Below are 103073 nucleotides of genomic sequence, written 5' to 3' on the forward strand. Positions count from 1 at the left end.
AAAATAAAGCGCAAGGAGTGGTAACTGAAATTTCTGGATATGGAAGGAAAAAAGGGTAAAATGCAGCGAGCGCAATACCTATGTAGTTTCTTCGTCAGCGTAGCAATTACGTTTATTTAATGTATGACCCATTTTTATAGAGTGTGCCCAGAGATATTTTTCGAGACTTGATAAAAGCGGATGCATTCCGGGTAAGGAAAGAGTTAAGAATTAATTTTTTTTTGCTCAGACTAATTCTAAGATGTGATTTTTAAAAGCAACTGATCTATAAACGAAAAGAGGCTCATGCTATAAAAAATTTATTTTGATTTAATAATTTTGATGAAAATCTTCAATGGAGGTCAATCAGTTTTATTTATTGGAAAGCGGCATAAATTGATTTCTGAGCAATCCGCTTTCTTATTTATTTTGTATTTCGTAACTATTTTTGAGTATCTCATATTTTGGTATAGCAAGGCCCTGTAGTCGAATGGGTTGGTGCGTGATTACCATTCGGAATTCACAGAGAGAACGTTGGTTCGAGTCTCGGTGAACCCAAAATGAATAAAAACATTTTTCTTATAGCGGTCGCCCCTCGACAGGCAATGGCAAACCTCCGAGTGTATTTCTGCCGTGAAAAAACTCCTCATAAAAATATCTTCCGTTCGGAGTCGGCTTGAAACTGTAGGTCCCTCCATTTGTGGGACAACATCAAGGCGCATACCCCAAATAGGAGGAGGAGCTTGGCCAAACACCCAAAAGTGTGTGCGCGCCAATTATATGTACATATAAGGCCCTGTATGACGCAATAGGAATAGAGAAAATCATTATAGGCTCAGAACGTTTTATCATTTATTTCCAAATACCAGCCTTTTCTAACAACATAAAAAATTTCGCGCAGTACCTCATGAAAACCTAGTATAAGGTCTATTATGGAACATTCTCTGCCATTCGCTTTTGTGTGATGTGACATCACAGGAAGTACTAGTTGCCGTACTCAATGCGTTATTACTAGCGATCGAAATCTTTCTAAACTTTTCGAAAACTTTGAAGTAGCTCAAAAATCAATTTTTATACAAAAATGCAATGGGATATAATCATGCAGTCTAGCGTAAGTGCACTAGCCTGTCATCCCAGAGGTTGTGGGTTCAAATCCCACGTAAAGCATGGTCCTTGCACGTTTCCAAATTTACCTTTCCCTGTTTCAAAAAAAAAAAAATCTCATTCCTCAAACGCAAAAACTTATCCCTTCCAGTTTTACTCCCGCACAATAGTCAGCGCATTATTTGCATTGTAGCTGCTAAAACAATCAAAAACAAAGAAAAACACCCAGTTACACTTGACATCCGTGGCACCAGCAAGAGCGGGCAATCGCGGTAATAGCGCAGACGCACAAAAAAATTAGCGAAGTCCTCAACCATCTGTGCGATCTTTCTGGCAGAAAAATGTGAAACACAGATGGCGCTCCAAGCAGTAAGAAGGCGTTGTTCCTAAGCAACAACAGGTGGGCATTCTCACTATTTAGGACTGGAAGCGACAGGCTAATCGCCTACCCTTTCAGAAATCAAATAGATTAACGAAACCAACGCAAGGCAAAAGTCTTGTCGAGGCCCTATGCTCCCGAGTGGAGTGAACAGGGGGAAAAAATAATAATATTATAACAATCCTGCTTACTTAGAATTTTGCTAATTCTAATTGAAAATTTTGCAATTTTGTTGAACATGTTTTGGCTTTTCCTTTAATTTGCATAAGCTTCGTAACTTGGATAATTAAGACGTTTGTATACAACAAAATTAAAAAAAAAATTAAATAAGAATGAAGTAAATTAGCTTAACTTGTGAAAAAGTCTTTGTGCTATAGTTATGAGATGTTGCCCCGAAGCAGTGCAGCCTTTCTTGACCTCCAGGAACGGCTCGAGGAGCACTTTTGAGCTGCGAACTCATTTTGGGGAATAAGAAAAGTTGCATGGAGTTGCATGAAGGGCTAATTAGTGGATTCGGCAACGTTGAAATGCTTTTTTCTCTTCAATATGCCTACCCATGGAGCGAGGAATAGTGCAATATCTAGTTCCTTTAGCCGAGTTTGGATCATCCACGGAAAATGTAAATTGCATTTATGGCTGCTCCAGCACGTCTACGCACTTGTCGCACTGTTCAGTTTAGTTATGAGTTTTGTGTGGAAACCTGTATATCTCTTTCATAAGCAGTTTTGATGATTCAAGAAAAGCCTGGCTTGGTCACATACAGAAAGTGAATATTACTAAAAAACGAATATTTTGTGTAATTGAACCCTCTAGAAACCCCAGAAAAATAGACTGGCAGAAGTTTAGGGGGGCGTTGCGAGACCTTGACGTGATGGCACTAAGATTTCGGAAAGAACAGGCCAGCCTGTCCAATTCGCGCTCTCTCTGACCGTACTGCCGTTCCTTGATGAAATGGAGAGCTCCAGATGTTGAGGCGTAAGTCGGGAAAACTTCTAAGCCGGGCCCTCAAGATAACCTAGCTGAGGAATGGGAGCGATACCGTCATGTTCAGAAGAATTACAAGAGGCTTATTCGGGAATCGAAAAGAGCTTCCTATAAGGAACTCTACAGCGGTATTGAATTTCTGAGTGACACGGCGAAATTAGTTAGGATCTTGAAAAGGAACCCAACTGCAAGCTGGGGTCACTTAGGAAATCTGATGGCTCCCTCACGGAGCTGCAAGGTGAGACACTCAGCTTGCTGATGGAATCTCACTTTCCAGGTAATCAGATTAGCGTCAGCCGGTAACAACCCTTACCACTTCTATCAAGGTTGCAGAGCTCCTACATCTTCTCGGCATGACTGGTACGTTGCCACATCTGTGGTGAATGAGGCTGCCATTCGATTTGCCATCAAATCCTTTGGCGGCTATAAGTTGCCCACATCAGATGGAGAAGCTACGACCTCTGAACGGCATTGGACAACAGAGTAGGCATGGACTTCGATCCAACAATCCTTGCCATATTCCTTGACGCAATGCCATCCAGAGTCGTGCTTGACAAGAGATACAGTGTGCTGCCGCCAGAGGCTTTACTGTGGTCTAACGCAGAAAATGAGCCCGGCAAACACTGTTTTCGCATTTTCACTGATGGTTCCAGGACCAAGTGTCTGTGGGGAATCCAACGGGACAAAACTGCACTTTGCTCTTGGAATGTACGCATCTGTTTTTCAAGCGGAGGTGCATGCTGTTCAAGAAGCGATGATCGTTGTTGTGGACAACAGATGGAGAAACAGATCTATATGTGTCTGCAGCGACAGCCAAGCTGCGCTCATGGCCTTAGTCAGCCCCCCAATCACTTCAAGGGTAGTCAATTCCTGTAAAGCCGGGCTGAACTATGTCGATAGACATATTAGCCTGATGCTAACATGGGTCCCGGAACACGTGGGTATCGCGGGTTACGAGATCTCTGACTCTTTAGCCAGAATGGGCTCTGAGGCCAACTTTTTTAGCCCGGAGTTCGTTCTGCCGCTCCCTTCTGCAGCCATCAAAGTCACGGTTAGCAAACGGGTTACTGAGGTCAGAGAGGCTGCAGATGGACAAAACTGATGTTACCTGTCATGTCCGACCGACTGCCACTAAGCAGAGGGGATTGATGACGGACCACTTTCTGTGCATCTGTCCGCCTTCACTCGAATCAAGCTTGAGGTCCGAGTGCAGTACAATGAATTTAATTGCGTATGAGTGCTGTACTTGCTAGTCTGGCTCAACAAAAAAAAAAGAAAATTGAATTCTTATTTTAAGATTTACTCCACTTCAATGCTTGTCTATTTGTATACTGCACCTGTCTAGTTTACAAGTGCCAAATAGGATTGGCGCCATTTCCAAATATTATAACTCTTCCGATAGGATGATTAATTTTGCCCCACCTCGAACAAATTGATATAAATATTATATAAGTATAAGTGCACAGTTCATTTATGTAACTAATATTTTTATTATTTTACATATTTATTTTGTATTTATTTCATTTTATATTTTTTGATTGTTTTATAATATTTTTATTTTTTATTTTTTACACTATAATATCATATTTTTAATTAGCTAACAAATAAATGATGGAACAGCACAACTCAAAACAAATTTATATCTAATTTCCCATAATTAAGTTCTAATAAAGTTAATTTTCCATATCAACTCAATCTTCTGCTTTCCATCAAAATAGATTTTCACACAATGACGTCCATTGCAGATACAAATATTCTCCCGTCAGCGGTGGCAGTGCCTGTCTCGGTGCTGCTTGACCTAATTTAAGTAGCGGAGAATATCTAAAAATAGTTTAGGCGGTACAGAAATAGAAACTAGCGCGCGATAAGAACATTTTTCAGGCATTGATGTGGTGTGGCAATAGTTTTTAAAGTCAAATGAAGAATCAGAAGTAGAGGAAAAATATTTATGGTAATTACTTGTGGGAAATCTGAAGTTAAAATAAAAATACTTAGAGAACACCCACTTGAGTAAAAATGTGTTTATAAAGTGATTGACGTAGGGTTAAGGTGCCAGAAATTGATACGAGTTGATTACATATTTTAATTTTTTTATCACTCAAAATATTGGTTTTTTTATTTAGTAAGCAAAAGTGATGATTAGTTTTGAGCCACTTTGTACTTTTAAATACAGTGGCATAATAAATTGAAAAATGTAAACCATTTTCTCTCGAATTTTTCCCTTCTTAAGTTACTATGTACTTCCAACAAACGAGTAGTAGTTATAGTTGTTCGAAATAATTTAAATAATTTTTTTGTGAAAATATATTTCATTCTAAACCGAAATTAAAGTTTCTAGTTTTGTGCCAAATTTTTAAGCCTCCATCCAATTTCAATCAAAATTTCACACTTTTTAGTTAGACTTTTAGAAAATTTGTGGGTAGGCAGTTTCATTCTAGTGAAATAAAAAAAAACGTAATAGTGGTTCAAATTCTGGTTGACTTTCCATACATTTTTTCCTCGACAAGAAAAAATGGAGAAAAATGTGTAACACTTCATTGTAAGAAAAGTGTCAATACTCATCGGAATTTTAGAGCTACTTGAAACTTGCATTTTATTGTAATATACTAAAAGTGGGAGAGTAAGAAAACCGCGTACGCAGAATTTTTCAAGAAATTCTGACGAAGGCGAACCTGTTTAAGGAGGTATCGGTAAATCAGCTGATTTATTTTTTTCATTCGTCGTGGCTGTTAGCCCAGAGTGAAACAAGGAGAATTCATTCTTTGTTTTCTACTTTGCCTATACTTTTCTTTGACAATAAAACGTAAAAAATACTGTTGTTGGCCTAGTGTCACCACCTTTAATGAATGCGCCTTGATTCTGTCTAAAAGCTATGAAATTTTGAAGAAAGTTTTTCGATTTGTTATAAATTTTGCACAAAGTTCGAAATTTGGTTGAATATGGTCTAAATTATGGATATAGGTATTTATTTTTATTAAGAAAATAGAACTAAAAAAATTAGTAAATAAATATCAAAAATAGTGCAAAATTAAAATTTATTCGGTTTCTTTTTCTTCCTAATTGGCGCGATAATCGCGTAAGCGATTTTGACCGAGCTTAATAAAGTGGGCCAGTCGTTTCTTTCTCGTGCTTTTCGGCACCAGTTCCACACACCAAGTGAAGCTAAGTCCTTCCCCATATATTACTTCTAACACAAGGCCCCCCTTGTGCCTCATCACCGAAATCACGAAGTGCGCGATATGCATTTTGATTTGAACCCCCGTTTTCATAATAAGCCTGAATAACTTTAACGCATTGCTCGATTGTGCATCTTTCCATGGTTCAAATTGAATTAACCGGAAATTGGAAAATGTCAAATGAAATGCAAAAAAAGCTTGACGTTTAGGTGTGGTTCACATTCAACACCGTCCCTTAAAATTTAACCACCTTTTACTTCATGCAACGCGTAGAACCCACTATTTTCAGTGCAGCCAACTCTCTTTGAAAAGAGTTTTATGAGACCTCGTTTGTACAGAGGGACTCTTGTTTCTTCTAAATTTCGAATTCTCTTTTGGTGTTGTCTGTCGTGTTCACATTAGTTTTTAGTCTACAGTCAACAACGACATTGAACAGAACGAGAACACAAAGGGTATTGACGCGCGCGAGCCTCACCAAAAACGAGCTGAAGCAATAAAGGTTTCCCTGTATGCGATCTTACTTATGCCCATTAAGTGCTTCTAGCAAATGTAATTTTAGCAGCTCTTGTCCAGCGCTATCAACATTTGTTTATTTATACCAGCTGCTTCAGCTATTCGTTAGTTGCTAACGCTTCGCGAAACGAAAAGGACTACTGTTACTGTATAAGACTGCATAAAAGAAGATTATATCAACTCTGCAACTCTAAACAATTTTTTTTCCTGTTGTGACGTCTATGACATTTTTCAAGCCAACGCGCGATATGAGCATTTAATTTCCATCAAATAAAAAAAAAGTTATATTCTTGCGGTGAGTTTTGCAAATCTTTTTACTAAACAACATGCAGCTCCGGAATTTTAATATAGTTAATAAAATTACAATTTTTCCTCTTCTGCTTTTTTACAACTTTTACGCGCTAATTAAAAGCTGAGGGGCTATCAGAGGTCAAAAGCCACTTAGCCAAGCATTTTATAAATCACAACCATTCAAATCAAGGCTACCTAAATTTACTCTTTAATGAGACTATATTTATTTTATGTTCATTGGACAAATTGTTTAGAAACAAAAATAGTTTTGTGCATCTTTTTTTCGTATTTTAGTTTTCGTACTTTTATTTGATGAGCTTTAGGCCAGATTAACAATTACATGACGTATAAAATTATTGCTTTTGTTAATTTTTTTTTGTTTATTTGTCGATATTTTCACCTCAATTAGAACCCATTTTCAGGAACTCTTGGCTGTGCCTGGTCACCCATGTCTTTTGCTTACCTTCCCAGTGTTGTACAACACTTTGCAAGCGATGAAGCAGTTTTCGAGATATTGTGGGGCGTAAGATTTGACTTTGACCTTCGGTATCGACTCCATTTTTAATTAGCGCATGCATTTATAATCAGCATAAAAAGTTCTACCGCACCGGATTTTTGCTCTTTTTGTAGCGAGTGATTTTGGCCGATTCCAAAAAAGTCTTCCTCATGCTAAGTGAGGCTGGGAACACCAGCTGATGCCAAGTCCCTTGGTTACATATTTCCATGGTATAAAAATAATTTTTATTTCCTTTGTCATCATCAGCAGATAACACTTATCATTTTTATCGATTTTTAATACATGAGTAGCCGCGGAATTGCTGTATCTTTACTCGTGCGCAGAACAAGCGAAAACTTTTAATGGACACGACGACCTCGATGTTCTTATACGGATGCGAAATATGAACAGATTCGCTAAGGGTGCAATGCCGGCGGAAAACTCTGCAATTTGTGCAACGCACCTGCGCTCTCAGAGCGACTTCGTCATACAGAACAGTATTTGAAGCAGCGGTGTTAGTTATCAGCGGAACCATCCCTATATATATTCTAGCACAAGAGCGCAAACGGAGATGGGAGGCAAAAAAGACAGGAATCCCAGTACCACACTTCTCCGATATTAGAGTTCAAACGCTCACCCTTGGGCGGGCAAGATGGAACTCTGAACGGTACGGTAGATGGACAGCGAGACTAATACCCGATCTAAAAAAGTGGGTAGAAAGAAAGCACGATGAGGTGAACTATACCTCCCACAGTTTTTGTCCGCACATGGGTACTTTCGCAAGTATTTGTGACGAATGGGAAAAGTTAGCCTACCAAACTCCATGTATGGGGATGGTTAATGGCACCCTATGCTGTCTAGTGACTGTTAAGTATGCTTATGAATTGTACCAGCTCCTTCTGAGGGAGTGATTGGAGGTCTTCATCTGTAAGCATGAACTTGTTTAAAAACCTTTTCCTTCTATGCGCCAAAACCAGACACAAAATCAGCAGGTGCTGGTGTTAGTTATGCCTAATTTATGTAAGTGTTTGTTGCAGGTGAAGTGACCCGTGAGGGCGCCTGTGAGAGTGCGAATGCTCTTTTTGTTTAACGTGAGGGCCATGTTAGCTCTTTTAACGTTGAAACTTAGGAACTTTTTGGAGTGTCTAAGACCCTCTACGTTGTTCCAATGCTGATTTAATAGAGTTGTGACCCAGTATTTTACTTTTCGTTTAATGCTGTTTTTGTTGAATCCGAACATGGGACTAGGTCCGACGAAGTTTAAATCTGCCCCTTTTTTGGCTTGAAAGTTTACCTTTTCGTTGCCGTCATATCCCTCATGTCCTGGTACCCAAATTAATGAGAAATTGTTTTTGGTTGCCAGATTATTGAGTGCCTTGTGGCATTCTAAGAGAGTTTTTGAGTTGTAGGCTATCTAAAGCTTTTAGAACTGATTGGCTGTCCGAGAGTATTTTAATCTTTACTCTCTTGTGGTTTCTACGTTGCATGATGTTTGCTGCTTCCAATATTGCGTGTAGTTCCGCTTGGAAGATGGTGGTGTCCCTGGTGAGAGTGAATAATTTGTGGATTCTGGACCTACACCATAAGGTGTTTTTGATCCATCAGTGTACCATTTTTGTGAACCATCATTCATCCATTTTGGATTTGTTTTCCACTCGATCCTTTCTGGAAAGGTAACTCTGTATCCTTTTGTGAAACAGAGGGTTGCGTCAATGTGGTCTGAGACTTGAGCCATGCTTATGGTGTTTTTGATTTTATTTATGATACTTAGGTGACCGGTGAAGTTGCCTAATTTGAAATTTTCTTTCATGTGTAGCATGAGTGCTTGCGTAGCTGCTTCCTTTTGGCTTGCTATATGAAGTGGTGGGAGATTAAGGAGTGCTTCCATGGCAGCTGTTGGGGTAGTTCTCATAGCCCCTGTGATGCATAGGCAAGCAAGCTTTTGTACTTTTCCCAGTTTGGTTATCGCTGTTTGTTGGATAGATTTGCTCCAACATACCAGTGCCCCATACAGTATGATTGGTCTAACCATTTGGGTGTATATCCAGAGGGCCATACCAGGGCTGAGGTCCCAGGATCTCCCTAGTAATTGTTTGGTTGTCCACAAGGATTTCGTGGCTTTTTTTGTTATATTATTTATATGTGATTCACAAGTGAGTTTTTTATCTAAGGGTAAATTTAGATACTTGACCTCTTCATTTAGTTCTATCACTGTTTCATTTATTTTCAATGTAGGAAACTCCAACTTTCTTTTTCTTGTGAAGGGGATTATTGTGGTTTTGTTAGGGTTGATCGACAGCCCCTCCTTTTTACACCATTCCCATTCGGCATTTTGCATTAAGTCTGTTAGTGTCCTTTCATGGTTGCCTTTTATTATAAGAGATATGTCATCTGCAAAACCAATGGTTATAAATCCCTTATTGTTTAGGTGCTGCACCAAGTCATCAACTAGTAGGGACCATAGCAGCGGAGAAAGAACTGTTGTGACATTAAGTTCAGCTTGGCCTAACAAGGCTGTAATGATCTTCTTATTAAGCATTTGTGCTGTGTATGGAGCACACCTTCTTTAAATGCGAGAAGTGGAACGTAGAGAGAACAGCTCTGCAACGAGCTATTGGTGTATTTACACCTGAAGAAATTATCGAGAAAATGATGATAGACGAAGAAAAATGGAATGCCGTCGCAAATTTCGTGGAGGATATTATCCGAAAAAAGAAGCGTGAAATGGGAAGTTATGCTGAAGAGAATTGAGCATAGCAAAACAGGCGACCGGTAGTAGTAAGGACGCAGGGTGAGTAAGTAAGTGTCCTTCTTAGGACGCCACCTTGACCCTCTACCACGAAGCAATGCGAAAGCAGTCCCGGGGTAGAGGGAAGAATCCAAGAAAAGAGGAGGGATATTTTAAGTGGAATCACCACACATGTAGTAGCGACGGTTACTATATGTTGCGAAGGCATTTTTAACCCAACCTCACCGCCAAAAAAAAAAAAAAACAAAAAAGGCCCATAAAGGTGCCGCAGAAAAAAAAATTAATTTTTGACTACAATTTTGAATTTTGGAAAGGAAATAACTATGTTTGTAATTCATAATTGCATGAAATATGGAGGTGAATATGACATGCGAAGAGGAGTTTCAACTCAGCGCACAACTTCACACATTTTCTGCAACGCTGCCTATGACTCTGACATTGACAGTCTGAGTGATTGTATCTAAATGCACAATTTATTCACAAAACGCAAGGTATTATATGTACTCTTACAACTGCTCTCATTTACTCTTTGAACTTACGTATATTACAATAACCAAATCATTTAAATATTCATCCTATGCTCTTCAGTGCTAAGCAGTGGAGCTGCACCAAAGGTATTAATGGTGTGAATACGAAACTTATAGCAGCACAGCAAAGTCTTCAGCATCTCAAATTATGCTTTTGTCCCATCAAGAAGCCATTGTTATGTGAAAGGTGTACGAGCTTTGGTATTTTAGAACTTTGCATATAAGTGCAGGTGAAAATTAGTAATGGGTGTGTGAATACATAGTTGCCTTGCCTGCTTGAGCGTAGTACTTAAAGTGTATATCCGAGGAAAAAGGATAATAAATGTATTGGCAGATATGTAAATAATAAGCCAGTACAAACATAAGTTGAAAAAAAGTGAAACCATCAAAACTCATCACTTTCCACGTCTTTGTGCGGCTTAGTTGCTTTGCAAATTATCCTAAATTCTTGAAGGGCTAACTGAGGTTTTGTATGAGATTTTAAATTTGCAGTCAAATGATTTGCGAAGCATACTTTGCGGTTTCCATCAATACGCACGCTAATAAATCTGGGGCAGTGTACAAAATATAAATCTGTAAGAGTGATAAGTGATTCTTGTGCCGTAGTGAAATTTTCCAGCTGATGCTTAAGGCTCTCAGCTGAAAATAATTGTTGGGCTTAAATTTGTGGAAGGCATAGGAAGAGTAAAGAAAGGGCGAGAAAAGTGGCTGATGCAAATGTAGGTGTACATTAGGGAGCGTGGAGTTTTTTTTCACATTTTTGGAAGTTAGTTATGAAGCTTATGTGGAGAGTATATTGAAAAAAAAAAAATGAGTTTGTTTTGTTTTGTTGACCAGTTTTGACTATTGTATTTACTTATTTTTTTTTTTTTTTGTAATTTTTTTTATAAAAAAAAATGAAGTTGTTATATAACAAAGGCTATTAAGATAGCTTCAAAAACTGCAAGAAAATGCAGCCCTGTCACAGCGAAAAAAATTGTCGAAACTCAATGCGTATTTTGAGCTGCTTCAAACATACATTTCTCTACAAATTCTGACTAAACAGTTTGAAGCTTTGATAAAAATTTGCTGAGTTTTTATGAACTTTGCATTATAAAAAAAAAAAAAATAAAAAAAAATTCTAAATAAAGGGTTTTCCAATAACAGGTGTTACTTTGAATAGAATAGAGACGATTAACGATTTTTTATGACCGGAATTGGATGGTATTGATCTGGACAAGTTTATTTTCAACAAGACGGCGCTACGTGCCACACAAGCAACGAAAACATTGATCTTTTACGAAGAAGAGGTGATCACAAATGGCCACCGAGATCTTGTGATTTAACATCTTGTGACTTTTTTGTTTGGGGCCACGTGAAAGAGAAGGTCTACGCCAACAGCCCAAGATCGATTCAAGACTCTAAAGATGGAATTCGTGAGGGCTATCGAGGACATAGGGCAGCCACTTTGCAATTCGGTTATGGGAAATTTCATGAAAAGGATATTGTCCTGTAAGCGTGGTCGTGGTGGTAATTTGACTGATGTTATTTTCCACTATTAACGGCATACCTCCCTCTTTATACTGAAATAAAAATCCGATCATTTATATTAAAAAAGTAGCATTTTTCTTTGAATATCAATTAACGCCTCTTTTTGGAAAACCCTTTAGTAAAAATAAGTCACCAAGTAGTGTACACTTTCTTTGACGCTCACACTATCTAACGGCATTTGAGGCATTTCGTAGATCATTTTAACCCTCTTCCGAAAAAGTGAGATTTTGACACTTCCTTCAAGAAACCTCTCAGAAATCAAATTTAAAAGACCGATGATTGAAATGTTTTTGAAAAGGTATTCTTCGCAGAATATTACTAGGTGTTTTCTCAGACGAAACCTTTATGTGACCAACGTGAATAGCTCTAGGCAAGCCAAGATGATTTCATTATCATTTTCAATACCTATAAAAGGCAACCGCAGTAGCAGAATGGTTTGATGCGTAACCAGCATTCGGAAGAGCACGGGTTCGAATCACCGTGTATGAAACTCCAATTGATAGAAAACGTTTTAATTTTTTTTTAGCGGTCCCTTTCCGTCTTGTATGTCTTGCATGAAGAAGCTCCTCAAAAACAAAAAACCATTTGCCGTTCGGAGGCGACATAAAAGTGTAGCTCCCGGTATTGGGGGAAAAAATCATCGAGACGCGCACTATAAATAGGCGGAAAAGCTGGGCCAAACACCCAATAAAAGATATAGTTTCGAGAAAAGGTTTCGTTTAAACTGTGCAACTAATTTAGACAGGCTGCGACTACAAAGAAAAAAAAAAAATGTTTTTGGACATTTTTTACAACGCTAGCCAAGTGATATTATTTTTACGGTATTATACTACGTTTTAATTAAAAATAAAAAATAGATGGTTTGCATATGAATTTAATTTATATGAGGAAAGAATTTAAGACTTTGTGGACTTAAACCCGAAAAAAAAATTATATTAGGGGCCCATCTTTAGTACAAGATTTCACTGGTAAGACATGAATTCGGAGGTGAATTGCACATGAAAAAACTTAACAAGCGCCGAGCTATTTATAATTACTTATATATCATTTTACAATCGGGGCAAATGCCAAATGACACAAAACTTATGACAAAAATTCAAAAAAAAGGACAAACAAAAAATTATATTAGTTTAGTAAAAACATTAATTCTAGGTGAAGAAAACTTATGTTTTTGGCCTCGCGTTACTCTTCATATACTTCAAAATAGGGAGTAGTTTTTGAAAATAAATTTTTTCGTGGGAATCGATCCGGTCTAATGTACATACATACATATGCAGCAAATGTAGAGTGATTTGTCCGTGTGTGTGTGAATAAATATTTATTTATGTGTACTTCCCGTCACCTTTCCTGCTTCAATTTGTCATGCAAGGTACCTTCGCTTTCAGTCTTCAGTTATTAAATGACTCACACTTTCCACTGTCAGTAAAGTAGTAGCCCCCTTTCACCTTGAGCGCGCAGTCTGCTAACCGGATATGCGGCCTAAAACAGGATATTAAGTAAACTGTGTGTATAGATTTGCGCGATTAAATAATAAAACAGCTATTAAAGTGCTTCCGGCGAAGCTTTAAAAGGGGCTAGAATGTTAAGCATTTCTATGGCGCAACTATATTGATTTCGTTTATGTGTGCGTACTAGCAGACTCATACAAATATGTAAATAGGAATATGTGTGCCGGATTTTATTTATTATAGAATGAAATTTTACTTTAAATAAATTGATTTAAACTATGGCCTATTGGCCTCCAAATATTATGTTTGGTTTTCGTATTTTTATTTCATGAGCTCAAGGCCGTTGTAACAATAAAACCACAAATGGAATTATTGCTATTATTTATTTACAGATATCTCGACCCAAATTAAAAGCCATTTCGCAGAAAATTTGGTTTGAAATAAGGAGTCGGGCACTTGAAGGCTCAGTGGAGGTGCACTCTTTAAGGTGAGTAAAGCAGTATTTACTTTTAAAGGGTGGTTAAGTTTCAAAGGCCGGTATTAATTTTGAATAAAATAAAACTTTTTTGGAAATTATTGTCATTTCTCTTTATTATGATAATACTGGTATGACTCAATTACGCATGGAATAAAATATCGGCCAATGACCGCCACAGCCTCGGCGACAAACCTCCATCCGATGGTCCAAATTTTCGATGACGCTGAGGCATAATTGATGTTCTATGCCGTTAATGTGCCGAATTATCTCATCCTGTAGCTCTTGAATTGTTGCTGGCTTATCGACGTATATCTTTTCTTTCAAATAACCCCAAAGAAAGAAATCCAACTGTGTCAAATCACATGATCTTGGCGGCCAGTTGACATCGCCGCGACGTGAGATTATTCGGCCATCAAATTTTTCGCGCAAAAGAGCCATTGTTTCGTTAGCTGTGTAACAAGTGGCACCGTCCTGTTGAAACCACATACCGTCCACATCCATATCTTCCAACTCGGGTCATGAAAAGTTAGTTATCATCTCACGATACCGAACACAATTCACAGTAACTGCCTGACCGGCCTCATTTTGGAAAAAGTACGACTCAATGATGCCGCTGGCCCATAAACCGACCCAAACAGTCAATCTTTGTGGGTGCATTGATTTTTCGGCAATCACTCTTGGATTATCATTCGCCCAAATGCAGCAATTCTGCTTATTGACGAGTCCACTGTGGTGAAAATGTGCCTCATCACTGAATATGATTTTCTTCGAAAATTGTTCATTCACTGTTGCCATTTCCTGCCACCATTTTGACCATTGACGACGCTTGAAATGGTCAAGAGGCTTTAGTTCTTGAGCCAATTGCACCTTGTAAGCGTGTAAATGCAAGTCTTTATAGATAATGTTCATCAACGACTAGCGTGAGAGGTGCAATTGTTGGGCACGACGACGAGTTAAGGTGGACGGCTCTGCAACCACACTATCGCGAACAGCAGCAATATTTTCTGCAATACGGGCTGTACGAGCATGCACTGGTGTTTTCACATCTCCTGCAGACCTGGGTTGCTCAAACTTTTGCTGAATTTTTCCGGTTGTACGCACATTTGGACGATTAAATTAACCGAAAAAATCACGAAGTGCGCGATATGCATTTTGATTTGAACGCCCGTTTTCATAATAAGCCTGAATAACTTTAACGCGTTGCTCGATTGTGAATCTTTGCATGGTTCAAATTGAGTTAGTCTGAGATTGAAAAATGTCGAATAAAATGCTGAAAAATTGGAAGATTAGGTGTGGTTCACATTCAACATCGGCTCTTGAAATTTAACCACCCTTTATAATGAGCAATACTTTTATAAAAAACTATTGACTATTCAAAAAAAAAGGAACTAACTTCGACTAGTTCAAATATTCTGGCGCTATTGCAGCAACGCTATTCAAAAAAAAAAAAAAAATTCCGAATTAAAATTTGGCATTTATTTCATTTGGTACTCATATGTATTATCATTAGGAGGGAATTTAGCAAAGTGATCTGAAAGATTCATTGTGCCTTCTTCAAGTTTTCAGAGTATTTAAGCCCAACTTCCTTATCAGTATTTGTGCTATTACATTGAGTTTTATTTCGCCCTCAAAAGGTTAAAAGTATTTCATGCTCGATTCACCCACATACGAGTACACTGGGTTCCAGAAGGAAAACCTCTTAAGAGAGATTACTACTACTTTCAAGTTATTGCTGAAACCTGTGAGAGAGTAAAAAAAACGATAAGAATTGTGAAGTGTCAAGTCACGGATCATCCAATTTTCGCATTGTCTGTCAAGAGGCTTATAGTCAAGTACCACATTCCAATGCCAGACCAGCAGCCTTATTCACCTACTTCTTTTTAAAGTTTAATTTTCATTAAAGAAAAGATCCGTGAAAGGACGGATGATGCGCGTTCTAAAGAATCTCACATTAATATATAACCAGCACAGCTTTGAAGAATGGACGATTCACATGGAGCGTTTGAGGGATAGAAGAAGATACAATATATAAAAAAGTAATCATGCACCCGACTAAAAAAAAAAAACACACACGCACCCATTGGAATTATAAATTTTGACATTTAACTTTTTAAATTTAATTTGAGATAATTTTCAATATAAACATAATATAGTTTATTACTTAACAAATGCAATATCAACCAAAGTTCCAGACTTTGCAAGAAATTCAGAAAAATTCATAAAATTTCCGAAATATCCCACTTTTCAAACATAATTTTTCAGTAAAGTGAATGTTTGAAGGGCGTTGATTTTGATTAATTTTTCATGGATGGTATTGTACATTTTCTTCCATATAAAACTCTTAAAAGCAGCTTCGAACGCACTGATCCACGCTGCAACAAAGCGCCGCAATCGAGAACAGCTGAAACGTTTATTGAGCAATTAAGTCATAGATTCTTCAATTGTTCTTCTTCTTGAAAAGAAAAAACAAGAAATTGTGCTCCAGAAATGCATATAAATGTAGACCTCTTACTCCAGCACCTTTGATACTCAAAAGCACTTGCCAACTTTACTGCGCTTTGCCATTCGTTCGGCCATTAAGTCTGTTGCGGTAAAAGCACAAAAGTCGTTGAGGGCTCATGCGTATATGTGTGCATGAATGAAGGTGCATGTGTGTGTGTGTGCGCGTGTGAAAAATATGCAGCTTGCAATTAAATACAAAAATAATGATGACATTTTTTGCTCAATGGCCGTGATGGGGCCAAGGACAAGGATACATTCGAGACGCGAGCGTTTAAGTATTTGCACAAACACACACACATACGCATGTACGGAGCGGCGCATATACGTTTGCGTAAGTAATTTCATGCTTGCATGAATACATTTCTACAAACATTTGCTGGCATTTCCGTAGCAGTGGAAGGCTTTGTGGTATGCGAAGCATTTTGCCAGCAATTAAGGCAGTGCAGAAATTACTGGCATATTTGAACCGTTTTGCCAATGAAAGGAAATAATGATGGCAGCGAGAATGATGATTTAAGGAAATGAAAACATAAATATGTGCATACACGATTTAGTGCGAGAAAAAGAAAATAAAGAAAGTGGAAAAATAAAAAAATCTCATTTGGCATGGTGAGGAAGAGAAAAGCATTTCTCAGCGCTTTTAAGAACCAAAGCGTAAGGCAATGTATTTGTTTCTTATTTAGTTGAAATGTTTTTGTTTTCATTAAAATTTATTTCATTCTATAAATTTTTCTAAAAACTTCAAACTTTTTAATCTGAATTTCTAAACAAATGTCGGATATGCATTGCGAGTTTGAAGTGGCTCAAAAATCGAGTTAATTTTGTTTAGAGAGATGGCGCTCAAAGTCAGTCAGATGGCGCTACTCGCATCTATCGAGGTAACATTCAGTTAGTAGTATATCTTGGAAGGGGACACACCCAGTTTTAGCTAGATCGGGTGTACTTCTTTGTGTTTGGCATTCGTTTGGATCGAGGAAGTCGAGTGGTTTTCAAAAAGTCCCTTTCCATCACGACAACTCATCAGCTCACGCTTCAGCATTTGTGGTCGCAAAAATAATGGAAGTAGAGCTCCATTTTAAACATCTTTACGGATGCGTCGAAGCTGGACGAAAGACTTGCGAGGAATCAAGCTCAAATTTAAGCTTCCAGACCACTGTAGTGTCTTCCTAGCGGAAGTAGCCGCAATTAAGAAAGATTGGATTGGTTGCTTGCTTCTGTAATTACTGAAAAGTATGTAAATATCAACTCCGACAGTCAAGCGGCAATTAGGGGCTTAGGCTCGTTGTTTGTGAGTTTGAAATTGGTCGGGGAATGCTTGACTTCTCTCTCGATTGCATTCGAATATAACCAGGCTTATTGGAATTCCCGGTCCCAGCGGCATAGAGGGAAGATGCTGGGCTGATGAGCTGGCTAAACAGGGAACCCAGGAGACAGTTTTATCGCAAAATGAGACCAGCGGGTTTGCTTTGAGTATCCGTGGTCTGCTTCTGGAAAAATGGGCCCCGCGTTAAATCAGCGAGTGCTGGGCTAGTGCACAAATGTACAAAGTCGCAAGATTCTTCTGGCTATGGGTAGACTGGGGCCGCTCGAGGGGACTTCTAAGGCTAAATGTTGAAATATATTAAAAATAGAATAAGCAAACAAAGTAATAATTTAATAGCAACAAACATACCTGCTTTAGTAGCATCAAGCATACGTGTGTATGCAGCATTAAAAATATGAATTATGTAAATAAAGCGAAGCTTGATCATTGCCAATGTAGGCTTCAAACAAGAAAGACGTATCAATTTATTTTCACTGCGAATACTTAGCACGCAATAGCTAATAATAAAGCCGCAGCTCTCAATTTGGTAGGTATCTTTACGGACATTATCCGTTAGGTATCCATGCGGTGAGGCTTGGGATTGCTTCAAGTCTTTTTTACCGAAGCTGTCTGGAAGACGAGGTGGAATCACTTCAACATATGCTTTTCAGCTGCCCTAATCCCATCGTGGATTCTCACTTTTTCGCTACACCTGCGGATATTTCGGATTTAAATTCCACACATCTGGTGGAACTCATCAGTAGCTTGAAGCGGTTAATACGAACGTAAATCGCCACTGTTGGTCGTTAACCTCTAATCCAAAGCCTCATCTTCCTTTTCTTCCACTTGTCTGGTTCCTTCCTTTCTCCGTCTATTTTTCCCCTCCTCTCCTCCTGTATGGTATAACGGAGACATTTTGAATTCCCATCTACTCTCCGTATTTCGCTCCCTCGTACCCAATTTGAGGAAATCATGGCGGGAAAAGGATTTTATTGAAACGAGCTGGTAATTGCAGAAACGATTCGCTATTTTTGAGACTAAAACGAATTCGAAAAATAATAAAAGGTTATCCCAAGGAATTAAGTACTTTTATTATTGCACATTCTTTCGAAACGACCCTCGTATGACCACATAATTGCAATTTGCTTACGTGCGCAAATGTGAGAGAAATTATATTTCCCAAACCTTGGCATTTGCTCAGTGAAGCACTCACATTGTGGGTTGTTGTGCTGTGTTGTTAACGGTTTCTGCAATCACTTAAAAATGTTCTTTAAATTTTGTCTTGTCTAACTGCTTCCAAAGTAGCTTATTTGTTGTCGCTTGCTTAAGTTGTTTAAAAATATCACAGTTACACAAAATGCGCTCACTTACCTCCTCACAGGCGAATTGCCTCAACTAAGCATATCGGCATGATGACAGTCGCACACGCGTCACACAGGCACTGGCCGTAGTTAAAGTATACATCCGTGGAAGGGAGAACGAGAAAAAGAACTCAAAGTAGTATTTAATGTTCTAGAAATCACCGCGAACGACAACCTGGCGCGTGCTTTTCCAATTTCAGCTTTACTGCCATCAACCCGCTGCTGCTCTTTGGTCTTTCAAGTGCATGGCCGTTGGCCGGTGGTCAGTGGCAGCTTAGTGGATTCATTACGGCTGCTTGAATTACAGACATGTAAATTATTTATTTTTTCTAATTCTCTTTTGCTCTGTTTTGCTGATGCATTGCGTGGAAGTGGCTTACTTAAGAACGATTTCTTGTTCAGTGTTCTCGAATTGTCTGTTTTTTTGTAATTTTATTTTGTTTTACATTTTCAGCACTTTGCTGCTGGACTTGCTTTTTCTCCCCACTGGCAATGGTAATGGCATTAAATCGTCGTTGGAATATGACTGACTGTTACGCAGCAACAAGAATTACTTAGTCATTTTTGGAATTAGACGTATTTCCCTGGCTTTCTACAGTTCAAGGTAATTATTCAATTTACGTTCAAGTGTGGCAGACAGCCAACCTGTGAGGTCATTGGCGGTGACTAGAAGTGAGGGTGCGAGACGAAAATGTTAACGCTATGATTTGCAGCGCGAAAACCAACCCCGCCGTTTTTCAGTTAATTTACATTTCTTTCGATTTAATTTAGATTTATTTATTCCATGTAACTTCTAACTAGGCTGGCGATTTGTTAAGTGCCTGGTGTAGCACCAGTACCCATTTGCGGATTTATTTAATTGTTTTTAACTCTTGAGTTTGAGAATAGCGTTAATGTAGGGTACCCAACTCTGCGCTATGTAGTTTAGGCAACAAAGTATTTCTTGAAGATTTTAAATATGTGAGCAGATGCCTCTTGTCTTCTACAGACCGCAACAGTTGTTTTATGGAAGTGAGGAACCTTTAACTATCCCGATTAAATGACAACCATCTGAACACATTGAGATGATTGTGGGTGAAAATAGGTGGGACATCAAGAATGTTTACCGAAACTGGTAGCTAGAAGAACTAGCATGCAGGTCACAGGTGATCTTCGCTCTACTATTTATTATGATGCTACCAACATTTGTGGTTTCAAAAGAGTACTCAAACGCTTAGAGAAATCTGCAAAACTGGAGAGACTTCGAAGGCTTTAGACTTTATATTGTCTTAAAGCTTCAACAATTTCCATGTATCGATGGATGCATTTGTTTGAGTAGGCTGAGAGAACAGGAAGAAGACCCCAGCTCAGAAAAAACTATTTTTGTACTCTTTTCGGATTTTTAAAGTCAAGAAACGGTTTTTCATCTTTGAATGGCGGACTTTCGTTTTGTGAATTTTTTTGTTTCATTTTTAAAGTTCATACAATAACGAAGTTCATATTGAAAAAGAACCTTTTTCCTTTTTGTTATTTCAGACACCTGTGAGTCCCTGAATCCGTGTCGCCAACGACATACCTTTTGGTGGAAGACCATTTTTGAAGGCTGACGACTTTTTGAACAGATCTCGTATGGCCAAAAAGAATTTTTGTTTCTTAACAATAGATCAAAAAATAAAATAATAATTGAAGTAAAAATGAAAAAAAATCTTTCCTTTTCCTTTTTACACCCTTTTAAAGAGACACCCAAAAAACACCATTTCAAATGAGACGATTACCTTAAAGGGAACCTGCAATTCTGCAATTGTGGTGAGCAGAAAATTTTTATTCGATTAGTTGCACATGCAAATAGCTATACAAGTAGAAAAAAGGTTTTAGTTGATCGAATTTTACAATCTTAGCACTTTTTTTGTAACTAAAATAAAAACTTAAAGAATTTCAGAAAAATGTTTATAAAAATTTTTACAAAAAAATAACTGCAGAGGCGAAGAATATCACAACAAAAACCATATGCCTCAAATATTCTTGCTTTGCAAAATAATTAAAAAAATTCAAAAAATCTTCATGAAAATTTCAAAATTTTTGTCAAATATTTTTATATTTAATTCAAGTTATATAGTTAAAACTACAATAAAAACCATATGCCTCAATTTTGAGGCATTTTCATTATAATATCAAAATTTTTATTTAGAATTTTTATTAAACTCGGTCAACATTTTTCGTAAACTTTTTCTATTCGTGCTGCTATAAAAACATATACGCATGCCTCACAGTTTAATTTTTTTCAAAATAATTTTCAAACAAAATTTCTTCAAATTTTAAAATTTTCATCGAAATTGAAAAATTTATATCAAGTATTTTTTTAGGTTTAATTTAAGTAACATAATTCATACTAAAACGACAACCATATGCCTCAGAGTTTCATATTCCGCAAAATAACTTAAAAAAATCGAGATAATTTTCATCACAATTTCTAATTTTTTAGTTAGAATTTTTCATAAAAATCGGGCAATATTTTTCGAAAATTTTTTTTTTTCAGTTTTACAATTATATTCGTACTACTATAAAAAACGTATACCACAAATTTTAAATTTTTCCAAAATAATTTCCGAAAATTCCAAAAAAAATGTTATCGAAATTTAAAATTTTTTGCCCAAATTTCAAAATTTGTATCAAATATTTGTGTATTTAATTTAAATAATCCAATTTATATTAAAACAATAACCATAGTTTCATATTTCGGAAAATAACTTTTAAAATTCATAAATATTTATCACATTCAAAATTTTTAGTTAGAATTTTTTATAAAAAACTGTTTTCATAAATGTTTTGCAAATATAGTTCGTACTACTGTGAAAAGCATATATTTCAAATTCTTATTTTTGTCAAAACAATTTTCAAAAAAGTTTTAAAGTTTTTTCATCAAATATGTTTTCTTAACGCTTCCTTTTTGCAAGTTAACTTGAAAAGTTCAAAACAAATTTCATCGAAATTTGAAACTTTGTATGAAATATCTTTTTTTATTTAATTTAAGCTATAATTCATAACCGTTTTCCCCGGGGGGACATTTCCGCCCCCCGGGGGGATAAAAATTGCCGCACTCTTTTCGAGAGTGACGGTTCGCTAGATATAAGATATAATAAAAGATCATGCTGCTCCTTAGCTAAGGTTGCAGCGATCTTATGCGATCGCTTTGATCTTAGCCATAAGGCCGACCACAGTTTCAAAATTTCTAGTTAGAATTTTTCATAAAGATCGGTCAACATTTTTTGTAAGTTTTTTCTGTTTATTAGTTTTACAAATATAGTTTGTACTACTATTAAAAGAGGTAGGAATGCCTCAAAGTTTAATTTTGTTCAAAATAATTTTCCAAAGAAACTTCATCAAAATTTAAAAAATATCATCAAAATTTAAAAAATTTCATCAAAATTTAAAAGTTGATCGAAATTTAAAAATTTTCATCAAATATGTTTTTCAATTTAATTTAAGTATATTAACACAATTCATACTAAAACGTAAGCCATATGCCTCAAAGTTTCATATTTCGCAAAATAACTTAGAATTCAAAAATTTGTTTTATAAAAATTTCAATTTTTAGTTAGAATTTTTCATAAAAATCGCTCAATAAGTTTTGGACTTCATTATCTGAAGACTGGAAAAACGCAGTTTGGGGAAAAAGTTCGGTTTAAAATTTTCATGAGGCTATGCAACGGACTGAGAGGGGCATAGACATAGACATATTTCCCGCTTAAACCTTTTATTACGTCACTTTTAAGGTACCTGTCCAAAGTGGCACCCTATTGGTAGATTTATAATTTTTCCTCATTTTTCAAGCAAAAAATGTTTTGTTTTTGTAATTTCTACAGTGCCTTAACACTTAAATAAATATTTTTCTAAAGTCAAGCAAACGAGAATTTATGATGCATGTGAGAAGGCTTGCTTGTGGGAGTGTAGCGAATTTCTATGTTTAGTGATATCGATTATTCGGTCTTTCGACTGTTTTTCAGTTAAATTCATTTAAAGCGCGCACTATGAACTCAAAAGTGACTTCGTTGCACTGAGAATCGTCAGACTTTAATTCAGATGAGACATTCCTTTAAGTAAAGCGTGCGTTAAATTTCATAGGGCCGACTTTATTATACACTAAGTTGGCTATATTGTAGCCGAAAGTCCCTTCTATGCGTCTTTTATAAATCAAAACCATCAATTAATGTATTTAAATTCCAGAAAAAATTAATCGCATCTTAAATCGCATGAAATCTTTTAAATACAATAACGATAATTTTTTGAGTTATTCATTTAGAAATCGCGCAATTTTGCTCCTTTTAACAAGCATGAATTTAAAGCTTTAATTTATATAAACTTACACACACTCACAAGTGGGTAGAGTGCCCAAACGCCCACCTGCCCCAAAATGCCAAAATTAGAGTAAATACTATGCTGAAACTCATATATTTCGGATTAAATCTATCTGAGTAAACTTGCATTGAAAATTTAATTACACACCTTCCTCAAGCTTAATTCACATTTGTTTTATCACTCAGAAGGCTTTGTTGCCAAAATTTAATTTCCTTATTCTTACTTCATTATTTCAATCAACTTCTGTGCGTGTCTTTCGAATTTTAATGCAAATCAGTTAATGCATACAAACAAAGCGCAAATACAATTTGAAATTAATGTAAACAAACAAGCAGCCGCAAGCTTTTGTAATACTATTGGATAATCATGATTAAATTAACATTCAACCGCAGACTGGTTTGATGTACGGATTGTGATTGTTGATGAATACTAAGTGGCAGATATCGTCTGCAGGTAAGTATACGCCCAGGCAGCTCTTGTGTGCTGGCATATATACGAGTATATATGTAGTAGATAAAAAGCCTGCTAAAGGAGATGTTGAACGCATCTTAAAGGGCTAAAGGCAATTTTAGTCACAAACCTGTCAAGTAAATGCAAGCGAGGACAATCGAGTACATTCTTTAAAAAACGATAATATTAATTCTTAGCTCTAAATATTCTTATTTTTTGTCCTCCCAGAACGACCATTCATAAAATATTATACTCTCCAAGTAATTGTTTTCAGAACTTTCCTTTGAAAATTTCTTAGCGACTCATGTCAGTATACTCTCTCATAGAATTTTGTTAGGACCCGAGTTCGAAATCACCTGTGACCATGAAACAAGAAAGAAATAGGAAGATATAGAAAAAGTTTATTTTAACACCCGTCGCCTTTTGACAGACAAAAGAAAAATTTTTTGAGTGAGCTTTTGCTTCAAAAAGCTTCCCATAAGAACTCAGACGCTACTCACAGAAATATCCTTAAGAAATCTTTACAAACGATATGAATAGGAACAAAACATTGAACTCTGAGCACACTATTATCATTACTTTCCCCGTTTATCCTCGCATATCTTCTTTGAGTGTCTGGCTAGAGAAATTTCGAAGTTAATTTTTCGAGGTTAAGGTGGGAGCCTGCCTGGGTGAGCTCGTAGCAGTTTAACGGAGATGAGCTATTCCATACAAAGTATTGTAAATATTTTGTACATTGTTGCCGTTTGTGTGCTGCTAGGCTTGAGCATAATATGAAGTAAACCGAAAAGATTAAAAAGAAAATTTAAGAATTTTGAGATATGTTGAACATTTTTTTATAGACTTTCTTAAAGGGAGATATTTGTCGGTTTTTTAATTTTTTATAATTTCCTTTAATTTTTTAGGATAATAAAATAACATATACTATTAAAACAAAACTTAAAAAAAAAAATTATATTAATTTTTTTAGAAAAAAGTTAAATTTTTTATAATATAAAAAACTAAATTTTCGAAAAAAATTTACAATATATAGAAAAAAAGAATTAATAAAACCAAAAATTAATTAAAAAAAAAGGTTTAATATTTTATAAAAAAAACTAATTTTTCGAAAAAAATTTACAATTTATAGGAAAAACTTAAATTTTTAAATTTATCAAAAAACATATTTTTAGAAAAAAATGTACAATTTTTGGGAAAAATTTATAATTTTGAGGAAAAAATTAAATTTTTTAGAAAAAAGTTTAATTTTTTATAAAAAAACTAAATTTTAGAAAAAAATTTAAAATTTTTAGAAAAAACAGAATTAAAAAAAAATAGTTTTTAGGAAAAAGTTAAATTTTTTATAAAAAAATGAATTTTATTAGAAAAAAATTTACAATTTATAGGAAAACATAAAATTTCTTAAATTTATAAAAAAATAAATTTGTAGAAAAAAATTTACAAATTTCGGGAAAAACTTAAAGTTTTTAGAAAAAATTAAATTTTTTAGAAAAAAGATTAATTTTTTATAAAAAACTAAATTTTAGAAAAAAATTTCCAATTTATAGAAAAAACAAGAATTAAAAAAACAACAAAAATTAATTTTTAGAAAAAAGTTTAATTTTTTATAAAAAAACTAAATTTTAGAAAAAAATTTGCAATTTATAGAAAAAAAGGAATTAAAAAAACAACAAAAATTAATTTTTAGAAAAAAGTTTAATTTTTTATAAAAAAATAAATTATAAGAAAACATAAATTTTTTTTAATTTATAAAAAATAAATTTTTAGAAAAAATTTACAATTTTCAGGAAAAACTGGAATTTTTTAGAAAAAAAATTAATTAATTAATTAAATTATAATTAAATTAAAAATTATATCTTTTAGAAAAATTTTGTGGAACTTAATTTTTCAATTTTCTTTTTGTATTTTGGTATAAGATCCTTCTTGGTTACCTTTGCAAGTTTCAAAGCAGAATTCTCATAGCTCTATTTTTGCAATTACGAGAAAAAATTTCGTTACAAAATATTTTGAACAAAATTTTTAAACTACTTTCAACAGAGGTCAAACAATTCTGAAGAAAAAATTTAAATTTTTCTCAAAATTTTTTTTGAAAGTATGATTTTAAAACATTATACGCACAAATTTTATAATATAGAAATGATAAAAGTAAACGGAGATGTTTTATTTTTGATATTTTCATTTGTAAAAAAATTTTAAAAAAGTTATTTCTTATTGTACATACAAATTTTCATGCTTTATTTGATAAGATTTAGAGACTAGTAATAGTGACATATAGGGTTTTTCAGTAAGAGCGCTTCAACTTTTGAACTTTTTTGAATAAAACACAAACGGTTTGACTTTTTTAACTAATTTTTTTTCGAGTTTGAACATCTACATTTAAGTATGAAATTCGATTTCTTTTGCATGACCACCGCGTGCACGTTTTACGAAGTCCAATCGTTGAACCCAATTTTCGACCACTCTTTTGCATAAATCGTCCGAAATTCCAGCAATTTCGCGTTCAATATTGGCTCTGAGCTCACAAATCGTCACCGGCTTGTTACTGTAGACCAATGACTTCACATAACCCCAAAACGGGACGGCTTGTTAAATGGACCGTAAAATGGCCGTAATGCTCTTAAAGTAGCAGCAACAGAACGATTATTTTCATAAAAAATTTGCACGATTTGCAATCGTTGCTCAAGTGTGTAGCGTTCCATTATGAAATGTATACTAATGAAGTTTACAAATGACAAGCGAAAAATAAAAAATATTGCGTCGTTCGCCCTCCCTATCGGAAAAAAGTTGAAGCGCACCTATTGAATAACCCTATACTTTCAACTAAGTACTAAGAAATTTCACTACTTAATGCAACTTAATCCTGCGATAATATTACAAGGTGGCGCCAAACTAATCACCCTATTGGAAGCACATATATAATTTTTCCGAATGACGTCATACATTAAACATAAGGCGTTTTTCAATAGGTGCGCTTCAACTTTTTTCCGATAGGGAGGGTGAACGACGCAATATTTTTTATTTTTCGCTTGTCATTTGTAAACTTCATTAGTATACATTTCATAATGGAACGCTACACACTTGAGCAATGATTGCAAATCGTGCAAATTTTTATGAAAATAATCATGCAAATTTTTTATGAAAATTTATAAATTTTCCAAAAAATCATCTTCAGTGATGAAGCTCACTTTTGGCTCAATGGCTTTGTCAACAAGCAAAATATGCGTTACTGGGCAGAAAGCAATCCACACGTGATTCATGAGGCACCGTTGCATTCCGTTTGTAATCACTGTTTGGTGCGGTTTACATGCCGGCGGCGTAATTGGCCCATATTTTTTCGTTGACGAGAACGATCGCCACGTTACTGTGAATGGAAATCGATACCGCGACATGATAAACGATTATTTTTGGCCGCAATTGAATGGTATGGACTTAGACGACATGTGGTTTCAACAGGACGGGGCCACAAGCCACACAGCACACGCTACAATTGATTTGTTGAAGAGTAAGTTCGATGAGCGCATTATTTCCAGAAATGGACCGGTCGAATGGCCGCCACGCTCGTGTGATTTGACGCCTCTAGACTACTTTTTTTGGGGTTATGTGAAGTCATTGGTCTACAGCAACAAGTCGGCGACGATTTGTGAGCTCAGAGCCAATATTGAACGCGAAATTGCTGGAATTTCGGCCGATTTATGCAAAAGTGTGGTCGAAAATTGGGTTCAACGATTGGACTTCGTAAAACGTGCACGCGGTGGTCATGCAAAAGAAATCGAATTTCATACTTAAATGTATATGTTCAAACTCGATAATAAAAAAAAAATTAGTTAAAAAAGTCGAACCGTTTGTGGTTTATTCAAAAATAGTTGAAGCACTCTTACTGAAAAATGCTTTAGTTGACACTTGTGAACTGGACCGCTGCAGTATACAAATATAATCAAAAATCGCTCAAAATCATTTTTTGATTTAGTTAAAAAGTTATTCAAAAACTAAATGGGTTGATTAAGTGTGCGCCACCAAAAGTTTATTATTCAAGTACAGAAATTACCCCCAGCCCTTACCATATCTATTTTGTTTTAATTTATTTAATTTAATTTAATTTAATTTAATTTTATTTTATTTTATTTAATTTTATTTTACTTTATTTTATTTTATTTTATTTGAGCTTAATCCATCTCGGCTATTGCCGGAGATTACACATCCCGGATAAAATTTTCAAGGGATTGTGCTCTGGTGGAGCGTAGTCCAAGTTCTACGCCCATGCGATTGCTATTGCTTAAATATTTAAAAATCTACGAACTATTGCACATGTGTCCAGTATGGTCGACTTCTGCATGTCTTCTAAGAGGTGTTGGCAGTCATACTTCTTCAAGTTTTTTATTAAATGCTTAGGCACTAATCCAATGGACGATATAATTATTGGAATTATATTCACTTCCCTCGCTTTGTACATCTGTTTCAGTTCTATGGCCAAAGCTGCATACTTCGATACTTTGGTGGAGTATGTGCTTTGGATGTTGCGATTAAGGGGCACCGCTATATCGATTACTTCGATCGTTTTATTTGTCTTGTCGAACAAGATAATGTCGGGTTTGTTGGCGGCTGCTGTTTGATCTGTGGATATAAATCTGTCCCAGTACAGTTTAAAATTTGCATTTTCCAATATTGGCTTTGGTTCATATTTAAAATACAAGACTTCTGCTTGTAAGAGACCGTGTTTTATCGCAAGTTGTTGGTGGAGGATCTTTGCTATATTGTTATGTCTCATGACATATTCACGGGGGGCAAGTATGCTACATCCAGCAATTATATGGTCGATTGTTTCGCCGTAAATGCCGCACCTTCGACATCTATCTTCTATTGCCTCGCCATGTATCGACCTTCGGAAATTCCTTGTTGGAATAACTCGGTCTTGGATAGCGATTGCGAAACCTTCTGTTTCAGAAACTAGCTTTCCTTTTTTCAACCATAAATTGGATGATTGTGCGTCTATCCATTCCATTTCGAGATCGTGGGGATGGGCACCGTGTATTGTTTTTGCCTTCCATGCTGGGATTATTTCTGCTGGGGATTTAATCCCCTCAGGTACTGGGAAATCCAGCTCCATCAGACTTAGCGGGGTAAAGCCCTTATCTGCCATAGCTATAGCTTTGAATAGATGAGACTCGCTGCTTAGAAAATATGTACGTAGCTTTGCGAGAATTGTAGACGCGCTATATTAATGATTCCTCTCCCACCAACGTTTCGAGGAAGGGATATTCTTTCCACAGCGCTTTGAGGGTAATGGCTTTGGAACTTTGTAAAAGTGGTGCGTATCAGCGTTTCAATCCGAAGGATGTCTGTCTGAGACCATTTTATTACTCCAAACGAGTATGTGAAAAGGGGTATGGCCCAGGTATTGACTGCCTTGCATTTATTTCCACTGTTCAGACTGGTTTTTAATACGGCTTTCAGTCGTTCCTCAAATTTTTTGATGAGGTTTTGCTTTACTATCGTGTGGTTGATTCCTTTAAGTTGCAGAAATCCTAAATATTTATAAGATTCGCTGCTATGCAAGTTGTCTATAATAATATTTTGATCAACTGCGTAGTTTTCTTCGGTTTCATCAAGCTGACCTCTAATTAGATGTATTATTTTGCACTTATCTGTCCCAAATTCCATTCCTACGTCATCACTGAAAGCTTTAGTGACATCTATCAGCTCATGAAGCTTATGCTTTTTGTTTGCGTAAAGTTTCAAGTCATCAACAAATAGAAGATGGTTGAACGTATGCTCTCTTATTTCTGTTTTAAGTGTAAAGCCGTTTTGCTTCTGTGCAAGAAGCCTGCTAAGCGGGTTGAGGCCAATGCAGAACCATAGGGGGCTTAAGGCATCCCCTTGGAATATACCACGTTTGATTGAAATCTGTTTTGAAACAGTTCCATTTAGAACCAGTTTAGTATTCCACTTGCTCATTATGCGACTCAAGAGGGCAAGAGTGGCAGCATCGATTTTGTAAATTCTTAATATTTCTAATGCGGCATTGAATCAAAAGCTTTTTTGTAGTCAATAAAAGCAACGCTTAAGTTCCGCCTTCTTCTCAGAGCTACTCCTGTGATTACAGTGTCTATAATAAGCTGATCTTTACAGCCCATTGTGCGCTTCCTGCAACCTTTCTGTTCTTCACATAAAATGCCGTTAATTTCACAATGTTCGTATATTCGATTAGCGATAATTTTTGTCAACAGCTTGTATGTGGTACTTAAGCAAGTAATTGGGCGATATTTTGCTGGATCAGCAGATGGTGTGTCCTTTGGGAGGAGATAGGTCACTCCGGCTGTAAGGAATTCTGGGATGACAGCTGTATTTTTCAACAGCTCGTTGTAGCATCTTGCGAGTGCTTCATGCATTACTGAAAGCTTTTTAAGCCAGATGTTGTGTAGCTGATCTAGGCCAGGGGATTTCCAGTTAGCTGAAGTACATATATTATTCTTTATTTCTTCTGCTGTTATGTCGTAGACGTGCATTGGTGCTACGTTGTCCGATTTTTCTTTTTCATTGGCTAACCAATTCGCATCAGCTTTGAAGTGCTCTGCTTGTGCCCATATTTTCTCCCAAAACTGCTCTAATTCTTGTTGTTGTGGATATAATGTCTGAGATTCTGCATTGCTGTTTTGTTGCAGATTTCTATAAAAGCTTTTTTGATTTTTGTGGAAAAGCTGGTTTTCCTTCCGTCTCTGATTACTTTTGAGGTATCTTCTTAATCGTTTTGAGTAAGCGGCGAGTTGCTGCACTTTCCTATCAATTATCTCCGATAGTTGGTCAATTTCTACAGTCTGAGGTTTAAGCGGCGTGATGATTTTAGATATATGCCTACACAACCTTTTAGATCTAGCACCAATTTTAAATGAAGTAAGCCTCCCTAAAGATTCTCTTAGACCGGCAATTCGTGTTTCGAGTCTTCTTTGCCACTTGGGAACTACTAGTGTTTTTTGCGTTGTTGTATTTTTAAATGTCTGTACCTTTGGGTGCTTCCCCAGTAATCGTACAGTAGTGAGGGCAGAAACATAAATAAGAGTGTTAATATAACATATTCCAAGTTGGTGCTATTGGCGACATATGCTGGCAGAATTTTTGAGTTAAGTGTTTTTACCACTTCGTTTAACTTTTCCGATTCGCCTAATCGGGGTATCCTAGGTCTTTGTAAAGGATCCATACCTTCATAATTCGCCAGATAATTATGGAAAATGTCTTTCACCTCCTGTTCTTCATTAGTTTCTGGACTATCGCTTTCAGTACTTTTATAAATCAAATTTATTTCAGGTCGTAAGTTGGTAAATTCCGCTAAATTTTCCGGCTGTGGGTTGCGTGCCTCGGTTATATCTGGTATTATTTCTTCATCTCTTCTTTCCACTCCTCGTAGCTCGTTGCGTGTTGCACTTTTAATTTCCTCTTGCTTTTCTTTTCTTACATTTTCGTGTTGAAAGATTGCTTTTTTTCTTGTAGCAAGGCTATTTTCGGTATGCTTCCCATTCAGATGTCTGTACCTTCTTAGAAACAGGTCTAGCATTCTCTCACGATAGGTCGTCATGTGCTCCGGTTCTTCACAATTTGTGGAGATGTAGTAGCAGCGCAGGACATATTCATTCATTTCCGTTGTCCATTGAATACGCTGTCTAACACGGCCTGCTCTTGTGGTCCCAAGATTAACTTGGCAAACACTTGTCGCAGTGTTGGGGTTTTCGTGTTGTTGGGCCACTGGCGACTCCGCTATCTGATGTCGATGAGCAGACACTTCTGCCGACACTTGAGCGAATATCCTCGCTCGGCTGCAATCATTAGATTCCTCTATAATGCGGCTCTCCGTTTTTCGAAACGGGTACTTGCATTTTAAACCTTCTGCCAGGTGGTTTACAGATTTCCTTCTGGGTTAACTGTGTCCTTCAGACATGCATTCACACAGCCGGCATATTAGGCATTTTAGCGGACTGTTTTCTTCTTCGCTGAAACTTCGGAGCCGTGGAGTCGTACTTCCAGAACCCCTCGGTGAGGGATGTCCGTGCGGGGTCGTGACTATTTATTTTATTTTATTTTATTTTATTTTATCTATTAATAGAATCTAATTGGATGAAAATGTGTCTCCACTTTTGCTTATTAAGACATTTGAAATAGATAACTTTGAAGATGGGTTTCTAGAACTTTTGATTTTTAGACCTGAGATGTCTGCTAGTAAAGGAGCGATATGTAACTTAGGTTTTTCGGGACAACATTTTCTTAGTGCCACCAATTTCCAGCAAATGTGCATTGCGGAAATTAGGTGCTTTATTTTTTCAGGGTCTTCAATTTCCTGTGACCCCTCATCTAATCACAAAAGCGGCACCAGTAAGCATACATTTTTCCACGGTGCTGAAGCTTCAGTTTTAATATATTTATAATCTTGCTTCATACCTTGCTCCCTATGCACATTAGCAAGCATCTATTCCAGCTTCCTTCAACTATTTTCAAGCCATAAACATTGTTTTACTAGTCTGTGCTTAAAAATAGCTACATACATATATACATATATTTTCATAAGTAGTGCTCATATATGTGCTACTCATCTCTCTTTCTACAATATAGTATTCGTGCTAACTCTTTAGTAATCCTGCTTCCTAAGTAATAACTTCAATAAATCAGTCAACTACCCCAATTGCACATATTTCATATGAGCCACAAGTGCTCTTTAGCTCAATCTTGCATCAACCAACAATATTCTCAGCATTTCATAAATGCATGCATAGCAGATCCACTAACATCTCTATATATTTTTTATGTGGATGTGTGGCAGTATTAAACTTGCCTCTTAACCTCGTATTAGCGTTGGATTACTTTGTTATGGCTTCTTCGACTTTCGAGTTTACTTCGTTGAGCTGCTGTGAATTTCTACTAAAATTTCTAAACTGAGCTACTGAATGATGCGTCGCTCCATAGCTTTTGTTCACTTCCTTCTGGTTTTCCTTCCTCCAACTGGCTTTGCCCTTGATGCTGCAACTTTGACTGACTTTATGGCTACAAAATTTTGCTTGAAGTTTTTTGTGTTGTTTTTTTTTAGTTGCAACTGCTATTTTTTATTGTTATCGTTATGTTTATAAGTTAAAAAGATGGCAGCCAGCAGTCAACTACTGGTCTAATACTTGTATCCTTTCGTTGCTTTTCTATTTTTTGCTACTAAAGTTGCATTTGTTTTTGCTACGTTAATGTAATGGAACTACTTTAAAATAAAGGAAAGATTGTGGCAAGTTAATTCAATATGGCAAGCTTATTCGCATGTGAATATACAGATATGCGACACATACAAGCACCTACCATAGGTGGATGTAAGGGATTTTCGGGATCCCGTTATTACAATCCCATAGTGCACTCTAACGCTAGCAGTCAGTGATTTTTCTTGTTTGTTATTTTCTGTCTTCATCCAGTACTATTTGTTGCACACGCATGTTGTCACCAGCCAAATTGTACAAAAATTCACTTTAAGAGAAATATACATCAAAAATACAAAAGATTTATTAGAAAAAGAGGAAAACAAATCAAAATGCATTTTACGGGAATATGAATTTATATATGACTGCGAAGCACTTTGCATTTTCGCATGGTTACACAAAGTAGAGAAACCGCGCGGGAAAACATAATACTACGTTCACACTGCGTGCGAAATAGCGCTTAATTTCAAGAGGCAACGAGAGTATTACAAAAAAAAAAATTATTAATAAATATTTAAATTTCCTAACTAGCAAAGATTTGCTGGTTTGTAAATTTTATTAATTTGAAATCTAATTTGCAACGCCTAATTTTATGCTGTCCTTGCTGCTAAGTGTTAGCGCAGCATTATTGCGCACAAATAAAATGATATTGATGCCACAAAGTGCTCGCTATTCACTGAGCGGAAATTGTCGTAGAATTGTAAAAGAAAGAGCTTTTATGAGTAAGGCAGGAGGTAAGCAAATAATATTTGATCACAAAGGCATTGAAATCAATAGCCGAAAATAAGTGAAAAATAACTTTGATATTATTGAGTTACTATTAGAATAAGGCAAATATATTTCTAAAAACAAAAAAAACAAGATTTCTATTCTGCTATAAAAAACAATTTTTGCTTGCTTATATGCTTAGTGCAAGAGTATCAATGTGATGTATACATCGACGTATCTCTATGAGAAGAGTTATATTCAAAATATCAACATAATTTTCCCGCTGCTAGACAGCTCACAAAGTTTTAGTCAATTATCTGGAATTCCAAATCACCGGATCGATTTAAAGAACCTGTTTTCCAAGTCTGGTTGTACTCATGTTGCAGACGAAGGTTAAGTCCCTGTAGTCCAGAGTATTTGATTTCTACACTCTGAGAGATAAAAAGATATGTAAGCGCTTCCATGTCAAGTGATCCAAGTGTTTGGACATAGTTTTAAAATTTTCTGAAACTTGTTGTATTTGTAGGCTTGAGATTAATCAGAAATGTAGTAGCCGAGTAGTTATGGCTGACAAATTCGTTGTCACTGGCTGTGTAATTGACAAGCAGATGTGCTTAAATCCATACACACACACACCCATGCAAATATATATATATATATATATCGAGTAATTGCAAGCACACATAACTGCGTGAAATAACACATACACACGCAGCCACACATACTCGTATAGCAATTTGTCTTCGCCATTCTGCTTGTTGACATTTGTACGTTGCGCTATTGATATCCATCAAAGCTGCTTTTTCACAGGAAATACATAAAAATATGTGCGCACACGCATTCATATGTATGTTTCTTCTATTTTTCACCTTACCATCACATTTTACAACAAATATTTAACGTTTTAGCCTAATTAAATTAGGCCCATTCGTCTGTCAACGTTGGTGGTGGTGGTGCTATATAAACTACAGCGCCCCATGGCGAGCGCAGTCAAAACGCTACGGTATTTTCGTGTAAGTGGCAACGGTCAGCTACTGAGTGGCTGAATTAAAAGAAAAAAAAAAAAAAAGAATTTGTATAAAAAAATTACCAAAAAAAAGGAAATTTTTGTATGTTTTCAGAAAATAAATACGTAAAATAGTTTGTCGACGCCAGTGGACGTTGGGCGCGAGTCGCGCAACACTCCAAGCAAACGCAAAAACCGGATAACGAAAAACGCTTTCAAAACGGCCGCAGCTTTTCACGCGGAAGTGTCATGCTGTTGTTGGTGTTATTGAAGTGCTGTTCTTGTGGCTGCTGTGCGTGCGCGAAAGTGTTGCTGAGGTCTTTGCGTTCAACGTATTGTTTGAGTATCAGTTGATTGACGCGAGTACAGCAAATAAAAGAGAAAAAATAATATGGAAAAGGAATAAAAAAATATAAAAAAACACAAATTGTGAATTAAAATGTACTAATGAAATTTTAAGTGAGAACAAAAAGGCAGTATAAGTAAAAAAGTGAGTGAAGAAGGCCTGATCAAGACAGGTAAAGTAACGTGTAAAGAGTGAAAATAAAGTTTTGTTAAAAATATTGGAATAAATAATCGATGAAAAAGTATAAATTTGCAAGACATAAATAAATAATCAATAATATGGAATAACATATGGTCTTTTGAAGTGGAACCTAAAATCCTAATTTAATTAGTTAGCAGGTGTACGCAGCTAATGTGCTGTTACAACATACAAATTTAATAAAAAAAGGTCTTTTCTTTCTTTGTGATAAAGTAAAATTCTTGATGAAAGGTTAGAAGTATTGTAATAAAAGTGCTATGAATGGCAGATAGATGAAATCAAAAATAAAAGCCAAATTAAAAAAATATTACAAATAGAAAACAATATAAAAATTAAAAAAAGATTAAATAATGTAAATAGTAAAAAAATAAATAAATTGAAAATAGGAAAAAACTAAAAATAAAAAAAGATTAAAAATAGAAAACAAAATAATAATAATAAATATATATATAATATAAAATAGCAAAAAAAAAAAAAAAAATAAAATAAAATTTGAAATTTGAAACTTTATTGACGTAAAATGGTTACAAATTTAATATTCAAAATATTGTCCATCGCTTACTACTACTTTTTCCCATCTTTCTGGCAATTCACGGATTCCCTTTGTGAAAAATTCGGTCGGTTTTGCCGCAATCCACGAATCGATCCATTTTTTGACTTCATCGTAATTACGGAAGTGCTGGTCAGCCAGGCCATGTTGCATCGATCGGAAGAGATAGTAATCGGATGGCGCAAGGTCTGGACTATACGGCGGGTGGGGTAGGACATCCCATTTGAGCGTTTCTAAGTATGTTTTGACCACTTGTGCAACATGTGGCCGAGCATTGTCATGTTGCAAAATAACTTTGTCGTGTCTATCGGCGTATTGCGGCCGTTTTTCTCGCAGTGCTCGGCTCAAACGCATCAATTGTCGTCGGTAGACATCCCCCGTAATCGTTTCATTCGGTTTCAGTAGCTCATAATACACAACACCCAGCTGGTCCCACCAGATACACAGCATAACCTTCAGGGCATGAATATTCTGCGCCGACGTCGATGTTGAAGCATGGCCAGGGTATCCATACGTTGCCCGACGTTTTGGATTGTCGTAATGGACCCACTTTTCATCGCCAGTCACAATTCGATGCAAAAAACCCTTTCTTTTGTGCCGTTGAAGCAGTTGTTCGCATGCCATAAAACGGCGTTCAACGTCTCTTGGCTTCAATTCATACGGCACCCAATGGCCTACCTTTCGGATCATTCCCATGGCTTTTAAACGTTTGGAAATGGTTGATTGATCAACTCCCAAAGTTTTTGCAACCTCTTCTTGCGTTTGAGCCGGATCTTGATCGAGCAATTCCTCCAATTCGGTATCCATGAACTTAGGCGGCGCACCCTCGCGTTCTTCGTCTTCCAAGCCAAAATCACCACTTTTAAAGCGTGCAAACCACTTCTGGCACGTTCGCTCAGATAGAGCATGCTCACCATAAACTTCCACCAAGATACGATGACTTTCGGCTGCTTTTTTCTTCATATTAAAATAATGAAGAAGAATTCCCCGCAAAAACACATTATTTGGCACGAAATTCGACATTTTCAAGTGTGGTAAAAATATTGTTGTTTACGCTTCAAATAAAAAACTTATACTGACGCTTGTGCCTTACGACAGTAGCTCTCCAATGAATGTTTGGAAATGTGGATCGATGGAATAATAATCAAGTTACGCCATCTGTTGTAAAACCGCACGAACTTATTCATAGTCCTATTAGAAAAAAGATAAAAAATAAAAAATAAAAATAAAGTAAATAATGGGGGGAAAAATATATAAAAAATTATTCATAAAAAAAGACAAATAATTATTGCAGTATCTGTTTTACTTGTACATTAAATCAAGCTTGAACTCATTTTAAATAATTAATTAGTCAGTAATACAAATAAACGATAGAGATCTGGAACAGTGCAAGACAAAAAAAAAAATTTAAATATTACAAAGAAATATTAAAAAATTACAATTTTCAAAAATCTTTAATATAATAACAAAATAAAATAAAATGAAACAACAGTGCAAATTATTAAAAATTACAATTTAGAAAAATCAGCAAAAAAGCGGCAATAAATCAATATTCGGGAAATAAACAATAAACTAGCCGAAGCCCCAGTGCTAGTGGCAGAAATAGAATTTCAGAGCTATAACTTAATAATTTGTAATAATTTCATATAAATAATAAAAAGCAGCAAATCATAACCATAAAATCTACACCTAATTTATTTAAAAATAACAGTTTGGGAAAAAGTATTGTATTAGGTTTACTTAGGTACAATTTGTATTTAATTGTTTTGATAGAAAAGAAAAAGGTACTAAAAGCATTAAACATTTTTTAATTTAAATAAATAAATATTAAAAAAAAAAAAAATTTTGAAAATTAAAAATTAAGCCTTATAACAAACACCAGAAATCAAATAAGCTAAGGTGGGAATCAGTCAATAAATAAAAGAAAAAATCAAAAATACTTTTTTTCTTTGTTCACCCCCCAGTCGGAAGCAGAGGGCCTCGACAAGACTCTTCCAGCGTACACCGTTCTGAGCTATTGTTTTTGCATTGGCCTTCGCCAAGTGGTTTTTGGTCGGCCGCGACCTCTGTTCACTTGCGGGTTCCAGTCCAGTGCCATTCACATTATGCTATCTGGTGGTGGTTTTCTCAATTTGTACCCTATCAATCACCACTTTCTGCGTTTTCTGTGCCTAGGGATGGGTTCCTCGTTCGCTAATCTCCACAGTGCGTCGTTACTGATGGTGTTTGGCCAGAATATTCTGCAGATGATGCGGAGGCATTTGTTGACGAAAGATTGTAGCCTCTGTGTGATGGTGTTAGAGTCGTTGATGTTACGCTTCCTGTTTCTAAAATATAAAACTATAAAAAATTTAAATGTAAAGAAATCAAATCAATTAAAAAATCAATCAGCGAGAAATTCGAAATGTTTAAATGAAATGAAAAATAAATAAAACAAAATTGAAAAATGCATATGAAAAAAGTAAAAACAAGGAAAGGAAACATATTCAGAATGTGTTCTCTCCCAAGAATCCCCTGTCTTAAGCGAACAACTCCCATAAGCAGACACTTTTTTCCAGCACCATAAACATCCTTTGCGATTTTCTTTTATATTTTTCTCTCTTGGGCGAGCAACCCGTCCTTAAGAGGTTGGCTGGTTGAAGTGGTGATTCAGCCGAAATCCAACTAGCGCTTCCGCACCATTTTGTTGCCACATCCTCGCCATCAACTTATTTAACGGTTATTTACAATGTGACTATATCCAGCCTGTGCGGTTCAGGAACCTAATTAGGTTGTTGACGTCTAAGTCAGACAGTTGCTTGAGAGTCTCGAAGAGAAGTTTACCCACATCAGTCTCCTCTTTTAACCTCTTTTCAGGCATGCGCTTTAGACAATCTGGTTGCCAAAATTAAGGTGAAGGTTTCTGATAGAATATGTTTTGTTTGTCGCTTTTGAGAGTTACATTTTACACTGCATTGCTAAAAACTTCAAAAATAATAATACAAATTTGAAAATTCCAATATATAATTGCGAAAATAAATAGCTAACAAAAATAGACACCTCACTAATAAACTAACCACTACCAACACATGGATATGAGCAACGATTTTTCAAATAATTTTTTAACTTTTTTAATAAAACTTTTTCTAAAATTATTTCTCTTTTGTGTCTTGCAGTTTTTTTTGTTTTTGTTGTAACATCAGCGCATGTATAAACGAAACGAAAATGAAAATTATGCCCGAGCGTTTAGAGAAGCTGCAAGCTTTCGTTTGCGGGAAAATGCAGCAGGTGAGTGAAGCTGCTGGAGTTAAATTTTTGGTGCGTTTCCAAGGCTTTTGGTGTGTCTTCGGCTCTATTTGTAAAACTGTTATGTTTGCTTAAGTTGTGCGGTGCGCTGTTTATGCAAAGGTGTAATATATGTAATATAAAATTAATTGATGTATTCACATATACATATACACATTTCTTTAATGCCGCGTCTATGCACCGCTTAAGTTACTTAAAACGCTGCCTACGAAAATTTAACAATTGCACAAACTCTTTTGCCATTTCTTGAATCTAAATTTTGTATTTAATATTTGTTATCCTTAATTAGTGCGCGTATAAAATATTTAGTAAAGAAAAATATTGAAAAAAAACAAAAAAATTTTAATTAGTTGAAATTAAATATTTTTCTTCATTTGTTTTTGCTTGTTTTTCAATTTTATTTTGAAAAGCGCATATTTTTTAAATTTAATTTTCAACGCAAAATTTCTATTTATTGAAGAAATGTAATTAATAAAACTGTAAAAATAAAATATGAGGTTTGCTTCATTTAAGTTTCCAAATTTCGGTTATAGTTCAGAAGCTGGCAATAGTTCGGTTGTAAATACTCGTATGTGCCTGAAAGGATGAACCTGCTGTTCTAGTTGAAGCATTTAGTCTGCATTCTAAGCGAATTTTTTAGAGGAAAAGAGAATGACGAAAGAGGTTCCTTAACTTAGGTAGCAATTAGAGATGAGATCCGTAAACAAAGTTAGCTGTGATTGGAAAAGGGTGGGGAGCGGTAATGCTTGAAGATGTTTCCGTCGGACTGGACAGTTTTTTTAGGACAACTTAAGCAAAAAATACTAAATAAAGATAATTTGTTTATGAAAAATAATAAATGAAGAAAGGCAATAAATGAAAGTTGTGTTAACAAAAAAATATTATAATTTTTTTAACTCGAAACTTCTTCAGTTTTCTCTCGTTTTTTAATTTATACTTTGAAAACATTGAATAACTTTGAAAAAAAGAACAACTGATTTGTATAAGTGACGTATTTGTATTTGGTTCGGTTATTTACAATTTATTAAAACTATTTTTTTTAATACAATATCAATGAAGTGGCCCCTTTAGTAGCAATCACAAACTGCGATCTTTTTTCGGCGTTTGTCATCACCTTGTCAAGCAATTCGTGTTTTATAGCGTCGATTTCGGTACAAATGCTTGACTTAAACTGGTCAGTAGTCTACCTTTTCAGATAACCTCACAAAAAGAAGACCGGGGAGGTTAAGTCAGGCTATCTGAGGGGCCAGTCGATGTCGCCTCTTTTTGATACTAGACGCCCCGAGAATCTTCGTTGCAGAAATTCAATTGTTGCATTCGCAGTGTGGCATGGCGCACCGTCTTGTTGAAACCAGTAACCGTCTAAACCTTTCTCACGCATTTGCGGGCAGACATAGTGAACCAACATCCATCGATATCGGTTTCTATCGACCGTTTCGTTTTCTCGGTAACAATATATGGTCCAATGATGGTTTTGGCCCAAACAGTTACTTTCCGATCATTCAATGGCGTTTAATGGATCTCGTGTGGATTTTCAGTTCCCCAAATGCGGTAAGTGTTTTATTCAAGCTCCCAGAGAGGCTAAAATGTGCCTCGTCAGTCATTAAAATTTGGGTTCAGTGTCACCATTCAAGCGACTGTTTGGCCGTATTTCGAGCGACGTGAATGGTCTGTCGGCAATATTCTTTGTGTCAATTGCACTCTTTATGGAAACAAATTTAAATCATCCTTTAAAATACGCCGCCTTGTGGTTTCGCTGACGCCAAAATGCTGGGCGCGACGACGATACGACACTATTGGCTCCTGCGCAACGCTCTTCCTCACTGCTTCAACAAGTTCATTGGAACGTCTTGGTCGTCGATGAACGGCATGTTGAAGATCTCCTACTGTCCCGTGCTCAAAAAAATTCAACACCAAACGACGAATAGTATTGTGACACGGTGCCTGTTTGCCGCGATACTTTTTGCGATATACGCGTTGAGTTAGAACAATGGAACGACGATTAGTGATTTTTTATGGCCGGAGTCGGATGGTATTGACCTGGGCAACGTTTATTTTCAACAAGACGGCGCCACGTGTCACACAAGCAACGAACTCATTGATCTTTTACGGGAAAAGTTTCCGGACCGTGTTAAGAGGTGATCACAATTGGCCACCGAGATCTTGTGATTTAACACCTTCTGACTTTTTTCTTTGGGGACACGTAAAAGAGAAGGTCTACACCAACAGTCCAGGGTCGATTCAAGACCTCAAAGATGGAATTCGTGAGGCTATCGAGGACATGGGGCAGCCAATTTGCAATTCGGTTATGGAAAATTTCATGAGAAGGATATTGTCCTGTAAGCGTGGTCGTGGTGGTCATTCGCCTGGTGTTACTTTCCACTATTAACGGCATACCTTCCTCTTTATACTGATATAGACTTCCGATCATTTATATTAAAAAATAGCATTTTTCTTTGAATATCAAAATAACATCTCTTATTAAAAAACCCTTTATTAGACCACTTAATGTTATTTATAACTCATTAGATTTTTTTCATAGATTTAAAAAACAATATTTTTTCGTTGCCCTTAAATTTACAACAGCGGGGCTATTTCATAAATCCAACCAAAAATTATATCCTAACCAAGTGCGCATTATTTTAAAGTACTAAGCCTCCAAAAAGTTTCAACAATGTTTTCAAATACTTTAGTAACTTAAAAAGAAAAATAAATAAATAAAGATTTTCACACAACAAAAAGTATTAGAATCCGTATTCCTTAAAAAATAGTATTCACATGACAAGTGTTTGCATAAATCCACTTCAAAAACAAAAAACAAAACGGCAGGCTTGTGGTCATTTAAAGTCGCAATCACAAAACCCCTGCTATAAAATAAGTAACAACAAAAAGTGCGTTTGCATAGGCAAAAAGTGCCCATGCAGGCCAGACCAACCCCACTTGTGCATACCTGCGCTCATATTTTGTTTGCATATTTATTTTGTCGTGTTTTTGCTTGCTTTTACTTCATTTGCGCGCTGTATAAATAAAAATGTTTGCTTTCACCGTTATCATATACATATACAAGTATAATAGTACTAAGTCGCATAAATAAACAAAGAATTATGTTTGTAAGCGGATGAATAAACAATATGTTGGCATAAAACTAGGCGTCGAGACCGATTAACATGGCAATAGTGTTAACGGCATAATAAAAGAAATACCAAAAATATGTAATATAAAATAAAGATATTATTTGTGAAAAAAAAAATTCAAATAAAAATGAAGAGCACTAAACTACAATACTAAGCCCTGGCTTGAGAGCAACTCGTTGATATTTGCCCAAAACAAACTCAGCGGGGGCAATGAAAAGAAACAAGGAATCACAAAAGTGGCTAAACTTTCATACTCAATTTCAATTTTTTCCGCGATTAGCAAACAGAGTTTATGGGACGTATAAAAAAGTCACTGAACTAAGTGTATCGCTGACAACGGACTTTTCGTTTTAAAAGTAAAAAAAAAGCGGAAAAAAATTCTAAATAATACAAACAAAAAAACCAACAAAAATTATAGTACTACAAAAAAATAAAAAAGGCAACAAGAAATAGTGGAGTATAGGGCTGTATACAAAATTTCGCATGAATGTGTTATTGTGACGGTGGAGAATGCATTGCAGAAGAAAACCACTTCTAAGGGAAAATGGAGTCGAGGTTAAGACCGAAACGAAAATAAAAGAAATTCAAAGAAATATAATAGAAATTCAAAATTCAATAATTTTGAAATTTATTAAATATTGAAAATTTTTGATATAGAGTTCCTTAAAGGGAAATATTTGCGGTGTTTTCCTAAGCTTTTATTAATTTTTGATTTTTTTGGGATAAAATATGCCTTTTAAAAAACTTATTTGTGAACAAAATTAAATTGTTTTGTGCAAAATTTAAATAAAGGGAAATATATCTACATTTTCATAAATTTAGTTTTTCTTCCAAAAAAAAAAATATATATAATTTTTTAAACGAAATGAAGTGAAATGTTCCTCAATTATTATAAATTAGTTTTTTTAGGGTAAAATATGCATTTGTATAAAATTTGTTTGGGGAAAAAATTATATATTGGCTGTACAACTAATTAATTTCGTATTTTTTTCTTAAAAAACCATTTACTTAAGTATAAAAATGAAAAAATATTTTATTCAAAATATTGTCTATCCGAAGCGGCAATTTTTTCCATCTTTCAGGCAATCTATGGATCCCAAAAAAACTTCTCATCTTTTGCGCCGAGAAAGTCATCAATCCATTTTTTAATACCTTCAATATTGGTGAACCGTATTCCAGAAAGGTGATTCTGCATCGACCGAGACAAGTGGTAATCAGAAGGAGTTATGTCTGGCCTATAAAGCGGGTGAGGTAAAATTTTCCATCGGGCATTTTCCAAATAATTTTTGACCGGTACTGCAACATGCAGCCGAGCATTGTCATGATGGAAAATCAATTTCTCGTATCTGGTCGCCCATTCTGGCCATTTTTCGGCTATTGCTTGCTTCAAACGTATCAATTGTTGCCTGTATAGCTCTCCCGTGATCGTTTGGCCCAATTTTAACAGCTCATAGTACAGCACACCCTTCTGATCTCACCAAATACAGAGCATTACCTTCAAACCATGAATATTCGGCTTTGGTGTCGCTTTGGCTGTTTGGCCTGGCTTCACATATGATCTTTTACGCTTTGGGTTGTCGTAATGAATCCACTTTTCATCGCCAGTGACAATACGATGCAGAAGCGATTTCTTTTTGTGACGATTAAGCAGCATTTCAGACATGCAAAATCGTCTCTTAACGTCTCTCGGCTTCAATTCGTGTGGCACCCAATTTCCTTGTTTGTGAATGTACCCGGCTGCTTTTAAACGTTTAAAAATGGGTTGTTGAGAGACTTCTAATGTTTCTCCAAGTTCTTCTTGAGTTAGACATGGATCTTGATCTACTAATGCCTCCAATTCTTCGTCTTCAAAATTTTCTGATGGACCTGATCGCTCTTTGTCTTCTGTGTCAAAATCACCGCTTTTAAATCGTGCAAGCCACTGCTGACATACTCTAACCTCTGGAGCATATTCAGGATAAGCTTCTGAGAGTAAACGATGTGCTTCTGTTGCACTTTTCTTTAAATTGAAAATCAAAGGCAAACCTCCCCGCAAATGCTGTTTTGTTGGAACGTAATTTGACATTTTGACTGCAATACAAAAAATGTGTGTGTTAGGAAATTTTACTCCAGGATCTCAGGGGATAAGCAAGTGAGCCTTCCCGCACGGAGCGTCTGCCAAGCGATCAACCGAATCGACTGGTGGGGGAAAATGATCGTTGGACCTTCCCCTTCCACTAGAAACTGGTCCCAGTTCGCTGGCAACAGCGCTGCAGTCAACATCGCGCATGAAAGCTGTTTTAAAAGTGTGTTAGGATTTTGCAGTGACGAAAATGCAGCGATCGTTGGAGCAACGTTATTCGATCAAATTTTGCGTAAATCTAAACAAAACGAGTACCGAAACCATTGGGCTACTCAAGGAGGCTTATGGGGACCAATTTCTGTCCAGTGCCCAGGTAAAACGGTGGCGCAAGTCGTTCAAGGAAGGCTGGGAGGACGTCGAAGACGAACAGCGATCTGGAAGGCCTTCGGCGACGTAAACAGACGAAGATGTGAACCGGCTCCGTGAATTTTTAAACATTGACCGTGAGATCAGTGAAGAGTTAAATTTAACTTATTAGAATGTGCGAGAAATCGTGATGAGCGGCGGATGAGTTTAATAAATGTTTCCTGCAGTGGAAGGACCGCTACCAGCGGCGTATTGACGCTCAAGGGTCCTATTTTGAATAATATTAGTTGTATTCGCCAAAAGGTTTAATAAAACTGCTTAAAAAAATAAAGCTTATTATTTTTCAATCAAACCCTTTATATTGGTGACCTGAACATTTTGCCTAGGAAGACTACTAGTGAATTTTTCAAAACATGCAAAAATATATTTTTATTAAAAAGTTCAAATAATTTAATATTTGTTTAAAAAAAAAAACTGTTTTTCTAAATAAAACGAAAAAGTTAAAAAAAAAATTAAAAAAAATCAATGTTTAAAAAAAAAAATTTATTCAAACAAAAAATTTTTTTTTAACAAAAACAAGCGCTTTTTTCTGGTAATTAAGGTCTGTTAACCTTCTACTAAAAATATCCAAAAAAAATATCACAATTAAAATGTTTTTTTCCTGTTTGTGAGCGTAGTCTTTCAACAAAACTACGAAATCAACAGCTTGCTGTACCAAATATTTTTGAAAACGGTACAAAAAAAGTGATAAAGTATAGGATTCACTTTTTAAAAGTGAAAAATATGTAATAAGCATCATGAAAACCGTTGATGCAGTACTGACTCCAGCACCTCCATGAGTTTCCTGACACGATCTGCCATGGTGGTAGCAAAATTGTTCCAAATTCACAAATTTCAGACAAAGAAAGAGGGAGCTGAGAGCTCGGATGGAACTAATTACGGGGCACTATTAATGGGGACGTCACTAGAGATAATACAATATTTTCTGTGCCGATGTGTGGTTTTCGGCAGATTTAGAGGATACATTTTTGGGTCAAATGTATTAAGAATGGATAAGCGATATTCTCTCTCCCTCAACAAACTACTACGATTAATTAGCTGTGTAGTAATAATCCCCTTCCCTACCTATTTGTATCCCTTTATGGATAGTCCTTTTAAGTCCTCACTGTTGGCCATGCTTTTTGATTCAAATTTATGGTTTCAAGTATCAGGTTAGTCCATAAGTTTATGCGTATTTGACCCATAATTTAACTTTTGTACGATTTTTGCATACAAAATATTATTCGCAGAATATAACGGAACTATTTACATTTTCTTTGATATATTGTGCATTCAACAAGTGATTTTAATCGCGAATAGAAGCACGTGTTGTTAAAAAATAAAATGGAATCTTCGAACGCGTATAAGAGGCATATTTTGGAATTTTTTTAAAAAAGTGGTAAAAATGCAACAACTGCTGCTGCAGAAATTAACACTCTTCACGGAGAGGATACCGAGAGTGTAAGGACTGCGCCAAAGTGGTTTTCAAAATCCGTAATATTTTACAATAATCCTGTTCGCAAACGCCAATGATTAGATAAAGATGAAACTCCAGAACCGACCCCTAGAGATGGCCTTCACCCCAAGAAGATTCTCCTGTCTATTTGGTGGGATATGGCCGGTATTGTTTATTCCGAACTTCTGGAACCAAACCAGACGATAACTGCTGATTTTTATTCCCATCAGCTATCAAGCCTGAATGAGGCACTTAAAAAAAATCGACCGTCTTTAGTGAATAGACACAAAGTTTTGTTACACCACGACAACGCAAGACCTCATACCGAAAGGCAAGCATTAGGCGAGCTGAACGAGCTCGGATGGGAGCTAATGCCACATCCACCATACACTCCGGATATTGCACCTTGTGATTATCACCTTTTCCGTGGACTTCAATGTCATATGAGTAACAAAAACTACTCCTCAAAAGAAGCTGTAAAAAGGGATATCGAAGCGTATTTTGGCTCCAAGGATAAACATTTTTTTTGAGCAGGGAATTAAAAATTTGCCAAACGTTGGGAAGGCACTGTAAATAATGAAGGAACATTTGTTATTGATTAATAAATACTTTAAACATCTTTTCTATTAATTTTAAAACCAACTTTAAAAAATGCACGAACTTATGGACTGACCTGATATTTAGACAGAGTTTCATACAGCCTAATTTCACATTTCCTAATATCAACTGCTCTCGGAATATAAGCATATATTTAAGCTTCTTGTAAAGGATAACCTCCTTCTGAAAAAATTCGAGCGCATTCCTACTGACACTCACCAAAATAAAAACTCCGATTTCCGTACGCAGAGAATTTGCAGAGTGTTCCCACATCCAAACACTTGCGCAGCCAACACCAAACAAACGCGTGCCAATTCTTTTGTTTATATACTTATTTAGTTTTTGCTTTTCGTTTTTAATAACTATCAGTATCATCGCTCCTATCAGCGACGGCTTTGTGGAAGGCAGTCATTTTTTATGGCTTCAACTTTTGTTTTCGAAATTCCCGCCGGTGCAATTTTATTTAGTTACTCGAAAGTTGGGTGAGTCAATGGGGTGACTAGAGACAAAAAGCGCATAGCGGCATGATAAGTGAGTCGTAGTTGCGCTTGTGTTTGCATTTAATCCCATTTCAATATTTTTTGGCTCGGGTGGCTTTGTATTTTTGGCCATGAAATCGTTTTTTGCTTATGCGTTGATATATTTTATTTATGTCCGCAGTGGCATTTAGGGTGTGATATCTCCCTTTCTCTTTTTCGCGCTCTCTACAAACATATGCATTATGCTATGAATTCATGGCATTACACTGTCCACACATATATACACACATATGAAGGTACATTGAATGGTATCATAAACATGTTGAATACACCACAAATGGCTTAAAGGCTGACAATTATTAAAAGCTTTTTATGGGATTTGATCAAGCGAGAATAGTTTTTAGAGAGGATTAGCAGTTAGTTTTTAAATACCTAAAAATAAATGCAGATTGTTCATAATTCGTTTAATGGTTTTTGTATAAAAGTGAAGGAAAGGCCAATCTATTCAAATCATCTGGATAAAAAGGCAAAAAAAGGTAGGTGGGAGAGAGAGAGAGATGGTCTCTGTTTCTGTCTCTGTTTTTTGTGCCATTGAGAGCATGTAAAATCCGGATCCGGCGACTGACTAAATGTAAGGCACAGATGAAGAATCACACACCCAGGTGGTGTGATTTTTTATATTAGTTAATTGTTTCTCCACCAACGTAGCCGAATGGGTTTGGTGTGTGACTACCATTCGGAAAATGTTGGTTTGAACCTTCATGAAACACCCAAATGAAGAAAAAGTTTTTTTTTCTAATAGCGCCACTCGGCAGGCAATGACAAACCTCCGAGTGCATTTCTGCCATGAAAAAGCTTGTCATAAAAAATTTCTGCAATTCGGAGTCGGCTTTAAATTGTAGGCCCCTCCATTTGTGAAACAACAACGAGGCGCACGCCGAGGAGGGACTCTTTTCCATAATACAATTTTTTTTTCCAGTAAACAGGTTTTTCTTTTTTCATATGTACTACGTTTCTTTTTGCTTACCACTAACGTTTATGTTTTCTCTTGATATTTTCTGCCTTTTTATTTTAGACAAATAATTTTGGTTCTTTTTCATGTCTGTTGGAATTTTCTCCATTCCACAAGCTGTAGGGTTTCCTCTTTTCGTATTTTCTAAATTTTAATATTTTTTTTCGAATAAATATTTTTTTTCTTTTTGATGTCTATTCAAATTTTCTTCATACCACAAACTTGAGATTTTTTTCCTTTTCGTATTTTCTAAATTTTTATTTTTTTTTTTTAAGAAAATTTTTTTTCTTTTTCATGGTAAAAATTTCAGTTTAATTAACATTTTCAAAATATTTTTCAAATAAATAGTTTTTTCCCTTTTATATTAATTAAATTTCTTCTTCATAGAAAAGCCATTAGATTTTCTCTTCCTATATTTTCTAAATTCTTGTTTCAAATATATTTTTGCTTTTACAGTTTTTCCATATTTTCAAAAGTTTTTTTTAGAGTTTTCTCTTTTAACTTAATTAATAATAATTAGATTATTTTTTCACACTTTTCATTTTTTTATATTTCCTAAATATTTTTTCCACTTTTCATTTATACAAAGTGGTGTTTTTCTTACCACCAACTTTAGGGGTTTCTCTTTACTTTTCTGCGTTTCTTTTTTTCAAATAAATAGTTTATGTTCTTTTTCATGTCTAGTGAAATTTTTTCCATACGAGAAACTTCAGGTTTTTCGCCTCTTCGCAATTTCTAAATATTTATCTTCTTTTTTCAAATAAGCCCTTTTGTTTTTGTTTTCATAGAACAAACTTTAGGGTTTTTTCATATTTTCAAAATGTTTTTGAAATAGATTGTTTTTTCTCGTTTTTATAATTCAATTTTTTCTTCATACAAAAACATTCGATTTTGTCTTTATTAAATTTTCTTAATTTTTTTGTCAAATAATTGTTTTAGTTGTTTATATTTTCTAAGTTTTTTTTCAAATTCTTTTTTTATATTGATTATGTTTGTTGTTTAATGTTTATATGTTTGGGACTCATGTTATTTTCGCGACATAGATCTGTGTTATTAATTTGGCTACTGAATATTTCTGCGCCATTTCTTGCGCTGAGTGAAAAAGTCATCCATATTCGTCATTCAATTTTTATTCTTCAGCATTCTTAATCATAGTCGTTCCTATTTGCCTGAATAAACTTATATTGGGTGAGCCATGTAAAATTTGCTTTTTGAATCGGCTATAAAAAAAAAACTAATTAATATTTTTAAAACTTTTTTTTTATTGTGAAGATTGAACATTGTCATTTATGAATAAAAAATAATATCGTTCAAATGACTGCCACGACTGGCTTTACAGTAGGCCAGTTTTTAGGCACATTTTCGATTGTTTGGGCTCCAATTTCATGAATGGCAACTTCGACTTCGTGTTTTAAAGCATCAATCGTCTCTGGATGATTCGCATAGCATATGCCCCTTAACGGCTCCCCACAAGAAATAGTCCAGCGGGATTAAATTACAGCTCCGGGGGCGGCCAATTGATATCGGGATTTCGGCTGATTATTCGGTTTTCAAAAATGGTAGCCAAAAGTTCGAGTGTAACTTTGGCAGTGTGACAAGTTGCACCATCCTGTTGAAACCACATGTCGTCCATGCCATCCTCTTCAATTTTTGGAAACAACTCGTTGAGCATGTCACGGTAACGCTCGCCATTTACTGTAACCGCGGAAGAAGAAGAAGACTCACCACTTTGGAAATAGGTTTTCAATACTTCCCAATTTTGTTCAAGCTTATAGCGTCCCATTTCGTAAATGTCAAACCTTTAAGTAAATTATGAACCCATTTGACATGTCATTTGTGTTACCATTCTCAAAAAAATAGGTGGTTCAAAAAGCAAACGCTATATGGCCCAGCCGTTACATAGGTATTTCAGCTATTTGTCGAATATCCTAATGCAAATTTCCAAAGCGTTTCTTTTGGCAAATTTTATCAAATAGGCAACGCGAGGAACAAAATTAACTTTAAATAATAAACAAATTTTAATAGGAAAAGCAACAGCTAAATTAAAGGAGAACCGACAGCTGAAAAAATGGATTTGAGGATCTTTTTTTAGGAAATCTGTCTAATTTATTTATTTAAGTCAGAAAGGGTTTTATTACAAGCCCAATATTTCTTGATTGATGATGTGCTAAAAAGTTGTGTGATTAAATTAAATTTAACAAAAATCGGCTTCTCAAAAGGAACGCAAAGAAAAACTCACTTTTGAGCTTTGTTAGTTTGAGCAATGTTAGTTTTTGTCTGTTCCAGGAACTTTCGATAATTTATCAAAAAATATACCATTAAGCGTATGTACGATTGTATGCAGCCTCAGGAAAATCTTGTGTCCCGATTTTGAAAGCCGATTGATTTTAAATAAAATTGGTAAACAAATTTAAACTATGAAAATTAATAAAAAAAGTTAAGTTAAAATTAAAAAAAAAAAAAATTACAAAAATTAGAATTGAAAACTAACTTACAAAGAAGAAGAAAAAAATTATATCTACACAAAAAACGAAAAATTAAAACAAAAGGAATACGAAAATATTAAAAGAAAGCCAAGTCACGAAGGTCTGTAAAAAAATGTATATACAGAAAACAAAAATTCAAAAAGGGAAACTTATAAATAATATAAATATATCAAATGAAAGTTATCTCAGAAAACTCAGTAAATCAAATTTGTGTTCAACAAACAGTAAATTTCAAGAAGCTAATAAATTCTTAAACTAAATATCAACACTCACTTTTCTTCAAGTTCTTAAATGATTCTCATATTAATTTGAGTTTTTATCTTTATTTTTTCGAAGGCGCTGTGCATCAAACAGAAGGAAATCTGCTTATGAAAGGGAGATCTATTTGTATTCCAAATATTTTACTCTACGTAATATATAAGAGCAGAATTCTGTGGACATTTGAGAAAACTTTTTATTTGTCTACTGTAAATATCTAAAAATGACTCACAAGGCAAATTTGGGTGTTCAGAAGAAGAAGCCAATGGTTGTAAGTGCAGCAGTTTATATTATATAAGTAGTAAAACAGAGAATTGAAAAAATATTAAAAAAGTAAATAAATAGTTCATAGAAATAGTAAGTAGTAATAGTAAATAGTAATAGAAATATAAACTTTTTATAGTAGCTCCCAGTCCGAAGAATTATTGTTCAGCACGATGATTCTTTTATTTATAAAAGTCTATTAATTCCAAACTTAAATTAAACCTTTTAGCGCAAGTAGTTAAAATTCTTCCACTAGAAAATATTCAAACAAGTAAACTCATTATTTTCCCCTTAAAGCTGGAGGGTAACCCAAGCGGAAATGTACATTTAAAAATGAAGTAAAATGAATAAAAATCAAGCTCTTTTAGTGTTTTTGGCTGTATTAAAAGTAGCAACCATTTTCATTTTACGTGTATGTATTGTATATGAAGCCTACATTAGTTCAAGCAATTTACACTTTTCGAAAGAGTGTAAATTGATAATGTAATTTTCTAAGGCTTCGCTTCTTTACCTTGACGTCTGCCTTTATTTCGGGAATGAGTCGGCTGAAGCTCACATAATTCCTAAGCGTCTGTCATGTTTCTTAATTATTATTTGTGACATTAAAAAGAACCTCCATCTTGTTTCATTCGCTTCAGAAACGCCTAAAGAGATAAAAATGTAATTTTGAGCAGTTCAATTGCGGCTAAGATGGCTGGTATACTGAATACACTGTATGGAAAAATCAAACTTTTTCCAAAATTGCATTGTTACAACAATAGATTCTGGTAAAGGGGAATAAAAAAAAAACAAAATCAAAAAAAAAAAAACAAAAAAAAAAAAACAAAAGACACAATACAATTTCATTTGAGAGAGGGCCAAAGTTTATGCAAGAGAGTGAGCACATTTTTATAATAAATTTGCTCTGTAAGTTATGTAATCCTTTGATTTTAAGCAAGCGATGAGTTCAGCCGTTTTGTTTGAGAAAAATAACTGAAAATATTTTTTTGGAATATTTTAATCCTTTTACTTTTCAATAGAGGGAATTTTTTGCCTATTTTGCGGAAAAGTGCAAAAAATGCTCCTAACAGGAGTATATAACGCGCTAAAATGTACCACAAAAATATATTCATAAAATTATACTACAATACTCTTAATATACTAAAGCTTAAAATTTAGTTTGAATGCCATAAGCAAAAACTTAAAATGTAACTTGCACATGTTGAAATATGGTGGCATTGTGAGCCAATCTGTTAAAGCTGAAGATTTTTCCTGTTTATATGTTTACATTTTCAATTTCAACCGTAAAAGAGGAGTTTCGACGAAGGAGCTCCGTGTATGAAACAGCATTCACAAAATACGTCATGAAATCGATATGAAATTCTCATCTTCTATAGATTCATTCCCTGCAATGCTGATCTGCGACCACGGCAATTTGCTAGCAGAGGCAGGACAAATAAAACGGATCACCCTCTATTTAGTCAAGTAATATAAGTATGTTTCTTTCATTCATTCCACAGTGTTGGGTTCACAACTAAGTAACTGCGGATTTTTTTTAGAAAATCAAAAAAATCAATTTGTGCATGGAACTAAATAACTATTGATCAATGACCTTTTGCTATCTTTGAGGCGGCATCAAAATCCCACGTTCATAAAACTTCTGGTTTTTATTAGCAAAAAATTGAATCAGGCACGATTTGATATCATCATCATTACTGAAATTTTTAACATTCAAGGAGTTTTGTAAAGATCGAAACAAAAGGTGATCAGATGGTGAAAGGTCCAGACTATATGGTGGATGTGGCAAAACATCTCAACCAAGCTCCAATACTTTTTGCCGAGTGGCCAAAAATGGGTGTGGCCTTGCATTGTCTTGATGGAATACAATACTCTTTCGATTTGTCAATTCGGTCTGCTTTTCTTCAACTGCACTGTTTAATTTCGTTAGTTGTTCAATGTAGACATCAGAATTGATCGTTCGGTCGGGTGGTAAGAGTTCAAAGTAGACAATTGCTTTGAAATCCCACCAAACTGATAACAAAACCTTTTTTGATTATATCAGCTTTTGATGTTGTTCGAGTTGGTTCACCTGGCCAGCTGTTTTAAATGATTTTCAATGCATGTATGTGATACGTGAAGCTTCTCTGCAATCTCATGTGTTGTACTGTGACGATCCGAGTCGATTAATGCTTTGATTAGGGCGTCATCAACTTCAACTGGATGACCGAGCGTTTTTCATCTTTAAGTGAATAATCACCAGAATGAAACTTGGCAAACGAATTTTGCCACTGCCGTTCTTTTAAGGCTTCGTCACCATAAACAGCACATATATTTTTATGAGCTTGCGAAGCGGTGTTCCCTTTGCGGAAATAAAAACGCAAAATATGACGAAAATGTTGCTTTTGATTTTCCATTTTTCAACGAACGCCAAACGAAAACTACACAATCGATCAACAAATTTTTTTTACGGATAGACAGGTGAACTGCCAACTATCAAATAACAAAATGTGTTTTACATTTGCAATACGTCTGCAAGCCTAAAAACTCAACAGGAGCCTTCTATGAGTGAAATCCGCAATTACTTAGTTGCCAATCCAATAGTTTTCTAAGTTTACAAATTCATATCTACAAGATGGCGCAAAATTAGTCACCCTATCGAAAGGCTTATAATCTTTTCGTACATCATTTTTATTTGACACTTGTGAGCTGGACAGCTGCAGTATGCAAATAGACAAGTAAAGAAGTGCGCAAAAGTCGAAACAAAAATTTTCATCACTAAAAATAATTTTTTTTAATTACTAAAAACTAAAGAAGTAGATGATTAATTTTGTGCCACCTTGTATTTTATTAACGTTTTAACTCACTTAAACTATTCATCATACATTTTTTGGCACCCAACGTTGTTACTCTTTTGAATGCAACTGTGCGCTTGCGAAATACATTCGCCATACTACGTTAAATAACTGTACCAAAGGCACATTTTGACAATTTCTGGCAACTGATTTGCTTCTTATTTCATTTTATTAAATTTTTATGAAAATAAAATTCATTCTTCTAGCTCGAAATATGCATGTTTCAAAGAAAATTCAGCAACTTGTCATCGAAATTTCAAACTTTTTCATCAAAATTTCCACAAAATATTTGATTACAGTTCATTGAATTTTATGATAAGAAAATGTGATATTCCAGTAACTCAAAAATCGATCTGATTTCTAAAAATCTTTTTTTGCTAACACTGTTGGGTGTTTTCTTCCACGTAAAAAGCAAAAAAAAAAATTGCGAGCATTCGTTTAGGTCGTCAATATGCATCATACATTTTTTGTAACAAAATCAAAATGATTAGCAATAATTTATTGCCCCCACTTAGTATATTTCTGTGTCATTACATAGCTGCCTGCTTATGGATAAGTAAATATTTTGCAATAAAAATGAATGAAATACACACACGCACTTGGCACATAATAAATGTAATTATCTTGCTGACAAGCGCACTGAGGAGCCCTCACAGCCTAAAAGAAACGACGTACCTGGCTTTCACATCACTGAGAGGCATCTTCAATTCCTTCAACTTAACCTACTTATACGCATTGCATGAAATCTTTTTTAGCATAATTCCATGCCGCAAGCGTTTGCAAACAAAAAAGGTAATAAATTCCCTACTTTGCACCGCAAACACGAATGAATAAGAGCCCACCCACCTCCTTAAAGGTATTTATGGGTTTTGAATACACATTTTAATGTAATTTAGGCACCTGATTTTACAGTACTTACCTACTACCGGATATCCCATTTCCGCAGCTGTAAGAATTGCTTACTTACCTCATCTAACACCCGTCTCTCCGCTACTTAGGCGCGAATCGCTTTTATTGTTTAGCTCTTAGCCGTCAACTCAGGGACGTGAATACACCTGCTTTTCTGCACAATCAAGCTCATGCACCTCATACCCATGGCTAATGCTTTTATATTCCTACATTTCCAAATCAGCCCGCAGATATGTTCTTTTTATTTGTAAATACTTATATACTCGTATGCAGTCTACGTAAATCCTTAGTGTACATATACATATATGTTAGATTTGTTGTTGTTTGCATCTTAGTCAGCTTGTTATTTCGTATATTTAAATAAGCCTTAAACTTATTACACTGGCATTTTTATTCTCCATCTACTTTCTTTTCATTCTCCTTGACTACAACGAAAAATCGACAATCACTTCAACTTCAACTACAAAATTTCCTGGTTACTCATACGCCATGTGTGCGCATGCAGGTGCCAACGCATGGCTTACCGGCTGGCGCGCGTAAAGGCTGCTTACCTTTGGGATTACCGCAACCATTGCTGTTGGAGGAGAAGAAATTCCTGTTGGCGGTAGAACGTGGCGATATAGGCAATGTGCGCAGGTAAGTGAGCCTGGTGGGAGGGTAGCGGGGTGGTGAATTTTAGAAAGTGGGACAAATGCTGCCTGCTACTAAGCTTAAATGAGAAATGTTTCAAGAGGTATTGAATACATATTTGCTTTAAAGAGGCTGTATGCTTAACTTTTATTGTCAGCTCATTCACTGCTTTGTTGGGTGCTGAAAGAACGGTGTGGCGTATGAGTGACTTTGTATGCGCAAATTTGCTTTGCAATTTGCTGTCATTCATTTGTTTTGCGAAATACAAAATCATAACTTTCTTGTGTTGTTAGTGTTATATAAGATTAGTAAAAGTAGTATTTTGATTGAAATTAATTTTAATTATTTATTTTATAAAATTATACTTCATTCTTAAGCCACAAATCTTACTTTCGCACTTTGTGCAATATTTTTAAGGATGCATCCTATTTTCATCAAACTTTCACAGTATTCGCAGTGAATTTTTAGAAAGCTTATGGGCATGCAATCTTATAGCCCATTTATTTCCATTAAAATGAAGAGCAAGTTTGAAGTGGATTTTTCTCGTTGATTTGTCTCCATATAACGAATGCGTGATATTTTTTTTTTAATAGAACATGAAAAAATTATCAAAAATCAACAAACATTTTTGGCGTCTTCAAATTTGTACTTTATTTTACCCAACTTAAATGGGCTTTATTTGCTTTGCATAGTAAAACCTGGTCTAAGGCTTCTAAATGAAATGTAAATTTTGATGAAAATTCGCAAAATTTAAATGAAGCTTGCACAAAATCTGAAACTTTGCTTCGTATGCGACTTATTAAAGGGCAGTTTTTTGTTTTTTTTTTTACGAGGAGGAAGCATCGAAAGCCTAACCCCGTCAGTGTAGGACTTTAACCCGAACTAAACCTCCAACCGTCAAAGTACCGATCCCCCCGGTACAACCGTTAAGTATTCGTCGGGAGGCGGTTTGAGCACTAAACTCAACGTCCGTTATTGTCTTGATGCAATACGTCGAAAGTAGCATCTGCTTGTTACCACTCACCGTTTAGGTCATCTGATGAGAGAGCCACCCCTGTCATAACAGTACTCCCCCACCCAACATGTCTCTGTCCATACCACAGAAAGGTAAATTTCTATGTTTGGTATCGTCACTTTACCTGCATCCAAATAAATTTATCTAGAAAGTGGTCCTACAGCACAACCATAAGTTACTAAATCTACTATTACAGGAAAAGTTACTACATCTACTACTATGGAATTTCAGCTATTTAGTGCTATGCTTTCGCTTTTTCGCCTTCTCTCCATTTGTTGCAAATCATTGAGTATGAACGCTGACAATTTTTTTATAAAATCCCACACTTCTTTAGATTGTAGCATGTGTGGCACAACATTGTCCGGTGTTATTGGTTCTGCTTTTTGGTTCTCCAAAAACTCTCGTTCTTTACTATATCTTTGGCAGTGAAAGAAAATATGCTCCGCATTTTCATTAGTCTTGGGACAAAATGAGCATATAACTCCATCATCATGGCCATATTTATGGAGGTATTCTCTAAACCAACCATGTCCTGTCAGGAACTGCGTCATATAAAAGTCGACATTACTGTGTTTTCTATCGACCCATGCCTGCACATTACTAATGAGTCGGTGTGTCCATCACCCTTTGGTTGTTATATCCCAGCGTCTTTTCCATTTAGATATACTCTCGTATCTGATTTCTTTGCGCTCCACAGCTATTAACGACCTGGCAAGGCTTCGGATTTTGTCATATATTCTCTTACTTTCCAGAGCCATTATATCTGGGGGCATTAAGCTAGAAATTACCCCGATAGCTTAATGGGATACAGTGCGAAAAGCACTTGCGACTCTAATAGCGCTCAGTCGAAACAGAGATTTTGTACTCTTGCCGTATGTTTCGTATTTTAACACTTGTCCCCACACAGGTGCAGCATACATTACTATGGATAGGGTAACTTTTGTTAGTAGTATCCTTCTGTTCTGGCTTGGCCCGCCTATGTTAGCCATTATTCGAGATAGCGCCGTGTTTACCCGTGCTGCTTTCTCACAAGCTTTTTCAATGTGCACTTTGAAGCTTAAGCGTGCATCAATCATGACTCCCAAGTATTTCAAGTACGATTGGGTGTTGATGCCCGTCTATGCTTAGTGTGATGTTCTCAATTTTTTTTCTACTTATGATCTAAACTGCTTCCGCAAGCTGTAGGTTTGACGATGTAAGCCAGTTTTTTACTTACTTACTTTGTTGCGGATTCATTATATCGCTCATTGTGGCCAAGTGGTCGCTGTGGGTATAATGTTGCAAATCTGCCATTTCGTCCTTAAACCTAGAGATCTGTTTATAAAAGCTATGTCAATAACGGAGCCACGGAGGCTTTGAGCAGTGCTTTCCCTCGTTGGTTTGTACACTTACTCCACCATTTTAAGGACCATGCATTGAAGTCTGCAGCTATTAAGTTTGGCGTTGTTGTCAGGGCTTCTCTGACCAGTTCGTCAAGAATCTTTTCAAATGCTGCTTGAGGTAGGCTCGGCGGTATATAACAGCTATATAAATGTACACCAGAAATTTTTGCCCTAGTGTAGCTGGGTTTGTCTGGAAGTTGCCCCTCTTGGATAGTGTTATCTCCTAGGACCCATATGGCTGCCTTCCTTGTTGCATCCGAAATCCACGTTTCAGCGCCTGGCTTGTTGTATTGTTCACTTATTACCGCCACGTCTGCGCCCTGTTCGTACATCGTTTGCGTTAGAGGATCTTGCGCTTCCCTTCAGTAATTTAAATTTATTTGGATCACTCTCATTTTCTTTTTGTTTTGCATGCTATCTGGTAAATTGGGCAGTTTTTGCTACCCATAAAGGGCAGTAGCATCAATATTAAATGTATTTGTTACCTGAAAAATCTTTTCGTAGCAGCCACTTAGAGGAGATATAGAATTGAAGGTCTTTTTATTTGTGGTTTTACTTTTGGGGTGACTCCGACACACTTAAAACCAAAAAAGTAGAGATGAGGTTCGGTCAAAAATCTAATAAAAAAAGGTACTTAGTCTCAACCGCGTGACTATATCTCTGCATCTTATGAAATGAAGTCTCGAAATATGTGCATATGTTCGCTAGTAACTGCGGGCAGAAGGCACCGATTTGTGCAGAGTTTTCGAGCTTTGGTGATAATCTCTCCTGGCAGGTTTTCTCAGGACATAAGTTGCATAAATTTTGCAAAAGGGGACTGTCAAAAATCTAAAATGTATAAATCGATTGGAGTACTGTTTAAATGCTGTAAAACCTTGAAATATTTGCTATCACTCGGCATTAGTCAAAAAATTGCTACTGAATAACCGGTAAGAAGTAGTCAAAGCAGCGCTGAACAATTTAAGTTCTGCTGATTGCTCGCTACTTTTTCTAATAAACTTTGTTTTAACGGCAGAGCAGCCCAGGCCGCAATGTTTACTTGTACGCGTATAAAAGGAGGTACTGTTACTATGCAGTCATCTAGAAATTTATTTGCCTAATATTTCTTCACACATCTACAACATGCATACTAAGATGTGAACTCCTGTCTGCTTGCGCATAATAATTCTCAACAAACGGACAAAAGTCACACCACAACCGGAAACGTATGCATAACCAGTTCATTGATAAGTTAACAAACATAAAAGTCTGGAGAGCTTCCGGCCAACGATCAGAAAATATTTTGCCGAATCAACTGTGAGTGACAACCCGAAAACAAGCTGGGTTAGATAACAGCGATGCTGAGAGGCAGACTAATAAGCACTTCGCTTCTTTGCCTTCGACACAGCGGACATTCACTGAACAACTGGGCGCCTGAAAGTTTGCCAGCCGGTATAGCAACACAACTCGTTTTTTGCTGTTTAGTTTCTTTTGTCGTGCGTCGTGGGTGTACTTGTGGCATTCATTATTTATGCACCGCTGCATGCCAAATGTAGTTGGTATGCAAAAATTCGCACACACTTCCTGTTATCATGTCTGCCTGCTTCGCTTGATGTTATTTGACTCAACAAACTCCACAATAGTCCACTTTGTTTGCTTTTCTTTGAGCTTGTTTATGGTCTACGTGCTGTACTCTTTTTACATTCTATATTGTAGTTCCTTTCACTAAACTTTTCAGGCAACTTACACCCTTCCATACCTCTTCCGTTTTCCTGCATTTTTCCTTCCGTTTTCCTTGCGTTTATTCTCGGTGCTAACTCACTTCAATTGTTTGATTTTAGTTCCTGTTTATGGCTCTGTACACCACCTTTGCACTGTTCCTGCCTCCTCCTCAACTTCATTCTATGAATTCAAGAGTCAATGCGAAGGTCCTTTTATATTTTCTGTGTCTTCTCAGAGGTGGTCCAACTTGCTTGTTTTGACATATTCATTTATGTGTTAAATTATAAACTCCAGCTGCGCTCGGTTGGCTGTGACGTCTACCCCTCCAATATGTGTTACGTCGTTAGTAATGTAGTTGTAATTGTTTTGCTGCTCGCCTCGGTCACTCATACGCCCTGGTGCAACAATGTGAGTTTGTACGATAAGTTTGAAACTACATTTAGGTCGAAGGTCAGATGGTTGACAAAAGATAAATATGCATTGTGAAAACATTACAATACCGGCTTGAATGTGTGTGCGTGTGTATATATATAATATAATCGGCAGTTTTTTATACCTGCAGAGAAAATGCGAATTAGTGGAACGAAATGCAATTCCGCACTTTTGATTGTTGGACAACTTAAGTCTTTTTGAAAATACTTTAACTAAAGTCAATTAAAAATATATTAAAATAAAATTAGAACTATCCGTAGATTTTTCAATCAGATAGTATTCCAGCTCTCTAAAATACACTGGGAATCACCCATTATGAAGTTTTGTATTTTAATTTGGTTAGATTTAGTGAAATAGGAACGCAAACCTTCGAGATCCCTCAAAAACAGTTAATAATATCTTGTCGTTTTTGACTTTCCTGGTAATTTTTTAAATTTTACTACATGATTTGCAGTGCAACGTGCCTTGTTAAACCTGCTGACGAAAGCTGCGGTGGGGTTAAGCTGAGAAACCCTGGTTTACTTTTGATCAGCAGGAACTCATGTTCTCATAGGACATCTGGGCAAATGTCCAGTATTTGCTAAACTGACCAGAGTCCACCTATTCAAAGGTAATCTATAGGAAGATAAATCACAATACCTCTCATACTTCAAAAAGCTACAGAGTTTTGTGGCTTCATATTCAGTTTCTGGCTTTTTATGCAACAGTTGCTATTGCTGTTATTAACGCGTATGTCTTACTAAGCTCTGCCTAGCTTCCTGCAAATGGACTTGGCTATAAATTTGAAGCCCATTCGCCTGTTTAAAATGATTGAAAATCGTGTAGCATTCTGAGTTATGTTAGGTTTCAGTTATTGTTGGTGAAGCACCTTTACTAATAAGTGCGTAGAATATGACTCTTCTACGTATAGACTTCGAGGCCATTTAACGGTAGGCGAAAAAATAAATTAAAAGAAAAGAAGCTGCTTTGACAGTTTCGGTGCAGAAACGGAGGAGAGTTAGTTGAATTCATTCAAGTTTGCAAACGAAACGGTGCCTAATGTCGGGATTCGTCTTCTTTATTGGCGCGATAATCGCTCAAGGGATTCCAGTGGTCTAGAATTTTCAAAAAATTGATTTGTTTTTTGATATTTCAAAAGTATAGGCTTACAAGAATATATAGGTGGCGAAAAGTAACCTTGCGATGTTTTTTGGCGGTAATTTAAAAAAAAAAAAATCAAAAACTTTGATTCTTCTTGTGGACTATTTTTATTTGGTCTTTTAATTTTTTTTACATCAAGTCGAGAATATGATGTCATGTAAATGGCCGCCGCCACAGTTGATTGCCATTTGAGCCCTTTTTATGTCATTTTCCATCACTTTGGCCAAAACTTCCGGCGATAGGTCTTCACATTCTTGACGGATATTGTCTTTAAGAGCTGCAAGAGTCTGAGGCTTGTTGACATAAGCCCGCGACTTCAAAGAGCCCCACAAAAAGAAGTCCAGAGCGGTCAAATCACGCGATCTTGCTGGCCAGTGCAAATCGCCAAAACGGGAGATTATGCGCCCGGGAAATGCATCCTTCAGCATATCGGTTGTGGCAAGTGTAGTGTGTGCCGTTGCACCGTCCTATTGGAACCACATGTTTTCCAATCCCAATTCATCAAGTTGCGGCAAAAAGAACTCGTTGATCATTGCTCTGTAGCGCTCACCATTCACAGGAACTGTTTGGCCCGCGATGTCTTCGAAGAAAAAATGTCTGGTGACTCCTCCAGCGAAAACAGCACAGCATAGAGTGACTTTGATTGGGTGTAGTGGCTCTTCGTGGGTTACACGCGGATTTTCAGTGCCGCACAAGCGTAAATTTTGCTTATTTACGTACCCACTAAGATGGAAATGGGCCTCATCACTCATGATTACTTTTGATGAAAAATCATCTTCCTCTTGGTGGTGATTAAGGATGGCTTGAGCGTATGTTAGAAGCGATTGACGGTCAGCAGCTAACAGCTGATGCACCGTCTGGACTTTGTACGGAAACATCTTCAAATCTAGTACCAAAATTCGCTGTAAAGACCGTCGGCTGATACCCATTTGCGTGGCACGTCGTCTGGTCGATGTGAATGGCGCTTCCATGACATCCACGGCTACAGCAGCAATATTCTCTGCAGAACGGCTACTCCGGGGTCTGTCACGCCTGGTAGCATCTCGTGTTGTGCCAGTCTCTTCGAGGCGAGCGGCTAAACGTCGCAGTGTTTCACCAGTAGGCGTTGGACGGCGAGGAAATCTGCGACGAAATTCACGTTATGCCAAAGTCACCGACCGATTATTGGTCAAATAAATAGTCAGGCATATTCCGCGCTCTGGAGCAGTGTAGCGTAACATTGTTTATTAACGTGTATTTCGCATGTGTTTATTACACAAATGTCAAAACAGAACTGACATTAGGGGCCAATCGCAAAATTTATAGCATTTTCTGATAGGAGGATTATTTTAGCGCCACCTGTTACTGTCAAATTTTTTTCAGTATTTTAGATTCTAGAGCCGTTTTAGCAGATAGAGTCGGATTCGCCACGCGGCCACTCTCACAACTTTAAAATCAATTATCTCAACACTACTCATTTTGGCCTAGTGTTGGCAAAAACAAAAAAACTATTCTACCCAACCGTCTGAAATTTTAGTATGTTGTTGATGACATCAATGGCTATTGCGCATACTAGAATCCTTTTATTTCAATTATTTGGTATTTTTTAATTAAGAAGCTGAAAGAATTTTTAGAGTGTCAAATTCAGAACCGTGCCATTTTATTAAATTTTTAATTTTTTTTTAATTCTAGTACGGAACTTAGCTACAATCATACTGATTAATCATTTTTTGGCTCTTGTTTTTTTCATAAATGGAAGAACCAAAATGGTTCACACCGACCAGGTCCAATTTTTTGGGAGGGCCAACTTCAGCGCCATTTTTAAAATTATTAAAATTAAAAAAAAACTCTTTGTTTTATGTAAAAGAAGCTAAATAAAAAGTTTAAAAAATTTAAATATCGTTTTTAATTTTTTTTATTGAGAAAAAAATTTTCTGAAAATACCCTAAATTTTCGAGCTCTAGATCACTGATACCCCTAAACCGACTTTGGCCGTGTTTAACAAAGTGCGCCAGTCGTTTGTTTCTTGTGCTAGCCGGCGCCAGTGCAACACAACAACCGAAGCCAAGTCATTTTCCACCACAAAGGAAGCCTTTTGCATCCTTAGCTGCCACCAGCTGGTACTGCATCGCACCGATAGTGAAAAATTCTGTAAGCTGTCGAATTTCCTGGTCGAATTTTCGGGCGTTTTCCCTACCGGCCAGCATTTTATACTGTTCGCCCACACGCACAGTTTAACTGATCAAAACAACCAGAACGTAATTGGGTCTTTTTAAACGGGTCGCGCGGAGCAGCTTGAGCGCTTCATCTGCGATGTGTGGTGATCAATCTGTAAGTACAGCATGCGAGGGTCGACGGCTTGTGAAGCTGTTAATTGTCTGTCAATGAATGATGTCGGTTGCTTAACAACTGCCTTTAGGCAGCTGTTGTTTATTATTACAGAACTTCAACTTTTAGCTCAAAAACGTGGCTCCTGATACATCCGTCGTTCTGATGGTCGGCATAATGTATTGAATTTTCGCGGATTTTACTGTCCCAGGGAGTACTGTTTCAGCAATCTGATGCTGGATAACAGTGGTGCTCACCCACTCTACAGATTCAAGAGATGTATTACTTTAGTAAACCTCTCGTTGCTGACTAATAACCAAATTTAATTGATAAGAAAATATTTGCAATTATTTAAAATATTTTTAGCCTACAAACACAGCCTACTTTAGTCATTATTATTTAAGGTGTGGCTGCAGATTGCTTGCAAATCAACCAAAAACAATACCATTATTCGGAACCATCAAACCTTCATCTTAAAATCATGTAAAAACCAGTATGGGGTTCGCTCGCTCTTGAATACCTTGCCATGATTTTTCTGCTCTTTAATACTTAACGTAATGTGAACGTCCATGTGCATTTCCGGTATTGTGTAATTGTTATTTGCGTGTAGTTGTGTTGGGTTTTAATGCATCGTTGCACTTATGAACTCGGTTATGGCATTTCAGAGGAGGAAGTGAATTTTTCGCAAATAATATTTTTATTAAAGGAAATTTTTTTGAACTCTGCAAAATATGTTTGTGTTTGAGTAAACCATTTTTTTGTTTATTTTAAATTTGAGGTAATTTTATTAGCTGTTAATTTAAAGTTATTTATGGCATACAAGGAGTCAAAGTGAAGTGTTGTTATTTATTTAGAAATACTGGTTTGCCCATATTCGACGGACCCATGTGTTTTTTTTAAATCAAAGAAAAACACAATTTTTTTGATGTTGAATTTAATAATAATAATTTTATTTGGTTCAAGTAGATTTGTTGACATCACTTATTAATATAAACCTTTGATTTTAAATATCCCCACAAGCAGAAGTCAGGTGGCGTTAAATGGGGCGAACGCGGTGGCCAGTCAAAATCGCCATTTTTCGACATCAAACGACGAGGAAAAAATTTCTTCAAAATTCGATTGTGGTGCGAGCTGTGTGTGGTGGAGCGCCTTCTTGTTGAAACCAAAACTGCTTCATACGCTTTCGACGAATAATTGGCATTACAATTTTCTTCTTCTTCTTCTTCTTTTCACAATTGGCTTTTTGTTGAATGTAAATTTCAACAATTTGGGAGCGCTCGCGTGGGGTGTACTGTTCCATGGTAAAAATCTGCTTGGACTGGCGCTTCCAACGCGGTATGTCTTTAAGCGATCTGACGTCTCTGTTAAAAAAAACAGGGTTGCAAGATGGATCCGTCGAATATGGGCTACCCTGTACTGAAATTGAATTGCTGGAATTTAGGACTTGCCTGTGAATTTGTTCGTTGAAAACGTGTAGGTATTTCGATTCAAATCGATGTGCAAATCTCAACGCAAATTTAGCAACTCAATATGTTCGTATTTTGAAGGACACATCTTCTCGCCTTGTCGATGCTGTTTACGACGTAGTAATTTTTTAATTAGAGGATTGTAGCGGCCACTTTACCCCCACTACAGTCTGATACAGCAGCCACTGCTTGTTCCGAACTGTTTATTTGTTATTTCTAACTCAGTCGCAGCTAAGCTGCATATCTAGAGTTCCTTTATAACTTCACATGACCAGTGATCCATCCGATAGCCTGCAGATTTGCCTTCACAGAAAATATTTCCTTGATTTCGGCAAAAATCATGAGTAATAGGGAGACAATAAACAAATTAGCCATGAAGGTGAAATGCTATGAAAATTCTATTTACATTATAGGCCAGGCACTTCTTTTAATAATAATAATAATTGGCACTTACACCACTTGGGTATTTAGCCGATCTTCTCTTGCTATTTGTGGTAAGCGTCCTAATACAGGGTGGGCCATATAGCGTTTGCGTTCTGAACCACCTATTTTTTTGAGAATGGTAACACAAATGACATGTCAAATGGGTTCATAATTTACTTAAAGGTTTGACATTTACGAAATGGGACGCTATAAGCTTGAACAAAATTGGGAAGTATTGAAAACCTATTTCCAAAGTGCTGAGTCTTCTTCTTCTTCCGCGGTTACAGTAAATGGCGAGCGTTACCGTCACATGCTCAACGAGTTTTTGTTTCCAAAAATTTAAGAGGATGACATGGACGACATGTGGTTTCAACAGGACGGTGCAACTTGTCACACTGCCAAAGTTACACTCGAACTTTTGGCTACCGTTTTTGAAAACCGAATAATCAGCCGAAATTCCGATATCAATTGGCCGCCCCCGGAGCTGTAATTTAAGCCCGCTGGACTATTTCTTGTGGGGAGCCGTTAAGGGGCATATGCTATGCGACTCATCCAGAGACGACTGATGCTTTAAAACACGAAGTCGAAGTTGCCATTCATGAAATTGGAGCCCAAACAATCGAAAATGTGCCTAAAAACTGGCCTACTGTAAAGCCAGTCGTGGCAGTCATTTGAACGATATTATTTTTTATTCATAAATGACAATGTTCAATCTTCACAATAAAAAAAAAAGTTTTAAAAATATTAATTAGTTTTTTTTTTATAGCCGATTCAAAAAGCAAATTTTACATGGCTCACCCAATATAAGTTTATTCAGGCAAATAGGAACGACTATGATTAAGAATGCTGAAGAATAAAAATTGAATGACGAATATGGATGACTTTTTCACTCAGCGCAAGAAATGGCGCAGAAATATTCAGTAGCCAAATTAATAACACAGATCTATGTCGCGAAAATAACATGAGTCCCAAACATATGAACATTAAACAACAAACATAATCAATATAAAAAAAGAATTTGAAAAAAAACTTAGAAAATATAAACAACTAAAACAATTATTTGACAAAAAAATTAAGAAAATTTAATAAAGACAAAATCGAATGTTTTTGTATGAAGAAAAAATTGAATTATAAAAACGAGAAAAAACAATCTATTTCAAAAACATTTTGAAAATATGAAAAAACCCTAAAGTTTGTTCTATGAAAACAAAAACAAAAGGGCTTATTTGAAAAAAGAAGATAAATATTTAGAGATTGCGAAGAGCCACCACCCCTCGCATTCATTTATGCTTCAATTTAAATTTCTGACTTTTATTTTTTGCCATTTAACTTTTGTAATTGTTATTGACTTTGGCACTTTCGTAGTCTATGCGCCTGAGCCTCTCTGTTCGAGTCTAATGGCGAACTGGTAATTTCAATAAAATAAATGTTACCCATACCCATATCCATAGCCATAGCTGGGTGGGCGCTGCTGCGGAAGCGTGTGGTCAACAGCAAATAATCTACTAATGCAAATTGGCAAGCTAATTGATATTTTTATGCTTTCAATGATTGCTAAAGTTTTATTATTTTGAGCTGTGAATTGCTTTTGCTTCCGGCTTTTCCACTTGAGAAATTTTAAATAACTCGGTTTAATTTTTATTGGTTTTTTGACTAGGCTAGGTGCTGGCACATACATAAATTTGTTTGTTTGAGCAGGAGCGCCAGTGATTAAGCCGAAAAATGATGTGAAGGTTGAGCGGTAGAAAGCGTTTAAAAAACTATTGTAAATATGTGAAATGCTCTGCGAAAGACTAACACTTAAGCGGATTAATATTGAATAGACGATTCTGAGACCTAAAGAAAGTATGGAAGTAGTATTCAGAATCGAATTTCGCTGGAAGTCAAATGCGTCTCTTTGAATCAGAATTTTAAGTAGTTCAGACAAATTGCCATGAAGGATGTTTCATATATACAATGGCGCACTCTAGAAGCCTATATAGGTATATACATATACATATATACTTATAGTCTAATCTAACTTCTAGTTGGAGCATAGGGCGTCAACAACTTCACTTCGCCGTCGAACAAGGTTTGTGCAAAGACTCTAAGCTCATTTCGTGTCTTATTCAAAGACAGAAATTCCCTTAGCCATTGTCTCGAAGAGGCGTGCTGATGCAACCTGGTCCAAAGCAACAAAGGCGCTCATGATCTGCAAACGTTTAGCAGGAAAATCCTCAGGCTGTAGTCCAAGAATCCTGCGATTGATGTACATCATGATAATAAGACCACTGGTGACATATAGAACGGTTGCTTGGGCATCGATAGTCACTCCATCGATAGTGCGGGTAAGACTAAATAAGCTTCAGCGCTTAGCATACGTGTACATCTCGGCCAATGAAGGCAGAAGAAAATCTCCATCCTCCAATTGAGATGAGATTGAGATGGAGAATCCAACCCGTCTCTAATTTGAGTTTAATAAGGGTACTGGGTCTAGATGACGCACTCTGATGAGTGGAGGGCACAAAGGCCAGACCACTTGGCTGTAGCGGCTGCGCTTATAATCAGATGCTGGTTGATTTAAACCATTACCATTTCATATATTTTCAACATCTCATTAATAAAAATCGTTATACAGCAATTTCTTAAAGCAGTTCTAAATTTCTAATTTTTATTTTTCTAATATTTCAAAACTGGCTAAATACATTTAATGATTCTATCGTGAACAATTTTAAATACCCCTTAGTTTTGGTCGGTAATTTTTTAGAAGAAATAAAATAAAAATGTATTCCAACTTTTTACCATTCCTTCCCTACTTGCCACTATAAATTTTCCTTCAATTCCAATTCCAATTCAAATCATTTGTTTTTCATTTTGGTTTGGTTATTATATCTCCATCCTGCATATTGAACTTTTGATGGCCATTAATGACCATTACTAAAATTGCCACAGAAAATGTGTCTGTGTCCAACTCTTCCTCCATTTAGTGGCCACATCCGCCATAAGTTGACCACAAACTTTTCTTTTTTTCAAATGGATATTAGGGTAGGTGTGCCGAAGAGGGTGACGCATACTATTATATGGCACTCATTCGTTGCCTGCATTGGTCTCATTTGGTAATGGCTTTGACATCTTCGTAGATTAGCTTGTTTGCTTTAATTTTCACTCAGCCCCAGTCAAGTAATTAAAAGTTCCTTTAAGTGCTTTTTTCAAGCGGCAGTGATTTTCTAATTTTCCACTATTGGCATTGACTTTAAAAGGAAGAAGCAAAAAATGAAAGGAAGGAAAATGAAAATGAATGTGAATTGCAAAAAGTTGTGTGGCTCGCATAATGGAAAGTGACCAAGGCTTAAAATTTCTATGCGCTGTGTGGTTTTGTCATATCCTTTTAGAGCTTTTGCATTGTTCTCAATGGGTTATGGACAACTTTTTTTCCAGCTTTTGACTTTTCACTAACTCAAATTTATTATTATACTTTTTTTTAGCTTAATTCTTTTTATGTGCTCTTATTTTGCTCTTATATATGTAATCTCGTTGAAGGCCAGCGCATGTAGGTTTTAAAATTTTTGTGCGCCATGTGACTTTTTCATATCTTCTACGCGCTTTGTTCTCAATGATTTTTTCCAAAACTTTCTGTAATTTTTGGTTTCCGATTTTCTAACGCTTATTAACTTTTTTTCTGTATTATAGAATTCTTCAGAAGGCTCATCGCAAGCATCACATCAACATCAATTGTATGGATCCTTTGGGTCGGCGTGCTCTGACCCTCGCCATTGACAATGAGAATCTCGAAATGGTTGAATTGTTGGTGATTATGGGTGTAGAAACGAAGGATGCTTTGCTGCATGCCATAAATGCGGAATTTGTGGAGGCAGTGGAGTTGCTGCTGGAACATGAAGAGCTCATTTACAAGGAAGGAGAGCCATATGTAAGTGTGAAGAAATTTATATCAGAATTTAGATTTTGAAAAAAAACGAGATAATATAACTTTTAATAAATAAAAATAAACTTCATCTATTAAAACACATGCAAGCTATTCTTCACGCCACATAAAAGACTGCTTCGTAAGAGTTTGCGCCAAGGAATCAAATTTTGTTGAACTATTTGAGATTGTTTCATTCTGTCTTGAGAAGGTTATTAAGCCTTTTTTTTATTAAAAAATTTGAAACAAATATTTAGACTTAAAAAATTTTGTTTTTATTTAAATTGTCGAAGAACGAAAGGGTGATACTCCTGGTTATTGGAAGATTAACAATTTTTGGAAAGAGATGCGCTTCTAGATCAAAAATATACAATAGCTTTTGTGAATTAAGAAATAAAATTAAAAAAAAGGCGAACAATATTTTGAAGTAAAATTTTTGGGCTTTAATTAATATTTTAAAAAATTTGCAAAAAGCAGTATTTTCAGAAATATATTGTTAATTTTTTTTTAATTTTTTCGTAAGGAATAGTTTACACTTAACAACTTAGAAACTAGTAATTCTTTTTCAAAGCTAGTAATTCTTTTTCAAAACCGGCTCCCAACTTTTTGGGCGTTTGCCTAGTGCTTCACTGAGTCATGGCCAGTATGATAATTGTTTTGGTATTAAGAAGTAAAATTAAAATAAAAAAGTTTATGATCGATGCTACATTCTTGAACTCTTCAATGTTTTTACGTAGATAATATGTATAAATATGTATAGGAAATTTTTTGTGAAAAATATATGTATATCCATTATATTTAATTTGCTTTAATTATTAAAAAAAAAAAAATCAAATTAAATATTTAGTTTACATACATTTTTTTGAAGAAATTAAAATAGTATTAGCATGGGGTACATTTAGATTTTATTGTGCGATTGCCAATTTAAGATAGAAAACAAGGAGTGTCTTTTATGAAGTATCTTTCTTATAAGGCATATAACAACTGTGTATGGGTTATTGCATGCAAATTAGCATGAGCAGGCATGTCAGTATAGTTATACTTTTAAAAAACACTTGTCACCACTCAAGTTACTTGTCACCTGTCACTTGTCACTTGTCGCTTGTTATCTGTCAATTGTCATCTGTGCTACTTGTCACTTGTCGCCTATTACTTGCCACTTGCTACTTGTCATTTCCAACTTGTCTCTTGTTATCTGTCACTTATTATCTGTCACTTGTCATCTGTCACCTGTCACTTATCATCTGTCACTTGCGAATTGTTACTTCTCACTTTTTATCTGCCACTTTTTTCTTCCCTATGGTCTTAAACAGTGCGAGCGCTATAAATACTGACTTCTGATAGTACTGAATATCAGCCTGGCCCTAGTTAATACACGTGAAATTAATTTAATCTTTGTTTGCACTTTGATAGTTACTATACAAAGCATTAGGGAGAGTAGCCACTGATTTTAATTAAAAATTAATATAATATTCTCGTACGCTTCACCAATATAATAAAGCATTTCTAATTTTCTTATGTGCACTGCGAACATCCCATATGAAAATCGATTTGCACTGTATAATAAATATTGGCGCATCATTACTCACAAAGTGCAATAAATGTGGGTATGTATATGTATATGGCAGCCGCCGTAGCCGAATGGCTAATAGCGGTCGCCCCTTGGCAGGCAATGACAAACCTCCGAGTGTATTTCTGCCATGAAAAAGTTCCTCATAAAAAAATATATGCCGTTCGGAGTCGGCTTGAAACTGTAGGTCCCTCCATTTGGGGACCTCCCTCAAGACGCACACCACAAATACGAGGAGGAGCTCGGCCAAATACCCAAAAAGGGTGTACGCGCCAATTATATATATATGTATATATATATATATATATATATATGTATAAGCAGACACTTAAGTACACATATCCATAAATGTTCTCACCCTGCAGGAAAGATCAATACCAACGAGTTCGATTTCCATGAATTTAGAACTAATCAGCTAGTGAATTTTACATGTCGATGCCATAGAGGGTGTTATTTGTCCATCGCACAACGCTTCTAAGTTATGTCTAAGAATCGTTAATAAAAGAAAAAGTAATTGTCCGCTGCTGCAATTTTCAATTATTCGGAACTAGTACCAAAGTGGTTAGTTAGTAACCAGTTCTATGGTGCTCTGTTTGTAGTTATCCGTGTAGTACTCCTTGTATCTCTTTGTCCGCCGCGGCATCTAATTTTCAATTGTGCGGAACTAGTACCAAAGTGGTTAGTTAGCAGCCAGTTCTATGGTGCTCTGTTTGTACTTATCTGTGTAGTACTCCTTGTATCCGTTTTTCAATAGGTTCGGCCCATTACTAATTCCGCAAATTATATCTATGAACTACAACTCAATTCATCAATCAATAGCAGTGGTTGAAAACGCGAGTCTGGAGGCTGGAAAACTCGATTAATTTTTAAAATATTTTTTAGTTTTTTCAACGCTTATATGAAGTGTCATTGAAATATTTCTTCTATACTTTTTTAACGCTCTAATTAATTTTTTTTTTGTTTGGAAACCTGTTGAGGTAGGGGCAGAAAGTATCTCCTTTGAGAGGCGATAACGGGTTACCATATTTTATAATAAGACCAGCTTTCAGCATTAGTTTTTGAATTTCTGAATTTTTAACAGCCATCAGAATAACCGACATATTGAAGGAAATTGCAAAGCCAGAAAGGGCACTAATCTTCCACTGCTTGAAAACAGAGACAATATTGGAATTTCTGTGGCAACTTGCAAATTAAGTATAAAACATAATATTCTTCAGGAGGCCAGTAAGTCATAAAGGGAAGAAAATACCTGTGTTACGAGTACAACCAGACTAATTTGGTCGCAAATAGATAAAAAACGATCAGGAGAATTGCCTAACTTCTCAGGGGGGAATATCTCGAAAGTCGTGGCTTGTGTCAGCGGTCATTGGCTGTTAGGTGGGTACTCGTTTAGGCTAGGAATATTTTCGCATGAATACAACCGAAGTTGTAAAGTCGAAGAAGAAGCAGAAACAGTAAAATACTTCCTCTGTAATTATTAATTTTGATTATCTTATGGAACTACCCGGTGTTGCGCTAAAATTTATCCTACGCTTCATAAGAGAGTCTGACTGGTTGCATGAAAAATAAGCAGTAAGGTTCCTGTGTAACATTGTGATTCCACAACGGAGATCAAAGTCTAAGTGAATTGGCTATCTTAGCCGACTGCCACAAAAACCTAATCTAACCTATCATAATAACCATGCATAGTTTTTGAAATCGTATTAGTTTTGAATCAAAAATGTGCTCCCCCAATTCATGTTTTTCCTACGAGGTAAGCTTAATATCCACACCCACACATACATGCGTTTTTGCAAAATACAAGCATCACTTCGTGAAGGCGTTTCTGCCGCGTCAACAAAATGTCAGCGATTAATGAGTTGACAACTGCCATATGGGCGCTGATGTCAAGTGAAAAGCTGCATTAGAGAAATTCATAGTGAGATCCTGAGATTGATAGATGCATGTGCATAAGCACATATGTGTATGTATGTCTAAATCTATAAAAGCAATTGTGCTTAAATCGATATTTGACACATACATTTGAACATAGGCAGCAGGCAGTAGTGCGTGCGTTTGTACCAAAAGCGAGACGCTGTCTGTCAATAAACTTTATTAATACAACACTTGACACTTGCGCTTACAGGCACTATCGAAGGCGAACAAATACAGGCACACGCACATACATAGACACTCATGAAAGTACAGATGATTGCATTGGGATTCTTTCACACTATATTTACCAGCATTTAGTACACATACAAGTACATACTTCTATCTATGTGCAGTGTATGTGTAAGCACAGTTATGTATGCCTTGATCTTTAGTGACAGGAAATGTTACCTACATTCCCTTCTGTGGGCTCGTTAAGACAATTGCCTCGTTAGTCACGTACTTATCAAAGATTTTCAAACAGACGACAAGTCCTTGCTGGTGGCTTATTTCTTTTTTTCTTTTGTGTGGGCGGGTATGTGTGTGCATATTTTGATTGTATTTTGAAATTAATAGGCAATGAACACAAAAAATATATATATATGGATATTAATTTGTGGATATGAATATCACATAGTGAAAATAGATTTTTAAATAAAACAAAAAAAAAAAAATCCACGACGAAAGCAGAAGCCAAAGTAATTTTAGATAACTCACAAAAGTTGTTAAAAATCTTAACTCAACTGTGTTTGAAATATTTTTGGTGTTTTACTAGGGGGAAAAGTGCTTGAAATTATATCTTTCGATTTAATCTAATTACTTCCAGTATGCCGAGCGTTAAAAAGTGGCAAACAGATGCAGTGAGTGGCTTCAATAAGCATATATTGGCAGCACTCGATAGGAGGAAAAATTCCATTTCCTTGGGATGAATATTAGTAAGACCGCCCTCAAAAAATTTATTTGTAGTGGTCGTGCGCTATCAACTCCCTTTGTGTTCTCGTGTTTCCCAATATTATTTCGGACTTTAACAAAAAATTACAATAACAATTCCAATGAATGTGAACACGATGGGATTTGAAAACTTGATTAGAAAAAAAGTTGGCGGCATTCAAAATAGTAAGTTATACGAATTCTATGAAGCATAACCATACTCGCTAGTGGCAAATCCCGCTTCATAACTTTGATGTGGCCTTCACTTGCAAATTTTTCGTCAAGTGAAGTGACGAATCGAAGACGCCTTATGTTGTCTTAGAGAGGTAAGGGATGATAATAGTTAGAGGTATAATTATCGGGTGTTGGTTTAACTATATGAGAACTATCGATAACGCTAACAATGCTTTGATAGCTGTGAGAATGGTAAACTATGTTCGCATTGCAGTTCAAGAAAGTTTGGCAAATCATCATGCATCGCAGAACAACGTTTCCAAATTGTGGAAATTTATTTGAAAAAAAAAAAATGGTGTTTGCTCCCGAAGCTCATAGATCAGTGGCTGCATCCTCGGTCCTTATTTCCTTTCGAAATGTAGAATGGCTAGCACCATCGCGCCAAGCGGACTGCATTTTTGTTTCCACATCGACAACATTTGGTTCCGTGAAGACGGCGCAACTTGCCATACCTGTGGGCAAAAAGTAAGGTGAATTTGGTTGTAAAATGAAAAATCTTTATTAATTCTTGTAAATCAATTTCATCCCCTTCAAAATAGTCCCCTCTCGATGAAATACACTTATGCCAACGATTTTCCAATCCCTGAAACATGCCAAATAGTCCATTTCCGGTATAGCCATCATCACCTTCTTCGATTCAGCTTTTATCTCCTCAATCTACTCGAAACGCGTTCCCCGGATTGATCCCTTGAGTTTTGGGAATAGCCAGAAGTCACACGCAGCCAAATCAGGCGAATACGGTGGCTGCGGAACGATATGCGTGGAATTTTTGGCGAAATGGTCACGAAGAACGAGTGCAGTGTGAGACGGTGCATTATCGTGATGCAAAAACCAAGAGTTGTTGGCCCATAATTCTGATCTTTTTAGACGAATTGCTTCACGTAAACGACGCATAACGCTCAAATAATATTCCTTATTAAGAGTTTGGCCAGGTGGAAGGAATTCATAGTGCACCACACCACGAAAGACGAAAAAAACTGTCATCATGACCTTTATTTTTGAACGACTTTGACGTGCTCTTTTTGGTCTGGCCTCGCCTTTAGCACGATATTCGCTTGATTGGTCGGTTGTTTCAGGATCGTAAGCATAAATCCAAGTCTCATCTCCCGTAATGATGCATTTGAGCTTGTCCTGATAGTCTGAAAGCATTGTTTCACACACATCAACGCGACGACTGTTTTCCAAGAAATTGAGAGTTTTCGGTACCAAACGAGATTTGACTTTTCGTAGGCCCGAATGGTCTTTCAAAATGGTTTTCACAGATCCTTCTGATATTCCGATCATATCAGTAAGGTCTTTAACAGTCAACCGACGATTTTTGAGCACTAACCCCTGCACTTTATTGACGTGTTAGTCATCTGTTGACGTCGATGGTCGTCCGGAGCGCTCCAAGTCATCAACACGTTCTCGACCCTCTTTGAAGTCTTTGTACCACTTATAAACATTTTTCTGCAACATGGTCGAATCACCAAATGCCTTCTGCATGCTAAACGTTTCCGCAGCCGAAATTTCATTCCGCAAACAAAATTTGATGGCACTTCTCTGCTCAATCAAATCAGACATTGTAAAAATCGCAAAATGCACTCTTGGTCGTTTGGTAAACACAAGCGTAAATATATTACTGATAATGACATTCACATGAAAGTTGGCCCAGATGTTATTAACAGTGCTGCCAACTCATGAAAAAAATAACTAGAGGGAAATTTTAATCCCGCGAAGTTTGACAAATTAATCCACCTCACTTTCTGCCAACTGTAGTACATACAGCGCGCTTTACCTATAAAAAGTAGTCAAAAAACAGACTGATCAAAGGGACCATGTAACTCGCACATATGGAAATTTATTCCAATAATATTTTTGTTCCGTGTCAACGTTTCAAGGTCTCAAGCTCTTAAAAAATAAATTCTGCGAATAATCAATCTCGGAATTATTATAATAATTTTTTTTCGAAATAGGCGAAATTAATTGAACAAAATAAAACTCCTGTTTGATTTAAATTGGTTAAACCTAACTAAGTTAACTTTATCGTAGAAATAAAACGAAAAAAAATCACATCAGTATTTATTTTATATCTCAAAGGAATGTAATGCAATTTTATCAATTAGCGGCTCAGTTTTATGACAGTCTCAAAATGGGTTACAGTGTGCACGAATTTCACTTAAATGCAGTGAGCAACAATCAATTAGAGTAGCAAACTGGCGCCTTTACAAAAATATACAATAGTAAAAAAAATTCTCTTCTATATTCGGTTCCATTTAAACTTATTCACACAGCTAGTATGTATGTAAATATATAAAGAATGTATACATTTATTATATAAACATAAAAGCTGTGCATACGCCTGGGCGCCACAGCTTAGGTGTGTCGAGACATAATACAGAATTATGAATGATTAGTTGCGAAGAGCGCAGTGTAGAATTAGCAAAATAAGCTGCGCATGTGAATATGTGTAATGCTTATGACAACGCATGAATACCTAAATACAGTCAGAACGCATTCGATTGCCTCAGCAAGCAATTATTCAGATATTCATTACTGCAGGTAGTCATTCATTGAGCTATTTTTACGTTTTCGATTCATTTGTATATACGTACTTTTTATCGCATTCATACATACCTGCACACCTGCTCATCTACTTTCATAAAACCGCTTCTCTTCATATGCACGAAGTTGATTGGCTGCGTAAATATTTATGCCACATTTGGCTTCGCATATCTTTTGCGTATTTCCCGCATATCCTTTCACCTTTGCAGATTATTGTCGCAAACGCCAAGTGACGCTTGATTAGGCACTTAATGTGACGAGCGATGGAATAAAAAGGCGTGAAGTGGAGTGATGCGTGAAGGCAGTCGAGACGTTTTATCCTTGACTTTGTTACGCAGTTGTTATTAGGTGTGTAGGCTGTGCAGATTCGCCGCCAGTTGACACAGTTACCAGTTTACCACAAACGCACTTTCACTCAGCTGCACACGACCTGGTGAGGCATTCAGGTGTGGCTAATAGGTACTCATTTAACATTCAATCAAATGAATATTTGCATATTTATCTGTGTGTTATGCATTTGAGGAAATACATTTTTTTGCTAAGAGTTTTTAGTCACGAAAAGTTATTTCCCTTATTTTCTTAAATGAGGGTTTAAAAAATTTAGGAAATAAAAAAAAGAAATTTATCGACTTGGCTTTTGCACTGAAATTTTTCTGTGAGGTATGGAAATTATACATTGTTTTAACATGAATAATAAAATAAGTCAAAATATTTAATTTCAAATAATATTCGCGGAGATTAAATCATTAAAAGAAAAAATCATATAAAAAATAAGAATAAAATAAGTGTCTGACTTGGACTTTATATTACGAAATTTGTGAGTGCATTTATATATAAAAGTGTTTTTTAGCTGCAACAGGACGGTGCCACTTGTCACATAGCAGAAAATTTGATGGCCGAATAATCTCACGTCGCGGCGATGTCAATTGGCCTCCAAGATCATGTGATTTGACACCGTTGGACTTCTTTCTTTGGGGTATTTGAAAGAAAAGGTGTACGTCGATAAGTCAGCAACAATTTAAGAGCTAAAGGATGCGATAATTCGGCACATTAACGGCATATAACCTCAATTATGCCTCAGCGTCATCGAAAATTTGAACCGTCGGATGGAGGTGTCCGGCTGAGGCCGTGGCGTAATTGAGCCATACCAATATTATCATAACAAAGAGATATGACAATAGTTTCTTAAAAAATTGTATTTTATTTAAAAGCAACACGGGCTCTTCAAGCTTAACTTAGCTGAAGCTTAATTATTTAGAAGCTTTACAAAAATACTCCGGACGGAAATATTTTTCTATTGTATTTTATTTCTCAAACGGATAAGCGCCATGATTTAAAATAATACTATAGATGATATAGTAGAAGCGCAAAAGCTTGCATACAAATTTCTTCTTACTGTCCAAAATATTAATATAATTGAATTTGTTTAACGCTACTCCCATTGTAATAAAGAGATTTCGAATTCATGAATATGATGATTTGTCTTCAAACTTCTTGTTTATTTAATTTTCTATTATTAATCACGGATCACTTTTGACAAAATAACTCATCACATCCTCTTGGCTTATGTACTACACAATTTTTGAAATTTTCAAGATTGAATTTAGTCCTTCCTCATGTTTTCATGTTTCTTGTTTTTTTATTGCATTAGAATTCATTTCAGTTCACTTTATTTCCTTGTATTATCTCCTAAACATTCTTCTTATTTTGTTACCCTTTCTTACTTCCATTTGAATTTTCACTCATTCAATTCCTTCTTCCCTTTTATATCTTTCCAGAGCTGGCAAAAAGTGGATATCAACACAGCGATGTTTCCGCCTGATATTACGCCACTCATATTAGCCGCTCACAAAGATAATTTTGAAATTTTAAAGATATTGCTGGATCGTGGCGCCGCCGTGCCAACTCCACACGATATACGGTGCGTATGAGTAACATTTCGAATAAATATAACACAAACTAGCTGTACCCGGCGCGCGTTGCTACGCCAACAACTAAAATAAATTTAAGCAAAATAACTTTAAAGAAAAATCAGTACACAAATATTAAATTCATTCTAAACCATTTTATTGATTTTGTTTATTTCGAAGAAAAAAGTGACATAACAAAGTTTAGTTTCAATTCGATGTTTATTGAAGTGCTGTGGGATACACAATATTTCTTGTTTTTCCATCAGGTGCGTAGACGAATAAATCAGAAGGTTTTCCGACACGTGGTGCACGCCACATAGAACTACCCATGTGAGAAGCAAGGATTCTCCAAATTTAATTCCCTCACTGGTAACGATTGTCCTTGTGCTTTGTTAATAGTCATTGCGAAAGCGAGTCGCACCGGGAACTGTAAACGTTTGAATTCGAATGGCATATATGTCGGGATCATTGCATTTTCCAGACATTGCCTCGATAACATTGTTCATCATTTTCTTGACTGAGAGTCTGGTTCCGTTGCAAAGTCGTGGTGGATTTATGTTTCGAAGTAGAATGATGATTACGCCAATTTTCAATGTATGAACGAGCGGCGGCATGCCTGGCAAATCAAGCGAATTCAAGAATTCAGTTGGTAGTTGACAACCTCGTCTTGATTCTCCACAGTATCGATGGACTTATATGTTGTCGTTTCACTGGGTATTCCATGCTGAATGGTGAAGTTGATGGTTTTTGCAGATTTGTGCAATGTTTGGGAAAAGTTTTTGCACCAATTCGTCGATGCTTTGTGTGATCTTACAAAAGTTTGCTGGCAGGGTGATACATTGTGTAGATTCATCAATTTTCGTTTGCCCATTTCTAATATGCACTAATTGTTTTGCAAAATTTCCAGCCGATGCATCCCGTTGTACAAGGGGGCGCAAAAGTAACCTTGCGATGTTTTTTGGCTGTAATTTAAAAAAAATGAAAAGCTTTGATTCTTCTTCTGGATTATTTTTATTTGGTCTTTTAATTTTTTTTACATGAAGTCGAGAATATGATGTCATGTAAATGGCCGCCGCCACAGTTGATTGCCATTTGAGCCCTTTTTATGGCATTTTCCATCACTTTGGCGATAGGTCCTCACATTCTTGACGGATATTGTCTTTAAGAGCTGCAAGAGTCTGAGGCTTGTTGACATAAGCCCGCGACTTCAAAAAGCCCCACAAAAAGAAGTCTGGAGCGGTCAAATCGCGCGATCTTGCTGGCCAGTGCAAATCGCCAAAACGGGAGATTATGCGCCCGGGAAATGCATCCTTCAGCATATCGGTTGTGGCAAGTGCAGTGTGTGCCGTTGCACCGTCCTATTGGAACCACATGTTTTCCAATCCCAATTCATCAAGTTGCGGCAAAAAGAACTCGTTGATCATTGCTCTGTAGCGCTCACCATTCACAGTAACCGTTTGGGCCGCGACGTCTTCGAAGAAAAAAGGTCCGATGACTCCTCCAGCGAAAACAGCACACCATAGAGTGACTTTGATTGGGTGTAGTGGCTCTTCGTGGGTTACACGCGGATTTTCAGTGCCCCAGAAGCGTAAATTTTGCTTATTTACGTACCCGCTAAGATGGAAATGAACCTCATCACTCATGATTACTTTTGACAAAAAATCATCTTTCTCTTGGTGGTGATTAAGGATGGCTAAGCGTATGTTAGACGCGATTGGCGGTCAGCAGCTAACAGCTGATGCACCGTCTGGACCTTGTACGGAAGCATCTTCAAATCCTCTACCAAAATTCGCTGTAAAGACCGTCGACTGATACCCATTTGCGTGGCACGTCGCCTGGTCGATGTCGACGGCGCTTCCATGACATCCTCGGCTACAGCAGCAATATTCTCTGCAGAACGGCTACTCCGGGGTCTGCCACGCCTGGCAGCATCTCGTGTTGTGCCAGTCTCTTCGAGGTGAGCGGCTAAACGTCGCATTGTGTCACCAGTAGGCGTTGGACGGCGAGGAAATCTGCGACGAAATTCACGTTGTGCCAAAATCACCGACCGATTATTGGTCAAATAAATAGTCAGGCATATTCCGCGCTCTGGAGCAGTGTAGCGTAACATTGTTTATTAACGTGTATTTCGCATGTGTTTATTACACAAATGTCAAAACAGAACTGACATTAGGGGCCAATCGCAAAATTTATAGCATTTTCTGATAGGAGGATTACTTTAGCGCCACCTGTTAGTTGTACACGCATGTTAGTTTTCAAAGTCCATTTCTGTAAATGATGCCACAGTGTTTGTCGAAAATCACCAGACAATAAAATGAGTGCGCCACCGAAGATCGGTCTGTTTCCTCTCAAATCTCGCAGTCTAGGGTCAAGCGCTTCCAATGCTTTCTTGTGAGACATTATACATTCGTCCCATATGAGAATTTGACACGTTTGGAGTACTTTTCCCAAGAGTTGCCGCACTTCCAGATGATGCAATAGCCAGTGCAATATTATCTTGTGATCGTTTGCTTGCCAAAATTAGTGAAAGAAGAAAAGTCTTGCTTGTACCACCGGGCGCATCTGTGAAAAACAGTCCACCGCTTTTCTCTGTGATTGCACGCATAATTCTGTCAAACGCAATGCGTTGTTTTGGAATCAATTGCGGAAGATTTGTTCTAACGAATGTCTCCAGTTCGTCAGAATCATAGTGTGTTTCTCGTTGCAAATCACGGAGTTACATCTATGAACATGTCATATTCGTTTCCTCTGTGTAAAAATACACGGTCATACTGATTTTCATGACAATCGGTTGAACGGGGCAGAAGTTGCTACTCGGCAGCGGCACCTGGTGGAGAGTGGCATCAAGGAGCATATTCTACAAACCTTCTCCGTGGAAAAGTACATATATATACTAATTTTTATAACAATCGGTCCAGTAGTTTTGGAGTTCATCGATGACATACAGACAAACATTTATTTTTATATATGAGATTCATACAAATGGGGCAGTTCACCAATAGGGAATGGCCTAGCCTCAAGGCCTTAGCGGGTTACCATAAGATGAGATGAGAGGTAAAAATTTCGGAATTTTTTCGCAAGTTCTTCTTAGTAAAACATATTTCACGATAAAAGAATTACGGGAATAGTCGCTTCCGCCCGGCCCGCGAGGGCTTATTCCATTGCCTAGGAATTGAAAATTAGAAGTATTGTTTTCAGATTTTTTAAAATAATCATTATAAGTAAGATGAACGTGGTTAATTCCACTTTGCTCATTTGCAACAATGAGTCCAATTTATGTACAAATGTAGTAGCGTATAGAGTGTTGCAAGTAAGGCAAGTTATCGTGGAAATTCCAAAGTCAAACAGACAAGAATTTTTCTATTGCGTAATCTGATAGCTCATTTTTGCAGGTGTTTCACTCAAGTGTCAGCCCCAAAGCTTTCACATAAACACCTTAAGAATTTATAGAATTATAATTTGTTTCTTCTATTGTAACTTTTGGGGTTTCTCTAAAACTTTCCGAAGGTTAATATTTGTTCGACCAACTAAGTTCTAGCAATAGAATTGATACCCTAATGGCTTACTGTTTTCAATTTCTCAACGCTGAACAACTTTTAGCTTTAAATTTAACTCATTTATTTCTTGAATAGTCTTCGTTTAAATTTATATATTAATTTGTATTAATCTCTCCATTTCTCCAGTTGCGGTTGTGATGAATGCGTGCGTCAGTCTAACGAGGACTCCTTACGTCATTCACTGTCACGCGTTAATATTTATAAGGCTCTGGCGAGTCCTTCGCTGATTTGCCTCACCTCGAATGATCCAATACTCACGGCGTTCCAGCTGTCATGGGAGCTACGTAATTTGGCCTTTACAGAGCAGGTGAGATAAAGTTGACGAAATACTTCTAAGGCTTAAACATTATTTAAATTATGTATCTACATTACTAAATAATCAGTCTTAAATAAGCCTGCATAACTACATAAGTAAAGTATTCAGAAAAACGCAAAGTATGTCATATAGGATATTTAGACTTCTTCTTTTATCATTTTACTTAATCTATTTTATGCCCAATGGACTCAGCCATGCTTTTATTATTTTCAATCAATTTTTTCTAAGAATTTTTTAAATTTTGCACTAAAATCGATTGGTATTTGAAAGCAACTAACTTTATAATATTTCATGCATATACAATATTATTTCATTTTTTTTAGGAATGCAAAGCTGAGTATATGGAGCTGCGTCGCCAGTGCCAAAAATTTGCTGTCAATCTGCTAGATCAAACGCGTACCTCCAATGAACTGGCTATTATACTCAACTACGATCCAGAGCTATCCACTTATGAGCCAGGTGATCGCATGAGCCTGTCACGCCTTGAACAGGCTATTGAATATAAGCAAAAGAAGGTGAGTTGCAAGTGACTTCAGAGCGATCTCATGTGAAGTGATGCAAGTATTTTGGACATTGACGCCAATTCTTGTAAAAATTGGTTTATTTGTAGGCTGGAGTATATTAACTATGAAAAGTGCTGAAACAATTTCAAAAGCAATAGAATAATTTTGAGAGTTATTTAATATCGAAAAGTTTAGCACAGATTTTTGAAATTATATACCTTTGGTTTTTTCAACATTTTCACATTTATTATTTAATTTTTTCTGAATTTTTAAGGATACAATTTTTTATTTTTTAATATTTGTTTTTTATTAGATATGGTTTTTAAATATTTTTCGAGAAAAAATTATGTTTTTTTGTAATATTTTAAAACATCTAAAATTTTTCATTTTTGGTGTTTTTTTGTAATTTTTGTCAAACCGTTGGATTTTTGTTTTAATTTTTCAAAAGACTACATTTTTTTTATTATTGTTTTTTATTTACTTTTATTTAGATATATTTAATTAAATTTATTTTATTTAATTTTCTTAGTAGAATTCCTCTAACTCTGCGAATAATATTCAAATCAGTACAGCAAACCAATGAAAAATCTGATCAAAATACTGCGCGCAAAGCGAAGCGCTAGCATCCGTAGTTGTTTGTTCATATATTGCGCCCATTTTCTAATCAATCGAAGCGTCACTGCGCACATTAATAAGTTAAATTTTCGTTTATTGGCTGTACGTATTTGAATATTACTTAAGAAAAAACAGTCGGTTTTGCAAAACCAAATATTGAAATACGAGTAGTTTTAGTAAATATTTGCACGATAATATTTATATTTTCACTACTTCTTTTCTCTCTCCCTCTCTCTGTATCATTTCAGTTTGTTGCCCACTCGAACATCCAGCAATTACTCTCCGCCATTTGGTATGATGGTTTGCCTGGTTTTAGGCGCAAAAGTTTATTCGAGAAATTCTGGTGTATCATACAAGTGGCTGTACTATTTCCGGTCTATTGCATGATTTACATGTTCGCACCGAATTGCCGAACCGGCATCCTGATGCGTAAACCGTTTATGAAATTTCTCATACACGCCTCATCCTATTTGTTCTTCCTGTGTAAGTAGCCTACCAGTGCCATTGTAATGAGTGAAGGAATGTGCTAGGTGTAAGCATGTGTGTGTGTAGCTACACACGTGAATATAGACGTAGGTGCTTGTAGGTGTATTAGTGTGTGCAATTATTCGAAATCAGGAGCATGTGTGTGTGTTTATGGTGGACATAAAGTGATACATACAACCAACTTTGTTGAGTGAGCCTTACGTCCCTCTACACACTTGCTGATTGTGCAGTTTCTGGTTAATCACTTCAAGCGCTTTACGAATTCATATGCAATTCTCAGTGCCTACTCGTATGCCTCCATATGTATGTGTTGTGTGGTATTAGCTGAGGATTGTTAAACTAACTACTGTTGCTTTGTAGTTTCCTTTGTTTGAGTGGCTCTAAAAGCAGCAGTATCCAGTTAAGCTCTTACTGTAGTTGTGTTAGTTGAGATACTCTGGCCATCTAACAATTTCTGGTTAATAAAAGGAAACATAACGTAATCTCTCTGATCTATGCGGCCTGCCTACCTAAAAAGTGACTGCTGATCGGATGCAGGAATGAAGGGATGTGATATCTAGGAACAGTTTGAGTGTAGCGATGAGGATTAGAAGAAAATTTCAATTCAGATTTTTTAAATAAGGATTTGAAACAAATTTGCGAAAGATGCCCAACACATGACTCACATGTGGCGCAAAACACGTGAAGTGTACTTTCCTAAAAACTTCATTACCCTAATTTTGATGAAATTTTTTGAGCTTGAATATAAAGCAGCATAAATTTACAAAATGGGGAGGAAATATTGAGCTATTGACAATATTTTTTAAATATGTTTTTTTTTTTAGTTTTATTATCGTTAAAAAAAAAAGAAGATTGGGGAGTATTAAAAAATTAAAATTGTAAAAATTTAAGAAAAATTAAAAATAAAAAAAGGTAAAAAAAAGAAAGAAATTGGAACAATTTTTTGGTAGATATTTTTTGTTTTGATTCTTAAATTTTTTTTTAATTTATAGTTATTTGAAATATGTATTAAAATATTAAAAAAAATGTAATTTTTTCGACGTTTTTTAATATTTCTTTTGTTCTTTTTTATTAAAGTTTTAATATCGTTTAAAAAAATTCAAAGCTTGGGGATTAATAAAAAATAAAAATTGTAGAAATTAGAGAAAAATTAAAAAGAAAAATATTAGAAAAACATTAATAATGTTTAGGAAAAAAATTGTATTAATTAAAAAATAATAATTTAGTTTTTTTAGAAAACAACAATTTCGATCAGCAAAATAAATGTTTTCTGTAGAACTTTTATCATCATTACAGCTAAAGAAACTAAAGAAATTGGAACAATTTTTTCTCGTAGAAATTTCTTTTTTTGATTAAAAAGAAAAATATTTTTTATCGACATTTCGACAATATTTTTTATATTTTTTTATTCTTTTAATATCATTTAAAAAAATTTAAGGTTGAGGGTTATTAAAAATAAAAATTGTAGAAATTTGAGAAAATTAAAAAGAAAATTAGTATTAACTAAAACAAAAATAGTTTGGATCAAAAAAATAGAACTTCTATAGAACTTTTAACATCATTACATTCATTTTTTGGTAGAAAATTTATTTTTTACTCTATAAATTTTTTAATTTTTTAAAATGCCTATGTATTAAAATGTTATATTAAAAAAAATATTTTTTTCCACATTTCGACAATAGTTTTTATATTTTTTTACTCTTTTAATATCGTTTAAAAAAATTCAATTATTGAGTATTATTAACAAATAAAAATTGTAGAAATTTGAAAAAAAAATAATAAGATTTAATTAAAAAAAAATTTTGGTTTTAAAGATGCGTTAAAATACTGTTGAAAATATGAGTATTAATTTTGTTCTTAGAACGAAATTTGTTGTTAATTAAAAAAAAAAAATAATTTCTATCAACAAAATAAGTGTTTCCTAAAGAACTTTTACATCATTACAGCTACAAAAAAAAGAGAAAAATTGGAGCAATTTTATTTGGTAGACATTTTTTCTTGTGATTCTTAGACATTTTTAATTTTTTAAGATATGTATACCAAAATCGAAGTGATGTTTTTAGGAGGGTACATTAGACTTTTTTGCCTCGTACTGCTACCCATGTGGGGTATCTCATGTCAAGTGAATAGGAGGACAAAGAGTATTCTGGAATTCCTTCATACTCTGACTAGCGACACCTCTACTAAATTGAAATTAAATTATATTTTTATTAAAATTTTACATCTGTTTTACTAAATATGTGTTTTCATATGAACCGAGCCTCATAAAAAAGCATCTCGTGTCACTCTAAGTGTGGGATATATAATATTATATACTTATTAATACTAATCTACTCATGTATTTCCTTAATACTAGAAAGATGTCAGAACTCAAATGACCGCAACTTCATAGTTTCACATTTATAATGGCATTTTAAAATAAATTTACGCTATTCAAAATTCCAATGCTGTTTTCTATGTAGTATCAGCCACTATTTAAAATAATCAATTAGACGAGATAAAGCATTTTTAGCAAACTCTGTATTGCAACTTATAAATTTCTATCTATGAGCAACTTTAATTTATGAAAATATATTCTTTTTACTTCATTTCTACGCACTTAAATATATGACACTTGCTTCCTCTTCCCAACCAATACAAAGTTTCTTGTTGGCCAGTCTGCCTTGATGCAAGTAACAACATTTTAACCAACGTACATTCCATCAATCTTCATATATATACACAAAATTCTTTAGTGCTTCCTCTCTATCAGTGGCCATCATTTTTGGAAGATTTTCTGATTTTCTAAAGACTTAAGTACAACAATCTTTCCAGCCCATTAAATTTTCTGCTAATGGCATATTTGCTACTAGTCATTTTTGCTAATAGTTTGAGTCTCTTATGAGCATATAAAATAAATATTTCCCTGCAGTGGTTATTAGCACTTGTCTGCCCAAATCTGATTTGCTGTTGTCATGTCAAATTTCGATAGTTAGGCAGAAGAGTGACACGCAAGTGTAAGGAAAACGAAGGCTTAGTTTGGTGCAAAATTTTTAGGTAAATTTTTCGGTTTGTCATGGTAGCGAAAAAAAAATGTTTATTTCATCAAAAGTAGTAGATACGAGTACAAACTTCTGAGTAATTGAGGTATTAGAAAGTTAATTCTGGCTGCGGTTATTTTTTAGATTTTTTTAGTAATGAAATTTTAGGGACTGAGAATTGGGCAGGAGGATAGGTCAGGTTAGGTTTTTGCTGTTGTCCCTAAAGGACGCTCATAGCCTTTTGTGAATCGCATGAAGGCTTGTCCTTAACTCTCCTGATGCGAATGTGAATCTTCTAAAACCAAAGTTCTTAAACTTCAGAGGGTATCTGCTTCTCACAGTGCTAATATCTTCCGATTCTTTAAAAAATTGCCTACCTAAAGAATCTAAGTCTGGTTTAAGCAGGAAAGTGGCACCGAAAGTGCAAGGCCAATTCCTCTTTTCATTTAGTTTCTGTAGAAGATATGTGACTGCGCGCCTGCCGCGTAAGATCAACTCCTTTGTTCATTCTCTCTGTTGGCAGAGAATGAATTCGAATAGAATTTTTCAAACATTTACAAACCCATCCATGAACATTATCCAATCAAGTAAAACAGACAGCGGCAATAATACTTGTGTGGTTGAAGTAAATACCCATGGGAATGTGGCAGCAATCGCTGAAGCAGAATCAGCATTCAGCGAACATAGCAACAGCAGCGGCTAAAGCAAAGCGAAATAAAAATTACACTGGAAATGATAAAAATGTGTAGCTCAAAACTGTCAGCTTGGAACAGCTAAGAGAGCACACAGACTGAAAACATTGGTCAAGTAGAGTCGGAAAAGAAGAAAAAAAGAATTCTACTCGTATTTATAGACTTACGTTGCATTTGTGCTCGAAAGTGTGTGCGTGTGTGGGTGTGGGAGTACATGAAGTGCCTTGACTGTGACGGCTACAAGCACTTGACAGCCGCAACAAATAACTACTTATCAAAGCCATGCCACGTTGGCAGCATAAAAAGATTTTCTGCAATATTTTTCAATTTCTAAATTTACTTTCTTGCAGCTTTGTCATTTTGGCGGCACTTATTCAATATATTTATCTCTGTTTCTTTATTCTATTGTATATTTTCTGCTGACTGTGGCACTTTGGCCGCATGCTTTAAACGCTGTCCTTGAATCTTACCATATCGCATGCATTTCTCTCTTCCCTCGCCTTCCTCCCTTCCTTTTGCCATACACCCTTTGGCAAACAGTTATACTAATCCTGGTCTCGCAACGTGCCGACGACGATGTTATAAATCTTTTCGGCACCGAGCGCATGCGGAAAGCGTTGGCCGAGGAACAGCTGCGTCAGCGTGGCAAGGGACCGACTAAGTTGGAGTTGCTTGTGGTCTTCTATGTGTTCGGCTTTATGTGGGAGGAGGTGCAGGAGATATTTACGGTGGGCATGAGGAGTTATTTGCGGAATATGTGGAATTTTATTGATTTTCTGCGCAACAGTTTGTACGTGAGCGTCATGTGTCTGAGGTAAGTGGAAATTAAGTTTGAAGAAGACGGAAATTCTGTAGAAATTTGCTGAAAGACTGATGCAGTCCAAAAGTGGTTAAGGAAAAAATTGTTATAGGTACATTAAATGTTTGTGAAAGAACTGAATTTATAAAAAATATGAAATAGCATTTGTTAAAGATTTAATACTCAACTTGCATTGTTTGCCAAATTTAGTATTTAATAACAAAAATAGTTTAAGTAATAAAAATAAAACGACTGTCCGAAAAATATACTCCGAAAATTTCTACTCCCAAATTTGCTTCTGTAAGGTGACTTAATCCAAAAAAAACTTTAAATTTATTACAAAGTTACACACTTCCATAATCTATGCCATTTGTTTTCCAAGGCGTAGTATTATTTTCTAAAAGAGAAAAAGCGTTATTTTTAAAGGTTTTCCGAAAAAAGTTTTCCGAAAAATTTTACTCCGAAAGCTTTTACTCCGAATATTTTTGCTTTAAAACGATGTCTAAAAAATGCTTAAGCTCGTTAAAGACATACTTAAAAAGCGCTCTGAAAGTTTTAACTCTACGAGGATTTTCAAAATGGCGGAAAGATGAGTATTCGGAAAAATTACACTTAAAAACTTTACCTTTGGAAATACTAATTATTTAAGATTGAGAGAGATGAGGATCCGAAAAATGTCTCCCAAAACTTGAACATCGAAATTTTTCCTCTAAAATGTATCTACTCTGGAACAATTTAACATTTTTTAAGAACGGTATTGCAGACTAAAAAAGTTGTACTAGCAGTTTTGTATAGTGTATTAAAACCTTTTAAATATTCTTTAATCAAAAACTTGGAAACATGGGCATCCGAAAAATGACACCGAAAAAATTAACAAAAACAAAAACACTCCGAAAATATTACTCCGAAAAAACATTACTCCGAAAATTATTACTCCGAAAATATTACTCCAAAATCATTTATGTAAAATTGCTATATGCTTAGATAATGTACTAAAAAAAATAAGTATATAATTTTTTATAATGTACATCAATAGCTAGATAAGATAGCTAAGTTTAATAGCTGAGGTGCGCAACGTGCGTTCTCTCAAATAAAAAAATTCGAAATTCTTAATAACTGCGCAAAACGTGTATATTATTTTTCGAAAATCTTTGTACAAATTAAAGCCTTCTGAAAAATTCGCTTCTTCAACACTTAATTATTTCAAAATGATTTCTTAATACATTTTTAATATCTACTTAAAAAAGAAAATACTCACACTCTCCTTACACTCCCCACAGAATTATCGCCTACATTCAGCAAACCAGTGAAATCGCCCACGATCCGAAAATGGCATTTGTGCCACGCGAGAAATGGGACGACTACGATCCGCAACTAATCGCCGAAGGATTGCTTGCTGCAGCGAATGTTTTCTCAGCACTCAAATTGGTGCATCTATTCTCGATCAATCCACATTTGGGACCACTTCAGATCTCGCTCGGACGTATGGTTATTGACATTGTAAAGTTCTTCTTCATCTACTCGCTAGTATTATTTGCCTTCGCTTGTGGCTTGAATCAATTGCTTTGGTATTTTGCCGATTTGGAGAAGAGCAAATGCTACAGCCTGCCCGACGGTGCAGCGGACTGGGCTGGTAATGGCGATTCATGCATGAAATGGCGACGCTTCGGAAAGTGAGTATGAGCGGGTGTATGTGAGGTTGGAGAGTTCAACGGGTCGTCGGGGTAAATCCGGAAAACATTTAAGCAGATCTGGAGTAGTGGCATTAGGCCAATGTAGATAATAGGGACATAAATTTAGGGTGTTGTTTTCGGAAGGGCAGCAGACGTGATGGAAGGTGCTGGTGCAAGGCTGAGTCCAAAGCAGGGCAGAACAGCTGCAATGTTGAAATCGTTTAATGTCGTTCAGCAGTGTTAATGACGTCGCGTTTTCTTACTTGTTCGAGCAGGGTCTCCGGACTTCCTAAGGGCATGTGCTGGAGACAGTTCTTAGAGCTAAATGGAGCTCGCGTCCGCTGGAAGGAACATCTGTCGGAGTAGAAGCAATGGTGGACGCAATTTTTATATCTCTAAGGTGCTCTTGAAGACCACCGTCTTTGAAATGATGGTCACAATGAACAGAGAAGAGTTAGTTCGTTGTTGTTGTAACAGCATAATTCATCTCGCATGAATGTTTGGTGAATGGAACTGAATTACCAATTTTTGGCTGGATATAAATTTGGATCGTATCACCGACTGAATTAGGTCTCGGCTCTAGCTGGAGCAGGTTATTGCAGTTGATGGGGCTTACAGTAACTAATTTTCAGCTGCAGATGCGTGTAAACAGAAGAGCTTTCGAGTAGGTATACTTTAAGTACAATATTCCGTTTTTACTTCGCCGGCCCGCTATGTGTGACACAACTTTACAACCCCCACATCATTGAAGCGGTACGTTAGCCCCCCATGTGGTTTTCCCAGCCATTCCATGCCATCCCTTTCATCACTTTCTTCAATATTATTCAATACAGTACAGATTGAAACTCGTATATTTTCCTCGTCATCACCTCCATCTATGAATAATCTTTCATTTGCTCGCCATCATATCCGCCTCCGTTTCGTCCCAATTATTCTTTACCCATTCACCGCACACATTCCTTTCAATATTTCATTTCAAATGTATTCTTTTTTCTTGTTCCAGCCTTTTCGAGTCATCGCAATCACTCTTCTGGGCCAGTTTCGGCATGGTTGGTCTTTCCGATTTCGAGCTGACGGGCATTAAGTCATATACTCGCTTCTGGGGCTTGCTGATGTTCGGCTCGTACAGTGTCATCAATGTGATTGTACTGCTGAATCTACTCATAGCCATGATGTCCAATTCATACGCAATGATTGATGTAAGTTGGAATTGTTTAAATGAATGAAAGAATGAAGTCACGAGATAGCGAGGAAGGAAAAGACAAGCGCACTGACAAACGACAGGACAGAACGAAAAGTCAAGTAGACTTTGAGCAGCATAAAATATGCGCGATTGCAGAGTTTGTGAAGTCTGGATGAAAGTGGGTTGGTATTAAAGACTGAATGGGCGCAAACTGTTGAGTTGTTATGTCAGCAACTCAGCAGTTCAGCAAGTCATCTTGCATGCAATTCCATGAAATTTCATACCACCCCGTTCAATGTCCGCCGACATCATTTTGTCATCACTGAACGGTTGACATAAAAGAAGACAAACAGACAAGAAAGGGGTGTTGGCGGCGTTACACAAAAAGAATGCGCTGATTATCCATTCCAAATGGAATAAGCTACTGCCGCCCAACACAACCGTGTAGGACGTGTTCGACGCATAGCGTACGCGGCCAATTGTCATAGACCGTCTGGTCGGTTGTCACGTACGCGCAATGAAAGCAAACGAACGATGCAGCGGCGCGTTGACCAAAAATAAATAAATTTATTTTTGCCAAACACACACACAAACAGCTTTGTGGTTAATGCGTGATTTATGCACACAGCTTAATAAGAAAAAATTTGTAGGTGCTTCACACCCTCATTCATTCCCTTATATCCGGCTATATCAAATACTTGACGCGCTTCTTCATTTCTTTCCACAGGAGCATTCCGACACGGAGTGGAAATTTGCACGCACTAAACTCTGGATGAGCTATTTTGAGGATAGTGCCACTCTTCCGCCACCCTTCAATATTATGCCCTCGGCTAAGTGGCTAATCAGGGTATTCCGCAAGTCGAGCAAGGAAATCGATAAGAAACGTTCGAAGGTGGAGTTAATTACCCATTGAATGAGTTGGCTTGCTAATTTGTTGGTATTTATTACTTTTTTCTCATTTTTAATATTTTCTTTTTCCATACCGTAGAAGCGACAGATCAAGGATCAGCAGAATGCCTATGATAATATAATGCGTTCATTGGTTTGGCGTTTCATTTCCGCAGAGCATCGCAAATTTGAAGAGAATCCTGTCACAGAGGATGACATTAACGAATTGAAATGTGAGATATCAACGATGCGCTATGAAATATTGGATGTGTTCCAGAATAGTGGAATGGATTGCTCGGGTGCGAGTAAGCCAGAGAAACGTGAGTATGTGGCAGGGCATTGCGGGAGTTTAAATGTAGATGGGTTTTCAAAAGGGATGAGTCGAAGTTCACAAGTTGTGGCAGCCAGGTTGTTTAGACAGTATCAGCAAAATATCTAGTTTGTTTTTCTGGCACTGATGCTGAGACGCTGTGAGAAGTTAGATGATTCAGCAGCCGCCTTAAGTGAATTTAAATCAATCTCGGGTTCTATCTATCTAAGGTTCTTCAAAAAAATTGTATTATGAAAGATTTGCGGTCATGGGCCACAGACGACATGAATTGGGCGCTACTTTGACTTAGCCACAAGCTGTTATTTTTTGTTTTGTTGAGGTACTTTCTGAGATCACAGAACTATGCCAGTAAACCAGTATGATATATGTAGAAAGTCAAAGCCAGCATAAGTCCACTGCTTAAATTCAGTTGAATCTGTGCAGTAGTGTCGTCGAAAATTTTTCCTCTCGAATCCTCACGGCACATATTTGAGTGACCACATTCGATGGCAAGTGATCCAAGTATTTATGACTTTGTCGGTGGTTTTGCCGGTTTATTTGTAGGATTTTGAATAATAAGAAATAAACTGAAGAAATTGGAAACAATTTTTTTTTATAATTTTGAGATTTATTCAATGTTGAAAACTTTGGTTTAGAGTTTCTTAGAGTAAAATATCTTAGATTTTTCCAAAATTATTTTGTTACATTAATTTATTCCACGTTGCCGTTTGTATACTCTTTTTGGTTTTTTTTTTTTAATAAAATTGACTGTAAAAATTTTTTTTGGGAAAAATTATAAAAATTTTTTTTTACATATGTGGGAAAAAATTAAATTAAAAAAAAATTTTTTGGTTGAATTTTTTGGTAAAATTGTTTTGGTAAATTTTGTTTTGGGAAGAAGTTAAATTAAAACACTTGTTTTTGGGAAAAAATTAAATAAAAAAATTTTTTGTTACATTTTTGGAAAAAAATTAAATTAAATTTTTTTTTTCATTTTTGGAAAATAATTTAATTATAAACAATATTAGTTTTGGGGAAAATTTTATTTAAAATTTTTTTTTGGAAAAAATTAAATTTATGAAAATTTTTTTTGAGTAAAGTTAAATTTTTGAAAATTTGTTTCTTAGCGATTTCTACAATTATTATTTATAAATATCTGTGGCTCTGTTCAATAATCCCTGGATCCCCAATACTTTCCTTCGAAGTAAGTTGGAGTTCTCATCTTAACCAGACTCTAAAGGCATATTCGTGAGTGTTAAACTTGTAGGTGATAAAGTGATTACATAAGTGTGGGCAAAAACAATGTTCTTGTGGGGTAAAATCAAGAACAATTTTTTTTGAGCCATCCGAGTCGGTACAGTATGAGCGCTCACCACATTCTAGCGTTTTGTTTTTTGCCAAAAATATCATAGAAACTAGGCCAACTATGGCCTTGAGAAGTCAGATTTTTTTTTAAAAGAGTCTCAGTCTACCTAGTGTTTCTCATTCCAAGAGTGTTGATTAACATGAAAGGTTCCTCTGTATAATTTATGTCTGCGGCTGACCTTGCCAACTCCTCACTTCGAAAAATTAGGCATTCGAGAAGAGCTCGAGTACTTGAACTCGATTACCAAAGTACTTTTTCGCACACTTTCTGTGCGCATTCATCTGCTTCCTAATTTTCTCAAATAACACTATGTTCTGAGAGGCAGTTTGATGTAGTAAGATTTGTGAAAAAAGGAGCACTTACTAGCTAGGCAGCAGGCAAGATTACCAAAGCAACTAATGCAAGTTACAGGAGACTCTTTCCTATTTGATCTTATTTCACTTCAATTCCATACAAATCTTATTATTTTAGCATCTCGCGTCAAGCGCAACAAAGTGTGGGAGCGTCGCCTAATGAAAGGCTTCCAGGTGGCGCCGGTGCAAGTGGTCTACGCCGAGGATGGAAATTTCAATGTAAACGGCGAAGGTGAAATCGATGAAATAAGAATTGAAAAAGAGCCGTCACGCGATCCCAACGAAACGCCAATCGAGCGCTTCCGACGCGTGGCACGCACAGTGGCCTCACAATCGGCGACACACAAGTGGGCAGTGGTGCTGCGTGGAGTAACTAAAAATTCACAAATTGGCCGTTGCAGCAACTACCATGATGCAGATAATTTGCAGCATCTTGGCAGGGCAATCGAAGAGGCAAAACGGTAAGGCGATGAGTTAGAAATAATGAGTGGGAGATACTTTTTATTATAATACTAATTTTGCTATCTACTTCTACAGTTTAATTCTGCTCAGCCCGACTTTCTCGCGTCCAGGCGTCGAGTCGCCCATACCCATTGAGTTCGAGGATGAGAAGACATCAACTCTGCTAGAATTGCTCAATAAAATCAGCGAAGAGATCGATGACCGCTGTGATCCTCCTAACGCCCAAACTTTGGAAATGAAAAAACGCGAGCTATTGCGGAGCTTCCAAAACCAGCAGTCACACCAACAGCCTACCTTCAAAGAACAAACCTTTTTGCAGCAAAGCAAAACAAAATGGGCGGCACCGGAACAACCACAACTGATACGCGCGAAGACAGCACCTGAAATCGAGCTCAATAAAACTGTTAAATCAAACAAGGCAAGCAATGAGTTGCCGCTTTCCGCCAATCATTTGACAAAGCAACAGCAACCGGCGAAACCGCACGCAACAAAGGCACAAGCGCCTGGCAAGGCAGTCAGTGCGGGAAGCAATGGCGTTCCAAGTGGCTCACTGAAGAAGTCCGCCGCCCCACTACCACCACCGAGCTATGTAGAAAGTAATGCCACCCACAACAAAAATAAAGGGAATGCACCAGGTAGCCGGCATACGCCATTTTCTGTGGAGTTCGCTTATTCCGGTCGACGGGCTGACTACACCGGATCCACCGCCAACGCCCACTCCTTCGATATCGATGTAGTCGATCTGGATGATGCAGACATGGAAGATGGGCATTATTTCGACTCGAACGATGATAATCTCTCCGAAGTGAGCTCTATTGGGAATATGAGAGCAATGCAGTTGGAGAGTGGCGCTAAGTCAAAGAAAGGAGGCCGTGCAGAGCTAACGCGGGGCTACAGCGTGGAAAATGAAAAGCAGCCGAAAGGCACAAGGCAACAGGAGGGTGCAGGAAGTAATAAAAATAACAACAATAATAGTAGTGGTGGAAGCGGCAGTAGGAGTGCAGCCCCACCAGTCGATCGCAATGGCAAGCAGTGGATGTAAGCGTTTGTGGACTTGAGATGATTATTGCAGAAATTATTGAAATTGTATGTAAAAATTATACATCACCGATTGTGCCACCTCAAGCAACTAAGTGCCTCATATCCATTTTGTAGCCAAACAAGAGAAATTGTATTGAGTAAAATTGTAAAATAAAAAACAAATTCCTGGCGCAATTATGGCAAATACTTGCCTACAGTATGCAATAATAAATCGTTATTTAAAATAAATGAAATTGTATATTAATTTGATTTGCTAATCTAAATGGTGAAAACCACTCAGTTTGCGTATACGCACTGCTGACTTCTTTAAAAGTAATATTAAATCCCAGCCAAGCGTAGCGTACTGGTAAGCTATTGCACTTCTTCAAATAATAATGACCAACAACAATAAGAACAACAATATAGTGCAATAACAAAAAACAACAACTAATAAATCCTATTTGTCGAGATGATACTGCAACATTTTTAAATTATGTCTGGACAGTGAATAATTCCAATTCAACCTGAAAGTGCAAGCCTTAATTGCATATGCTGTAAAATCTTAATTTTTTTATTATTTTTAGTTCAAACAATTTTTATGGGCCATTTGAGCATCAAATTATTTACCTAAGCGTTTTTCGAAGAAATGAAAAAAAGGAAAACAATTTTTATTTTGTATTTATTTATTTATTAGCCAGCGAACAACAAAAATTCTTTTTACTAAATTTCACTTAGTTAAAATAATTTCTCAAGTAAGCAAATGTGAAATTTTTTTGCTTTTTCTTATCCTACGATGCATCTCGAGTGATGTAAATAATGGTTTTCTTAATACTTTTATTTTTTTAAATTTATAGCTACAATCTTCCACTACCGACGACAAATATTCGGTCACGAAAGCTCATTTGAACCACTGTTAGTTGGATTCTGGATGAATCACCACTTTAACCAACCAACCAACTCTAGAAGCTGGGTTATGTGTTAAAAGTGAGGGTTAAAAATTGCAAGTCTCGCAAAGGCAGATCAGCTGAAGTGTAGATGCAGAACTAACTTAACTTCAGCATTCACTTTATTTTTTCAGCTACTGCAGAAGGAACTCAGTGTAATATGCCAAATATGCTCGCATACTAGGGTGGCAAAAAACTGATCATAGAATTTTGTTTTTGAATAATTTTTTACTGAAGAAAATGATTTTGAGTGATGCAAATCTTTACTTTGATCTTTACGCGCTCCATTGCTTGTCTGCTTGCACGCTGCAGTTCTGTTGTTGTTGTTGTAGAAGTACCTTTGCCCTGGCAGTGTAGCGTAATCACCGGTCGTCTTCGTCTAGCTCATCTAAAGATAGGCCCAGGAAACTAGCTGTTTCAACAGGTTGGGTCCAGAGGGAGAGGGGTGTTAGATGAGTAGGTTTTAAAGGCCATGTGAAAAGGTGGTTAGTGTCGTGCGTGGTGCCTTCACATGTTGGACATATGTTTAGTATGTCGGGGTCGATTCTGAGTAGGTAAGAGTTTAACCTGCTACAATATCCAGAACGTAATTGTGCCAATGTTACGCGGGACTCTCGGGGAAGTTGGAACCCTTCGTCTGCGATTGGTGGTGGTTGGACTCCGATAACGGCATTCGGGGGTCGGGAGCCTAAGAAGGTGGTGAGAGTCTCCCGATGAATGTCGTTTATGAGCTGTCTGTACACTGTCCGATCCAGTAACTGTTTGTTTGTCTGATATCTCGTCCGCGTAGTTGAGGAAATGCCTCTTGATGTGCCTGCGAGGTGGCTCAGGCTCGAGCAAGTGTCTGCATGGGTAAGGCCTACGGTAACAGGCCTAGCAGAAACTGCTTACTGAGCAATTTGTTATGCTCCTTAATAGGCAGCATTTGGGCCTCATTATGTAGATGTTGTACAGGTGACATCAGAAGACATCCTGTCACGGTCCTTAAAGCAGTGTTTTGGCAGGGCTATAGCTTCGTCCACTGCGAATCACTAGCCCCGTCTAGTGTACCGTATCCCACACTGCAGTTCTCTAGGTCACAAGTGTCAATTAGGATTGAAGTATCATACTATGTCATTTGCAAAAATTATAGTTCTTCCGATAAGCTGTTTAATTTTGCGTCACCTTGTATGTTTATTACTGTACTGGAAGCTTCTTCGACTACCTTCAATGTAGCCTTGAATAAAAAGGCTTTGCAGCTTTGTTAGTTGTAAGTAAACTTGCTCAGCTCGTACGGGTATGGCAGCTTATATGTATATTATATATATATAATTGGCGCGTACACCCTTTTTGGGTGTGTGGCCGAGCTCCTCCCCCTATTTGTGACGGGCGTCTTGATGTTGTTCCGCAAATGGAGGGATCTACAGTTTCAAGTCGACTCCGAACGGCAGATATTTTTATGAGGAGCTTATTCATGGCAGAAATACACTCGGAGGTTTGCCATTGCCTGCCGAGGGGCGACCGCTATTAGAAAAATGTGGGTGTGACAGCTTAGGTACAAGAAAATTGTATTTTACACTGACTTCAATAGATGGAAATAATTTGCTTCAGGATTACTTTTCATCATCTCTTTGATTCTTTATTTTTCCTGAACACTATCAGCATCATTCAATTCCAATTCCTCAATTTTGATATTTTTTCAAAGCTCCTGAATTTATGGCCACATCCACATGCTAAACGGAATTTGTTAAAATACATTTTAACCCTTTTACTGTACAAAATTTAATATTTACGCTTGCAAAGCCATTAGAGCCATAGAGTGAAAGATATTTCGGAAATTGCATTTTGTGTAGAGAACAGAGTTGAATAATAGATATAGACAAAATTTGATCAGCTCAAAGGCTCATCAAATGCTTAGTTATGCTTAGTTGCACACGCATCACATGCATGCATCTGTGTTTGTTACTTTTGTCGCCAATCACGGAGCTAGATTTGCTGCAAGTGTAACAGCTCAGGCTGGGAATAATGAGATTGTTGTGTGTGTAGCCTTGAAAATTGTCTACTTACGGAGGATATTCGTACTATTATAAGTACAGGAAATTGCTTTCTAATCAAAAGTTGCTTGCATTCCTAATTTTGCTACTATTTTCGTGACTTTTGTGGTATGAAATACACGACAAGAAGTCATAATATTGATTACAAATGCTAGATTTTCATTTGTCATGACCGAACAGGAACTGAGCTAACTATTTCATGCTGCTGATGAAGTTTATCGGGTGGCTAATGTATGTACAATAGTATCAAAGCCAGTAGGCGTAGCAAAGATGTGAGAGTCAAGAGGTCTAAATCTTAGCTTCCCGAAACAAGAACAGGTAAGGAGGAGGTGCTTAAATGATTTTACTTCATTGCTTGTGCAACTGACGTTAAAAGGACTTGAAGTAAACTCGAGTCTCACTCGCATGCATATCTCACAAACAGTGTAGTGGTAGGGGCACCTACGAGCTTCCAGAAAATTATTGTAAAAAAAGTATAAAATTATTATCCCTAAAATAATTTTTTTTATGAATAATTCGAATAAATATAAAAAAGCTGAGAGAGAGATAATATTGAATAAAAAAAAAAACGATTTTATTTCAAGAAGGTAAACTTTCTTTTATTTACGCTTTCTTACTCTCTAACTAACTTGCATGTTGAAAATTCATATCTAGGAGCCAAATTTTCGCGGGACCCGCATGAAATTTCACATGAATCATTGTCTCGCATGTTAGAGAAACACAAAAATACTTTTCTGATATAAATGCCAGCTTAGAGGCCTCATTTTAAGAGTAACGTAGTATTTGTGTCGAACTTAGCAAACGATTTCATACTCGGGTATGCGTGGACGGAACCCGAGCAGGTGTTTGCGGACTGGAGAAAAGATACTCGGAAGGTCCAGGCAATAATGCAAGTACATTTCAAGCGAAAGTCTATGCAATAGAAAGATACGCTTACCTTAACCACGAACGCAATTATAACAACAGAAGCAAAGCTTTCCTTACTGATAGACAGACAGCAATCAAGGTTTTATCAAAGTTGAAATCTTAGGGCAGAATAATCAGGTACGCATCCTATTCAATCCAGGGCAAGTAGGAATTGTTGGAGATGAAGTGGCATGTAAATTAGCCTTAAAAGTGGCGGCCCCCCCACTTCTAGGCCTATTGCCACTTGGTAATCTAGGAAAGTGTAACTTCTTCTGTTTTATACAGGAAGTCGAGGAAAACCAAAAAAGATGATACTGGGACTATCTACCAGGTTTGTTGTAAACGAAATAGGAATGGAACAGAAAAAGAAATTTTAATTTAGAATAGCAAGTTTTAATTTAATTTGCATGGAATGAAATAAGAATTATTTGAAAATAGCACAAGAGTTCCAACAGGATATCGGAGAGTAAATCGTCATCTTGAAATTAAAATTGAGATTTGAATTGGTCGAGCCAAGGAGCACTAGCAGATTTCGTGGCTCCAAAAACACTCAAGCTAAAAAGCTCATTGTATTTGGAGCTCTGGAAAGAGGGTAGATAGTCAAGGGAGAAAGGAGAAAAGTTTCAGGGAAAGAGATAGGAAAGAACAGAGACAGAGACAAAGGTATTTATTCCTGTGATAATTTTCCAGATTCTTTGGCAAATCTGTAAATATCCTCCAGTTTGAGAGAACGAATATTACGACATCGGACAAAGGCAGGAGACTCACAGAGAAAGTGCTCAGTGCTCAGTGCCTCCTCCAAGCAAGACTGACATATTGGGTTCTCATTGATTCCAATGGTGATCTTATGCTGACCCCATGGGTTGTATCCGACCATCAGCCAAACGTCTTTCCTTCCAAGTTTTAGTAGAAAGTTGGACAATATTCTGTTCGGACTTGACACAAAACACTTCGCAGTTCGGCATCGTTCTAGACCGGACCATCGCTCTTTATGCAAATTGCATACATAATCACTCATCCAATTCATGATTCCTGTGGAACTAATTCCGATTATTGGCTCTGGTGCTTGTGGGGGAACCGCTGATCCACGGTTGGCCAATTCATCGACTATTTCGATTCCTTGAACACCGGAGTGTCCTGGAACCCGTATAAGTACAAGCCTGATCTGCCTTCCGACAGAAATAAGGTTATTCTTACAATCTTGAACAATCTTTGAGGTTTGCTGTGCGTTCTCCAGGGCCTTCAGTGCAGCCTGACTGTCGCTGAAAGCTCCAATCTTTTTCCCGTTCCATCCCCTCTCGATTATCCATTCGGCTACTTTCAGGATGGCAAAAGCTTCTGCTTGGAAAACAGTTGCCATTTCCCCCATAGCGTAGTGATACTTATTACTATAGTTTAAGTAATCGTCATCTTACTAACCTGGCGAACATATCCTACAGTCCCACATCATCAAAATCACTTAGAAAAACACATCAAAAAACAACAAGAAAATGGCGTCACAATATTGGACTTGTCTTCCCAGTTTCCAGACGCCAGCCCCATTGAAAATGTGTGGGGAACTATGAAAACGCATCTTGCCGGAAGCCCCGTCTATGATTTAAAGCAACTCGTGCGTCAAGTTCGCAAAATCTAGTTCTCTTTGTCGACGAGCTACTCAGAAAAGCTGGTTTAAGGCATGAAGAAGAGCCAGCGCATCGATAACGATGGAGACTACACGGCTTATTGAGTATTTGCGACTCGTAGTTTTGTACATAATTTTATGTAAAAAAAAATTAAATATATATCTTTTATACTTCATGAATACTCACAAATAATTGAGCATGCACACGCGCGAGGAGCTCAATTCTAGGTTAAAATAAGATATTTTTTCCAAATAAATATGTCATTCCAGCAATGCTCAAAAAACTCTTTTCGTTTTCGGCTGTCGACAGAATTGATAAAATATAAAAAATAAAAATTGCGTACACGGACACTTTGTTGGCTCTACCGCACATGCCGGCCAACACTTCCTACCCAGCTCCAGAGCTATCAAAGCATTCACTGTGAGTGTTTTTCGTAATTGAAATGTCTTTTATTGCATCTCCTTTTCAAGATTTCACATTCATCATTTTGAATTTCAATAATTTTTTCGATATATTTTCAGCTTGTGCATTGCATACAGAATGAGCTGCAAGCAATGAAAATCTGAAATGCGACACCAAACATGCGAAACGAACTAATACACCGAAAGGGGGAATAAGGGCACGAAAATGATGCCATAAAGAGATACTTCATTCAAATGGCTTTTGTTCAGCCACACTTTTTTATGTACATATGTATGTGTATGGGGTCATTTATATGCAAGTACTTCCGCATATATATTAACGGCTTGTATGCACAATATTTATGTTTGTATGCGTCTGACAGGCAACACGTCGCACAGTGATATTCATATTTTAATAGCTTATGGCATTTAGTCGAAGTATATTTTTGGGCGCTTTGTTCATAGTTGAGTGATAGCGCACGTACAACAAAGAGAAACGTTTGTATATAAATGCAGGTAGTTGTAGCCGAATATTTACTTTGCGTTATAGAAAACGGGTTATATTTTTAAGCAACAAATGTCAACATATTTCACATATCCTTTGTTTGCCTTACTCAGCTATTATTTCTTGTAATTGGAACGACAGGTGTTGGGTTGCATAGAGTTGTGCGGGGTTTTTACACGAAATGAAGATATCTATCGTTAAGGAAGGAGCCAATGAACCTACAAAACTTTAGGAAAAATATGTAAAGTTTTATTGTACGCCTTAGTTTTATACATAAATCAAATTATGCATGTGTATCCTCTATTGAATGAGCCAATTGAGCTGAAATTCATAGTATTTGGTTTAGTAGTAGGGTGGTTAAGTTTGAAGGACCGGTCTTGATTTTGAATAAAATACAATTCTTTTAGGAAATTATTGTCATTTCTCTTTGTTATGTTAATATTGGTATGGCTCAATTACGTTTGGATCAAAATATCGGCCAAATGGCCGCCGTGGCCTCGGCGGCATACCTCAATCCGATGGCCCAAATTTTCGAGGACGCTGAGGCATAATTGAGGTTCTATGCCGTTAATGTGTCGAATTATTTCATCCTTTAGCTCTTGAATTGTTGCTGACTTATTGACGTACACCTCTTCTTTCAAATAACGCCAAAGAAAGAAGTCCAACGGTGCCGTTGACGTTTAGGTGTGGTTCACATTCAACATCGGCCCTTGAAATTTAACCACCCAAATGTTATTATTAAGAGAGAAATATAACGTAATCCGAAAAATTTACGTTGCTCTTGAGTAAAACTTGAACGAAGGGCACTATTATTTTGCTGAAAAATGCACTTCGCGACATTAGTGGAGATCTGAACCGGCAATTTTGCCCATGGAAATCCATATGATGAAACTCAATATACTTTCGCTGGATGTATGAATAATTATGGCGTGGATTCATTTCAGCAGCTTTGTTTTTTTGTTTGTCGGAAAAGACTAGCAAGTGCAGCACTCTGACCACATTAAGTCCATTGTACTGCACTTGCGTTCCCTTTTTACTTTTCTTTAAATCTGCCCGACCTCCGAAGAGATCTGAGTAGATCTTGTGGGGCCAAGGTGGTCGCTTCTTAATACACCTG

General features: G+C 36.3%; 1 protein-coding gene across 4 annotated transcripts; it reads left to right on the forward strand.

Annotated features, from left to right (window-relative positions):
• The first annotated feature begins 34519 nt into the window (after window positions 1-34519).
• LOC128868600 (transient-receptor-potential-like protein) lies at window positions 34520-95799 on the forward strand. Of its 4 annotated transcripts, XM_054110876.1 has the most exons (16): window positions 34520-34541; window positions 34650-35052; window positions 50881-51073; window positions 55312-55442; window positions 68972-69209; window positions 78171-78313; window positions 81986-82166; window positions 82499-82690; window positions 83542-83776; window positions 88032-88305; window positions 89571-89963; window positions 90967-91162; window positions 91874-92038; window positions 92135-92354; window positions 94182-94524; window positions 94601-95799. In XM_054110876.1, the coding sequence occupies exons 3-16, from the start codon at window positions 51026-51028 to the stop codon at window positions 95565-95567; spliced, it is 3726 nt and encodes a 1241-aa protein (XP_053966851.1). In that variant the 5' UTR covers window positions 34520-34541; window positions 34650-35052; window positions 50881-51025; the 3' UTR covers window positions 95568-95799. The 4 variants fall into 4 exon arrangements, with proteins under 4 accessions (XP_053966851.1, XP_053966852.1, XP_053966853.1 ...); XM_054110877.1 differs by having other exon boundaries at window positions 34526-35052; window positions 50899-51073; XM_054110878.1 differs by having other exon boundaries at window positions 34526-35024.
• The last annotated feature ends 7274 nt before the right edge of the window (window positions 95800-103073 follow it).

This window comes from Anastrepha ludens, chromosome 6, assembly GCF_028408465.1.
Source record: "Anastrepha ludens isolate Willacy chromosome 6, idAnaLude1.1, whole genome shotgun sequence".
NCBI classification, from domain to species: Eukaryota; Metazoa; Arthropoda; class Insecta; order Diptera; family Tephritidae; genus Anastrepha; species Anastrepha ludens.

Bases quoted from the DNA above. Each gene is read 5' to 3' on its own strand.
- LOC128868600 (XM_054110876.1), top strand. From the start codon at position 51,026: ATGACTCACAAGGCAAATTTGGGTGTTCAGAAGAAGAAGCCAATGGTT. The intron at 51,074-55,311 runs GTAAGTGCAGCA...GTGCGCATGCAG, and splicing joins AGAAGAAGAAGCCAATGGTT to GTGCCAACGCATGGCTTACC. The intron at 82,691-83,541 runs GTGAGTTGCAAG...GTATCATTTCAG, and splicing joins TTGAATATAAGCAAAAGAAG to TTTGTTGCCCACTCGAACAT.